At 43.1% G+C, this 120,668-nt stretch overlaps 7 protein-coding genes across 15 annotated transcripts in view; 5 read left to right on the plus strand and 2 right to left on the minus strand.

The window, feature by feature from the left end:
* Window positions 1–895: 895 nt before the first annotated feature.
* On the minus strand, window positions 896–36,785 carry LOC115591701 (capping protein, Arp2/3 and myosin-I linker protein 3-like). Of its 4 annotated transcripts, none has more exons than XM_030433915.1 (40): window positions 36,468–36,785; window positions 32,430–32,524; window positions 29,534–29,584; window positions 29,363–29,422; window positions 28,023–28,144; window positions 27,771–27,865; window positions 27,346–27,416; window positions 27,136–27,209; window positions 26,980–27,055; window positions 26,815–26,903; window positions 26,394–26,488; window positions 25,650–25,736; window positions 24,930–25,039; window positions 24,733–24,810; window positions 24,574–24,650; window positions 23,969–24,073; window positions 23,757–23,826; window positions 22,218–22,299; window positions 21,946–22,042; window positions 21,630–21,684; window positions 20,186–20,358; window positions 20,029–20,097; window positions 19,479–19,572; window positions 16,667–16,765; window positions 16,449–16,568; window positions 16,248–16,361; window positions 15,999–16,174; window positions 15,778–15,865; window positions 15,535–15,654; window positions 11,730–11,796; window positions 11,246–11,433; window positions 10,808–10,887; window positions 6,574–6,747; window positions 4,307–4,505; window positions 3,425–4,211; window positions 3,161–3,267; window positions 2,919–3,045; window positions 2,176–2,247; window positions 1,903–2,010; window positions 896–1,601 (listed from the first exon to the last, which is right to left on the minus strand). In XM_030433915.1, exons 1-40 carry the CDS (start codon window positions 36,523–36,525, stop codon window positions 1,561–1,563), a joined length of 4,650 nt encoding a protein of 1,549 aa, XP_030289775.1. In that variant the 5' UTR covers window positions 36,526–36,785; the 3' UTR covers window positions 896–1,560. The 4 variants fall into 4 exon arrangements, with proteins under 4 accessions (XP_030289775.1, XP_030289774.1, XP_030289776.1 ...); XM_030433914.1 differs by having other exon boundaries at window positions 6,568–6,747; XM_030433916.1 differs by lacking the exon at window positions 1,903–2,010 and having other exon boundaries at window positions 6,568–6,747.
* A 2,844-nt stretch (window positions 36,786–39,629) lies between these two features.
* On the plus strand, window positions 39,630–45,591 carry LOC115591226 (uncharacterized). 2 transcript variants are annotated; one of them, XM_030433025.1, is made up of 8 exons: window positions 39,630–39,933; window positions 40,947–40,985; window positions 41,071–41,373; window positions 42,386–42,688; window positions 42,896–43,168; window positions 43,268–43,309; window positions 43,983–44,061; window positions 44,165–45,591. In XM_030433025.1, exons 1-8 carry the CDS (start codon window positions 39,903–39,905, stop codon window positions 44,325–44,327), a joined length of 1,233 nt encoding a protein of 410 aa, XP_030288885.1. In that variant the 5' UTR covers window positions 39,630–39,902; the 3' UTR covers window positions 44,328–45,591. The 2 variants fall into 2 exon arrangements, with proteins under 2 accessions (XP_030288885.1, XP_030288884.1); XM_030433024.1 differs by having other exon boundaries at window positions 42,896–43,309.
* An 847-nt stretch (window positions 45,592–46,438) lies between these two features.
* On the plus strand, window positions 46,439–52,748 carry LOC115591223 (GTPase IMAP family member 8-like). 2 transcript variants are annotated; one of them, XM_030433017.1, is made up of 6 exons: window positions 46,439–46,612; window positions 48,907–49,638; window positions 49,823–50,521; window positions 51,012–51,791; window positions 51,897–52,070; window positions 52,161–52,748. In XM_030433017.1, exons 1-6 carry the CDS (start codon window positions 46,597–46,599, stop codon window positions 52,391–52,393), a joined length of 2,634 nt encoding a protein of 877 aa, XP_030288877.1. In that variant the 5' UTR covers window positions 46,439–46,596; the 3' UTR covers window positions 52,394–52,748. The 2 variants fall into 2 exon arrangements, with proteins under 2 accessions (XP_030288877.1, XP_030288878.1); XM_030433018.1 differs by having other exon boundaries at window positions 46,440–46,612; window positions 48,907–49,626.
* Window positions 52,749–56,995: 4,247 nt separating this feature from the next.
* Window positions 56,996–73,482, plus strand: LOC115591526 (uncharacterized). Its single transcript, XM_030433596.1, has 14 exons — window positions 56,996–57,136; window positions 58,197–58,916; window positions 59,511–60,209; window positions 62,080–62,859; window positions 62,965–63,138; window positions 63,228–63,452; window positions 64,572–64,592; window positions 64,948–65,058; window positions 67,174–67,212; window positions 68,598–69,317; window positions 70,044–70,742; window positions 71,766–72,572; window positions 72,716–72,865; window positions 72,955–73,482. The coding sequence occupies exons 1-14, from the start codon at window positions 57,121–57,123 to the stop codon at window positions 73,131–73,133; spliced, it is 5,340 nt and encodes a 1,779-aa protein (XP_030289456.1). The 5' UTR covers window positions 56,996–57,120; the 3' UTR covers window positions 73,134–73,482.
* A 690-nt stretch (window positions 73,483–74,172) lies between these two features.
* rabggta (Rab geranylgeranyltransferase subunit alpha) lies at window positions 74,173–81,773 on the plus strand. 3 transcript variants are annotated; one of them, XM_030433022.1, is made up of 17 exons: window positions 74,174–74,331; window positions 74,590–74,704; window positions 74,874–74,984; window positions 75,414–75,538; window positions 75,653–75,840; window positions 75,949–76,206; window positions 76,379–76,462; window positions 76,569–76,651; window positions 77,707–77,802; window positions 78,809–78,914; window positions 79,008–79,059; window positions 79,139–79,227; window positions 79,328–79,416; window positions 79,492–79,608; window positions 79,701–79,814; window positions 79,963–80,050; window positions 81,036–81,773. In XM_030433022.1, exons 2-17 carry the CDS (start codon window positions 74,702–74,704, stop codon window positions 81,182–81,184), a joined length of 1,752 nt encoding a protein of 583 aa, XP_030288882.1. In that variant the 5' UTR covers window positions 74,174–74,331; window positions 74,590–74,701; the 3' UTR covers window positions 81,185–81,773. The 3 variants fall into 3 exon arrangements, with proteins under 3 accessions (XP_030288883.1, XP_030288882.1, XP_030288881.1); XM_030433021.1 differs by having other exon boundaries at window positions 74,177–74,331; window positions 74,668–74,704; XM_030433023.1 differs by lacking the exons at window positions 79,963–80,050; window positions 81,036–81,773 and having other exon boundaries at window positions 74,173–74,331; window positions 74,668–74,704; window positions 79,701–79,945.
* Window positions 81,774–84,563: 2,790 nt separating this feature from the next.
* Window positions 84,564–102,216, plus strand: LOC115591224 (protein-glutamine gamma-glutamyltransferase K). 2 transcript variants are annotated; one of them, XM_030433020.1, is made up of 14 exons: window positions 84,564–84,627; window positions 89,881–90,170; window positions 90,281–90,472; window positions 93,718–93,969; window positions 96,122–96,240; window positions 96,351–96,458; window positions 97,090–97,267; window positions 97,362–97,500; window positions 97,584–97,776; window positions 98,054–98,207; window positions 98,300–98,584; window positions 101,197–101,357; window positions 101,456–101,592; window positions 101,693–102,216. In XM_030433020.1, the coding sequence occupies exons 2-14, from the start codon at window positions 89,882–89,884 to the stop codon at window positions 101,850–101,852; spliced, it is 2,367 nt and encodes a 788-aa protein (XP_030288880.1). In that variant the 5' UTR covers window positions 84,564–84,627; window position 89,881; the 3' UTR covers window positions 101,853–102,216. The 2 variants fall into 2 exon arrangements, with proteins under 2 accessions (XP_030288880.1, XP_030288879.1); XM_030433019.1 differs by having other exon boundaries at window positions 84,569–84,627; window positions 89,865–90,170.
* Window positions 102,217–117,377: 15,161 nt separating this feature from the next.
* Window positions 117,378–120,668, minus strand: part of LOC115590786 (histamine H3 receptor) — a 5,487-nt gene continuing 2,196 nt past the window's right edge. Inside the window, exon 3 of the mRNA XM_030432200.1 lies at window positions 117,378–119,455. Coding sequence (XP_030288060.1) covers window positions 118,598–119,455 — 858 coding nt within the window. The 3' untranslated portion in view covers window positions 117,378–118,597. The remainder of the gene's footprint in view (window positions 119,456–120,668) is intronic.

Consider the following 120,668-nt stretch of genomic DNA (forward strand, 5'->3'; position numbering starts at 1 on the left):
AGTTTGTGGCGACAACAAAATTGGTATTTTAAAAAGGGAAGCCGGGACATCTCCCGTGACAAAGATGAGATTGTTTTGATGGGAAGCAGCCAATCAGCAGCGTTGTTTTTGCCAACAAAACTGGGTCTTTTTAAAAAGACCTTGGGATACGTCCAGCTTTGTCTGTGGCAACACAAACAGGACATAATTGACAGGAAGTCAGGCCATCTGCAGAACGCCGGAGACCACAAAACCGTGATTTTAACAAAACCTCTGGACGTGTCCGACCATGTCTGTGGCATTTTTAGCCGAAACATGATCTTTTCCTAACCCTAACCAAGCGTGTTTTTTGCGAGTGTTGTGATAAAAGACAAATTGAACCTAAACAAACACAAAGTTTCAACATAATGACACTTAAAGCTTTAACTTCTCTGTGGCCAACATGTATTCTGGCGACTGAGTTTGTTTACACTCCCAGCAGACAGGGAGCAACATCAGCACTCACTCAGAGCCGCGCTTCTGCCCATTATCTCTTTTTTTTTTTACCTGTTTTCCACCAGCCCCAGAGGAAAATACCTTCTGTTTAGCTGCTAAATGCTTCAATAATGTTTTGTTCACTAGCTAGTTGCTAAGTATGTCTGCTGTCTGGTGCCTGACAGGAAGCATACAGCGTTTTTAGAGCTTTTACATTGTAAACAGCTGCCTGCTGCCACATAAACACAAAGGAAACAACTAAAAAAAACATGCCATGAGAGCAGTGAGGGGAGCTGTGCACTTTGGACCCCTTTCACATATAAATAGTCATGTAATAATATGTACAAAATTAATTATAGCTGCTTTAAGTAACTGAAATAACACATTTAATGTGATATGAAACACATCCAGCTGGCAATAACTTATAGAAAAGACTCACAGCGGTTTTTCATTAGTGTTTTATTCATACAGTGAGGGTGCTCATACATAATATTTATTTTTTTTCTATAAAATATATTACCTTTCAGTTCCTGAAAGCAAAACTAGATATAAATAATCAAGTTTCATCTGATAAGAAGCAACTCATTTTCAAGTGTCAACCAAGGCAATCAACTGTATCAGCAGTCAAAAATGCTTTGCAGATTTAAGAAATCACATTCTAATAAAGACTTTTTTATTATTATTTTTTTTTTTATCTCTGTCTAGCAAAAAGCCACAATGCTCGAACACTCGGCCCACTGTCCACCAACACGAAAGACAATGATCATTTGCGGTTTTCTTTTTTTTTTCTAAAGTAGCAAATACTGTTAAAATACTGTAGCCACAAAAAGACTTTTTCATGTGAGAGGAAACGCAAAGACAGAAACACAGTCAGGGCGAAGAACAGGGAGGAAAGTGACGCTGAGGAAAGTGAGTGTTTGAACAGAAGCGAGTGGATGATGCTTTTATGATGTCTGTCAAGGAGACATTTTCCCTCTGGCTCCACCTCCCCCCCCCCCCCTCCTCGTATCGCTTTTTTCTTTGTTTCCTCGTTGGATGAAATGCTCCACGGTCACCATGACAACGCGTCGGCCGGACAGCGGCGGGTGGATTTTTTTTTCTCGGGCATCACAACAGCTCGCTGTGGCCAGAGGCTGAGTTGAGGCTGTCTGTGAAGGAAACGAGGAAGGAGCCTGATCACTGGCGAGGAAATAATAAATAATTAATCACTGATTCTGATCAATAACACTTTTATCTACTCAGCTGTGAGCACAGCAACATCTGGAAAATATACAGGAAAGACTCCACCGTTTTCTATTTCTGTATTTTAGCTTTTTATAGACAACAATTTACAAATCTCACATTCCACAACAGTAACACATGCGCGCGCACACACACACACACACACACACACACACACACACACACAAGCACAAGCACATACAAATAAAAACAGAGAGAGACATGTACCAGACAGGTCCAGTGACTTATTTCTGTTTTGGGGTAGTCTAGGTTTTTTCACGGGGGGTTTGCGATTTGGGGGCTTCTCAACATTATTAGGGCTTTCCCTGTCAGTGCCTGAGTTCAGTGAGGACGAGAAAACAACAATTAACAGTTAGATACAGACGCTTTACACACGCAGCAACATGTATACACATATTAAACGATACTATAAATAGATAGTGTAACGACCTGCTGGGGGAATAGAAACAGTATCTGTGATACATAAGAGACTTGTTGTACCTGCGTCACAGGACATGGCCTTTCTGCTCCGCTGTGGTTTCACTGGAGCCTGAAGTCTCAATCCTTCTTCACCTGAACAACATTCATATATATGTATGTATGTTTTTAAAGGGAAATATGGTCTCTTAATATTACTGCTTTCTTGTTAAGAGTTAGATGTGAAGATCAATACCACTTTAATTCAAAAGGTAACCATATCTGCCTACCAGCACCTCTAAACCTCACTAATCCTGCTGTTAGTTATACGAATGAGATATCAGCTGACAAGTTGTGGTTTTGTGGGATGTTATCTTCTTCTTCTTCTATGTTCTCAGCTGGGAGCAGTGACTTTTTGAAGTCTCCGCTGGCCGACTGGCAACTTCCCACTGATGACTCCAAACTCCAGCAGGCCAAGAAATGATCCGGCACAGAACCAATGTGAAACCTCAACTTGATGTTTCCCCCTTACAGTCTTTTTATGCTAAGCTAGGCTAACTAGCATCAATCTTTTCTTGTGACTTTCTGCAAGAGAACTACAGGTATTCCTTTAAAGTTTTATAGTGAGTTTCATAGTGAGCAACATTAAGCTACTTCTGATAAACGGGGAGGAAATGATCAAAATCAGTAGCATGAAGGACCAAAAGGAAAGAGTTTACTGTGATGCTGAAGTCAGAAAAACGTTTGTGATGTGAACACAAAGGAGCTACGTAAGTTAAACGTGTGTCTGCACCGCTTTAAATCGTTTGTGCTCTCAGAGGAATTACCTTGACTCGCAGCTCTGTCTGGTAATCCGTACACAGGCTTGGTAACGGGAGGCGGCACAGGAGGGGGAGGTAAGTTCCTCTCATTGATTGACTCTTTTGGAAAAGTCACATACGAGGACGTCTTTGGCTGTGTGTCGGATCAGAAAGGAAAACGTGAACAAATCAGGAGGGCGAAGAAAATCATGGATTTACAGTCAGAATTGATCGACAAATCGAACCACGCGTGGCTATAAATGACACACCTTTTCTGGAATCGGAGGAGGTTGACCCTCCGAGTCTCTTCTTTTCTCTCTCTCTCTCTTTTCCATCTTCCCCGGATCCTTCTCCGTTTCTCCTTCCTCCTCTGTCCCTACGGACAAAGAAACAAAAAGAAATGTCTGTCCCCTCACTTTGCTGTTTGTTTACACACTGGTGAGGTGACGAGCGCACTTGAAACCTCTTTGCAAAAGCTAAAATCTCTTTGTCTCTCTTTCTTAACTGCGAAACATAAAGTGACAGTGAAGTACCTGGCAGAGTGTCTGCGCTCTCGAGTCGATGTCTTGGTCTCAGTTTGGACAGGTTTGGTTTGCTGCTCTGTGGCGGGGGATCGGGTTTGGATGAACAGGAAGCAGCTCGACCTCCTCCTCCTCCTCCTCCTCCTCCTCCTCCTCCTCCTCCTCCTCCTCCTCCTCCTCCTCCTCCTCCGCTGCTCCTCCATCCCTCTGTAAACCCTCCACCAGCGTCGGGACACATCTGTCTGTCTCCCTGCGTGTCCTGCTGATGCCAGTCTGCAGTCGCTGCATCCGTGCTTTTCAGAGGATCCGCTTCCTGTTTTGGCGAAGGCGTCCTGTCAGACGGGTACGGCGGCAGCGGCCTTTGAGCCAAATGAAGCGCCTGCACCTGTCTGTCCCCCTTCCTGCTGGCATGTCTGCTCTCAGTCCACTGATTGTCCACCTGTATGTCCGCCGGCCTGTGCTCCGACCACGACCTGTCTATCTGTCTGCCGCCCATCCACTGCCTCTCTATCTTTCTGTCTATCTGCCGCTGGGTGTGTCTGTCAACAGTCCACTGTCTCTCCGCATGTCTGTCCTGGTGTCTGCTCTCAGTCCAGTGCCTGTCCGTCGTCCTCGGCTCTGCAAAAGTCCTGTTCTCAAACCGCTGCCTCTCCACGTGTTTCTCTGTGTGTTGATCGCCTTGCCTCGCCTCTATCCACGCCTTGTCCACCTGCAGCACCTCTGTTGTCCTCTGTTTGTCGTCCATCCAGTACTTGTCCGTCTCTCCCGGCTGTTCAAACACAGCATCCATTTCGGGCTTCTGTCAAAACACAACAAGAGGAGGCGAAAGCAAAGATCAGACCGGAGGCAAACTTTCAGTAAATGAATGCTTGTCGTGGCTCGCGCTGAGTGTACCTCTCTGGGGGAATAAAAGGGGTGTTTGCTCCCTCCCACGCCCGGGTGAGGGATGCCCGGCACTGGCGGCGGACTCAAAACGAGAGTGTTTTTCCCCTGGTGATCGTTTATTTTCCCCTCGGCCCCTTCACCGGGTGACCCGGCTCTGCCAGCGGACCTCGGAGGCTGAAGGAGAGTGTACACGTTCTCTGTGGCAGTCCTGTTAGGTTCAAAGACAGACGATGTTAGCCCGCTGCAGATTCATGAACCAGCGTTGAGAATAAACCTGACAGACTTTGAGAACAGAAGAGGTGTGACGACTGATGACGCGATACCAAATATCCACAGGGACCACTGGAACCGTGACCCGCTGCCCCTGCCAACCTGCTGCTACCACTGAGTCAGAACTTCACCTCTGTGACCTTCACTGTTAAATCTGACTCTTTACATGGACCTGAGTGTTCCACTAACAATCAGAATAACGGCCCAAACAGAATTAAAATGTCTCTTGCGACCACTTCAATCGAGGAGAGGCTGATCCGGTCCGACCCGATCATACGGAATTTTCAATTGGATCAAGAGAGGTGGTGTAAAACCTTTGATAATCCGTTACGTAGGAAAATATTAATGCCTAATAACCGTGTAAACTCTTAATCCAGAATTAATCCCCCCGTGGAGCTAACATTACATGTTACTTTGTGAGGGGACAGAAATATGGCACGAACAACAAAATAACTTGATCTCTGGCCGATGTTGTTGGACATCTGAACGGATATTAGGATTGCTGAACGCCTCACTGGGTGAAATCCTCGAAACAACAAACTGGAGTCCAAGTTTACCATCCCAAAGGTCCTCCTGCACTCTGTTTAAAGACTGCAGGAGAACGGAGCTTGCTGCTCGATTAAAAAGAACAGCAGACAAGCAAACGTGTTCCCAGGACATGATCCATCTTGAAAATTGTTGGTGTAAAGGAATGAATGAATCGATTGCCTTCTTTCAATAAAGTTGCAAAAAAACCTTTCTCCTTTTCTTATTCTCCTGTAGATTAGACGCTTCACAGCGGGCGGAACCACTCCATAATGTAAAAAAAATAATTATATTCTGATTAAATGCAGTGCTGTACAGTAATATGTCAAAACCTGCTTCAGCTGGACTCTAAAACAGAGCGTGGGGTCGTGTCCTGTCAGCTGACTGCACACTACATGGTGCATTCAGGAAAGCACGTAAATTGCTAAATTTGTGTCCTGTTCTATTCACATTCAACTTTTCCAATATTTCTTTTTTTTTGTGTAGAATTTGAGAAAAGCGTTTTTATTTATTTATTCATTTTTAATTAAAGGTGCACTATGTAGTTTTGAGGAAGAGCTTTTTCAATCAGAAGCGAGATCATTAACTGTTATCTGACTTTTTCATGCCTAAACAATTAAAATGAACAAACTATCTTTGTTTTCATGACTTAATAAACAAACTGACCTTCAAGGACATTTCATACTGTTTTACTTTGTTTATATGTGGCGGACCCTTCCAGCTTCGCACTGTGTTCTGGTACCTGATTTAATCACTTGTTTAATCAGTTATGAAACATATTAATACGTCTGTACTTGTATCATTACCTCATCAATATTGTTTGAATTTCTTCTCCAAAACTACTTTGGTCATTTATTACAACACATTGTGTCTTATTAACAGAACCCCCCACCCAAAAAAACAAAACAAAAAATAAGATAACAAATGAACAAACAAATAAACAAATAAAAACCTGGTATGAACCAAAACATGACTGAAAACTCCAGGTCTGAACCGGATTGTGATTTCAGAATCACTCTCGTGGTACAGTGGAATAAGAATAAGTATCATTTTTGTGGCAGGAACCAGTTTTCCCGCCACCCAAATCTGTCCTAATCTGTATTTGACATGCAGCGTGAGAATCCAAGCCACCGGCTGCTCATCTACATCTGTGCACACACGCTGGTATCAGCCCGCCTGCACTTTGGCAGCTATCAGCCATTTCTTGTACCAACAAAGAATTGAGGGAGATTTAGAGTGATATTTGTCAGTGTATTTATGGAGCTCAGTGCGGCTGAATGTCCTTATGAGGACCAAGAAGAGATAATCAGCGGAAAACGTGACGCTGTGGAGCCGAATATGGGAGCGAAAATGAACGAGTCCTTTGTTTAGTGATGTTGTGTATTGTCGTCTGATGCATAAAGCGGGCATTGTGTCGTCTGTTCAAGGTTATATCTTTACAGGCGGAGTCCATGCGTGTTGTGTTTTCTGCGTACACAAACCCTGTGGGTGCCGTGGCAACGGTGTGACACCCATCTCCATAAACCTCCGCCTCAGCCTCCGGACCCTGATTGGACAAAGTTTGGTTGCGGTTCTTGCGGAAGCCGAAGATGGCCAGCATGTTTCTCCTCTTCTTCCTCCTCAGTGAGTGAGCTTTGTGCAGAGAGGAGAGCTGACTGAAAGAGGAGGGGGGGAGAGAGCGAGGGTGAATGTCGCACATGCACTCAAGTCCGAGCACAATCATCTCTGTTAGGATGTCACTGAAGTCATCACAGCCATCTGCTTTGCTCATGATTCACCCGCGGTTGGAGCGTTGCTAGGCTACACCTTTTGGTACACAATGATTCCTTATAAGTGGACTTTTTTATATAATAAATGTAATCATGTTGAAAGCCCTGACTTAACCTGATGATCTGCAGTGTGGAAGGAAGCAAGATTATTCTGATCGGCTGCAGCTGCTGCTCCTGTATTCAGCTCCGCCAAAAAAAAAGGCTTACCAAACTATAAATATCCAAACATCTGTATATCAAAGAGTCACTAGTGACCTGCAGTTTTTCTGTTTTTTGCATGATTGCTGTAAAATAGCTGGAATGATTAATGGAGACCTCTTGAACTTTTTCATGAATTTTTCCCTTTCCCTCAGTATTTTATAGGTTCTTGTGCATGTGAACGTTCGTAAAGTTAAAAAAGTGTAAGAAGCTCCTCTCTCCCACAGAAAACACTGCTCCTGAAACGCCTCGTCAGTAGTCCCGCCTTTAATTCTGTGACTCAGTGACATCACACTACATCATAGAGTCACACATTTGCATAATCTATGTCTAGCAGCTGGTTCGGCACCTACGAATTGATTTAGCGGCTGCCGTGTTGTTGTAAGTGGTGATGGCTCAGGCGTGTATGTAAGCTGACCAATCAGAGGAGGGGAGGCCTTAAAGAGACAGGTGCTAAAACAGAGTTTTCAAAGCATGTGAACCTGTTCTAGTACACACCCAAAAAATACGCGTATGAACTGGAACATTTGTATAATGTGTCTCCTTTAATTGATTAGTTTCAACTATTAAATTAATCGCCTGCTGTTTCAGTCAGTCATTAATTGATTTCAGTAGTTTTTGAAGAAAAAAAGGGGGAAAGGTTTCTCATTCCAGCTTCTTAACTGGGAATATTTTGTTTTTTTTCACTCGGGTATGAAAATAAATTGAATATCTTTCGCTTGTGGACAAAACAACACTTTTCATCGCTCCAAACTTTTTTTTTCACCATTTTCTGATATTTCATAAAACAACCAGCTGATCACTTAATTGAGAAAGCAATCAACAATGAAAATAATCATCAGTTGCAGCCCTATTTCCAAAGCGGACTGATCGCAAATTAAAAAAAAACATCACCAGCTGCTGATGACGTCCGACGCAGCCACAATCCAATCAACTAACATCCAGACTCCTTTGATCAACAGCTCGCAGTCACCGACTAACCCATCGTGTCTTGTTACCCAAAAATCCCCCAAACAGCCAGCTCCAGCTCCGCTAATCATCAAAGAGGGACAAAATTAATGTTTCACTCGAGCAGCGTTGATGGACAGCGGATTCAATTGCCTCTGAATGTAAAAGCAGCCAGCAGGATGCGCTAAACAAGCCGAAGCTCGCCGTGAGATTACTTCAAAGACAGACAGCTCACACTGGTCACAGAGACACAACCACACATCTTGAATTATTAAGAATAATAACCAAAACATCATCCAGCTGGAGTAAAGCCTGAGGGAACACGTTTGAACACACAGAGGGGGAAGAAGTATTGATTTATTTAGTCTGAAACACAATATTTTTCTGCGTTTTCCATTCACCTCGAGTCAGAGTAATGTGTTCGATTGTGATCAGGTGAACTGAAATGACACCGAGGATTAAAATAGGAAAATTCAGAAGCATAGAAATCTTATTGCTCGTGTCACATTTAATAACCTTTTGCTTCTTATGAAAACATCACATTGAAAGGAATGAGTAATTACTTCTAACCTAAATTGGTCGTTTGATATTTAAAGCGTCTGTATTTAACAACCTGGGAGAGAGAATAAACAATCAATTATCTTCCTCTAGAATCTCCTCCTCCGCCTCGAAGCTAGAGAACGAGACCGAGGTTACGTCTCACACACACATTCTTCCATTGCTGTAATAGTGTAGTTGTCTGTTCATAGTGTGTCTTTTGTCGTCCGCCTTTCCGGAGACAGTTTTCCCTCTTTTGTGACGCGCTCACACAAGACTTATTGTAGCGATGGATGAAAAAGCCTCTACTGAAGTATTTCCACTCAGCTACGTTTGGTAAAGACCCACCAAACGTTTTAGAATTACTCCCTCACACTGATTAAAGCTATTTCAATCAGTCATTTCAGTAACATTTCATCATCTCAGTCAGAAGTTACTGCGACAATTCAGAAAACTCTTCTCCTGCTGGTGCGTTTAAGGACGCTCTCACATCTGAGATTTAAGGCTGGGCTGCACCAACAAGGACTCACACTTCATCCTGAATAAATCACTGCTCAAATTACTACATTTAAATCTTTCTTTAAAACTTGGTTTTGCTCTAAACCTCGATTCAATCTAAATCTTTTGCAACGATCCTTTTAACACCATTTCAAACTGCGACCCAACATTAACTTTAGAGCTTAGCTTTAAAATTTAGCAAAATAATCAAGTTCCCTGAATGAAGTCAAGGAGCGGACTCGATCCAACTGAGTTTTACGATGCTGCTGAATTTCTGTCAAGATTTCAGCTCGGCGAGGAAACAGTTTTGAGTCAACTCCGAAACATGGCAGGAACAGAAATGCAGCTGGCTAACTATCACGGCTTTTACATAAACACGCACCAGCTCGGTTTAACTCTGTTTGATGGCCTTGTCTTGAGGCGATGACATTTAAAAGCAGCGGGTGGATTCGTGGCTGTTACTGGCGGTCAGACGAGCGGCTGTAAACACTCGTCCTCTTGCTGTATCATCAAAGAATCTGCGCTAACAAAGCTCCGCTAATCCGGTCAAACACATATTTCATTTCCTATAAATCCTTTACAATAAAGGTTATTTGTTATTTAAGCTTTGATCATGTAGCTGCAAAAACAGGAGATGTTTACATACTTACACAGACACTTAACATGAGTCCTGAAACTACTGAAAGCGAACGTGATGTGAATAGATACATTTTTCTGCTAGTTGGCAAACAATGTAACATTTTGTTCAGGATTACAGAGCAGCTGAATGTAAAGTTTCATCCCGACAGCAAATCAATTGTATTAATAGGTGCATTTACTCAAATACTTTACAATTTTCAGATACTGATACTTGAGTATTTCCATTTTCTGCAACTTTACACTTTGACTCCACTGTATTATATTTGATAACTTTAGTTAGTAGACAATCTGAAAAATGCTGTATAAAGGATACAATTATCATCCTAACTGGTCAACCTATACTTTATAAAGTGTATACATACATGTAAATATATGTATAATGTACTTTTGCTTGTACTCTTGATATTTAAGTACAATTTATATTGGCTACTTTAAGACTTTACCATCTCTATATTGATTAAACTCTGTTTAATTTTGGTTAACGTCAATAAACTTAGTTTTACGAAACAGAGATTAGTTTGTAATTGTGCTACATAACTCTGCTTAATGTGGAAACTGGATTCACTCATTTCAACCCTTGTTTTGCTGAACTCTGATTTAGAGCTAATCTAAGAATAAAAAAAATAAAAATAAAATAAATCCATTTGGTCCGACCTAGATGAAGTGCTCATTGCAAAAAAAGGGTTTTACTTTGGTTATTTTATTAGAAAATCAAACCCAGAAGACAAACAATAAGTAAACAGGTCTTCCTCTTGCAGTTCAGCAGCAAACTCTCCCGGGCGTCCTTCAAACGATTCGCAAAGCAGTTTCTGCTCACAGCAGAGCCGCTGTGTGACAATTATTTAAAGGTGACAAATGTTCACTCAGACTCACCAATCTCTACCTATCCCAAGCAGATTTAAAACGTATTTCATGGCGGGTGAAGGAAATAGAGAATAATGACTGCTCGAAAAGTCAGAAAACTCAATCTGAAAAACTTGCGGCAGGCTTTGGAAAATGGAAGTCGCTTAAAGTAAATGTGATTTGTAGATAAACATGTTAATTGAGGGGATGTTGTGTAAGAAGAGAAACTCGTGTGTGTATAGTTTCACGCGGGTTGACGGGGAACGGCAAAAGAAACTTTTACCTGTCGGGGAGAACTCTTTTAGTGTAGAAGTCTGGGAGTCCATCGTCGAGAGGGCTTATTCCTCCATTTTCACTGCAATGCTTCACACACACACACACACACACACACACACACACAAAGAGACACAAGAAAGGTCATGTTAGTTGCACTGGGTTTCATTTGTAAATGTCCTGCATGCAATAAAACAAATGGATTACGCTGGCTTCAGAGAAATGACATAATCCAATTGCAGCCATCCACTTTGTATAGATTACCTCTGACAAAGACAGGAGTCACTGCCAGCAGGCATGAATATTAGGAAATGGGGGAATTATGCAGAGATAGATAGAAGCTATGGGTGCAATCTGAGAACAGGCAACGTATACTGATGCACCGCGCAACGTTCATATTACATGGTACGATGTGTCAAAAGGTGCCAGAATCAAACCCCCGTCTTACCGTCTCGGAGGGGACGTGCCCTCCTTTGTGCCTCCGCGGGGGCCTGGGCCGAACCCGAGTCACATGATGGAGAGGCAGACCTTGTGTAGGCAGCTCTGACAGGCCCTCCCAGGATGCCGAGCGAGATAGCGGCGAGGAGTATGACGGCACGGAGGGGGGCGGCGAGGAGCTGGAGTCGTCACAGAGACCTGGTAGCATGAAAGGATTACAGAGGATGAGAAAAGTGAGAGGGCGAAGACACAGTCAAGGTGTCAAGACGTGGGAATCAAAGGGAGCCATCATTTCTGTCAACTTTAATACAATCGGCGACCGCTCTGACACACAATGACTTATATATATACTATATACCTCTCAGATGGAGAGACAGGGAAACAGAGCTGACAGAAAACACACTAATGGAGCCGGGAAAACGACAGGATGGGGTCAGAGCTTAATAGGAAACGAGGGGAGAGAGGAGGATGAGAGGATATACAGCGGTACTCACTCAGCCTGGTGGAGACGGGTCGTATTCGTCTTGTTCTCGAGCTGCGCTTCTTAATGGCTATTGTGTCCTGGGAGGAAAATAAAGAAACAATTCTATTGAGTTGATGAGAGAAAAGTATCAGAGCAAGGCAGAGTAAAACAGGACCGAGTCCACATGTCATGTGGCACTCCCTCAGGCCAATCAGGGCTTTTTCGTCAGTGGAGCTCCGTCAACTCAAATTCCTTCATGCTGTACAAAAACGTAGAAACTGAGCATGTATAAACGGGCGGTACAAAATGACCAACACACTCTGGCACACGGGAAGGTAGATGAATAACAGAACAATCAATTGATGGTGTAAGATCGGAGGCTGCGCTGCAGGAAGAGCTTGATTACAGAAAATCTTCTCAGCGGAAGGAAACTGGATTCATCCACTGAAGCGACTGTTCATGAAAGCCGAGGTCAGCCCGAAAGATACGTAGCATAAAAGAAAAAAAGGCTTTGGCGCAAGGATTAAGCGCGGCAGAGAGCTGGTTGGGATCTTTTTTTAGACACGTCAGTTTAACACTTTGGTGGTGGTTTCATATCTCAACAACGGCGGGATGGATCTCAAAATGTTGTGCAAACACTCGGGGTGCCCAGAGGATCAATCTGACTGACTTTGGTGAAAAAAGTTTATGGAAATTATTCACAACAGCTGCCTTAAGGGAAGGTTTTGCTGATTGTTTGCAGTACGGTGCTCCATAAAAAGATGCCACAGCAGTTTCCAACATCTGTTTCGAGGTAATACTCCAGGACATGACATCCTAACAACAAGTTGTTGGTTTTATGAGAAACAGTTTCTGATGAAAAGAGGAAAGAAAATTGGTATAAAATGAACCGCATTAGCAGTATAAGCTGGTTCATTGCAGGTACTCTGCAGTAGAATAAATGAGCGCGCTGATATTTTTCAGCTCCACAGACAGAAATTTCTGGCAGGTTTTTAGAGGAGACATCAAGGCTAGAGGCGTCTGAACGGGTAATGAGTGAACTGATTGTGATGAAAAAGGGCCCGGGGCTTACGGCAGATTCTCCAGATAAAAATCAGAGAAGCAGTCTGCGTTTTTTACCTGCTGTCTTATAAATATTGAGCTGCTCTTTTCGTGCGTCAAAAGAGATTTGCAATTTACTTTTATCAGGTCGTCTCCTACGTAACCAGCCGCGGTAATGTATTTCAGATTTAGTTCAGGGTTCAGTTTTTCTCATTTTTACAGGGGCGATTTTGGTGATAAACAAACAGAGAAAAACAAGCTTTTTTTTTTTTTTTGCAGAACTAACCGAGGTAACTGAGGAAGAGGACACTCTGTGAAGGGCAGGTGAGAAACGGTTCAGTGTGGGGGAGAAAGAAAACAGTGATGGGGACGGATTGGGAACTCAAATACTTGTCTGGTGGTCAAAAGAAAGTGACGTAGGAGGGCGCAGAGCACAGAACATACCAGGTCACAGATTACCAACTTCACTCTTAATGTAATTTTTTGGCCGAGATGTATCAGGATGACTTGATATGTGCGAGTTCGATGGCAGTCGGCCTCATGGAGTAGGATTTATAGGCCTTTTGGACTTTCAGTGGACATTCAATGCTCTGCTTCAATCAGGCCAATCAGTTGAAAAGCTTCGAAAAAGGCCAAAACACATCTGAATTGATGACGCACCATCAATCCAAGTATTGTTGAAACGTCTCCACCGGACGAATTAGGGCCTCTCAAATTTTGACCTTCCTGTCCAAGTCAGTGAAATCTCAAATGCCAGACCCCAGAGGAAGACTCATCCGTTCCTCCAGCAGTACTCAAGCTGATTGAGACGGCGAGGGGTGAGAATGAGGCCTGTGAAGTCGACGTACGCATTTGTGGATATAAGATTACGGGCAACATTGATGCCATCTCATGCAAAACTTATACAAAACGACTTGATTGTTCACGTTAGACAGAAATGGAGGAGGAGAACTGAGGGATACTGTAATAACAAATCGGAGAGTCACACAGATGCTGCCTCAGGGAGAGTCGACAGAACATAATATGATATTTTGTGACTCCAAAATTGAAATTCATATAAAAATGGTTCTCGCTCAGGGTTAAAGCAAACGCTGTAGGTGGAAGGAGTGTCTGACAGTTATTTTCATAGTTTTTTGGGGCTATACACTATTATTACTAGGTAAAATCTCTTTAACGTACTTTTGGCTGCCAGCAACAAAACCATCAAACAGAGCTATAACAAAAAGGTGCGTCAATAACATAGACTGTGTGAAAAAAATCGACTTAAATGTGCCTGTAAGACCAAGAACAAGTCATCCAACTCGATTTGACTTGAACATATTAATAGAAATGTAAAGGTTTGTTCATCACAAGCGATTCTTATGGTGTTTACAGACCGGCAGTTAATTGGCTTTGTTCTGATTCAGACATTCATTTGATGATGAATTTGCCCCTCGGTTCATTTTAATTTGCACGCAACATTCAAACAAAAGCCACGTGTGAGCAAGCTGTTATTATTCTTACATCACGGAGAGGATTCACTTGAAATGCTTTCCGGTCTATGTTTATTTCTCCCTCATTACGGAGCTGCAGCGGCATGTTTTGGTAATTCATTATGTGTGTGTGGCTGATATACAAATGTTCTTTGAATTAACAAAAATATCTCGTTCCGGGAAGCATCAAGACTCGAGATTACAAGACTCTGTCCTGATGCATCGACGTACTGTCTCAGGCAAACTTGATTAGCAGCCTGGTCAGTCATCCTATGACGCTGAGGTTGCCCCTCAAGAAGCGTCACTTCTTGAAATGCCCCTCTAGCAATAGTGTGAAGAGCAAGAGAGTAGAGCTTAGATCGGGCCCAAAATATCAAGCCTGACCCGACACGAGCCCGTGCACGTTGTGTCCGAGCCCGGCCCGACACATTAACTGTAATTATGAGCCTGAACCCGATTTAAACCCGACATTTTTTTAATACGTGGGCTGTTATAACTGACGTTCTCAAGCTCCGTGTTGCACTAAAACTACACAATCAGTGACGCCGGTAACGCGTTCCTCTTATCTGACCACTTTTTTCAGTAATGAGTAATATAACGCAGTAATATTTCCAAACCAGAAATCTGATTAAAGTTACTTATTCAAGTCACTGTGCGTTCCTATTATTTTCGACATTTTCCTAGTAAAAATATATTTTGCTTTCTTCTGCGTCTCGAGGAGTGACGTCACGTGAGCGAGAAGTCACGTTTTCAGCACGAGGACAACTCATGTGTAACACCACGCAGCGACACAAGCAACTTGGAGGGAGGGGAGAGATGCGCGTTTTCTAGCTGGAAATACAGTCTTTATTTTGAGTTATTAAAAAACACACACACACACAAATGCTTGATCAAGGGCCCGGCCCGACCCGGCCCGAGGAAAGTGACGGGAAATATCGACCCGGTCAGGGTCGGGCTCGGGCTCGGGCAGAGAATCTAAACTCTACAAGAGAGGTCAGAGTTGGGGTCGTTCACGGTGGTTTGATGTGTCATACGGAGGACTTTCCGCCCAAATAACAGGCTTTGTTCCCCGCGTGTGACTAAGAGTCATGATTTGTTTTCAAGTTAAGTTATTAAAGACAGTAATGTCTGTATTACATAACTTAAATTACATAAGTGACGGAAATTAATGTTGTTATTTTGACCCAAAACACAGTCATTTCCTCAACATGGCCAAGATGTTGTTGTGCCTAAACTGAAACACACTGCACCTGTTCTACTTGTGTTCCAGTAAACAAACCTCTCCAGAGCTCGAGTGTGGTCGGGGTGTGTATTCATACTCACTATGCTGGTGGTGAGCTCCTCGTCTGTGATGTCCAGCGAGTCTCTGTGTCTGTTAAACCTCCACTCTGTCCCGTCCTCACCTGCCCCCTCCCAGTGTTTCAGGTGAGACACCTGCCGGGTCTGAAAAAGACGGCGCTCTTTGAGTCCCCTTTCACGCCCAACACAATCGCTGTATCTCAGTCTCAGACACATCATTTCTTTTTCCTTTTCCCCCCCCCCCCCCGTTAAGTGTTTTGCATTTACCAGGGTCTTATGGGTGGCGTAGAGCTCCTGCAGTATTTGGTCCACGATGGAGTTGGTGAGATAGGAAACCACTGACAGCTTCACTTCTCTGCAGAAGATTGGGTTAGAGGAGAGGGAGAGACAGACGGGAAGAGGTTTGGTAAAAGTGAGAGGAAATCAATAACCGGCTTATCAGATTCAGACTTATTGCTGCAGCCTTTCGCTGCTTCTCTCGCTCTCACTCTAAGGCTCGGTGAATATCCTGCGCCGCTCTTTCCATCAGAGCCGTCCGGATGGCAGAGCGAGGGATGGACACGCGCTCGGAGACGGATGAGAGCGGAGGACTCAGCCTCTCCGCCGCAGAAGAAGATAAAGGGCAGAGCTCGCGACAGAGAGACACCATAGAGTCCACGATCACCTGCAACGGACGCCAGCGATCAGCAACTCAGTCATGATGGATCACAGTGTGAATAGATGCTCTTGAGATCTACCTGAAGCTCCTTGTCCGCAGCTTTCGCAAGTTCACCGGCCAGAGAGTCGAGTCTCTGCCGCACCGGCCCGTCCACAGACAGCACGTGAGCCAGCTCGCACAGCGACGGGTACAGCTTAGAGAGGGGAGAAAAAAACATTAATTCAAATTTATGTATGACAGCGAAGCAAATACTACGCTCATACATTTCACATCAACTCACAGCGCGGGAGTTCCTGGCCTCTTTTAGCACTTGTTTAGCAGCTTGAATCTCCTCCACCTCTCCGACGCCTCGCAACACACACACCTGCTGTTGGACGCGCACACACAGGCGCTCCATCACCTTGGAAACAGACAGGCGGGGGAGTGTTACGAGCGCACATTCAAAACACAGATTGACAAACACACAGGAAGCGTGAGCGCGGCGCAGACGAGCGCTACCTGCTCGGCAGTGCTGGTCACCAGGCCCTGGTGCAGCCGCAGGGCCTGCCTCTGAGAGAAGCGCTGGGTCTGGTTGTTCCTCACCAGAGCGCGCTGGATCTGTGCGCAGCAGAGAGGAACAAGGGAGTCGTGAATATAAGCCGGGCTTAAAAAACACGAGGAGGACAGGGAGAATAGACGAGGTGATGATGCAACAGGCGGGTTGTTGAAGAGGAAACAAAGTGCAGTGAAGCAGAGCGAAAGGATGCAGAGAGGAGCGGATTAACCGTTTTTTATTTTATGTTTCTGGGCGCAGTGTCATGAAATCATCTGAAGATTGAGATAATCATGAGACCCTCTTTTAGAAATGAGCATAGATTAACAAGTATGAGTGTTAAGAGCAGCCGCTGGAGTCTGGAAACTAAAAGTTTCACAATGTTTTTAGCTCAGCATCTAGGACACTGATGAATTAAAACGTAAAGGTGCAATCTGTAGTTTCTGGGAAGAAATGTTTAATCTGATTCTTTTTTTTATGCCTAAACAATTTAAATAAACAAACTCTTTTTGTTTTTATGACTAAATATACTGAGTAGACAAGTTGACCTTAAAGAACAACACAATTGCACACTGTTTTACTTTATTTATATTTATATATTTACGTTTATATGGCGGACCCTGCCACCTTTCTAGCTTTGAACAATATACATATTATACACATAGTGCCCCTTCAAGTAGAAGAAAACTGAACATGTGTTAAGTAATTTACATTTGCCACCATGTCCTCAACATGCAAGGCTGCTAACACCCAACCATCCAGAGGTTCAAACAACGATGACGGCAGCGTTTGATGGCGAGAGCTGTGGGCGACTGGAGTATTTGATTCATTTGCGGCAGCATCAAAGTACAGAATCTTTACCTAAGAGTCTAAAATAATCATCTCCCCTGGCAGAAATGCTTCTTGTCTGATGTTTTCAGTTTGGTTTTTTCTTTCATATGTGGCGCTTGTGTTGTTTCAGGATGAAATTGTACCTCAGAGTAACGTCTGCCTCCAGCAGCAGCAGCTAAATTGATCAAAGTTTATTTTCTGAAACCTACTTCCACTCAGACACATGATTCAGCAGCCAGATGAAAGCTCGGACTGTTTACTGCACACTGAACATTTCAGTTGTGTTGTGTTTAAGTTTGACAGTTCAAGACACCCGTTATTTTAAGGAGGCAATCATCTTTTATCTTTTTTCATTTTCAGCTTCTGTGGTTTTACCTGAACCCTGGGCCGCTGCAGCGAGGACAATGGCCCTACCAACTGAGCTGATGAGCGGATCCTTAAAGCGGCATTAATTAATAATATTTGTATCTTGAAAGCGCACCACAATGTGACAACAACATGTAATGTGCGAGGTGTATCTCGTATGGATGGACCACAAGTTCATAACAGAAACAGAACGGGACCCAAAGATGGCGTCAGTTCAGTCGAATGTGAGTTGATTGCCTTGGTGCCAGCTTTCCGGTTTACTTCCTGTGTTAGGGCTGTTTGTATTTCGGTTATCTATGGGCTCACTGACTAAGTACAGTAGAGTTTCTCCCGCTCAGCCTGTAGACTCTGCAATGTGATGACATCACAGATTTAAAAAATCGTTTTCCTAAGCTCTAAATGTTTTTTACGAATATATTACCTCCACGGGTCCAAAGTTCGATTGCATTTGAGATGTCCTGTCTTTTTAATTAGGAAAATGTTTGCCGCTGGGCAAAACCGCAAGCAAGGCTGAGCGACGTTGTTGCTGCAGCCACTTCTAAATAATACATTGAAGGGATTAATCTAATTAGCACCTGAGTCTGCAGCTCCCATAGGCTCTACAGTGAGCCTCACCTCATGTTTAGCTGTCCGGTTTTAGTTCACTTTCACTGTTTTCAGGAATAAATGCTCTAAAAACCCACGGTACACTAACCTGCTCAACAGCTAACAGCAAACAGATACAGTTAGCGACTAGTTGGTGATGCTAATGGAGTGTTCAGCAGCTAAAAAGCCAGATCTGATCCTCAGCAGTTAGTGGAGACCAAAAACAGACTTAAAATGAAAAAGAGTGAATATATGATAATATTATCTTACAATGGGACTCTGTCGTAAACTGCTCTTGGGGAACTGGCGTCCTGATTATTCTTCATTTGGTAAATCAAACAATTCTAGTGTTACATGTGAAATAGTACTAATTTCTGCACTGGCAGGATTTTAACAATAAAACTGAGCAGTATAACTTTAGACTCAGAGCTACATCACTCATAGAGCCTGAGATTTGTATCTGTTTTTACCCTTTTTTGATACCGTTTCGCTGTCTAATACGAGGACCAAGCGATATATGGCCTTTAAAGTAACGTTGCAATATTTTTAGGCTACATTTCAGTGAACAATATATATCGCCATATATTGAGATATCCTTAAGATCACCTCGTAAATGCCAGAACTGAGCAGCAAAACAAAATAGCATGATATTTTAGACCAAATACCTCGATATCCACATTGTGACAATATCGTAGGGGGGATGTTTACTGGTATTTTAATGATCAGTGTGCGGATATAATGACGAAGTGGGTAAAGGTAAATATTAGAACAAGTAGAACATTCAGTTCAGTCGAAGACGATCTATGGTCTCATATCATAATAACAATATCATATGGATATATTGCCCAGGACTACATCAGCTCATGTCTGATCCAAAGCGCTTGATGAATTAATGGTTTTAAATGTAAAATGGGAGACATAAAACTTCATTTTAAAGGTGAATCTGTTTAAGTTTTTCCAGCCGACAGTGACTCTGTCAACGGCTTTGATGCCAACCTTTGTCAGCGCCTGCTCCGTCCTCTCAGGGGCGCTGCGGTACGCCTGGCTGATGTCACTTAGGGGCAGAGGCATGTACTGCAAGGTGAAATTACTGAGAGAGGAAAGAGCAGAAGAGGAAGGGGACACCAGAGGAAGGGGTGAAGTTATTGAAGGAGACAGTGACGGACTGAAGAGATAACATAAAGTGGGTTAGAGATTCAAAGGTTAGTTAGGGTTGATATCCCCAATGGACGGAGCTCATCCCAAAATATCCCTCCTATGGCATGCAACGAGTGAGTAATACTTTGATCCGTATAACCATGTCATCCATGGCCTCGAGGTGAGTCTGGACCATTTAAGATAGCAAAGTGGAAAGCGGCAATTTGCTCTGCTCACGTTGCAAATTTCAGTACGTTTAAACGCTTTAAAATAGAAGGTAAATCTATCACGGTCCCTTAAAATCAATACCGTTCCTGCAGCAGATATGCGAGCTATCCTCTATTTTTTTTTGTCTAAATCGCAGCGTACATTTACAGACTACACGTTGAAGATGCTTTAATGCTCTTACTGTTCAAGCGCCCGGGCCAAGTCTAGAAATCCTGCTGCGGAGGTGTTGTTGCGATCCCATGTCACACTCCTGCGGGGCAAAGTCGTGAGTCGCACTGAATACAAACCTCCGTGCAGAGACAAAGACATTTCCTCTCTCTACATTCATTACCCCTCACCTGAGCGTGGTGTTGATCTGCAGGGCTTTGCTCAGCATCTTGGCTCCGATGTCGTCCATGTTGTTCCCGCTCAGGTCCACCTTTCTCAGGCAGGTGTTGCTGCCCAGGGCATTGACCAGCACGGTGCCCCTGGAGCGTAGGCGTGACTCATTCAGGGAGAGAGACTGCAGGCACTGGGGAGACAAAGGTAGAAGAGGGATGAGTGTTAGATTCAGGAATAAATAAAGCAGAGAATATTGAGCAGTGGAAAGAGAAGATGGGGGCTGTGGAGCCGGGAAGGTTCAGTGCAGTAGTGAGATTTACTGCAGGGTGATGTGACTGCGAGCGAATATGACTTAACATGCTGTATGTATGAATTATTTACAACATGTGTGTGTAGTGATATAGACACTGTGCCTGAAAGGGCAGAGACACAGCAATAATTCATGATACGCCGACGCCTCTCCTGTGAAACATCATGCAAAAATTATCCAGAAAAAAAGTGTCAGAATTGATAATTAGCTCGTTTTTGCATATTTGATGCTACATCCATGAAATTTTTCTTTAAAAGGGGAAATATTTAAGAATTGGCCGCGTGTCAAATCTACACCAAAACAAACAGGGGTCAGCATGTCACCAGGTAACCACAGTAGCGGCTGTAAGCTAGTTAGCTAAGTTAGCAGTGAAGTTAGCGGTTCGGACTGGGAGCTCAAAGGATCAGGAAGTGTTCGTGTTTACAGTAGCTAGCACAGGAGCTTTGGAGCTTTGAACTGACTAGCTGGTTAGCATGCTAACTTCAGTAAATATCTCTGTAGCACAATAACATCTTAATGTCAAAAGAGCATATAGTAGATAGTTTTAGTTAAATAGTTAATTTTAATTAATATGTAGATATGTATTTTTAGAAATGAATGGATGCTGGTGAATACATACTTAAATCATTATAACAATTAATTATGGTAATAGTACATCTTTATACAAGACAAAATAACTCACTACTATATACACTATAATACATAAGATAATGATTGTAAATTACATTTTACATAATTATATATATTTTTATGTTTGTATATATGTGTAATTATAAATATGTATAACCCTTTTATTTATTTATCTATTTATTCATAAGAAATGATTAAATAAGGAAGCCTGTGCTGAATTATTAACTAAATACGTTTACACTTCTCCCACAACTTACTAGAAATAAAATGATGAACCTGAAAGTGAACATAATGTGTCTCCTTTACATGTAACTATTTATCTTTCTTATCTCATTATTAAGTTTATTATCTTTCAATTGAGTGAAACTACAAATTAGGATTTTTTCATTGTGTCTTTGCAGCTGATCCGTTTCCCATTTCACTGATTTGTAATGAAGCGAACCCGGTGCAGGCGAAGTGTTAACTCTGCATCTTACAGTATCTTTTAATGAATGCGGACATCTCCCGTGTTTCTCACTCACACAATCCTCCTCCTGTATGAGCTGAACCAGCTTCTGCAGGACTTCATCCAGAACCCTGCGGACAGACAGCGTGGAGACAAACACAGAGACGAGGCTGTATGAGCTGGCGCGAGTCATTTCCTGCTGCCGGCGAGCTTTCGCCCGAGGAGCGGCAGCCGCTTATGAGGACGGAAGTAAAATCACAGACGCGTATATCCAAGCTGGCATATGTAGTGCATGCACCCTCGTGTCCATACACACACACACACGCGCCACACACACACATAAACACAGATACATAGCTGCAGTAAAGCGTGACAATGAGAACCGGCAGCACCTGTTCTTGATGTTGAAGTTCTTGCCCAGATAAAGGTGTTTGAGGGAGGGGTGTCTGGAGAGGGCCGGCAGTACTGTGAGCAAGTCTGCATCCAGACCTGTCAACACACACACAAGCACACACACACACACACACTTATATATATATATATATATAGAGAGAGAGAGCTCAACACAGCTCAGCTTGATTCATTAACAGCCCACTCAAACATCTCCTGCCTGAGGACAGAGAGTCAAGGTCACAGCGGGATGTGTTGAAGCGTGCCACCGTACCGTTGTCTGAGATATCCAGAGTGGCGATGGAGGAGACTCTGGGGAAGAGTTCCTGGATTACTGCAGCTCCTGCAGACCTGAGCTGGAGACAGAGAGAGAGAGATAGAGATGGAGAGGAGTGGAAAAACCAACATGTGCACAAGCATGAATCCGAGTCATTTTAGGTTTAGTCTGCAGGGATTTGCTCTATTTTTCCAGAGTGTGGCAGATTTATGGATGCTCCTTTTTTTTTTTTTTTTTAGGTTTCCGCAGGCGTTCTGAAGATTTGTTGAGCAGTGAGTTTGCTTTGCTTGTGATCCGCAGCTGCTCTGCTCCGTTGAAGGGGGGAAAACGTCTACTGTCTACCTGTTGGCTTCACCTTTCTTCGCTTAAAGGGATACAAGGCCGATTAAAAAAACAGTTGGTGAAGTGTTCCTGACTCACAAAGTGGCGCGCCTCAGTCATTGTTGCTTGTGAATGACTTCCTTTCAAGTATGCTCCTTTCATACCCAGTCATGATACTATCACCTCTTACCAGTGAACATGTTTACCTGTGAAATGTAACCCAACTCTGTGAAACATGTTGCTGGCACCAATTCCAGAAGAAGTATTAGACCTATGTCAATCATAAATAACGTTTCCACTTTCTTGCTAAATGAATAATGATTTTATTAGCCTGTATCTGTGAGAACAACATCCCCAAAACCAAATTCTGGATACTGAACGAGGAAATCGCACTCAGACATCCACCAAGTAGGCAATCCGCTTGATACGAAACATACAGATAAGCTTCCGAAGAATGCATCGTAAGGTTAATAAAAAAATCTCCCCCGTTTGAGGCTCGATACAAGTTAGCTAATGAAAACCAAACCACGTGACGCCTCTTGGTTCTAATACACGAGCACTGTGATTCTGATGGTGGGTCCACGGAGAACAGAGGATGGAGTTCAGGAGTAATCTAATTCTGCAGAACGGTGAACTCACAAACCACAATTTCTTTGGCTCGTTGCCAGGGGTTGGCGAGCTAATACGTGATCACTCTCGGGACACAGACTGGGTCTCTTCCACTGATGAGTAACATTAGAGGCGCGCATTTTCTGAATTCATAAATAATCTGCAAGCCGGATGGGAATCCAGAATGTGGCCTGCGGGCCACCAGTCGACGATCACCGTTGTAGACCGAATGAGAATGAGGAAAGATTGTACAAATTGTACGAACTGTGAGGTTCTTTTGGCTCCGACTTCAGCTGCAGAATCAGGGCCAAAATGTGTGCTTGTGACTTACAGTATATTTGTTGATGTGTGACTTTGGTCTCACTCACACTGTGGGGGGTTTGAGTCTTTCCTGCTCAGATGCTCGCAGTCTTTCACATTTCATTTAGACAATGCTGCGCAGCTTTAAAACCTTTTTCGATGCATTCTAAAAATGTAATTTCTTTTCTTCACAGGTTGACGACGGCTGACACACCACGACATCACCTCACAGAGTCCACAGGGTGAGCTCACGGTACCTTTAAACTGAACCAGCCCCTTGAACATGTGCAGATGTGGAACTCTTACCTCGCAGCCACTGATGTCTAGATGAAGGTCGTTGATATGAGGATTGGAGGTTAACCCTGTCAGGAGAGCCCTGTGGAGACAGAAAGCGTAGGAGCCGGTGAGAAAAGACAAGGGGAGGAAGCTGCGGCTATCCACGCGCTTCAAATGTGCCTTTCGCTGCAGAAGAGCTCAGATAAAAAGGGGGATGGGCGGAGAATAAGAAAGCGACACACCTCAGAACATCGGGGGGCAGCTTCATAGAGGCCAGGCTGACATAAGTGAGGCTGAAGGCCAGGCTGAAGAACTGACGGAACAGAGGCAGCGTGTCCTTCGCTTTTCTGTGGGAAAAAAAAAAAAAAAAAAAGAGGCGAGAGATTAAAGGAGAAGCGGGGAGATGGATGGAGAAGAGCGGCCACACAGGAGAGATGAAGCCACGTTGTTGACACGCTGGGTAAATATGAGTGCAGCGCCGAGTGAAGGATGAGAAACAGAGTGAGTATCGCTTTGGTGTTAGAGGAGGCAGTGAGCAGGGTCAAATGATAGATAGCTCTGCCTAAATATTCATGAGTCTTATCTATGCAGGCAGCGCCGCAAGTTCTGCTTTTCTAAACGGACACACCCACAGAGAGGAAGCACAATGTTCCAGTGACTCCCACAAAGCTCATTTCTGATTTCCCATTAAGTGAGAGACTTAGATAATGGCAAAAAAAAAGAAACGAGAGGAAGGGATGACGAGAGGCAGGATGAGGCCTTGCTGGTGAAATAAGGGCGATATATTCGCAGATTTGGCTTTTTTTGTTGTTGTTGTTGTTGAAGTAATCTTAAATATGTGACTAACCTGTGGGAGAAGGAATTTTTGGAAAGGTTCAGATGGGAAAGGTCAGCGCAGCACCCCCTCAGAAGAGCCCCGAATAGCTGCGTGAGACACAGGGTGGAGACGGTTAATCAGAGGAACGCATTTTCTTTAAAGCGCTGCACATAAATGTCAAACACCCACCGAGTCGACGGAGCAATCCGTGCCCGACAGATCCAAATGGACCAGGCAGTTGGGCTGAGACAAGAAGAGATACAAGTTCTGGAAACAGAAACGAGAGAGCGGGAGAGAGAGAGGAGTCATATGAAGCTGATGAAGTGGAGTAAAAATGGAGCAGTGTGTGTTTTTGTTTCCAGATGGGTTTTGCTGCGCTCTCTGACCGAGGCATCCTCCCCCGAGAGGACCCCAGGGTTCTTGCTCAGGTCCAGGTGCAGGAGAGAGTTGGAGTACTCATCGCTGGAGCAGAGAGCCTGAGAGAGAGACACCACTCCTGAGAGAGAGAGAGAGGGGGAGAGAGGGATAAAAGGAAAAAGGGAGCGTCGGGGCAGGAGGAGGGGGAGGAGGAGGAGGAGGAGGGAGTAGGGAGTTGTACAATATTAAAAGACAGAGAAGACTCTCAAAACATTTTCCGTCCTTACATAATTCATAGACATCTGCAGCGACAGGTATCCGTGGATGCAACGAGAGGCAGAGTGTTGTATCCGTCTGCTTCGATGTAATATTTAAATTCTCCGCCGGGTACGAGACAAAACGAGACGGTAACAGGAGGCGCGCTGCCTGCAGGGCTGCACGAGGCATCAGACTAAAAGTCAATATGGAGTCGTAGCATGAAACAAAGCTCTTCAGGAGGGAGAATTATCCCGGGCTTTGGAGGTTTTCTATTCCTTTAACTAAAATCTAACACAAACTCTGAGAGTCTGCTCAATCAGATGCAGCTTTATGAAAAAAAAATTACTGCTGTGGGGTGTCGTTTGACTGATTTCCACTGCACTGGAAGGAAATTCTCCAAGAAACCTCTCTGCTCGCACTTTATTGACAGCGCTGAACTGGAATAGACGAGAAAAGAGAAGGAAGGACGTCAGAGAGGGATAAGATCAAACCTTTGGAGGTGAGCGAGGTCTTGGAGAGGTTGAGGAGACGAAGTCCCTTGCTGAGGCGACACACCTGCTGGATCAAGTTGGACACACCTGCAGTGTGCATACGAAAGGTGTTAAAATGGGTTAACAGAATCATTTGGTACTTAGAAATCAGACATTAGACACCTCAGCTCCGTTCTTGGCCATCTTTGGCTTTTTTCATTCAATAGATTTCATTCACAGATGCGATGGGGATTTTTAAAAGGGACAGTTCACCTCAAAATAAAACAAAACTGTCCAGATTGTTTTGGTGTGAGTTGCCAAGTTTGGGGAGATCCTGGAGATGTCTGCGTTGTGCATCCCGTAACTCTAACTCCCTTATAGACAAGAGGCTAGCTTACTAAATAAGCTAAATAAACTAGCTGAGACCATGAGAAGTGTGCATGTTTCCTTCTGACCGGTGATACGTTTGGCGGGTGCAGTTTGGTAGAAAGAAAATAGCTCCTACATGAATTTGCCGACAACAAAGTCTGTGGATTATCTTGATGTTGAGTTATTCGAGTGCCATCCTAGTTCCGTCCCACTGAAGAGAAGGCGAGAAGGTTACCTCGCATCTCGTCCGTGAATAAATGCACAAGGCAGACATCTTGCGCAGACATCGGGAAGATAAATATTTGGTCCTGAAGTGAACTGCCCCTTGAAGTTCTTTCACCGGAGCTGAACATCAGGTTGAAAGCACCCACGCTGAGAAATGAAATCTCGGCGTACCTTGGTTGTCGAGTGAGTTGTGGGCCAGGTTGAGCGAGTGGATGACAGACGCAGGGTTCTCAGACAGAGCCGCCGACATCTTCTGCGGAAAGTCTCTGTGAAGCGAGGCCACAGTTTCATGCGCAACAAAAAACACGTGTTGTAAATACAGATAAACATTTAGAAAGGAGCACTGTGGAGATTTGGCAAAAAGCACTTCCATTAAGAATCGCAGTGGCGAGACTGAATTGTCAGACTGTGTGCAGCAGAGGCTGAAATAACCTGACTTTTTAATCCCTTGAATAGGACAAGCTCTGAAAAACGCTAGATCCTCCGCTGGATGATGATTCAGACTTTAAAAAGCTCCCTTCGGAGCCACAGACGAGATGATACAAGTGTTTTTCGCGACTGAACGGATGACAAGAAGGGACCAAAAACTCACGATTTTAACCCTGCGTTCTCCAAGGTGATCTCCTCCAGGCTGGAGGATTTGCTGACTGTGTGCAGGACCTGCTCGGTGACCTCTGACCCCTGAAGGAGGAAGCAAAACATGTAAACGTTTCACCTGCACTTGCAGCAAAGCGAAACCGGAGCGGTTTGTACTTACTATGCGCAGGTCTTTGCAGTACAGCTTGGTGAACCAGGTGTTGTACGCCATCGACGCCACAATCACCGCCAAATCCCTGGTAAAAAGGTAAAAACTGACGTAAACGAGGCGATGTAAATCGGAGGTAATAGTGTTTGACCGCTCTCTGTCCCTCACCTGCTCTCTAGGTGGCTGAAGTCCAGCAGGTTAAACTCGCGGTTGTCCTGGGAGTGATAGATGGTGTCCACGTCCTAGGAGCAACATTACCCATGAGCCTGTTTTTCCTGCAATATATGACCCCCCCCCGCCCCTTCATTCTGTGCACAGTGCTGTACATAACACTCAAAGGCACTCACAGCGACACAGGCACAGTCCCACAGCTCTTACCCACTGCACTTCCTCCTTGCAGCTGATGCCATTATAGTCGCACAGAGCCGAGTACGTCTCTGAGAAGCCTCCTGAGAGACGCAGGCGGGCGGCGGGAGGACAAAAAAAGGAAAAAATAAAAAAAAAAGCGAGAGAGAGAGGGAGAGAAAAAGAATGAATGAGTCGATGTCGAACAGCTGCTTCCTTCGGCGATAACAGGAGGGCGAGCGGAGGAGAGTGCACGCAGAAAACATTTGTCCAAATTATCAATCTTTTATTTGGGTGACAGAGCACTTTAGAAAGAACATCTGGGGGGAGCATTTGTGGAGCGCGCCAGCCAACTTCCTCTTGAGTCTGCCAATTTGTGTGCACGTGCCTCTGACTGTGTGTGTGTGTTTGTACTAATGCGTGCAAAGTCCCGTGTTTGATGATGATGTGTCTTTTACCACAGGCCCTCTGCGTTTCCACTGAAGTCTCCGAGCTGGGCGAATACTTCCTGCTGCCTTCAGAAAGGTCACTGTCTGAATGACAGATGGACGGGCTGCAAAGATTAAAGACACACAGACACCGTTAGGGACCATCTATCTTTAGATTTAGCGGATAAAAAAATAGAAAAAGGTCATTCTTCCTTCAGCTTTCTGATCATCTACCACTGCACAGATTATTCAGATTTCTGCAGGGAAAAAAGTGAGACTTACGCAAAGATGGAGTTGTTGAATATTCGAGACAGAGCGAAATTAATATGGCTGACCACATGATTGAGGTGCTCGCGGGACTCAAACCTCAGGGAGTAGCTGGACTTGTCGGTGTCGATAATAACCTGCGCAGAAAATGGAAATGTGGGTGAAAATTACAGGGGGGCTGAAGAGAACCACACCGCAACACCTCCCACTCTGATTTAAAATATGATCCTGACTCTGTTTCTTTTCACCAATAAAAAGAGAAAAAATAATGAAACGCAATTAAAACCTGTCTGAAGCGGCTGAACGGGCTCGACCGCCTGTCAAGGGTGTAAAAAATGTCTTTTAAAATCAAAGCGGGATCTCACAGTCTTCTGAAAACTTGGATTACCTCGGATGAGCTGTGAGGAGCTGTTTTATGTTTTGTTTCTTTTTTTGGGGGGGGGATGTTTCTTACATTTTATGACGAGTCTCCATCTACTTCAGCTGTTTAGGAGAATGCTGCTACGCTGTTTTGTTGTGAAGCTCCAGAAGTGTTTTGTGAATAACAAAACTACACCAAACTTTCTGTGAGTATTTTGAGGTGAACTTATCCTTTAAATTCCCTATGTGTAATTTACGAGCAGCATATAAATATTTAATAAATTGTTAATAAGACATTATAATGTCGTTTAGCAGACATAAGGCCATTTTACGTGTTTATTAATGTCTTTAACCATTATAACTAGTTCTATGAAGACCTATTTCATATTATTACAACTAGTTATATTGTTATTTATTATATGTTTATATAACAGCATCCAAATATAGGTGCTTCACTACATCCATAAAGCTTAATAAACCTACAGCTACATTATAGTGTGTTATGTTATGTAACACCTAACTAACATCAATTAAAATCCATGCGTTTCTCATGGCTGACAGGTTGTTTGCTGAAGTCCTGTAATTAATCTCACGAGCACAGAGTATTTTTCACAGTTATATATAAATAAGGTTGGGTAAATAATCAAAATGATTCCCCGTGCTCCCCCCGAAAAATCCTGACTAGCCTCTCTTCAGCAAAACAAAAACACAAACTCTTTGTTCTCTGATAAATCTAATAATTTCCACACGGTCCCTGAGCAGTTCTTTCTCGTTGCCAGAAGACAAAACATAATTAAGAGAGCAATGACTGTCACTGAAGCTCTGTCTATAAACGCTCCAAATGCGTTTTGTCATTCCTCGAAGGCCGAAGTGATGTAACCGCTCTATTACACAACTGTGAAGACAAACAATTAGCTGTAAAAAGAAAAAAAAGAGAAAAAAAAAGAGGAGTGGAGTGCGCACAGAGGTCAGCCTGAATGTTTTTCAAAATTCACCTGGTGATCCGGTTGGGAGTTCAAGGCTCGAATCTCCAGGAAGTTGAAGGTGGTTTCTACCTGTTGTCACAGATTTGAATCGACAAAGCAAAGAGTTCAGCGGGTGTTGGGAATTTTATAAAAGCTTCGTACTGTTCAGGAGAGAGAGAGAGAGAGAGCGGTGAAAAGTACCTTGGCGGGAATCTTTGGCGCCAGGAAATAAAGACGCCATGTTGTGAGGACCTGAAAAAGAAAAAACAGGGAGCAAATTGAGTCAGGTTTACGGGAAAGTTCCCTGCACAGTCACAACCCCGCAGGGAAGAGAGTAGACCCGGGAGTTTCCATGGTAATGATGAGAGGGAAATGAGTCGTCTGTATATTCATGTATCGATCCGGCTAAAAGCCCTCTGTGTCAGAGACACATTGTCTAACATTAATAGATTAACTTCCTGCGATACAGGCTGAGAAATGATGACACGCCAACGTTTTTAATCACATTCTAACAAATATAACTTCATTAGCGTTACATTACGTCTGCTGCGGGCAAAAAAAAAAATGAAAGAGGCTAATGTATTTAATTTGAGACACACAGTGTGGCTCTGGGCTTGGCAGTCAATCACTTTCTAATCATTCAGCATCTCCACAGAGAGCTTAGAGGAAAGAACTGGACATTTTTCAGCAGCAGTTTATGTTTTCTCCACATTTCGAGTCATGAGGCAGAGATTCCAGTCATGCTGGGTGAGGATGCCAGTTTAGCATTAATTTACTACCTCGGCTAATTTGCCGTCTGCACTCTGAAAGTGCGTGGGATCATTTCAGCGCGATGCAAAGTTGATGAAAAGTCCCGACGTGACCGGCAATCTGAGGGCAAACTGGGGAGCTTATTTGTGCATCATCTCCATCCGGGCGAGCGCACGCAGCACTTCTGCGTCTGCACCTACTTATTTTCTCGACAACATTTGTGTCGTGCAGCTGTTTGATGAGTCTCATCCCCCCCCCCCCCCCCCCCCGGATTCTGGTTCATTCCTCTTTTGTTTTTTTGTTTGTTGTTGCAAACACACCCCAAAAAAGTCAGAGTCTCTCATCGTCAAGGCAAACAAAGCGAGTGGTGATTCTCTGGCATTTGGCTGCTCTGCACCAGCCCCTGAGTACTGCCCTCTGCTCTTTTTCTTTCTCTTCTTCTGCTCCGTCGCTCCCAATCATTTACTCCGTTCTCTCTGATGGCCCCTGCTAAAACACTCCCTCAGGACAAACACCACCCCCCCCCACCCCCAACCCTCTTCCTCCTCTCCTCCCCCCCCCGATGAAAAAGACGTAATTAAATTACAACTCTCCCATCCGCTGCTGCGTTTTTGTTTTTTCTTCCGGAGAGAGGAGCTTGACACGGGCCCGTCAGAGCGGCGCACTGGCAGCCTCTCACGCCCACACGGCGAGTGAGGTGTCTGAAATGTGGTCACTCAAAATGTGCGTGAGAGATGGAGAGAGGAGAGAGGAGAGGAGAGGGGAGGAGAGGAGAGGAGAGGAGAGAGAGGAGACGAGAGGAGAGGAGAGGAAAGGAGAAGAGAGGAGAGGAGAGAGGAGATGACAGGAGAGGAGAGGAGGTGCGTGTCTGAAGGAGCTGATTAAAAAGGCCAGACTGTATCGCATTACCGTGATGAGTCGGGGTTACGGGTGGTAGTTAAGAGCGAGTAAACAGGAGTGAATCACGCTGATGCAGCAGAAGGAGAGAGATCTGGCATCAAGTTATTCCGCATCAGAGAGAGACGACACACACACACACACACACACACACATCAGGCTTATTGTGGAGTGTAATTATGCAACGAGCTGCTACAGGACAGATACTCTTCGTCTGTTCTTGTTCGACACTTTGGGTGAGGAGGATAAACTCGCCTGACCTGCAGCGACGGAGCAGAACGAGCGATTACGACCGCAAAGAAGCCTCAACCCCTTCACTCCCAGCCTCTCTGAGAAAACGTAACACTTTTCAAGCTCTGCAAAAAAAAAAAAATCCAATCACAGGCGCATTTGATCAAACTCCAATCTATTTTCCAGTCTTCTGTGCGCGCCCAGCAGGAGCGACGACTCTAGCTTTCCAGTTCAGCTTTTTTTTTTTTAAAAAGAAGGAAGCAGTAAAATGAGACACGGATTGGAAAGAGATTATTGGAAAGATGTTTCTGGCAGATAGACGTATCAAAGTGCCACGATATCAAAGGCTGTACATGCAGAAGCTCCTCTAACCGCCCGTCCTCGCCGCACGACGAATCATTAAAGCATCCATTGAGTGGAGGCACTGCTCTGCCAGGATGAGGCTCGCTCGGCTGGGGATGAAAGCTCATTGGATCACCAGGGGACTTCGGGAGGGGCAACGGGACTCACCCGTGTTTTAAACAGTATCAAAAACACACTGACTTCACTGCGGTTGGACTGGGAGCCGTATAAGAGCTTGCTTGTACACACATATGGTTTAGTTGCTGCACTTAAAGGAGAAATCAATCAATAAAACCTTCTCTGGAATGTGTGCTTCACAATCCGCAAACACAACAGGGTCCAGTCGGAGTTCTGGTCCATACTTCCAGAGCTGATTGCCCCAGATTTCAACCAGATAGCTGGCTGAGCTCCACTCACCCTAATAGAGATTTCATATCTCTGCCCCATATTCTCTGATGAAAGCACCCCAGAATCAAAGGCTGCGAGCTGCTCAGCCCCCCCACTGCCTCCACAGTCGGGGCTCGCGCACACAGAGGAGCCCACAGCCGCTCCCTTAGATACCGACTATCCACATCCATCCTGCCAACAGCAGCCACAGATGAAGGCCAGCAGTTATAAAGCAGTTAGCGAGTGACCTCGGAAGCAGGATGCTCCGCTGTTTAATCACCGGGAGCTTCTGACGTCACTGTCGTCACAGATCCATGAATGCTGCAGTGGGAGTTAACATGAAAGGTGCTGCACATACATGATGCATGCGTCAGAGTGCTTAGGCTGCAGGACTGAGGTGTTCTTGTACATCAGCAGCTCAGTGTTAGTGGAGCACGGAGGCCCATTAAAAAAAAAACCCTCAGCGAACAGACCGAGAGCAGCGACTTACCAGCACTCTGTCCTCTGTTTTGCCACTTTTGGTGTCAACCTTGATGCCATGGATGAACTTGATAGATGATTTGTCAACAATCTTCTTGATGCTCTCTGTGAAAAGAACATGAAGACATTGAAATGTTATAGATAAAAAAAATCTGAAGCACAAACACTCTTTCGGCCAACCAGCATTTTTGATTTGTTTTCGTCGAAAACATAACAAAAAAAAAAACAGCACATCACTGCGGAGCATCTTTCAAAGCGCACTGTGTGTGTTCCAGACAGACGCCGGCTTCAGTGATTTCAGCGCGATGTAAAAAAAAATCAACTGGTAGAGATCGGAAAAACTCGACACAGGTAAATTTATCACGGTGAAAATCACATATTCGTTTATCTTTTGCACGGGCAGCGTGTCTGGATCGATTTGAAAAGTCTACACGGTCGACATTAACCATTAATAGTGTGGATTACCTTTTTGTTTCCATCTTTGTAAATGAATTTTCATACTAAATCAAGGAGAGCGCAGACACGTTTAAAAATCACAGCCGAAACAAGAGCATAAGTACGAGAACGATTATATCTTTGCCTGTATCATTCCTCATCCCTCTATTGCCTCATTACACATCATCTTACTACAATCAATTATCAATAAAGGCATGAACATAATTCTAATTTTAAAAAGGCAGACTTCCATATCTTTATTTTATTGTAAACCGAGTCTAAGTGCTGAAACTCTGACAGCATTTTACAGTAAAATACAGTTATAGTGCTCACAGCCTGTGTTCACAATCAGTGCCGTCAAAACGAGCTGTCAGGACATCTGTGAGGTTGTGATGTCACAACTACACAGTCACCTCCCTCAGCACGGCCAAGGTTGCATGAAAAATACAGAAAACACAGTAGGTCTGCTCAGGCCTGTGACAGCGGACCAATCAGAGCAGACTGGGCCTATCAGAAAACATTTTGTAGCAGACACGTACAAATATGAACCTGAAAAAGAGCAAATTATTGGACCTTGAAGATAAAAACAGAACCACAATCAAATGAGTCCAAAAAAAAAAGATCAAACTAAACCACCCTGACCTTTCGGTGTTTAGGTCCTGTATTCAAGTCTTCATCTAATTACCGAGCGATATATCAGGCTTGTCATTTACCTTTGGTGGCATTTTCAGAGGATAAATTAATCACATGAAGTCCGAGTCTGTATCCTGATGATGATGAATAAGCTACTTTAAACCACAACGGCATTTATTTGGGAGGTTGCCTGGATTAATCACGTATCGACTCGGAAATATACCGATCATTTTCCTCTTTATTGCTCACTGAGTGCACACCTCATATCGGCGAGGCTCCCTCTAACGAGTGGCATCAGCAAAAAGTGCTTCACAATATGCTCCTGTGTCGTTTTCTCCACCTCGCAAGAGCAACATGACACACGCGAGCATCGGTGTCTGTGATTCACAGAGAAGCGTTCCTGTCAAACAGCATCACCGTCAGCGCTGCGACCCCTGACATGCATCCAGCACGTAAAACCTGCCTTCTGCGCCAGAGGAGGCGTCTTACTCACAGGGTTGGGAGCGCACGCCATCGACACTATCAAAGAAACATACAGTCGCCGGCGGGGACCACATGACTCATCCTCTCCATTCCATTACAGCGGCATCCGACTGACGACTTTACGAGCAAATCGATACTAAAGCTGGGACGGTGGGGATTTGGCAGGGGGAGTTGATACAGTCGTAGCAGATGGTGAAGCGAGGTTTTTCTCTTTATGGAGCAGCAAGTGTCCACGTACATCTCTGTGAACTTTAAGGTGGTGGAATGTGGTCTATCTACTCCACTGATACACTTACACTCAACTTGAATTTCTCTATTTCACGCCCTCTTCTACTTCTGCTCCAGAGAAATGGTGTCCTTTTTATTGCACTACAATTGTCCCTCTGCAGTAGTTAGTTACTTTACTTGACAGGAGGATCAGTTAAAGCAGCACGATGCAACTTTTAAAAGCCATTCTGGAGAAAGATGGTTGATTGTTGAGTCCCAGTCTGAGACTGTCATACATCAACACTTTGATCCAATTTGCTATTTGATCTTGATTAGTACTTAGCAAATTTAGCAAAGGATCAGTGGTCACAGAAGATGGAGGGATGGAAAGAGAGCCAACAATGAGTTGCAACCATGTTAAAAGTGTTGCTTTGAACAAATTCTGATGAATTATTATAATTATAGAATAAACAACATGACTGTGTAGAAAGTAGCTTCACATCAACATGAAGCAACATTTAAATGCTGCGTACACATTACTGCATCTTCTACAGTAATCATATCTAACATTATGAAACTGACACGCTCTACTGTGCTTCTAAATAATTACATTTTTGACTCTAACGAAGCATTTTGGTGAAAACGCTTTAAGTTTGAACTTTTTCTTGTGGATTTGAGTGTTTTCTACATGTGCCCAGGGGCGGTTCTAGGGGGGTCCAACAGGGGTCAGTGCCCCTGTAACTCTGAGTCTGGACCCCCCTGTGGCCCCCTGGCAGGGAGTCTGCATAAATAATACAATGACAGATTTCCTGCAATGATTTTGTACTGAAGGGAAAGGCGGAAATAAAGTGTCTCAGCAGTTTACTACCCAATCAAAATTGTTGAAATTGCAAACACTGTTTTGTCTGAATGAGGGATTTGTCTTTTTTTCTGGGTTGTATGTGCCCCCTAACAAAAAAGCCGGCCCCAACCTGGCCCCCCCTATCAGAACCGCCACTATATGTGCCTTTTAACTCTGAAAGGGATTTCTTCCACTTCTATTTAAAAGTACACAGCAGCAGCGTCTGAGCGTTGGAAATAAAAGACTGAGCTTCACTTTCCAAGCCTGAAAACACACACATATGCTCCTCTGAAAACAAATCAGCGCCAGTTCTCTGTATGAGGAGGAGATTTCTGAGAGCCAGAGATGGAACCACTGATCATAACAAGTCCATCCAGGGTGGAGGAGATGAGGACTGAAGTCTCATTCAGGTTGACCTTGTGCAGGGCCTGCAGGCCACCAGGACCACGGTGAAGCCGGGTGATCCACCTGTCAGCCAGTTGCAGGGTGGAGGCTGCGCAGCCCTCCCGGCAGGTGACTGAGTGTGGAGGCAGGGATTCCACTGGATTAATCATCACAGTGTGCCTAATAGAGCCATTAGGAGTAATTAACACAGCGGCAGAGTCCCGGATACCCTGAGCATTTGTGGAGCGTGGTGTTTGCGCGCGTGCAGCAACACAGAATCCAAGGCTGCACGCGCTGTGACTTTGACATGTGTGAGCAGAAACATGACGGATTTAAACATGAGTGCATTCTGTCGTGGGTCTGCGTGGCCTTCTGCGTTTATCTGTTGTTGTTGTTGTTGTTGGCACGAGCCGGCGAACATCTGCCGTTATCAGTCCCACTTTTTCTTTTTGCACACTTGCACGTGCACACGCGCGCGCGTCAACACTGTAGCGCTCGAGCATGCAGGGGAAAAAAACAAAGATAAAACAGTCAAAGGTTGAGGTTTAGAGAGGGTGGGGTGGGACGCACACACACACACACACACACACACATCCTCTGGAATAGTGTGTGTTGGCGAACAAAACGCTATCAGCCCCACGAGGACACACACCGTTTATTTCCACAACGCCCCTTTTCTTCTCTGGCCTAAGGCAGAGGGGGGGTTTTATCACCTGATCCGCCCCGAGGGGCAGATTTCCAAGCAAGGTAAATTTCCCCTGCACTGTGAATAATTCATCTGCACATCCACTCATTCACACGCGCTGAGAAGAGAGGAGGAAAAAAAGGGGGGGTTCGGGAGGAAAACGGAAAGGTGCAGCAGCTCCTGACTGTCCATCCAATGCGTCTGTTCGGTCGCAGCCTCCGCCAGACGCGCGGAGGGGAAAAGCATCCCGAGCATGAACAGCAGACACGCCGGGAGGTGACCGCGGCTACAACCCGCAACAACACACACTCACTCACTCACACACACGCGCGCACACACTCGCACAAACGGAGCAAGAATAATAACCAGCCTTTACCCACCTGTGATATCCTTGCTCACACTTACGAAACCAGAGGCAGTGATCTCTTTAGAAGCCATGTCTGTTCCTCTCTCCTATCGCCACCCCTCCTCCTCCTCCTCCTGCTCTCCTCCACCTCCTCCCCACTGGCTGTCCCCTCTCTCCTCTCTCTCCTCCTCTCTCTCTCTCAGAGATGGACAGTAAGGATGGTCTCTCTCCCAGGCATTCCAGCAGGGCATCCGACTGCCCGACGCGCTTCCTGGAAGAAATCCTGTGGATGCTGGGAGGCTGGATGATGTGGGAGCGACGGGAGGTGGAGGGAGGGGCAGAGAGGTGGAGGGAGGGATGATGAGGAGGAGGAGGCGGGGACCACTCAGGGATAATGAGGCAGCTGTGGTTACCTGTGAAGGCGCAGGAAAAGTTGACAGGGCAGTGAAAAGCAGCAGCAGATTGATGCTGTTTTACACTGCTGCACTATTTCCTTTTAATAAAGATTCTGCCTTGTAAGGTATTGATTATCAATTCCGGGGCTTGTAAACGCAGTACATAAAAAAAACAAGTAAAACAGGAGTGGACAGCCGAGCTACAGCCACACACTGTCGTCCATTTTGTAGTTCAAATGAATGCTCGTGTGCTTTTGTTTAAACGTATTGCTCACAGAAAAGCTCTTTAATTGCGTTAATGTCTGGCAGGCTGAGCACCAGCAGGGGAACAAAAGTCACAGTAAACCAACCCGCGCTACATGTCAGGGGCAGGTGGCCGGATGTTGTCGGTGGTGTTGAGGAGAAAGGATGCCACCGGTATATAACACAAACTTAAGGTGGAATTTGCAGACATGTTATAAGCCGTCTGAGCAACTAATTAGCGACCTGAACGGCAAAACCGAGCAAGCTAGGTACAGGACAAGACATGTGTTCGTGTTTGTAGCTGCTGTCTGGCTCGGTTTCACCATCTGCTCTGCCTAATGGTCACACAAATGAATGCTAATATAAGTGTGTTTTTGTCCGGTTATTTACAAAGCAGATATGTTTGATAAACAGATACAAATCAACTTAATTTTCAGGCGGGATGTTCGCCATGTTCACTGACTTGTACCGCGTCCACACAGGACAGAAAAAAACAGCTAAAATCTGGCTTTTGTCTATAATGTGAACGGGTACAATCGCTATTCACTCCTGCGTCAAATGACTCAGCAGTGGTGATGTTAGAAATGGGTGTTTATGGGCTCCAGATCAGCTGTTTTCTGAAAACAAAGCACCTGGATGGCTAATTTCTTAGGCCACTGGCTTTTTAGTACATCTCTGTTTAAGCAGCACTCGTTTGGCGTCGAGTTTGAAAGAGAGACCGAGGTGAAAGATATCAAAAAAGTAACCACCGTTACATCGTCAGTATGTAACGGTGGTCCATGTCAGCACACGAGAACATTCAGCTGTTGGATACGCACATGTGCAGCTCTCAACAGAAGTGAGTGAGAAGCAAGATGTCTCACTCCTTTGTGCAACTTCTACAAAAACAATGTGTCTCACTCGAACAGGGGCGGTTCTAGGGGGGGCCAACAGGGGCCAGTGCCCCCGTAACTCTGAGTCTGGACCCCCCTGTGCCCCCCACCCCAACAGGGAGTCTGAATCAATAATACAATGACAGATTTCTTGCACTGATTTTGTTTTGAAGGGAAAGGTGGAAATAAAGTGTCTCAGCAGTTTACTACCCAATCAAAATTGTTGAAATTGTAAACATTATTTGAAGTCCCATTTATCCCTTGTCTGAATGAGGGATTTGTATTTTTTTCCCGGGTTGTATGAGCCCCCTAACAAAAAAGCCGGCCCCAACCTGGCCCCCCTATTAAAACTGGTCTAGAACCGCCACTGCCCTCGGAACGTTGCAGATTCAAGACTTTTTAAAATAGGTTTTAACATCTTCTGAGCGTAGTCTGATCTGCTGCTTTCTACTGCTGCAAATCAGGAGGGTAAACTTGCCTGTCAATGAGAGAGGTGTTGACCGCCTACTTTAATTTACTCTATAGATACTGACAGTCAAGGCAGAGGTTCTCCAAGTGTTTGTCGTCACACAGGGAAACCTATGAAGTGGTCGTGCAGTTTGAGGTCGGTCTCATAATGGCGTTTAACATTACGAATTCCTCGATCACCGAATACACCTGTTCGCAGATAAGGCAGCTTACCCCGAGGTCAGACGGAGTAAGAGTTGGTTAATTTTCCTGACACCTCGCTCTCTCCCCGTCCATTTCCCCTGGTACCAGCACTAATGATGGATCATAATTCCCCTGTCGCTCTCGAGGTGGAGGAGCTGTCGACAAGTTGTCATTCCTGACCTGGCACACGTCTGTTTGACACAGGAGCAGAGTAGAGTGTTTTTTTAAATGAAGGTCATTGACAGTGAATGTATTGAAATGGACAGCGGATGACTCAGTTACAACGCATGCATTATCTATTTGCTAATGCTTGAGTGTTATTACAAATCATCCTGGACGTCTGACATTTGACAAGTCATCCTGATTTATACTCAAAACCATCAGTATGGACCTCATTGTGAAAGTAAGTAGGACACATCTTCTGGGAACCACAAACTTCTCTACTAATTTCTATGGTAATCTATTCAGTGGTTGTTGAGATATTTCAGTCACTTTGGTCGAGGTGGACGGACTGACCAAACACTGCCGTCCATAAAAGCCACGTCAGCATCATTCCTTCCAAAAAAAAGAAAAAAAACAACTGCCAGGGGGTTTACTGTATCATTCCCCTCATTTGATTTACATTAATTTTATCTGATTGTAACTGATTGGATTAAACTGAATACAATGAAAAGCTCCCCAAAGAGAAAACAAGTGATCAGCATCAGCATCAGCATCAGCAGAAAGTAACTGTGGGACACAAATAGAACAAACAACCGGCAACAAAACACAACAAACAACCTGAGCGGGCCGACTGTGATACGCAGAAACTGATGTCAGCATAATGATTCACTGACAAAATATAAAGAATCATGTGTAAAGTCTTCTTTCACATTTGTAGCACATCTGGTTTGTATATAGAGTATACATGTGACAAAAGATAAGACCCCGACGCTGTAAAGCTGCTTGTTGTATTGTGTTTCGGGATCTTTACCTCTCTGCCTTTCTGTCGCTGTCTGGGCTCTGCTGTCTGATGGCTCCGCCTGTTAACTTGTTGACAGAGGAAGGAAATGTCTCCACCAAGATGACCATCTCTGTCTGTGGTTTACTGTGACAGTCAGTTCAAACTCCTCCTAAGAGAAGGTACTATTCTCTGCTTCATAGCTTCTTAAATATATATTTTCAAAAAGGGCTGCGGAAAGCAGCAGTGGGTTTCTGCGAAGTACGTTATTTCTAAAACAGTAGAGCTCTTAGAATTATAATTATTGTCACCGTCTCCCTCTCAGTGGAGCCGCACATCTTGTCCAATTTTTTGGGACATTTGACAGAATGAACATCATCCTTATCTCCTCACTGCTGGGTGAGTATCACAGATGAAACCTCGACTGACTCACACACACCTGCCTCTTTTTTTTTCTTCTTCTGAATCTGCATCTGCTGGGAAGACTTCAGAAGAAATCTCTGTTTTTCATTAAGACAAAATCTGCTGCTGGTGGACAAAACAGTGTCCAAGTGTCTGCGTGGTAGACCTGTCAGAACAGTGCTGATGCAGACTCTCTCTTCTTCATATCAGTGTGTGTGGTGTGCGCTCGGTTATAAATTTCACCGAGCTGTTAGCATGCAGCTGGGAGTCTCAGAGAAAGCTAAATTAAAATGATGCGCAGCGGCCAGAATCTGAATAGAGCTAATGGAAGTGATTTAGACGCGGCTGCCAAATTGTTGTGCGGCCTGTTCCGTCCTTAACGACCGTGAATTATGTGGCAGACTGTATGACAATAGTAGGAGTACCAAGTTACTTTACTGTCTGTGTCCAACAGGAAAAATACTGGAAATGTGTGTTGCATTCCTCCTGTTCCCATGGGGATGATAACCGTCTAAACAGTCTCATTAAGGAACAGGAAGCTCTCCTCTCTGTCACACTGTGTGGCAGCGCGGCGACTGCGAGTGTATGTGTGTATGTGTGTGTGTGGCTCGGATGTGTCTTCATAGCAACGTCTCAGCAGAATTGGAGATTGTTTGTTACGTCTCAGAGACACAACTTTGCAGGTGTTGGAGGTATTAAATCTGCCTGCAGAGATGAACCTTTTCTGAATTTTTATTTCATATCGTCTTGGTCGGGTTACGTGATCCAAAATCAGCAGCGGACCATAACTGACTATCTGGCGTGAAGCCATGTAGGAACAAACCATCTGAGCTGCCCGTGGTGTTCGTGTTAATACATTGCCCGCTGACTGGCAGAGCAGACTGTACACTAAACACACTGTACCCAAAATGTCACCAAAGAGGCAGGAACAAGCTGTGGTCGTGTACGAGGACCTAAGGAGAAGTGTGTGTGTGTGTGTGTTTGAGTGAAGTCATTTCTCTGTTTTTCAGGTGTGGCTGCATCTGTTCTCCGAGTTGCTTCATCTAAAGGTACTCGCAAATACAACAAACACACACCTACAGTGTATAAGCGTGAAAATCAACAGTCCATAATGGAGTCTGTGTCTTCCTGCAGAGACTCTGAAGGTCAGCGTGTCCTTGTGGCCTCCTGGGTCAAACATCTACCTAGGCGAATGTGTGTTGCTGCAGTGCACAGTGGAATCAAACTCCAGTTCCGTGTGGAGCTACCGGTGGTTCAGGGACGAACCACACCTTTCTCCGACCCCGAACCCCAGGCACCTGGTCTCCGGTGACAGCTACTCCATCACGGAGGTAACAAGGGAGGACGCCGGCAGCTACTGGTGCCAAGCGGGGCGTAGGGAGAGCAACACCACCTCTGTGGTGTCCCGCAGCCAGCCGGCCACGCTCAGTGTGTCAGGTGAGCAGCAGCAGATACAACCTCCGTAGTAAGGCATCAGGTTTCTGCTGTACACACACACACGACCACATGGTTTAGTTGTGACTTCTGATGCAGTGACGCAAACAGCTCGTGCAGCTACGTCTGTATTACTTTGGATTCAGCCACTGAAGTTATGATGGTGTAATCTATTCCATATCAGGAATATTAAAATAAATCATGTTCTTTTCAAACATGTAACTATATAAATCTGTAGGATACAGTATGAGCATTATATTCATTATCAGCCGCAGCAGCGTCGGCTTATTATTTTTGTACCTTGTGAGTCTGCGTGTGTTTGTCATCATAGCAGATTGTAACCCTGGAGACCAGGGGACTCATTACAGAGGAATTTAAGCAGGTGTTTGTATGTCAGTCTGTGGATGGATTTTTGTAGGAACAATGGCATCACTACCATGCAAGTTGCTGTCACAAAACTTCACAGGTGTGTAGCTGAAGTAAGAAATGAAGGCAGATTTCAGGAGAAGGGTTTGGTCTGAGCAATGGGGCCCCTCACTTCACACCCCCGGGCGACATTCCTGGTCCTGGAGATTACCTTCTTTTAGCTGGAATTACCAGAGAAGCAATTTTGAGTATTTCGCCAGGTGCTGGACAGATTTTTACAATGAAATGGCTTCACAAATGTGTAGCTGTGAACTACATAGTTATGCTAGGGGGAAAAGGCAGATTAGGGATTCATCCTCTGGGGACCACGAATGCCCATTAGCTGTTGAGAAAGTGATGGACTGTTTGACAGACTGCTCTCCCCAGCGCCATAAAACAGACTTTACTACCAATTTAAAACAACATATGTAAGGTGTCATACAATTAAGTTGAGTTTTATAACTGTAAATGTATTTCACATGAATACACTATGTAGTTATATTGATAATGGTACCATGTAAGCCACAGGTCTGCAGTCAGACATACTAAAGTGTATCTTTGATCAACCTCTCTTTATCTCATGCTCCCTTTGTCCACCTCCCTCCTCCAGAGCGGCCTCCTCCCTCGCTGACTTTAACTCCCAGCAGCAGACAGTTCTTCAGAGGGGAGCAGTTCTCCGTCCAGTGCCCCGTGCCTCAGACTAACTCCTCAGGCTGGATGCTGAGGCAGTTCTTTCCAGGCCGTCGAGTGAGGAAGAGAGTCCTCAACAGTGACCGTTGTTCACCACTTGGGGGCGCTGTTAGTAAAGACAAGTCTGACACATGTTCGTTTACCGCTGGAAGTGGGAACAGTGGGCTGTACTGGTGTGAGGACGCTGAGGGCCGCAGCAATGCAGTCTACATCACAGTAAGCTGTGAGTCTTGTGTAACAGTGGGATAAAAAGACACTGGAAAAAAGAGAAATATGATCTAAACAGCCTGTGTGTTGCTCCACGATACATCAACAATCACACAGACAGGGTTTAATTATGTGTTTGAGTACCTCCATTGAAAGCAGATGTGATTATAATGATTGAGGAGGATTTCGTCTGTTAACCATATCTTTTGTTTTTGTCCCACAGATGGTTCCATCATCCTAAAGACTCCTGCCGTCTCTGTACGTGAAGGCGATGAAGTGGTCTTGTATTGTCAGTACTGGGCAGGCAACCCTAATCAAACAACCTTCTATAAAAATGGAGCGGAACTCATCACTTACAACTCTTCATCTTCAGACAGAGTAATAAAGATGACTATAGAGAATGTGTCACAGAAAGATGAAGGCTTGTACCGGTGTGTGTCCCGGGACAGGAAGATGGAGAGTCCGGCGAGCTGGTTGTCAGTGAGACCGGACCGAGGTCGGCTGTGTGGCTTTATTATTTTTCATGATAATGTACAACATTCTGCTCAGTTTAATAATAAAACAACAATAAATGATGTCAATTATTGTCTTTTAGGCAACGTCACATCCACAGACGGGACCGCAGCCTCGACTAGCGGTAAAAATATTTTGTAAAAAAACAGTTTGATTTGTTTCAGACGAACTAGCCGATGGTAACAATAATTACTGGGTAGCGCAAAGACTACCAGTTAAGTCATTATTTAACAAGGGTTTAATAGTTTATAAGCCATTCAAATAACTTGTCTTTTACTTTTCTTCGTTCTCGGAGGCAGCGTACGGCCTGTCAAGAGCTGTTCATTAAGAATCTGCTGGTTATCAGTACGTTGGCAGTTTCTTTCTTAGCAGTAAGTGAAGCTTCCTGGCAGAGCAGCCCGAGGACAGCAGAGGGAAAACTAGCAAATACCGTCTTCGATTTTGACTTAATGGGAATTTTAATTGTCTAATTAGGTGTATAGTTAAAGTTGAAGGGACAGTTTCCTTACAGAACGTCATGACTCACTTAATCAACATCAACAAAACTTGTTGTGAGCAGTTTCATGTAGGCGTTAACTTCTTTCTTAGTAACACTATCACGAGGATGAGAGGCTCGTGCTTGTGACGTGGCGGGGTGTGAACATTAATGACATCCTCATTGGTTGAATTGTCAGGCTAGCTTTCTTTGTTAGCTAGCCTCTTGTTTATGAGTAGAAACATGCTTCCTTCCACGCAGTGATCCGGAAAGATCTGTCTAATACTGACACATTAAAAAAAGACTGTGTTTTCTTTATCAGGTTCCTGGAAATGGGTCATTCTTTCATGTGGGCTTCTCTTCCTCGTTCCTCTAACTGTCTGGCTGATTTTCCACTACAGGTGAGTCACAGAATCCTCTGTACACCTGTCATTAGACTCGTTATTTGGCATGTCAAACAATTTGATTAGCAAGTGCTTCCCTGATTATTGTGTTCCTGTGAAGGCACCAGACGTTTTGCACCCGTAGCTGTTGTCCAGCTTCCAAAGAGGATCTACCAGCAGTGGAGCTTCCTGCGACCAAGCAGGACATGACAGAAGTGCAGTGGGACCTGTCCTGGATGGAGATGTCCAACCTGTTGGATAAGCAGTTATATCCTGGCACCTAAAGGATCAGTCTCACCTGAAGTATAAAGAAAATACTGAATGGAGTGAACCTGTGAGATAGTTCAGTCAGTGCTGTTTCTGACAGGCCATGAGAACAATTTGTAGTGATTGATGTCACATGACAAAAATGGTCCGAGCTTCTTCAAGGGGTCCCGCAAGGCTCAATTCTTGGCCCTTTGCCTTTTTAAGCAGTTATGTCTCACACATCCCACTGTTTAGAAAATAAATGATATTTATAACGTTGAAGATGCAATATGTAAGAGTACAAGAGTTAAGCACAGTTAACCACACTGCTAGCAGTCATATTAGTTAACTCTGTCTGGACTGAGAGCTCGGAGGTTCAGGGGAGGGTTGGTGGTGTTTTCTATCAGACTTTCACTCCACAAAGTGGCTAAGGGCTAGCTGGTTAGCACGCCAAATTCAATAGCTATCTCTGCAACACAATGCAGTGCCGTCTTTGACATAATGTCATGACTGTCGTTTCCTCCGGTCTGCTGATAATTGTAGTTATTTGTTTATGTTTTAAACACAAATTCTTACATGTTGCACCTTTAATATAAGAAAACATCTTTTTATATATTTCATTGTACCTATATAGCGATCTTGATGTTTTCCAAAATGTTTCAAATTAATTCTCAGAGCTTCTTTCAGTTCCTCAAAGGATTTAAATTGACCTCATACTTCTTGATATCAGTATTCCATTAAATATACACGTCCCTCTCTCAGGAATAATTTGAAATCAGTATCATTTACTTTACAACAGTACATGTGTTTTAGACTCCATTGGAAAGAAGCCCATCTCATTTACAGAGCGAAATTTGTGATTATACTTGACTGAATTGTTTTATTTAGATGTTTTAGAGGTGTAGAACGAATATAAAGAAAACAAGGCATTTACAATGTGTCTCTTTCACTCATGATGTCTTTCTTCCATGTAGATGAGGTAGGGAGATCTGTGTCCACGGGTCATTATGTCAGAATCACTATCACTCCCCAAACAACGCTTATGTTGAGTGACGAAGCCTGAGCCTGGATATCAAATCTCAACCCTGTAAATATTCTGCATGCCTGTTACAACTGACTGAAAGGAGGATTTGTGATATTCACAATCCACTGAATGATAGTTCAGGCTCTGCTCACAAAGACCCCTAAGCATTACGTATCTGTCAAGATAATTATGACGGTTTGATGCAGTGCATGACTCATCTTTGAATATGCTATATTTAATGAAGAACTTTACCGTAAAATAAATACACATGCCTGTCACGTTCAGTGTATGTCTGTTTTTTATTCAATTCATTTCAAAGTGCTATTGAACATTTTATTTACTGCTTATTTACTTTCTTGTTTGTTGTTGTCTGGACAGCGGAAAAATAACTTCATTAGGGTTCATTTGTCTTAGCTCTCTTTTCAGCATGAGATGAAACCAAATGTACTCATTTCTGATAATGTTTCATTACTTGGCTGCGTCAGTGAGCACATTTCATTATCTATGAGGACTTCACTGGAGGGACTCTTATAATGAGCAGTATAAGTCAGCGTGCACAGACAAGTATGGGCAACAAAGAACTCACACAAGATCATCCCGTGCCATCTAAATTATGCATGCTGGCACAGTCTCTCTGTCAAAGTCATGTAGGAAAATTTGGTTTAAGGATAATCTTTTGGTTTCTCAGAGACATCCTCTACCCTACTGAGAGGTGACAGGGAGCTGGTTAGGACAGAGATTAAAATGTATACAGCAGTGCTCCAGCATAAAAAGTAAAGCTGCAGGAAAATCTGCTGCCCTCTGCAAAAACATGACTAAAGGGAGTCAGTCAGAGTTCAGTCTTATAAAAAAAATGAACTCACTTAAGGAACAGTGTGTAGAGTTGACATATGAGCTTGAACTCGTTCTCAGCTCAAGACCTTGGTCAGAATCAGACATGACTGTTTCCATAAATAGTCCGCCTTTTATGAGTTGTGCAGGTTTGAAAACATGTTTTCTTTCCTTCAGTGCGTGTCAGCAGGGAGATCATGTTGAGTAACCACAGCCAAAAACCAGTTAGACAGGATCTATTAGGAGTTACGTGTCGCAGGTACTGTTGCTTTGTTGTCTGACAGCAAACAGTCACTGCTGAGCAGACTAGCTGCACAATCTGCTTGAACACATGTTATCTTAAAATATCTTTACCTGAGGATAGACCTCAGCCGCTGACCTCTACAGAGCCATCTGTGGGGGGGTTCAATTGGTCGTTAATCTGCTAAGAAAAGAAAAAGGACCAGAAAAAAATGGAACGTGATCTCGGTGAGTAAATCCAGCAAGTTATGTGGAGGATAAATAGATAAGGTGGGAATGTTCTCCTTGCTTTAAAAAATGGTTTCTTGTTTCTACCTTGAAGAAATCTGGTGTACTCACCCTGATGCCAACTTTAAGTTTCTTAAGACTAGGGGACCCTTTACTGAACATATTCAGAAGGAGAGCTGTCACCATGGACACTAAATGTATCAGACTGAATTATAATATGTTGTGTTTTATTCTTCTGTACCTCGGCCTGTCCGGTCTCTGGCCACTGTTTTCCACCTGACTTGATTTTAGTTACATTTTGATCTGTTCTGTCACAATTTGTAATATCCACTGATCTCTTTTCTTGGTTGTTGTTTTCAGTTTTCTTTTCACTGTGCATCTCTATAGCTTGTGAAAAAATTTAATTTCATAAGTAAAATATAAATAAATATAAATAAATAAGTAGATAAGAGGATAATGTAATCTGCTTCGAGGTGCAAAGTTTAAGTATTGTATTGGTAACAAGTACTTGATGTGTTTAAAAAGAATATGCAGATCTGTTTTGAGGTGAAATCAGCCTGATCCAGTGACAGTGAGCGATGTGCACATAAGCTTTTACTACACATTGGCCATTGCTAACATTTTAATAGAAGGTCAGTTCTGGTTAAATGTTTTTGGTAATTATTAACAGGAAAACCAACACATAACCTACCGACAGGCAAACCAGTTAGACCGGATTCTTGCTTTGCCGGTAATGAGACACACCACACACAATTCCCATCAGCATTATATAAACATTCAACTTCCTTTATGTGTACAGCTCCACCCTGAAGGTTTTATGTTCTAAGGTTTTATTTTTCGTGTAGATGATTTCTCTAATGTAGATAAACATACTGCCACCACAAAATGTTAAGATATTGTTGACTGTGACTTTTTTTTAAGCCTATGATATTCTCACATTTGTCCGATGGTTTAACTGCCTGGTTTCAGCCCAATCAGTCAGTAAATAAATGAGATTGAGTGTCTTTACAACCGGGCTTTGAAAATCTTGGACAGAAAGCAAAGAAAGGAATCATCACTGGCACATTTTTTAGTAAATACAATATGTTGAGTTTTGGGAACTTCATTGATTTTCAACATGTAAAAACTTGGACTTGTTTCTAAGCCCCTCTGCAAATCCATCAAGAGATTACAGAGCTGCAGTAGATCCATCAGAGCAGATTCAAGTGGCAATTGTGAAGTTCCACTGTGCAACACATCCTCAACTCAGACTAATTTTCTGTAAAGGGAGCAAAACTCTGGAGCTCGCTGCCTGATCACTTAAAATTTGCAGCACCTTTAAATTGGTGACTACATCCTGGCTAAATGAGCAACAAACCTATACTTGTGTTTAATTCTTTATTGCAATACTTAAATGTGTATTTAATTGTATTCAGCTTTAAGCCGTACTCCATTTAATACCTTTTTTCATCTCAAAGTTTTAATTTCATATTTTCATAAAAGCCCTTTGAGGGACGGGTAAAGCAAATTAGCATCTGCTATAAACACTGTGATACATGGTCAGACATGTTTGAGTTTGTATATTGTATCTGTCCCTATCAATTAAAAAATAAATGTCGCACAGTCTCCAAACATAGAAGTGAATCGCCTACAAACAAGTAAGGCAGCATCCACCAAAAAGAACATTTCAGGACATGAAGCATCACAGAAGTATTTCAATCTTCTCCAGTCATGCAATTTATTTTTTGACTTGTTTGCATATTTTTACCAGGAGTACACAGCACGAGTGACAACAGGAGGTGATGAGTCATTCTCAGATGATTCTGTTGATCTCTTTTTTTTCCCCGTGTACAGTAGCTTCTTTTAACACCACCTCGAAATGAATTGTTTTAGTTCAGGGTCACTCTAAAAATGGTTCACTTGTTCGGTTTTTGTCTCACAGTACTGTTATTGCTCAGACACTGTCTCTCAAATGAAAGGGATTTTAAAAAGTCAGAAATAACTCTGCCATCAAACCCCCAGAGGAACAACACAAGCACAAGTTTACCAGAGCATTACTCTTCTGTCAGTCATCTGAAGCAGCACACAGCCAGCGAGATAACCTTGATAACCTCGTTCTCCTCCTCCGTATATGGAAATGTGCTGGCTTCCTTTTTAGAAGAGTTTCTCTGCAAATTTGATGGCAAGACACATCATCATCATCAAGCCGATTCATAAAGTTAATGAAAAGATGACATTTTGGTAAAACTATCACTCTCTATTCCTTCATAACTGATCCAGAAAGTGAAACATTCATGTTTTCTTTTGTCTTCCAGGAGAGAAAGACAGCATCAGCCCATCGGAGATCAGACTCGTTCTTATTGGTGGAAGATGGGCTGGCAAGAGCTCCTGTGGCAACACCATTCTGGGAGAGGGCAGGTTTGAGTGTGGCCGAACCCGAACGGCTCAGTCTGAAGCGAGACATACAGAGGTGGAGGGCAGGAGGCTCATTGTGGTCGATGCTCCAGGATGGAAATGCTCCCTCTCCCTCACTGAGATCCCAGAGAGGGACAAGCAAAGCTTTAAACTCAATGCCTCAAAGTGTCCACCCGGACCAAATGTTTTCCTCCTTGTCATTCCCATAGACTGTGCTTTCTCCGGGGAGCAGAGGAGGATTGTGGAGCAGCACATGAGGTTGCTAAGGGAGCAGGCCTGGAGATACACCATGGTGTTGTTCACCTGTGGGGACATCCTCGGGAAGAAGACGATAGAGCAGCACATTGAGAGTGAGGGAGACGCACTCAAGTGGTTGATAGATAAATGCAGGCACAGGTACCACGTGTTTAACAATAAGGAGAAGAGTGACTCATCTCAGGTGACGCAGCTGCTGGAGAAGATCAATGAGATGGTGCGGCACAACGAAGGCAGCTACTACGAGGTAGACGAACAGACGCTCAACATCATTGAAACGAAACAGCGAGAAGTGGCCGAAAAGGCTGAAAAGAGACGACGGAGGGCCGAAGAACAAAGACAACAAATGAAAACAGTCCTTGAAGGTGAATGTCCCAGTAGGTCCAACATGATGCACTTAAAAAAAGCTAATTGGAAGCTCACAAGAACACAATGATTTTAGTCTAAGGAGATTTAACACTACTGAAAGCATGAAAAAATGATATATATTCTACTCCATATTGTGTTATATAGATAGTTTGGTAACTTCAATCTGACTAATGAAGCTTCGTTTGTCAACAGAGTCGACGGAAACTCTCCAAAAACTCAAAATAGTTGTCTTGGGAAGCCGGGGCGTTGGGAAAACCTCAGTGGGGAACACCATCTTGGGAATCAAAGAGACAGAAGACGGGAGGAGAACGGCACATTCCGTGGCCCGGCAGGGTTTTGTGGGTAAAACTGAAGTGACTGTTGTTGACACACCAGGTTGGTGGAAAAGCTTCCTTGTGTACGACACAACTGAAGCGATCATAGAGGAAGTGAAGCTCAGCATGTTTCTGTGCCCCCCTGGGCCGCACGTCTTCCTGCTGGTTATAGATGCAGATGGATCTTTTAATGCCAATCACTTGGATGCAGTGACGACACACATGGAGCTTCTCGGAGAAGAAGTGTGGAGACGCACCATCGTAGTCTTCACCAGGGGAGACTGGCTGGGCTCAAACACCATAGAGCAGTACATCGAAGGAGAGGGACAGGCCATGCAGTCCCTGGTCGAACAATGTGGAAACAGATACCATGTCATCGACAACAAGAATGCAGATGATGGTACTCAAGTCACAGAGCTGCTGGAGAAAATCACTGAGACTGTGGCTGGAAATGGTTGGGACCATTTTGCCCCGGATGAGGAGATATTTCTGACCATTCAAGAGAAAAGACGACAAGTGGAAGAAAGAGCAAGACTGAGGGAAAGTCAAGTCAAGGCCAGAAGAAGAGTCCTCAGCGGTATGGTTCAGTCATCTAGCATTATTGTCACAACAGTCTTGCATTGTCAGAGCTAGTTCCACAGTCTGGGAGACAATAGATACCAGGGGTGAAGAAAATTACAGTTACAACAGCAGTGAAGTTACTGCGAAGCTCATAATGTTCACTGACTGTCAGCCATGTTTGATGGGTGTTACCTAGTGCAAAAGGGCCCGGGTCCACATTGCATTTTTCTTGAGCGCTTGCGACTTACTTAAATTGTTTCTAATGAGGAGTGAGTACCTGGGGCAACGCTCACAGTTTTCATTACAACACACTATTTTTGCTAGCCAGCATATTTTTTCAGCAAAATACTTCTATGTAGTTGTAATCTGTGTTTTCCTCTCTGTAAAGGAGTCCGCCTTTCCTGCCCAAGATTCAAACAAGGGATTAAGTTCAGTATTATCATGTCTGTTGACTTGTTCTCTACCTTATTTAGGCTTTATTCTTTATTCTGTTGTTTTCTTGTCAGGTTCCAGCAATAGATTACAGGAGCTGAGGATAGCAATGCTCGGTCAGAGGACATCTGGAAAGACTGCAACAGGAAATAACATCCTCCGTAAAGGAGTGTTCCCCACCTGTGAGAATATGCACTGTCAGGAAGAGAAGGGGGAAGTTGCTGGCAGATCGATCACAGTGATCGACACCCCGGGCTGGTGGAAGAAATCCTGTCACTGGACTCAAGAGACAGACAAAGAAATGGTCCGAGGTCTGTCGGGGAGCCCATCAGGGGTTCATGCTGTGCTGCTGGTTGTGCCCTTGGACCTGAGGTTCAGAGAAGCTCAACAGGTCGCTCTGGAGGAACACATGAACCTCTTTGATACCAGCATCTGGAAACACACCATGGTTTTGTTCACATACGGAGACAAACTAGCAGATGAAACCATTGAGGAGCACATTGAGAGGGAGCATAGCGCGCTGCGCTGGTTGGTGGACAAGTGTGAGAACAAATACCATGTTATAAACAATATGAAGAAAAGTGATCTGAGTCAGGTCACCAAGCTGTTTGAGAAGATAGAGGAAATGGTGGCAGGGAACAATGGACGGCTCTTCAGCCCCGACGTGAACAAGATCCACGAGAGAATCGAAGAGAAGTTCAGGAGGTGTCAGCTCAAAAATGTGCTGAAGCAGCGAGTGGAGGAGGAGTACAGGAGGAGAGAGCTGGAGCTGATGACGGGCTTCAGGGAAACACTCTACAAGCTGCAAACTGATATCAAGGAAAACGTGGCGAGCACTAAACTCAAGTCACTGAGTGAGTATTACGCTGTGATGTGGCCGATTTAATGGTTTTATTCCATTATGATGTACAGTACATACTCAGTTGTTTGAATGTTTGGTTCTCATGACCAATTGTTAGTTGCTGACATGACCAAAATCAAAGCCAAGGGAATCGGTCAGAAGAAGAAAGGCGGAAAGGAGAAGGAGGACAACACAGACGCAATATTCAGCCATTATATTGAGAAGCTGAACAAGGACATCATGAGATCCACAGATCATCTGGGGAACAGCATGGACTTCTTAGTCCCAGACTGTAAGTAATAAATGGCAAACATAATTTTGAGCATTCGCAATAGCACTGTGTTCGACACCACATTCAAACTGTGTTTTGTTTCATTTACAGTGAAGGGAAGCAATCCAGCGCCATCTACCACCAACTCTCAGTCAGAGAGGAAGCGGTCATTGAACCAGTCCTCAGCCCCCTTTGATAATGTTCTAAGATGGCTGTCCTCTCTTCAGCTCGCAAGAAATCCGGAGAGCGAGCTGACCCTCAACTTCTCTCAGACGTCGGGATACAGATCAGTGCTGCCACAAGACGACTTAGATTTAGACACAGAGGCTGATTTTCTTGAATGACTCGATGTAAAAAAGGCTAAAAATGAATGGAATATAATAATAATAATGACATATAACAATATGTGGAGGATAATCCTGTTTAAGGTTATTCACTATGTAAAGTGTTGCTATAGCTCTGTGGTCATTTTAGGGTCTGTAGTTAGAGGGGACAATGCATTACACCCTATATTACTGGTATTCCCTTTGTACTCACGTGAATTATTTATCCCTGTCCTCACAACAATACATACACTACACAATATATTTTTCGATCTGATTGCAATAGCAAAGGTGTCTCACTCTCGACCAATTCATACACAATTTTGCTGTTACACTGATAATTTTAAGCAATTAAAGGTGAAGGGAAGACAATCAAGAAATTGTCTCACTGTGTTTTTATTCTGCAGAGTGGAGAGGCTTTACTCCTTTAAAGAGTCTGTGCTGACTTTTAAGAATTCCTAGATGATATATGGATAGGTTAGTTTATTAACTTACAGCAAGACAGGTGGTTAATCCCATCACCTCTGCATGTTCATTGGAAAAATTGTCCTCGGTCCTATGTGGCATGCGCAGTAATATGATTCAGCATTAATTTGGAGTCACTGGGTCACATGACATGAAAACTACTGAAAATAAGACTATATATAAAATAGAAGAAGCAGTTAAGTGTAATAAAAACAGATGTGTCTTATTTGTCTCATTTAGTTACATAAGTTGGCATTGGTTTGGAGTCACTGGGTCACATGACATGGAGGCTATTGAAAAGAAATGCTGAATTTTCCTAATAAAAAGTCATATAAAATAGAGGAAGCAGTAAAATGTAATACAAACAGGTGTGTCTTATTTGTCTTATTTAGTTACACAATTCAGCATTGATTTGGAGTCACTGGGTCACATGACATGGAGGCTATTGAAAAGAAATGCTGAATTTTCCTAATAAAAAATCATATAAAATAGAAGAAGCAGTGACATTAAATTAAACGAGGTGTGTCTCATGTAGCCTGTGCAGTGACACAATTCGGCATTGATTTGGAGTCACTGGGTCACATGACATGGAAGCTATTGAAAAAAAAATCCATGTCTTAATAAATACATAAACACTTAAGCAGTCAAAATAAGTGTGCATGAGGAAACGTAGTTTTTCTGTAAATTAAAAAAACAAACAATATTGTAATTTATTGATCGTCCCTAAATCTGCCTCCAGCGCAGCGCGAGGGTCTTGGAGGTGAGCTAACCGTCGTCCTGCTGCCAACACCGGGTGCACCTGAGTACGTGGCGCCGCTGGGTGTCTCCGGAGTGAAAGTCTGTCTAATATCCAACCTTAAAACTAACTTTACTAATCTAACTTTTTACGTTTTTAAGCGCAGTGTAAAGTGACAAGATATGACGAACATATAAGTAAAAGCTGTATAACAAATTTGAAAATGAATAACGAACATTGCTTCTGTTTTGTGTTTAACGGACAATAAAATAGCATTTCTTACCGTCTACATTTCAAATCACGTTTTCACGTTGTTTTGCCGCTGCAGCAGACTTTGTGTCACTTTGTGTCCGTGTAGTGTACTTTAAATCTCTGCCTTGTCTCTCAGTTCAGCTTCTCTGAGCTGCTGTTCGCGGTTTCCTCCATCAGAGGGCTGCAGAACACCGCGGCCATGAAGGCAGCCTGACCGTGACGTCATTTTCAAGAGACCGAAGGCAAGGCAAGCGTATTTGTATATCACAGTTCAGACACAAGGCAAAGTGCCTCACAGGGGCATAAAAATTACATTAAAAGAAATAAAAATTGTATTTAAAAAAAAAAGTAATTCCACCAAGAAAATAACATTCAAACAAACTAACTGAACTGAGACATAGTTAAGACATAGGAAAGTAGGCTAAAATAGAATAGGTTTAAAAGAGACAAAAATAGAAAATAAAAGTCACAGTGCAGTCCAGAGCCTTAAAACTGCTTCAGTGAAAAGCAGTGGCAAACAGAAAGGTCTTTAGTCTTGATTTAAAAGAGGTGAGAGTGTGAGCGAACCTGCAGTTTTCAGGGAGTTTGTTCCAGATATGTGGCACATAATAAATGAATGCTGCTTCTCCATGTTTAGTTTGGACTCAAAGGACTGAAAGCAAACCTATACCTGATGACCTCAGAGGTCTGGATGGTTCATAATATAGAGGCAGGTCAGAAATGTGTTTTGGCCCGAAACCATTCAGTGCTTTATAAACCAACAGCAGGTTTTTGAAATCTATTCTCTGACTGACAGGAAGCCAGTGTAAAGATCTAAGAACTGGAGTGATGTGATCTACTATTTTGATTTATATAAGGACTCAAGCAGCAGCGTTCTGAATCAGCTGCAGCTGTCTGATGGATGTTTTAGAGCAGTGGTGTCAAAGTGATCCAGTAAAGGGCCGTGTGGCTGCAGGTTTTCATTCCAACCGAGCAAGAACACACCTGATCCAAATCAGGTGTGTTTCATTCCAACCATGGTTGGAATGAACACCTGCAGCCACACGGCCCTTTACTGGATCACTTTGACACCACTGTTTTAGAGAGTCCTGAAGAGACACCGTTACAGGAGTCGAGTCTGCTGAGGTTTTTCCAAATCCTGCCGAGACATAAGTCCTCTTACCCTGGATATATTCTTTTTTTTTCATGGCTTTATTGATAGAACAGACAGGAAAGAGGGAGAGAGGGGGAGTGACACGCAGCAAAGGGACCCAGGCTGGGAGTCGAACCCGGGTCCACTGCAGAGCCTGGGCACATGGGACACGTGCTCTACCAACTGAGCTAAACGGCGCCCTATACCCTGGATATATTCTTAAGGTGATACTAGGCTGACTTTGTAATTGTCTTAGTGTGGCTGCTGAAATTTAAAACCTAAATTTAGGTTTAGTCCATGATTACACCAAGGTTTCTGTCGTGGTTTGTAGTTTTCAATGTTACAGGTTGAAGCTGAGTAGAGACAGTTAGTTGTTCTTCCTTGGCTCCAAAAACAATTATTCCAGCCTTATCTTTCTTTAACTGAAGAAAACTCTGACACATCCAATCATTGATTTGTTCAACACATCTACTCAGCGTACTCGGCAATTATAGTCCCCTGGTGATATGGTTATGTAAATTTGTGTGTCATCTGTGTAGATATGGTAACATACTTTGTTGTTTTCCATTATCTGAGCTAAAGGAAGCATGTAAATGTTGAATAGTAGAGGTCCCAGAATGGAGCCCTGGGGTACTCCGTTTGTTATTTTTATCCTCTCAGATGTTTAATCACCAATAGACACAAAGTAGTCTCTATCATTTAGATAGGATTTAAACCAATTTAGCGCTGTTGGTCCAGTAGTATTATATTGGGATCAATCGTGTCAAACGCAGCACTGAGTTACAGCAATACTAAGACTGAAAATTTGCCACTGTCTGTGTTTACACGAATGTCATTGAGGACCTTGACTAGAGTGGTCTCAGTGCTTTGATGTGGTCGAAATCCTTATTGGAAGACATCAAAGCAGCCATTTATTATTAAGATGTTGAAAAAACAGCTTCTTCAATGATTCACTTAAAATTGGGAGGTTTGATATGGGCCTGTAATTATTCATTACTGATGTGTCTAGATTGTTCTTCTTCAGGAGCGGTTTAATAACTGCAGTTTTCATGGCTTAGGGGAAGACACCTGAGAGAAGGGATCCCGTATTTTCTTGTGCAGGTTCTTGTTATTGATTGGATCAAATTGTGTCATATTATTACAGCTGGTTTTAGGTGGACACATGGAGAATACACCTCTTGTACCTCCACGGTGGCACTGACTGCTTGTCTAATTTTCAGAATTTTTTCGGTGAAGATGGATGAAATTAATAACAGGCCCCGGTAGACCGATGTTCAGAGGTTGCTGGCACAGGAGGGTTTGTTAGCCTGTCGACAGTAGCAAACAGGGCACGTGCATTGTTATTGTTTTTGGTGATTACGTCTGAGAAGGACTGCCTTGATTTCTTCAGTATCTTCATTTAATGCAAAATTAACCTGAAGATTTGTTTGTTGCCACCTGCGCTTTGCTTTTTGACATTGCTTTTTTTCCATTTTGACCAGCGTGGCATTCCTCCAGTGAGATTCTTTCTTACCAGAGACCACCTTCACTTTAGTGGGTGCCATGGCATCAATAACATGTGTGGGCTGCGTCACATGCTGAATGAGTCCAAAGCTATCAAGGACACAACACAGTTCTTTAGTCCCCCTGTCCTGAAGTTTGTTGACATGGATGTTAAAGTCACCAACAATTAACACACAGTCAATTTCAGTGCAGATAAGAGAGCAACTCAACAAGGTCATCAAAAAAACAGAAGGGAAACACTGTAGTAAAAAGATGACTAAAGACAGTCGTTCAGAGTTCGGTCTTATAGAAAATGAACTCACTTAAGGAACAGTGTGTAGAGTTGAAATATGAGCTTGAACTCGTTTTCAGATCAGCACCTTGCTCAGTATCAGAATCTTGTCTTTTCCTCAGTGCGTGTTTGCAGGGAGATCATGTTGAACCAAGCCAGCCAAAAACCAGTTAAGCCGGATCTATTAGTAGTCATGGGAATGTTTCACAGGTACTGTGTTTTGTTGCCCAGTAGCAAACAAGTCACTGCTGTGCAGACTGCCTTTACAATCTGCTTAAACTTTCACTTTTTTTGCCAGAGGATAGACCTCAGTCGCTGACCTCTGCAGAGCCACTTGGGGGGTTCAATTGGTCGTTAATCTGCTAAGAAAAGGAAAAGGACCAGAAAAAATGGAACATGATCTCGGTGAGTAAATCCAGCATGTTATTTTGAAGATAAATAGATAAAGTGGAAATTTCCTCCTTGCTTTAAATGGTTTCTTGTTTCTACCTTGAAGAAATCTGGTGTACTCACCCTGATGCCAACTTTAAGATTCTTAAGACTGGGGGACCCCTTATTGAACATATTCAGAAGGAGAGCTGTCACCATGGACACTAAATGTATCAGACTGAATTATACTATGTTGTGTTTTATTCTTCTGTACCTTGGCCTGTCTGGTCTCTGGCCACTGTTTTCCACCTGACTTGATTTTGGTCACATTTTGTTCTGTCACACTTTGTAATATCCACTGATCTCTTTCCCTGGTTGTTGTTTTTAGTTTTCTCTTCCCTGTGCATCTCTATATCTTGCGAAAAAATTTAATTTCACAAGTAAAATATAAAAAAGAGATGTGCGCAATTTAATGTGCTTCGAGATGCAATACTTAAGAACCATATAAGTGACAAGAACTTGATGTGTTTTAAAAAAAAATTGTGTTACATGCAGATCTATTTTGAGGTGAAATCAGCTTGATTGAGTTACAGTGAGCTCTGTCACAAATCCCAAAGTCAAATCCCAGACAGCTGTTTGAGTTTGCATGTATATTTACTCTGTCCCTATCAAATAAATAATAGATAAAGCACAGTCTCCAAACATAGAAGTGAATCACTGAAGTGAATCATTGCTTTGACACTGTCTCTCAAATGAAAGGTATTAAAAAAGTCAAAACTAACTTTGTCATAAAATCCCAGAGGAACAACACAAGCACAAGTTTACCAGAGCATTACTCTTCTGTCAGTCATCTGAAGCAGCACACACCCAGTGGGAAAATCTTGATAACCTCGTTCTCCTCCTCCATATCTGGAAATGTGCCGACTTCCTTTTTTATAAGAGTTTCTCTGCCAATTTGATGACAAAACACATCATCATCAAGCCAATGAAGCTGATTGAGGTTAATGAAAGGGGACATTTTGGGAAAACTGTCACTCTCTATTCCTTCATAACGGATCCAGAAAGTGAGACAGTCATGTTTTCTTTTGTCTTCCAGGAGAGAAAGACAGCATCAGCCCATTGGAGATCAGACTCGTCCTTATTGGTGGGAAATGGGCTGGCAAGAGCTCCTGTGGCAACACCATCCTGGGAGAGGGCAGGTTTGAGTGTGGCCGAACCCGAACGGCTCAGTCTGAAGCGAGACATACAGAGGTGGAGGGCCGGAGGCTCATTGTGGTCGATGCTCCAGGATGGAAATGCTCCCTCTCCCTTACTGAGATCCCAGAGAGGGACAAGCAAAGCTTTAAACTCAATGCGTCAAAGTGTCCACCCGGACCAAATGTTTTCCTCCTTGTCATTCCCATAGACTGTGCTTTCTCTGACGAGCAGAGGTGGACTGTGAAGCAGCACATGAGGCTCCTGGGGAAGCAGGCCTGGAGATACACCATGGTGCTGTTCACCTGTGGGGACGTCCTCGGGAAGAAGACGATAGAGCAGCACATTGAGAATGAGGGAGACGCACTCAAGTGGTTGATAGATAAATGCAGGCACAGGTACCATGTGTTTAACAACATGGAGAAGAGTGACTCATCTCAGGTGACGCAGCTGCTGGAGAAGATCAATGAGATGGTGCGGCATAACAAAGGCAGCTACTACGAGGTAGACGAACAGACGCTCAACATCATTGAAACAAAGCAGCAAGAAGTGGCCGAAAAGGCTGAAAAGAGACGACGGAGGGCCGAGGAACAAAGACAACAAATGAAAACAGTCGTTAAAGGTGAATGTCCCAGTAGGTCCAACATGATGCACTTAAAAAAAGGCAAATTGGAAGCTCACAAAAACACAATGATTTTAGTTTCAGGTGATTAAACACTACTGAAAGCATATATTCTATTCTATGTTGCGTGTATATATCGTATATATATGACACAATATAGATATTGTGTTATATATAGATAAAATATATTATATTTCTATTGAGTGAAATTTAATTGGAAAAAGAAAAGATCTAATAAGTAAAAATAAAAACGTAAGATTAAACCAATAGAAATAAAAGGCAAATAATTATTTATGAAGGAATTAAAGAACTTTCCCAGTTACCAATAATATAAAAATCAACAGATTGGTTGCCTGTTCAAATGGCACTTTTATGACCAGTTTACTTTTCTATTTTGTAATTTGATGATGATCTATTTGCACTCATGAGTTAACTAATATCTAACTCTGAAAGAAGAACTTTTAAAATCTTATGTACATTTTAAAAAACATTTAATTTCTCTTTTGTAACACTGATATCAATACAATAAATAGGTCAGGCTCACAGGTAGTTTGGTAACTTCAATCTGACTAACGAAGTTATGTTTGTCAACAGAGTCGACGGAAACCATCCAAAAACTACAAATTATTGTCTTGGGAAGCCGGGGCGTTGGGAAAACCTCAGTGGGGAACACCATCTTGGGAATCAAAGAGACAGAAGACGGGAGGAGAACGGCACATTCCGTGGCCCGGCAGGGTTTTGTGGGTAAAACTGAAGTGACTGTTGTTGACACACCAGGTTGGTGGAAAAGCTTCCTTGTGTACGACACTACTGAAGCGATCATAGAGGAGGTGAAGCTCAGCATGTTTCTGTGCCCCCCTGGGCCTCACGTCTTCCTGCTGGTTATAGATGCAGATGCATCTTTTAATGCCAATCACTGGAATGCAGTGACAACACACATGGAGCTTCTCGGAGAAGAAGTGTGGAGACGCACCATCGTAGTCTTCACCAGGGGAGACTGGCTGGGCTCAAACACCATAGAGCAGTACATCGAAGGAGAGGGACAGGCCATGCAGTCCCTGGTCGAACAATGTGGAAACAGATACCATGTCATCGACAACAAGAATGCAGATGATGGTACTCAAGTCACAGAGCTGCTGGAAAAAATCACTGAGACTGTGGCTGGAAATGGTTGGGACCATTTTGCCCCGGATGAGGAGATATTTCTGACCATTCAAGAGAAAAGACGACAAGTGGAAGAAAGAGCAACACTGAGGGAAAGTCAAGTCAAGGCCAGAAGAAGAGTCCTCAGCGGTATGGTTAAGTCATCTAGCATTATTGTCACAAAAGTCTTGCATTGTCAGAGCTAGTTCCACAGTCTGGGAGACAATAGATACCATGGGGGAAGAAAATTACAGTTACAACAGCAGTGAAGTTACTGCGAAGCTCATAATGTTCACTTACTGTCAGCCATGTTTGATGGGCATTACCTAGTGCTAAAGGGCGCGTGTCCACATTGCATTTTTTTCCTGAGCGCTTGCGACTTTTCTAAATTGTTTCTATTGAGGAGTGAGTATCTGCCAGCTACAGAGAAAAGGAGTGCTCCACCATTTTTGTGTGGCCGCTCTAAACAGTTCTAGTTGAAAATCTCTCAACACACAGCATATTTCTCAGCAATATGCAGTAATATAATCTGTTTTTGTCGCACTGTTAAGGAGTCCACCTTTCCTACCCGATATTCAAACAAGGGATTAAGTTCAGTATTACAGGGTTTCCCCCAGAAAACTTGCTAAACCTGGTGGTAGGTTGGAAGGGTGGCCCAGCAGCAGTGAAGCATGTTTTTTTTTTGTGACACCGGCCTGACACAGGCCAGCAACTCACTGACAGCAGTGCCCTACAGGTAACAGACTGATGACGTAGTAGAACTTAGAGTGGCTCCTTACTGCCTTGCATTAAATCAATGTTAAATGTTGATTTGTATGGTGGGCAATTTTGTGTTTTAGGAGCAAGTAAAGGCATTTAAATCCACCAATTATGGCTTCATGCTCCATATTAATCACTGGCTCGAATACTGCAGCAATTGACAAGTCTACAACATGAAAACAGGGCAAGCAAACTATTAGATATTTCATAATAAATATTACATTATAATCAGTGACATATATTTACATTTGAAACAATGTGGCATTCTGCTTGCTGCCATATTGATCCTGGTGTGATGGTGGAGAGACCCAACATGAGTGTTTAGCCCATCTTGCCTATTAGTAGCGCAAGGAGCTTCAATAAAAGCCCCGCGGGCAGTGGCTGCTATAGGCAGAACATTGTCCAATTTAAAACAGCGCGCTTAATTTTATTAATATTTTCATGTAGGACAAAACCAATAAAACTTATTATAATTGGTCAGGTACAGCCACCCACTGAATTTCTGATCCACCAACTAATTTTCACTAAAGCCGCTGGTTCTGTTTCCATTGCAGCACGGAGAAGCCTGCTCTGCCACTGCAGCAGACGACGAGCTGCCTCATCGACCCGTGGCTCAGCCAATGTCGTGCTGCTGTCACTTCGTCTTTTTTGCCTTTTCTTTGGGACATCTCGTTATGTTCGCAAGCAGCGTAGTTTGCTTGTAGTGACAGTAGCAATGGTTTGTGGGGTGTTCGGTGATGAAAAAAAGACACCTGACCTCAGTCCCGCTATGTGTTCACGTGTTGACTAGAGGATGTCGCCATTGCGCTTTCAACTTTGTTACCGATGAACACAAACCAATTTAAAACAATGCTTAGCCTGGCGGTGGGAAATTAATGCCTAGCATCCCGACAAGCTTATAATACACTGGGGGAAACCCTGGTATTATCATGTCTGGTGATTTGTTGCCTGTCTTCTTTAGGCTTTATTCAAACAGTTTGATTGGATGAATTTGCACATGAACAAACAGCATTGACCCAATCTTGAAGCAATCATCACCCTGACTTAAATATACATACACATTGTTGTATATGTTACCTTGAAAACCAACTAAAAGTTGACATGCACAGCTACTGCATCAGTTTATGTATCTGCTTTTGATATTCTATAAACACAACTATAATACTATAGAGGTATGAAATCACCCCACTGGTCATTAGTATTGTGTCCACAGGTTGTCACCTCGCCTCTCACTGGACAATGACTGTTTTATTCTTGTCAGGTTCCAGCAATAGATTACAGGAGCTGAGGATAGCCATGCTCGGTCAGAGGACATCTGGAAAGAGTGCATCAGGAAATAATATCCTCCGCGAAGAAGTGTTCCCCACCTGTGAGAGTATGCACTGTCGGGAGGAGAAGGGGGAAGTTGCAGGCAGATCGATCACAGTGATCGACACCCCGGGCTGGTGGAAGAATTCCTCTCATTGGTCTCAAGAGACAGACAAAGAAATAGCCCGAGGTCTGTTGGGGAGCCCATCAGGGGTTCATGCTGTGCTGCTGGTAGTGCCCTTGGACCTGAGGTTCAGAGAAGCTCAACAGGTCGCCCTGGAGGAACACATGAACCTCTTTGATGCCAGTGTCTGGAAACACACCATGGTTTTGTTCACATACGTAAACAGAATAGCAGATGAATCCATTGAGGAGCACATTGAGAGGGAGCACAGCGCGCTACGTTGGTTGGTGGACAAGTGTGAGAACAGATACCATGTTATAAACCTTATGGATAAAAATGATCTTACTCAGGTCACCGAGTTGTTTGAGAAGATAGAGGAAATGGTGGCAGGGAACAATGGACGGCTCTTCAGCCCTGAGGCAAACAAGATCCACGAGAGAATCCAAGAGAAGTTCAGGAATTGGCAGCTCAAACATGTGCTGAAGCAGCGAGTGGAGGAGGAGTACAGGAGGAGAGAGCTGGAGCTGATGACGGGCTTCAGGGAAACACTCTACAAGCTGCAAACTGTTGTCCATGAAAATGCAACAAGCACTAAACCCAAGTCACCGAGTGAGTATTACGCAGTGTTGTGGGCAATTTAATTGTATTATTCCATTATGATGTACAGTAAATACTCAGTTGTTTTAATGTGTTGATCTCATGACCAATTGTTAGTTGCTGACATGACCAAAATCATAGCCAAGGGTATCGGTCAGAGGAAGAAAGGTGGAAGGGAGAAGGAGGACGACATAGAAGCAGTACTCAGCCACCATATTGAGAAGCTGGACAAGGACATCATGAGTTCCACAGATCATCTTAGGAGCAGCATGGAGCTCTTAGTCCCAGACTGTAAGTAATAAATGGCAACATAATTTTGAGCATTCGCAATAGCAATGTGTTCAACGCCACATTCAAACTGTGTTTTGTTTCATTTACAGTGAAGGGAAACAATCCTGCGCCATCTATCACCAACTCTCAGTCAGATAGGGGGCCGCCATTGAAGTCCTCAGCCCCCTTTGATAATGTTCTAAGATGGCTGTCCTCTCTTCAGATCGCAAGAAATGCAGAGAGCGAGCTGACCCTCAACTTCTCTGAGACGTCGGGATACAGATCTATGCCACCAGAAGACGACTTAGACTTGGACACAGAAGCTGATATTCTTGAATGACTCGATGTAAAAAAGGCTAAAAATGAATAGAGCATAATAATAATGACATATAACAATATGTGGAGGATAATCCTGTTATTTAAGATGTTTCACTATGTAAAGTGTTGCTATAGTTCTGGGGTTATTTAAGGGTCTGTAGTTAGAGGGGACAATTCATTATACCCTATATTATTAGTATTCCCTTTCTATTCATTTGAATTATTTATCCCTATCCTCACAACAATACATACACTACACAATATATTTCTCTATCTGATAGCAATAGCAAAGATGTCTTAATCTCAACCAATTTGTACACAATTTTGCTGTTATAATGATAATTTTAAGCAATTAAAGGTGAAGGGAAGGCAATCAGGAAATTGTCTCACTGTGTTTTTATTCTGTGGAGTGGAGAGGCTTTACTCCTTTCAGGAATCTGTGCTGAGAATTCCTAGATGATACATGGATATGTTAGTTTATTAACTTACAGCAAGACAGGTGTTTAAACCCATCACCTCTGCATGTTCATTAGATAAATTGTCTTTGGTCCTATGTGGCCTGCGCAGTAATACTATTCAGCATTGATTTGGAGTCACTGGGTCACATGACATGAAAACAATTGAAAATAAAAGCTGAACTTTTTCATAAGAAATAGTCACATTAAAAGAGAAGCAGTAAAATGTAATAAAAACAGATGTGTCTTATTTGTCCCATTTAGTTATATCATTTGGCATTGGTTTGGAGTCACTGGGTCACATGACATGGAAGCTATCGAAAAGAAATGCTGAATTTTCCTAATAAAAATGTATATAAAAAACAAGAAGCAGTGAAATCAAATTAAACGAGGTGTGTCTCATGTAGCTTGTGCAGTTATACAATTCGGCATTGATTTGGAGTCACAGCGTCACATAACATGGAGGCTATTGAAAAAAAAAATACATGTCATAATAAATACATAAACACATTCGCAGTCAAAATAAGTGTGCTACATGAAATCAGTTTAGTATTATTTCTCATTTATCATTCATAATGTTTCACTTACATCAAGTCAGTATGACGAAACATAGTTTTTCTGTAATAAAAAAAAAAAAACAATATTGTAATTCATTGATTCATTCTCTAAATCTGCCTCCAGCGCAGCGCGAGGGTCTGGAAGGTGAGCTAACCGTCCTCCTGCTGCCAACACCGGGTGAACCTGAGTACGAGGCGCCGCTGGGTGTCTCCGGAGTGAAAGTCTGTCTTATATCCAACCTTAAAACTAACTTCACTAATCTACCATTTCACTTTTCAGCGCAGTGTAAAGTGACAAGATATGACGAACACAGAAGTAAAAGCTGTATAAACTAATTTGAAAATGAATAACGAACATGGCTTTTGTTTTGTTTCACGGACAATAAAATAGCATTTCTTACCGTCTACATCTCACATTTTCGTTGATTTTGCCGCTGCAGCAGACTTTGTGTCACTTTGTGTCCGTGTAGTGTACTTTAAATCTCTGCCTTGTCTCTCAGTTCAGCTTCTCTGCGCTGCTGTTGGCGGTTTCCTCCATCAGAGGGCTGCAGAACACCGCGGCCATGAAGGCAGCCTGACCGTGACGTCATTTTCAAGAGGCGGAGGGCAAGGCAAGCGTATTTGTATATCACAGTTCAGACACAAGGCAAAGTGCCTCACAGGGGCATAAAAATTACATTAAAAGAAACAAAACTTGTATTTAAAAAAAAAAAAAAATTAATTCCTCCAAGAAACAAAACATTAAAACAAGTTAAATTAAGACATAGTTAAGACATAAGAAAGTATGCTGAAATAGAACAGGTTTAAAAGAGACAAAAACAGTCCAGAGCCTTAAAACTGCTTCAATGAAAAGCAATTATTTATTACTGAATAGTCTAGATCAGTGGTTCCCAACATATTTTCCTTGAAGCCTTCCCTTTGCCTGTGTCCAAGACCCCAACCTGCATGCACTAAAAGAATAAAGTGATTAATTACAAACTTTTGTAGGTTTTTGCTCTTATTTGCCATGTTTTACAATGTATATATATACATTTCTTCCTTTTTGTGCCATCAAGTGTATCACTCACTCACACACACACACACACACACACACACACACACACACAGTTTAATTTTTGACCAGAATAGGCCTACCTCATAGGAGTGTTGGTGATAAATAGCTTAATGAATTTAAATGTGGTCCAAAAATATGTTTCAATTTGGATTATACAGAGTTTTGATTGTCCAGTTGGGTGTGTTATTGGGATTTAAGAAATTTAATGTGCACAAATGTAATTTTGGTAACCTCACAACCTCAGAGCAGACAAAGCTGTGCGTACCTCCTGCGATCTCTGGCACCCCCCTAGCGGGGCCTGGACCCCAGGTTGGGAACCACTGGTCTAGATTGTTCTTCTTCAGGAGTGGTTTAATAACTGCAGTTTTCATGGGGGAAGACACCTGAGAGAAGAGACGTCATATTATCTCTTGCAGGTTCTTGTTATTGATTGGACCAAATTGTGTCATGGTATTAGAGTTGGTTTTAGGTGGACACATGGAGAACACATCTCTTGTACCTGATACGTTGGCACTGACCGCTCCTCTAATTTTCAAAATTTTGTCATTTAAGAAGGATGCAAATTCATTACAGGCCCGGTAGACGGATGTTCAGAGGCTGCTGGCACAGGAGGGTTCGTTAGCCTGTCGACAGTTGCAAACAGGGCACGTGCATTGTTATTGTATTTGGTGATAATGTCCGAGAAGGCCTGCCTTTACTTTTTGGTTCTAAACTGAAAAGGTCAAATCAGTTATCAATTTCAGAATCAACCTGGAGATTTGTTAGTTGCCACCTGCGCTTTGCTTTTCGACATCGCTTTTTTTTCCATTTTGACCAGCGTGGTATTCCTCCAAGGAGATTCTTTCTTACCAGAGACCACCTTCACTTTAGTGGGTGCCATGGCATCAATAACATTTTCAATTTTAGAACTGAAATGATGTACAAGGTCATTGACAGAGAACCTGGTGAGGGGAGGCGCGGAAGAGAAAGCCTCAATGAATATGTCAGTGGTGCTTTCAGTGACGTAGCGCTTTGTGACCATCTCAGTTTGGACATTTGCGTATGTTCAGTCCCTTGGAGACAACCAAGTCTTGGATGCGGTCCCCTGTTATGTGTGGGCTGCGTCACATGCTGGATGAGCCCAAAGCTATCAAGGACACAACACAGTTCTTTGGTCCCTCTATCCTGTTTGTCGAACATGGATGTTAAAGTCACCAACAATTAACACACAGTCAATGTCAGCGCGGATAAGAGACAGTAACTCAACAAGGTCATCAAAAAAACAGACGGGAAACATTGTAGTAAAAAGATGACTAAAGACAGTCGTTCAGAGTTCGGTCTTATAGAAAATGAACTCACTTAAGGAACAGTGTGTAGAGTTGACATATGAGCTTGAACTCGTTTTCAGATCAGCACCTTGCTCAATCACAGAATCTTATCTTTATCTTTTCCTCAGTGCGTGTTTGCAGGGAGATCATGTTGAACCAAGCCAGCCAAAAACCAGTTATGCCGGATCTATTAGTAGTCATGGGAACGGAACGTCTCACATGTACTGTGCTTTTTTGACCAGTAGCAAACAAGTCACTGCTGTGCAGACTGCCTTTACAATCTGCTTAAACTTTCACTTTTTTTACCTGAGGATAGACCTCAGTTGCTGACCTCTTAAGAGCCAATTGGTCGTTTATCTGCTGAGAAAAGAAAGAGGACCAGAAAAAAATGGAACGTGATCTCGGTGAGTAAATCCAGCAAGTTATGAAGATAAATAGATAAGGTGGAAATTTCCTCATTGCTTTAAAAAATAGTTTCTTGTTTCTACCTTGAAGAAATCTGGTTTATTCTCTCTGATGCCAACTTTAAGTTTCTTAAGACTGGGGGACCCCTTATTTAATATATTCAGAGAGAGAGCTGTCACCATGGATGCTAAGTGTATCAGCCTGAATTATACTATGTTGTGTTTTATTCTTCTGTACCTTGACCTCTCTGGTCTCTGGCCACTGTTTTCCACCTGACTTGAATTTGGTCACATTTTGTTCTGTTCTGTCACATTTTGTAATATCCATTGATCTCTTTTCTTGGTTGTTGTTTTTAGTTTTCTCTTACCTGTGCATCTCTATATCTTGTGAAAAAATTTAATTTCATAGTAAAAATATAAAAAAGACGTACATAATTTAATCTGCTTCAAGATGCAATGCTTAAGAACCGTATAAGTAACAAGAACTTGATGTGTTTTTTTTTTTTAAAAATGGTGTTACATGCAGATCTATTTTGAGGTGAAATCAGCTTGATCGAGTTACAGTGAGCTCCGTCACAAATCCCCAAAATGTTCTATTTTCATAAAAGCCCCTTTAAGGACGGGGGAAGCAAATTAGCATTCTGCTATAAACAATGTGATACTTGGTCAGACAGCTGTTTGAGTTTGCATGTATATTGACTCTGTCCCTATCAACTAAATAATAGATAAAGCACAGTCTCCAAACATAGAAGTTAAATCAACTACAAAGTAAAAAAAGCATGAACCAAAAACAACATTTTAGGACATGAAGCATTTGTTTATTAAGTATTTAAATTTTCATTAGCCCCACAATTCATTTTTTGTCAAACGTACTGTTCAAGTTAAGACGGGAGGTGATGAGTCATTCTTAAATGATTCTGTTAATCTTTTCTTCCGTGTACAGTAGCTTTTTTTAACCCCACCTCCAAATGATTTGTTTTATTTCAGGGTCATTCGGTTTTTGTCTCACAGGTGTGTTATTGCTCAGACACTGTCTCTCAAATGAAAGGTATTAAAAAAGTCAAAACTAACTTTGCCATAAAAACCTGGAGGAACAACACAAGCACAAGTTTACCAGAGCATTACTCTACTGTCAGTCATCTGAAGCAGCACACACCCAGCGGGAAAATCTTGATAACCTCATTCTCCTCCTCCGTATCTGGAAATGTGCTGACTTCCCTTCTATAAGAGTTTCTCTGCCAATTCGATGATAAAACACATCATCATCAAGCAAATGAAGCTGACTGATGTTAATGAAAAGATGACATTTTGGTAAAACTGTCACTCTCTATTCCTTCATATCGGATCCAGAAAGTGAAACATTCATGTTTTCTTTTGTCTTCCAGGAGAGAAAGACAGCATCAGCCCATCAGAGATCAGACTCGTCCTTATTGGTGGGAGATGGGCTGGCAAGAGCTCCTGTGGCAACACCATCCTGGGAGAGGGCAGGTTTGAGTGTGGCCGAACCCGAACGGCTCAGTCTGAAGCGAGACATAAGGAGGTGGAGGGCAGGAGGCTCACTGTGGTCGATGCTCCAGGATGGAAAAGCTCCCTCTCCCTCACTGAGATCCCAGAGAGGGACAAGCAAAGCTTTAAACTCAATGCGTCAAAGTGTCCACCCGGACCAAACGTTTTCCTCCTTGTCATTCCCATAGACTGTGCTTTCTCTAGGGAGCAGAGGAGGATTGTGGAGCAGCACATGAGGTTGCTAAGGGAGCAGGCCTGGAGATACACCATGGTGCTGTTCACCTGTGGGGAAGTCCTCGGGAAGAAGACGATAGAGCAGCACATTGAGAGTGAGGGAGACGCACTCAAGTGGTTGATAGATAAATGCAGGCACAGGTACCATGTGTTTAACAATAAGGAGAAGAGTGACTCATCTCAGGTGACGCAGCTGCTGGAGAAGATCGATGAGATGATGTGGCATAACAAAGGCAGCTACTACGAGGTAGACGAACAGACGCTCAACATCATTGAAACGAAGCAGCGAGAAGTGGCCGAAAAGGCTGAAAAGAGACGACGGAGGGCCGAAGAACAAAGACAACAAATGAAAACAGTCGTTAAAGGTGAATGTCCCAGTAGGTCCAACATGATGCACTTAAAAAAAGCTAATTGGAAGCTCACAAAAACACAATGATTTTAGTCTAAGGAGATTAAACACTACTGAAAGCACATATTCTATTCTATGTTGTGTGTATATATTGTATATATGACACAATATAGATATTGTGTTATATGTAGATAAAATATATTCTATTTCTATTGAATGACATTTAATTGGAAAAAGAAACGTTTTATCTAAGATTTAATAAGTGAAAACAAAACCATAAGATTCAACCAATAAAATGCTAAGGCAAATATTTATTTATAAAGGAATTAAATTACTTTCCCAGTTACCAATGAGATAAAATCAACAGATGGGTTACCTGTTCAACTGGCATTTTCATGACCAATTTACTTTTCGATTTTCTAAATTTGATAATGATCTGTTTGCATTCATGTGTTAACTAATATCTAACTCTGAACTAAGCATTTTTAAAATCGTATTTACATTTTAAAAACATTTATTTTCTCTTTTGTAACACTGATATCAAATCTTATGAGACCTTCTTTTGTGTTAAGATATGTTTTCATTTTTTCCAAATTGTATTTGCTCTTTCTAATATGATCACTGTATTGATAGAATATACTTATACATCTTTCAGTTGTCAAACCAAATATCAATAATTAGGCCAGGCTCACAGGTAGTTTGGTAACTTCAATCTGACTAATGAAAATTTGTTTGTCAACAGAGTCGACGGAAACTCTCCAAAAACTCAAAATAGTTGTCCTGGGAAGCCGGGGCGTTGGGAAAACCTCAGTGGGGAACACCATCTTGGGAATCAAAGAGACAGAAGACGGGAGGAGAACGGCACATTCCGTGGCCCGGCAGGGTTTTGTGGGTAAAACTGAAGTGACTGTTGTTGACACACCAGGTTGGTGGAAAAGCTTCCTTGTGTACGACACTACTGAAGCGATCATAGAGGAAGTGAAGCTCAGCATGTTTCTGTGCCCCCCTGGAACTCACGTCTTCCTGCTGGTTATAGATGCAGATGCATCTTTCAATGCCGATCACTTGGATGCAGTGACGACACACATGGAGCTTCTCGGAGAAGAAGTGTGGAGACGCACCATCGTAGTCTTCACCAGGGGAGACTGGCTGGGCTCAAACACCATAGAGCAGTACATCGAAGGAGAGGGAGAGGCCATGCAGTCCCTGGTCGAACGATGTGGAAACAGATACCATGTCATCGACAACAAGAATGCTGATGATGGTACTCAAGTCAAAGAGCTGCTGGAGAAGATCACTGAGACTGTGGCTGGAAATGGTTGGGAGCATTTTGCCCCGGATGAGGAGATATTTCTGACCATTCAAGAGAAAAGACGACAAGTGGAAGAAAGAGCAACACTGAGGGAAAGTCAAGTCAAGGCCAGAAGAAGAGTCCTCAGCGGTATGGTTCAGTCATCTAGCATTATTGTCACAACAGTCTTGCATTGTCAGAGCTAGATCCACAGTCTGGGAGACAATAGATACCAGGGGGGAAGAAAATTACATTTACAACAGCAGTGCAGTTACTGTAAAGCTCATAATGTTCACTTACTGTCAGCCATGTTTGATGGGCGTTACCTAGTGCAAAAGGGCCCGGGTCCACATTGCGTTTTTCCTGAGCGCTTGCAACTTTCTTGAATTGTTTCTAATGACGAGCGAGTAACTGGGGCAGCAGTCTGCCGCCCAGAGAAAAGGAGTGCTCCACCATTTTTGTGCGGCCGCTCCAGGCAGTTCTAGTTGAAAATCTCTCAACAACTCTCAACTCTATTTTTGCTTGCCAGCATATTTTTCAGCAATATATAGTATACTGATGTGTTTTCCTCTCTGTAAAGTAGTCCGCCTTTCCTGCCTAAGATTCAAACAAGGGATTAAGTTCATTATTATCATGTCTGTATCATGTCTAGTGATTTGTTGTCCTTCTTCTTTAGTCATTATTCAGACAAATTGATTGGATGAATTTGCGCATGTACAAACAGTGTTAACACAGTCCTGACTGAATTTACATACACATATAAATTTTAAACCAACTAAAATTTGACATACAGTTTATGTAGCTCATCTGATCTCATTATCTACGAGTCGCAGGCTCCTTACTGATGGCAGAGGCTGCCACGCAAGTTGCCATTTGCACATCAGGAGCAGTTTTGGGGTTCAGTATCTTGCTCAATGATACTTAGACATGTAGCTCAGTTCCGCCCCAGGGGAGCCGGGATTCAAACCAGCAACCTTGCGATCACTAGTCGGCCGGCTCTACCCGCTGAGCTACAGCCGCCCCCAGTTTATGTAGCTGCTTTTGATATTATGTAAACACAACTATAAACTATAATAGTATAGAGGTATTAAATCACCCCACTGGTCATTAGTATTGTGTCCACAGGTTGTCACCTGGTCTCTCACTCTAAGATGTATGTTGTTTTCTTGTCAGGTTCCAGCAATAGATTACAGGAGCTGAGAATAGCGATGCTCGGTCAGAGGACATCTGGAAAGAGTGCAACAGGAAATAACATCCTCCGTAAAGGAGTGTTCCCCACCTGTGAGAATATGCACTGTCGGGAGGAGAAGGGGGAAGTTGCTGGCAGATCGATCACAGTGATCGACACCCCGGGCTGGTGGAAGAATTCCTCTCACTGGTCTCAAGACACAGACAAAGAAATGGTCCGAGGTCTGTCGGGGAGCCCATCAGGGGTTCATGCTGTGCTGCTGGTTGTGCCCTTGGACCTGAGGTTCAGAGAAGCTCAACAGGTCGCTCTGGAGGAACACATGAACCTCTTTGATGCCAGCATCTGGAAACACACCATGGTTTTGTTCACATACGGAGACAAACTAGCAGATGAAACCATTGAGGAGCACATTGAGAGGGAGCATAGTGCGCTACGCTGGTTGGTAGACAAGTGTGAGAACAGATACCATGTTATAAACCTTATGGATAAAAATGATCTTACTCAGGTCACCGAGCTGTTTGAGAAGATAGAGGAAATGGTGGCAGGGAACAACGGACGGCTCTTCAGCCCCGACATGAACAAGATCCACGAGAGAATCCAAGAGAAGTTCAGGAATTGGCAGCTCAAACATGTGCAGCGAGTTGAGGAGGAGTACAGGAGGAGAGAGCTGGAGCTGATGACGGGCTTCAGGGAAACACTCTACAAGCAGATAACGGGCTTCAGGGAAACACTCTACGAGCTGCAAGCTGATATCAAGGAAAACATGGCGAGCACTAAACCCAAGTCACTGGGTGAGTATTACGCTGTGATGTGGTCGATTTAATTGTTTTATTACATTATGATGTACAGTACATTATGATGTACAGTACATACCCAGTTTTAATTTGTTGTTCTCATGACAAATTGTTTGTTGCTGACACGACCAAAATCAAAGCCAAGGGAATCGGTCAGGAGAAGAAAGGTGGAAAGGAGAAGGAGGACAACATAGACGCAATATTCAGCCCTTATATTGAGAAGCTGAACAAGGACATCATGAGATCCACAGATCATCTGGGGAACAGCATGGAGCTCTTAGTCCCAAACTGTAAGTAAAAAGTGGTATCATAATTTTGAGCATTTGCAATACCACTGTGTTCAACGCCACATTCAAACTGTGTTTTATTTTATTTACAGTTAAAGGAGACAATCCATTGAACCAGTCCTCAACCCTCCTTGATAATGTTCTGAAATGGCTGTCCTCACTCCGGCTCGCAGGAAATGCGGAGAGCCAGCTGACCCTCAATTCTCAGACGTCGGGATACATATCTGTGCTGTCACAAGACTTGGACACAGAAGCTGATATTCGTGAATGACTCGACTTAAAAAAGAGTCTAAATTAATAGAGCATAACAATAATAATGACATATAACAATAAGTTGTTGTTTCAGGTTATTTACAATGTAAAGTGTTGATATAGTCTTGTTTTTTTTTTTAGGCGCCTTAGTTAGAGGGGACACCCTTTATTACTAGTATTCCTTTCTATTCCTGTGAATTATTTATCACTGTCCTCACAACAATACACATACTACACAATATGTCTTTATGATATTTTTCAATCTGATTGCAATAGCAAAGGTTTCTCAGTCTTGACCAATTTGTACACAATTTTGCTGTTATGCTGATAATTTAAGCAATTAAAGGTGAAGGGAAGACAATCAGAAATCTGTCTTACTGTGTTTTTAGTCTGTGGAGTGGAGAGGCTTTACTTCTTCCAGGAGTCTGTGCTGACTTTTAAGAATTCCTAAATGATATGTGGATATGTTTCTGCAAGACAGGTGTTTAATCCCATCACCTCTGCATGTCCATTGCTTAAAGTGTCCACGGTCCTATGTGACCTGTGTAGTGATACGATTCAGCATTGATTTGAAGTCACTGGGTCAAATGACATGGAATCTACGGTAAATAAAGCTGAATTTTCCTAATAATATTCATATAAAATAGAAGAAGCACTGAAATAAAATTAAACTAGGTGTGTCTCATGCAGCCTGGGCAGTTACTCAATTCTGCTTTGATTTGGAGTCACTGGGTCACATGACATGGAAGCTATTGAAAATGTTAACTTATTGATGATCCCTAAATCTGCCTCCAGCGCATCGCGAGCGACTGGGAGATGAGCTAACCGTCGTCCTGCTACCAACACCGGGTGAACCTGAGCACGAGGCGCCACTCGGTGTCTCCGGAGTGAAACTCTGGCTAATATCAACCTTAAAACTAACTTCACTAATCTAACTTTTTACTTTTCAAAGCGCAGTGTAAAGTGACATGTCTTCGTGTACCTTAAATCTCTGCCTCGTCGCTCAGTTCGGCTTCTCTGCGCTGCTGTTCGCGGTTCTGTCCACCGGAGGGCTGCAGAACACCGCAACCAGGGACGCAGCCTGGCCGTGACGTCATTTTCACGAGACGGAAGTGAAACATTGTAGTCGTTAGAAATCCTGATAGTGACATGACAAATCAAACTGCCTTCTGAAAAACAACAACAAGCCGACTACAAAGACAGGGGGGTGTGTTACGGTACGTGCAACGTGTCGTCCAGTGTCAATCTGTTACGAAGATGTTTTTTGTGTGTCGCAGCTTGCTGTTATTCTGTGCTGGTTTGAATGAGTGTTGTTTAGTGACATCGGAGCTAATTAGCAAGCTAACTTCAGAGTTAAGGCTGTTTGTGTTGAGTGTGTGAACCTACTGATGGCTGAGTTTACACACACCGAGGACAAGTTTAAAGGCTGAGCTGATAATGTTGACTTGTCATAACTTTTGTGCCTGTCTTGTCAGCTCTGTATGCGACTGTGGAAACGTTTTCCGGGCCTAGCTTAAACCTCAGTATCGCTCCTCATTTTCCACTATAAACAGGTTTTTTGAGAAGTCTCCAACACAAACAGCAAGCATGGTAAGAGTTTTGACATGTACTCAAATCTTCTTGAAATTTAAGCATATTGACGGCTTTATAAAGCCTTCATAGTGTAGAAGGAATCAATTATTTAAACTTCCATTTTAGCAGCACTGTTAACTGCACTTACTGTACCCCACCCCCCTTTTTATTTTTTTGCTTCTGACAGCATGGAAGAGTGAAGCTGAAATCCACAGCCCAGCAGGAAGAGGAGAAGAAGAAGGAGCGAGAGAAGAAACTGAAGATATACGTGGCTACACGAGATGCCTGTTTTTCAAAGGTTATTGAGAAAGACACATTTCTCCCTAGATTTGACATGAATAAGGCTGATGATGGTCAGTGTTGAAAATAGCCCCAATCAAATGTGCTCACTTGTCCTGTTTGAGTAACTTTTGATTACCCTGCCCAACTGTTTTTAGGAAATTAGCATTACATAAGTATAATCCATTGGCCTTTTTTTTAAAGAGTATCTTCAGTGGAGACAAATGGGCTCATGGCTGAGCACCACAGACAGGACAGGGAGTCTGAAAGTATGGACCAATTTAATTTAAAGCAAGACTAACCTTATTGTTTATGTCGTCAAGCTCCCTTTGCGGTCTGAAAATGTCATGTTTCAGTGGCTAAGCCGTGCCTATTTATCACTTGACTTGATCCTCTGTCTGCCGGTTTTCTGCTTTGGGTAATTGCCTCATACCTCTCTCTTTGCCAGAGGAAGGAGAGTATTTGCGATGATGAGGCTCTCCAGCTCACCCAGCAGCTACTTTCATCCAATCCTGACTTTGCAACCCTCTGGAACTACAGAAGAGAGATCCTGATGCACCTGGAGACTGTGAAGTGAGACCATTACCAGTTCTTTTGTCAACTGTAGATCTTCAGTATTACAGTTTTTGATTGTAAGCTGAAATGGAGGAGGACAAATATGTTCTTGTTTCTTGATATCTGCTCCAGGGACGAGGACGAAATTCAAAAGGTTTACATTTCCGAGCTGTCATTTCTGGAGTCTTGCCTGAAGGTGAACCCAAAGTCCTACGGCAGCTGGCACCACCGAGGCTGGGTCTCAGCCCGCTTGCCTCGGCCAGACTGGGCCAGGGAACTGAGCCTGTGTGATCGCTGCCTCAGCCTGGATGACCGCAACTGTGAGTAATGAAAAAGGGGAACTACCATAATTGTAAAGATTCTGATTTTTTTTTTTCTGTGTGTGTCACCACGCTGTTTCCCTCTTTGTCTCACACCATCTCCACCAGTCCACTGCTGGGATTACCGCCGGATGGTTGTGAAGATGTCTGGTGTGCCCGTAGATCAGGAGCTGGCCTTCACTGATCGTCTCATTGGCTCCAACTTCTCCAACTACTCCAGCTGGCACTATCGCAGCACCTTGTTGCCGCTGCTGCACCCAGAGTCTCCTGAGCCTCCGTCGCCGTGCCGTGAGCCGCCCCACTCCTCCCTTCCACCCTCTCCGCAAACCCACTCTCATCGCGTCTGTGAGGAGCAGCTTCTCAAAGGTGAACCTGACGAAAACTCAGTAAATGAATTGCGACTGCGTGGTCGGTCAGCAGTATTTAGCAGCGACAGACAGGGGGCAGTCTCAGGCTTTACAATGACTGCATCATAGCAGTAGTCCCATGTGCAATTTAACACGTTTAATGTTCTAAATAAACCCATTTGTGTTTTCAGAATATGAGCTTGTACAGAATGCTTTCTTCACTGACCCCAACGACCAGAGTGCCTGGTTCTACTACCGCTGGTTGCTAGGCAGAGGTATGTCCACACACATGAACGTACATGCTGGCTTTTCTGTGCATGTAGCTGTTTGCTCTGCTCAAACATGAGGTGCACCAACATGAATTACGTTTCTCTTTAACAGCGGAACGTGAGGAGATGATAAGCTGTGTGTATGTCAGTCGGGAAGAGGAGAGGGTGGCCGTCGCCTTCTCTCGGCCTGTTAATGTGAGCATTTTGACTATTTCTCTGAGGAACTGAGCTTTTTTTTTATTCATGAAGTCTTGTGGTTGCACATATTTCTCTATTCTGAGTTCACTTTTGGAAAACTAAACACATGACTCTCTTTACCAACTTGCAACTCAGCACAGCAACCTTTTCTTTCTTTTTTTTATTTTATCACAATGAAAAGAATGACACAATTTTTTGCAAGGCGAGACTATTTATATAGTGCAATTCACAACACTTTACAGAGGCATAGATATACATTTTAAATAAGACATGAAGAATATTTTTAAAATCCATTTTAAAAGGACAAAAAGCATAAATAAGCAAATAAATAGTTACAGATAAAATAATGGTTTGAAAATAAGCAAATAGACAGTTATGAATCTATTTGAAAGCCACAGGAAACCGTAATGTCTAAAGCCATTTACCAGATTAATTTTCGTACCTTACAATATATGCAGATTTATCAAAAGTACAGAGTATTTACTAAGGTAGAAGAACAGATAGCTGTGTTTAAGAGACTGGCAAACATAGAAGTACTGATTCAAGTACAGGCTCTGAAATGAACTCAAAGTATAAATGTAAAATGTTTTCTACCAACCACGTCTGTGCAAAGCTAACCAAGCTCATGTCATATTAATGTAATTTAAAGTACACGAAAGGTCAAATCAGTAGGATGAGCTGTTTGTAAATGCATTATTAAGAAAGTTTGGTCAGCTGCATTTACCAGTCGCTTTAGTTATGTGTGTAAAATGGCAGAAAACTCTGACCCTGATCTGATCCTTGATAAGCTCGTGAGAAAGATGACTGACGAAACACCTCCTGTGTAGACGAGCTGTCATGAATATAATGTTGCAATATTCTTCAGTAGGTTTATTTTCACAAAAAGTCCTTTGAGTGATACAGTGCAAAACAAACATGACATGGTGACCGCTACAGTGCCTATCAAACATGTCCTCTGCATTCATCCACAACTTCTCGTCTACATCACACCTGAAGTCTTCTTCATATCCTCTCTTGGCCTCGTGTCTCTCTTCCTGTCTCTGTTCTGTTAGGCGCAGTCCGTCGGCCTGCTGCTGGTGCTCGACGGTCAGCCCCAGAGAGTGGAGTGGACGAGTGTCCACCCGCGCTTTAAACACAGTCCTGTTTGGGTATCCTTTACATCATTTTGGCCACTGACATTATTATTCGACTTGACTGTGTGCTGCTGATTGAACGAGATCCTAGTTTAACATTCTGTTGTCGTCGTTCTTCGCGTGCCGCATGCTGATAAAATGCTGCGGTTTGTGCGGGTAGAGCGTTCCAGCACACCTGAATGGAATGTTATTGTAAAGTTGGTGTGAAGTGGAAATCCTGTCATGGCATTTTTTTTTATAGCTTGTCTAACTTGTCGGGGCACAGTGACACAGAGGACACCAAGTGTCGTCAGAAAAACAACTGGTGTTCATGTACCGTGGCAGGACTCTGCTGTCGTTAATGAATTTTCCAACAGCTTCAGGAGCGCTGGGCGTCACGTAGCAAGAAACATGGCAGCTTCATTCCTGAAAGATGTGAAATAAAGATCATTTCCATAATTAACATGGAGAAGTAGATGGTACGGTTGTAGTGAGTGAAATTTTATTCACATTCAAAGGTTCTATTTTGGTTTTTGAATTAAGTTTCAAATGTCAGTGGTCATATTTTATGTGATCAATTTGAGTAAATGTGGATTAAATCAGACTCAACACTTTTTTTCCCTATAATAACAAGATCATTACAATAACAAGTTGTTTATGTCATTATCACGAAATAACAACTGTTGTTTTCCCGAGATGACGAGATCAGGAATCATGAGTAAATAAGTCGAGAACACAAATAAAGTTTAACAAGTTATAATGGGAAAACAGAGGAAGTAATATATTCGACCCATAACCGTAATGACTATTTTGCCATTCTGTCAAGGAAGTTATATTTATTCATAAAGCCCAGCTCGGTCACTCTGCTGTACTGGCATGGAAATGAGCTGTGGACTTACTATGCACACTCACACGTTGACCCGATGGGTTTCATTCAGACGTGCCAAATTTATGTTGGAATCGAGCTCTTCCTTTTTCACTTGCAGACACGTTTTCTTTGTGTTTTGTTTTTGTTGTTTTTTTAACCTTAACACGTTCTCAGATCTGTGCTCTTCCTCCTGGAACAATAAGCGACATCACAAATGAACATAATCTGACTGTGCACTGGACTGAGAAGCACACGCACAGAGACTGCGCTCTGTACACAGGTGATACACACCATCCATCTTTTACACATGATCTGTCTCTAATGAATGCTTCCTCCGGCTTCTTTACACTGTGAACTTTTGACTCGCAAAAAGGTCGGTCTGAGAGCTGGTGTCGGGACTCTGCTACGGATCAGGAACTTTTCAGGTATTGTGTGTGTTACAGTGGCAGCGCACTGTGGGGTTTTTGTAAGGAGTGCAAACTCAGTGTGCTCTGTCTTCTTCAGGAGTGAACTGTCTGTAGAGAAGACTTCAGTGTTACAGTCGGAGCTACAATCATGCAACCAGCTACAAGAACTGGAGCCGCTCAATAAGTGTAAGTGCCTTTAAACGCATTACTTCTCGCTTCGCATTAATACATAATACTGAAGTTTGCTGGTGCTGGTTGATCATGATGTTTTGATGTTCAAACACAGGGTGCTTACTGACTATCATCCTCCTGATGAGGGCGCTGGACCCTCTGGGATATGAAAAAGAGACACTTGCTCATTTCCAGACACTGAAGGTGAGTACCGACCACGCAGAGAGTCGGACACGGACGAGACGGGTCACCGATTGAACGCTGTCTTTTCTCCCTCAGGAGGTGGACTCCATGCGCTGTGCATATTACAGCGACCTGTGCAGCAAGTTTATGATTGAAAACACCATCTTGAAAATGGAGTACGCTGAAGTGCGCGTCTTCAGCATTTCTGACAAGGTTGATTCAAAATCCGACCATAGATTTTATTTCCATTGTTATGGAAAAGTTCTGAAAAGTAATTTCTCCTTTTTTTTTTTTCCTTCTAACAGAACCTGACCACCTTATGCCACCTGGATCAGCTGTTATTGGTAACCCATATCAATCTGTCCTCTAATCAGCTGCAGCGGCTGCCTCCTCAGTTCGCCATGTTGCAGTGCCTGGAGGTGATAAAGCTGCAATTCAAATCCAGTTATCTGTCCTACATGGACATCTTTTCTTCCTCTTTTGTGCCCCACAGTTGGTAGATTAGTATGAAATGTATCGTATGTATCATCTGCAACATGATTAAACTGACCTCTTTCACGCTTTCAGGTCCTGGAGGCTGATAACAACTCTATAGAAAGCCTGGAAGGAGTGTATCACCTTCCCAAACTGGAGGAAGTCCTCTTGAAGAATAACAGTATCCTTGAATCAATAGTTTATGATCCAGAGTTTGTTTTCTCTGTAAAGTCCTTTAAAGGTGCACTATGTAGTTTTTTTTGTACAGGGTGGGGGATAGATTTTTTTGTCTATGCCTAAACAAACTAAATAAACAAACGCTCTTCATTTTTAATGACTGAATTAACTGAACAAACAAACTGACCTTTAAGGCCTCATACAGTTTTATGTGGCGGACCCTGCCACCTTTATAGCTTCAAAGTGTGTTCTAGGACTTTATTCTCCTCTGAGAACAGCTTGTTTATTCAGTCATGCGAATAAATAAACACTTCTGAGTTTGTATTTATACCTCATTAATATTATAAATATTAAAATTCTGGGTTTGAATTCCTTCTTCAAAGCTACATAATGCCACCTATTTAATCCTGTAGCTTCGGTGTACATTATATCCATACACTCCTCTCTCGCAGTGTACAAGTGACTCAAGGAATGTGTGAATGGGCTCTGAGCGCGCGGGGCTCCAACCTGCAAAACAAACCCCGCTAAAGAGCGCGAGGCAGCTGACGGTGTGTGAGGAGCGTGATGTAAAAGAGGCACTGCACACGAGGGTGTTTGGAAAATTGCGGCGGTTAACAAGACTCTTCAGCGCTATGCATGAATAATTTGTTTGCACCTGAAACTTTGAGTAAATAAAATCAGCGTAGCAATTTCACAGAGCAAACAGCATCATTAAGAAGGGAAGAGACACTTAACAACACATCAGCACCGCACACTCCTTCCCCTTCACGCCTCAGCTCCCCCTCGAGAGGAAATTAATGTAGTTTGCCTGTCATGACTCTGAGGCTCTGATTTGTTTTTTTATTTAGACTTGATTTGCAGTTTCAGTTCCAAGTTTTATATTTGGGGAAATGAATTAATATCCCGGTGTCATATTTGACATGTTGATCCTACTTTTGCACCAGTGTTGTAATCACCAGGAAGACTTTTTCATTAACCCAAATACGCAGAAATCTCTACATTGGCAGATCTCCAGCCGCTGGCCTCCTGCCCCAGGCTGAAGCGCCTCGATCTCCGTGGCAACCCCGTCACTCAGACGGCCAACATCGAGTCGGAGCTGGCCGAGCTGCTGCCCTCAGTCACAGACCTCCTGCTCTGATGGGGAATCACTGCCCACCATCCCCACCCCCCAAAGTCGTCCCCGTCGTTCAATCGTCCTTCACATTCTCGGGCGTGTTTGTTTGTCTGTCAAAGAAAAAGGGGGTGTTTTCAGCCGTCTTATGACTCCATCTGTTCCACTTCACATCATCCTCCTCGAGGGTCTGAGAGCATCACGCTTCACAGCGTGCGTCAGGAGCGTCTCTAACACCGTCACTGAAATGTCTAGATGTATGTGCGTGTATGTCTGAGTGAGTGTGTAATAACCATTGGTGCATTTCTTTAATTGTGTGTGCGTACGGATGTCCTTTAATCAACAAACCCAGATGCATGCAGAAACAATGATAACAGAGTAAACTGACTGTGTACGGATTGGCGTGCAGCAATGCTGGCTTATTGCTTCTATGAGCTTTAAAACGGTTGAATATATAGAAAAGCTTATAACTAATGTTCATAGCATCACATAACTCACTCACATTTTTTTAAAAAGGTTGTGTAAAGCATTTAATATATGACACTATACTGTTGCACAGTAAGTCACAGATCCAGTAATAAAACAGCACACATTGTGTCACTGCCTTCCAAAAAAAGCCTCTCGTGTCTTATTTTCTGTTGGCATAAGAAGAATGAGCGTCAGATGTTCGGACTTTCCTGAATGCACCTTGAACTAACCCATACGTGACGTGCATTGAAAGCTGCGCAAGGGTCACAGGAATCAGGTTCCGATTATGTTGCTGTGTGAAATTATCCAAGTTTGCGACATATCAAGTTGATGTTTGTTTTACTCTGATGTCATGGCACTTTACCAGGAAACCTTTAGGCAAGAACTGTCACTTGGGAGTGTCCAACCAAAACAAATCGGCTGAATTTTATGATTTGAAAATGCCACACCTCGGAGCTCACAGCACAAAAAGACAAACATTGGAGAAAAAAAAAGTCTACAGCCTGTGAGATTGTACATTAAACACAGCAACACTTTGAAATGCTAACATTTACCTTGTTTACCAGATTCTGAGAGTATAAGATGGTCACATGTGCAACATCAGCCATATTACATTGCCTTCAGGGGTGAAATTGGCAACGTTCAGGAAAGTTGTAACTCTAATTTTGCTGAACCCTAACGGCTGGATCACACATACTGCGTGTTGTGTCTGTGACACAAGTTATGCAGTATAAATATGATGTTTATGCCTATTGTTTACAGTCGTAGTGCTGCGACACACTTCTTTAAGCATCCCAAGCTTCACAGCTGACCTGTTTTAAGTGCAAACCCCCCTATATCTCAGCCTCACTACTGCCCCGTTGGTGACATAACAATTCAAGTTATTCAGTGAAAAACAAAGGCTGTAAAGGGACATCTTATAAACACATTCATCCGTGACGAAACACTGGTGTGATGTTGATGTGACTGTCTACAGGCTGTTTTCAGGTCTTCAGTTCCATATCTGTGTCGTGGCAAAAATAGGCAGCACTCTGAATTCGTAGCGTCGCTTTGACAGGTGTGTGAGAGGCGCGACTCGGTTTGGCTGCTCTAACCTGGTAACATGGACGCTGAAATAAAGAGCAAGGTTTATTGTCTGTTTGTAGGTTTGTAGTCCACTTGAGGACACAACACACAACACACACACGTTTTCTCTACTGGTTGTGGCTCCAACTTCACAGTTCAAAGTTGACCAAAGATGAATTCCACGCAAAGCCAAGATGCAGATTTGATTCGCTGTTAGCTACAAGTATTATTTTGCCCCTTCGTGTGTATAGAATGCAGGTGAGCGGGTGGCGAATGTTGATTTTGCATCCATGACGACTTGTTAATTAGCACTAAACACAAACTGCAGCTGGTTTTCAGGTCAGTAGCAGAGTCCCACCACTATGTATTGCAAAAAAACCCAAATTGTCACGTATTAAACAAGACCTACAATAACACGCAGGACTGTGGTGCCACGTACAAACATGTCAACAGCGGCTGTAGCCTGGCTAAGGTGGTGGTGGTATGTCAGAGTCTGCTGCTCAGTAATTCACAATAGAATCACCTGTGACTCACAAGGACGTCTGTACATTAGAGATTATATGTGACATATAATTGGCCAATAGGTTTCAGTTACACGTGGTTAGCTGACATGATTGCACGAGGACTGAATGTTGAATGTTGGCTTTATCTTAATGGGGAGTTTCAGACAGATTTAACTAACAGTATGATAACTTTCAGAATATTATAGAACAATAATTTAGTGACCCTGAGGAGCCCCTGAGGGTCCAGACCCCCCGATGAGGACCCATTCAACGCTTTCAAAGCTGCTCTAGGATCAGCTCTCCAGCGTCAGGTTGCATCACTGCCTTTAGGGATAAATCCAACTTTGCGACATATCAAGCTGACTTTTTGTTTTACTCTGATGTCGTGGCCCTTCCTCGGGCAAACCTTGAGGCAAGAACTGTCACGTGGGAGTGTCTAACGTGGATTTTGAAATTATTTTTAAAAAGCTGCCAGCAGGTCTTAATCATCATTCCACCAACGACGTCTTCTAGAGTTTTCATGGACCAACCACGGGAGGAATGCCGCTCTCGTTCCCCAGAGCCTCACCCACAGCATGGCTAGAATCTGAACAATGCTTTTCCTGTCAAATGATTAGCCAACAATCATATTTCACAGGTTTACGCAGTGAACTCACTGGTATCCCTCTAAATGATGCAATATATGAGTCGCTGCTTTTGTTCCGAGTTGAACCGTCACACAGCTGAGAAACTCACTCAAAACCAACTAAACCAGTCAGTGTGAATTACCCAGATTATAAAGACATCCATCTTGCTTGGTACGTCTTTACTCATGTGATAAATATCATGCAAAGCCGACAGACCTACTCCCAAACAGTGTGTCAGACCTTTTCAGAGAAAAAGGTGTGTACCCTCCCACCCAGTGGGTGAGACACCTGTCGCTGTGATGGACGTAGAGAAGACGCCTCGACACGTGACAGTGCATCTTAATTATTTCTGGTATTGTGGTACTTATATATTCTTTAAACTATGAGTGGTTTATATCAACCTTCACTCTCTCTCTGTACAGATATACTGTAATTTAAAGAATGATGGAATCAATGAAATAATTTAGGGTGGAGCACAAGCCTGAAAAACTACAACTGCTGCTCCCACCTGTACAAGCTGGAGGTAAATGTTCTGCAGGTGTGAAGACATATCTTGTAATAAAGAAGCTCAAGTTATCACGACTATTGCTCAATCTGATGTTTGTCTCTTCACAAAAATGCCTTCAGCTGTTGTTTTTGGAGGAGTGTCTGGCCTCTGTGCGGCAGTGAGGCGTGTTCTCACAGTCTCAGCCCAAGTATTTAAACGAGGTCTTAACTTGCAGCTCGTCACCGAGAGACAACGGCACAGCGAAGACGAAGATTTCCTCCTCCAGCCTGTGTTGTCACATTTCTGCTTCCATTCAACTGCGTGAGTTTCAATCAGCTTCTACACGTGTAGTTCAGTCTGTATACATCCTTTGGGTTAAACTGTTGATTAGCTGCTTTATGTTGTGAACAATACTGAATTATCTCACATTCACTTACCTTAAAACTTTTCTCTGTGAGTATTACGGTGTTTCTGTCTCACTGCCACGCCGGGATTATACAAATAATGGAGATGTTTCTGTATGATTTACTTTGTTTTTGATGGGGATTTATTTTCCGAAGATACAGTCGTCATGCACAGCTGCACGGCACCTGGAAAACATTTACATTTGACTGGAATACATTCCAGGAGATCATTTCCTCAAGAAAAAGTGACATACAGTCCAACAGCACCCACATCTCTGTAGTCAAAGAGGCACTGTGTGGTCCTAGAGAAGAAAATCCAAACTCATAATTTTAACATTTACAATATCAATGAGGTAAACATATTTATTTTTTCCATAAATGAATTAACAAGCTGCTCTCAGAAGAAAATGAGCTGGAAAGGTGGCAGGGTCCGCCACACATAAACAAAGTAAAACAGTATGATATTGTGTTTTCTTTAAGGTCGGTTTGTTTATTCAGTTTATTCAGTCAAGAATAAAAAAACAGTCCATCGATGAAGACTTCATAGAGCACCTTTAACGTGATGTCACTGAGTGGATCTAAACAACATAATGATGAAAATGGCCAAAACACTTACGTTACTTGGGAATCGGAATACAAAGTCAACGTCTGCGAGTGAGAATAAACTCTGTGGATGCTTTAATTCTGAAATGAGCTGACATCGGTGTGTTTCTCGCGCTGTGGTTTTGCCTGAGTGGTCCCAACATGACAAGTCACCAGTGTAGAGGAGAAAACTCTGCTGTGAGTAGTTAAGATCGTCCACAGTAGATGACGAGGTGATGAGAATGACAGATAATAGCAGGTTCAGCTGTCGGTCATTTTGTGTCACACGGGGTAGTTGCTGTGCAGGTTGGGGGGAGGGTGTACGACCTCATCTTCCCCTGCAGAGTAAACTATGTCTTATATTTAACGGTTTATCCGATGCAGCAGAGAAGTGTTTCCGCTTATCTGTGTGCGTCCCTGCAAGCATACTGAGATCTCAACCATGCAGTGTTTCTCCTCCACCCTTTCTTTTGTTTTTTGGCACCGAGGCATGTGCAGTGGTGGGAGCAGAGGTTTGGTGAGGGCCCACCCTGCTGTACACTTTCACAACCCTCTGAGGTTTGTTGATTTGTTGTGATGACCTACATTTGTGGGAAGTCAAGAAACAGCAACGGTTTGACTTCATGCTTGTGGCACGTGGTGGAAGTGTTGGCTGTGCGGTCAGCCACTTTGGTCCAGATTGAAATATCTCAACAACCACTTGATGAGCTGCCATGAAATTGCTGACAGTCCCAAGCAGAATAATCCTATTGAGTTTGGTGATCCATTGATTGTTCTCTATAGGCTGGAATTTTTGTTTTTTAATGTCTCAACAACTATAGTCACGTCCCCCTCATAAATGAGTTGTAAACACTTTGGTGCCCCTTAATTTTTCGTCTTGCACCATCATCTGATCAAAATGTGAATCATTCTTTCTTCAGCACGACTCACATTCAGACTCAGCTGTGCTCTGAGTTTAGAGCTAGTGAGGCTAATGACACCTTTCATTTCAAGCTTAATCAACCAGCCGTACTGAATTAATCCATTTTTTTATTGGTCCTTCAAATGTCACTCAAAGAACATATTTGCACAACTAACTAACTCAACACACTTCAGACCACTGTTGTAAGAATTGTTTGAACAAACTGAGGAAGGTGAAGGAAGGGAGTGAAATATCAGTATTAGGAATAAACTGTGAAGCTGAGAAAGAGCAGTGTGCAGGATCCTCTTTTCTGAAGTCCTTAAAATGTCAGAAAATTGCTGAAAATCACAGTATAATTTCACAATAACTACCTTTTTTGTCAGTATGAAACCCAAATATTCAGATTTAATATCACATTTTTACAAAAAAGCTATAAATCCTCACATTTTTAGAAGCTACAGCGAGGGAATTTGGAATTTGGACAATCGACCAGAATTTTGGTTTTGGTTTTGATTTTTTGTTTTGCTATGGAGTAAATGCTGATGGCACAACTAAAGGTTGTAGTCTGCCACTGGGCACAAACTCTCCCTGGCAAATGAAGCCTGGCTGGTGATCCAGTCAGGCTTCATTTGCCAGCTCTCATCTCCTGACATAGTCCTGTGCTCAGCCTGGAACACGGTCCGCCCGTCGAGAGCAAAAACTTGGTACAAGACATTGTGGTGGAGACGAGCACAACAGGCTCTGATTTCATGTTCAGCCAGCCTGAGTCCCAGTTTCTCAGTTTCCTTTTCCTACGACTGGACATTAGCTAGCCTTAAAACAGGCTGGGTTAGCGTAGACTTTCTTCCCGCTGCATCTTCACTTGTGTTGTTGCCATGCCAAAACGATTGTTTGATTATCAGAATGGTTACTGATTCTGTTGGTTGCCTGTTATAATTAATCATCAAGATCTATACATTTTATTCCCTGAGAAATTAATGAAAATGTTTAAAAAACACTCTTCTAGGGAAGTTTCCTGGATCTGCAACAAAAGTTAATGGGGTCTATTTGGGGCCAGCTAAGTTTTGTGGAAATCCGTTCAGAAGTTTTTATGTAAAGATGCTGACAAACCAACCAAATTGCTAATTAGCTAATATTAGCATGTCAAAATATAAATTGTACTCAATACTTGTGAATACTCGAATCGTGAATACCTGCAAAGTGACATTCACATCAGCTCTACTTCTGTGATTAGCACTAATTAACAAATGTGAGCATGCTAACATAAAACTAAGATGGTAAACATGGTGGATATTATACTAATGATCAGAATGTTAGCATGCTGATGCTAGTATTTAGCTCAGCGCTCCCCTTTGCTGTAAAACAACCTCACAGCGCTGACAGCATGAAAGTGCCCCCCACTTTATTTTAATAACTCGGTAAAGAACATTTTTAGTTGCTAAGCTATTAAAACATGTTTTTCTACTTCACACTGCTCATTTTCTCTGATGAACAAAAGAAGAAACTATGTAAGGTTACATAATGCAGTCATTAAAGCATGTTTATCTGGTTGTTATGGGATTTATTTATTTTTTTAAATGCACATTGTTTTGTTAAGCTGCTTTAAATCTGCCAGCAGTAAATGTGACTCACAATCCTAAGCTGGGAGGAGGCTTTCCTCTTTCACTGTCTGCAATTTATTGTAGCCTACTCACAGTTTCAACTTCATTGGCATATGAATAAGGAGTGAACTCATTGTCAGTCTTGCTGTCGCCTCACCTGAGCCTGTTTGGCCACCATATAACAGTCACAGTTGCAGAGGAGGAACGTTCAGTGTGTGTGTGTGTGTGGGGGGGCTGTGGCGGCTTTCAGTGGGTTCATAGCATTTTTCTTGAAAGGTGTGATAGGAAGATGCAAGTCTGATCCGATCAGAGCGACGTGAGCAAAAGAGAGGGGAAAGGAGTAGACGGACAAAATGTGTGAGATATAAGAAGGATTTGAAGCAGCTTGCAATGATTAAAACGTGCGTGTGGATTTGACTTTGATTAAAAAAATCAGACTCTTTGTTGTCGGAAAAAACAACGCATGGTTTTTGATCTCAATGCAAACACATTTAAATCTTCTTCATAGCGCAGTTGTTAATCAGAGCATGTGCTCACCTCCCTGGAAAAAAACAAACTCCTGGATGCTTCCTGATTTATAAATCGGCCTGTAATTCAGCAATTGTGAATCAGCTCCAGATGTGTGCTGATGGAGAGAGACAGGCACCGAGCCAAAGTCGGCTTTCTTGCTCGATGACAGGAGCTTAAATTCTCAGTGTGCACAGACCTAAACTGAGCAGTATGATTGATTCTCTGTTTAGCGGCATTATTCATAACAATGTATAGGTTAATTGCAGTATCAACTCCTTATGAGCGCTAAATGAACAGACAGGAGGAGGGAAATCAATGTGACATTTAAGAGTGCACACTAATAAAAACACAGGAGCTGTTATGCCTCTTTATAGGAATGAGTGTTTCCAAACACTGGTTACTCCTGCAGGGTGTATCAACTTAAAAAAATAAGATTATGATTTTATTTAGAATTTAGCTTTACATTTTTTAAACTTAAATTATCAACAGAATGTGAGGAAATAACAGTGTTGACCTTGTGTTTTTAGTATGCTAACCAGCTAGCCCCTAGCCACTTTAGGTGGTGCTATGATAGTGAACATTTCTCCCAGTCCGGGCAGAGTGAGCTAATACGACTGCTAGCTGTAGAGGTAACTGAGCTTACTATCTAACAGCAGCTACAGTCAGCAGCAGTCATAAGTTACCCTGGAGTATAAAACCTTATACAAGTCACCTGTAATACTTACACGAATACAAATACAAAACATGTGGTGATACAGAATGTGTGAAAACTAGCCAGTGAGAGCTAAGTTATCTACACAGTTAGCTTTAAATGCTTGAAAGTAATAATGGTTTAAAATAAATAAGCAAATAGTAAGCATTAAGTAGCATAAATGGTTGAAATAGATAAGTAAACATTTGAACAGTTAGCTAAGTGACTTGGAAGTGTTAGCTCAAAGTAGGCTAATGGGTTAACGGTTCAGAGAGCTAGCTAAAGTGATGGTGAAATAGCTAAACAGTTGATAAACTTGGCTGAAAGGTAGTTGTAATAGCTGAACATAAATGATAAAGAGTTCAAATTGATAACCAAGAAAATTGATGTAAATCTAAAATGTTGAGCTAAAAGTAGGCTAGTGAATAAATGGTTGAAATAGCCACAAGCAGGAGCACCTTGGTAGCTGAATGGTTACGGCACATATATGTCACCCCTGTAATCTTTAAGAAATGTAGCTACAAGTAAATTGTTAAAATAGCTAATGGATAAATGGTGAAACAGTTTAGCTAACAAGCTCAAACTAATAGCTAGCTAAATGTTATTGGTTATCGGTTGAATACCTCTAAGATTTTGAGCATTTTTACACAAGTTAGTGTCTGCATGTTTCTTAATATTGATTTGAGGATAATGCTCAAGATTACAGTTGCTTGAATCAGTAATGTGGCTGTCCGCCCCTGACGTAATTGGACAATGGATTAATGTCAGGAGCAGTCTCAAGTGTGAAGACTGGGGTATCAAAAAATTGCGTTATCCTTTAGGACACCCATGCAAAATCACTAACCAAGCCCCACATTTTTCTCATTAAGTCTGCCTTTATCTCAGGATGCCTGTGGAGACTCGGTCCATCAGAGACAGATCTGCAGTGGGTCGGTTTCCAGCTGTGACTCTCGGATTTGGGGACGATACAGAGGAAGAAAAGGAAGAGCCGGAAGAGAACGATGGCAAGAAAGAAAATGGGTGCCGGCGATGGCTGCGTAAAGTCTGCCCTTGCTGCTGTCGCCAACCAAACGACGATGAAGTCACAGACACTTTGGTCACAGGGATTGATGACCTGGAGAAGGGCGAAGAGGCAGACGGCGAGAAGCCTGCGACCGGCGGCAGCGAGCTTGATGGTAACTGGCATCTTGGAGAGCTCACAATTGTCTTATCAAGCAGAGTAAATACCAGCCACATAGTAGACCCACCTCGTTTATATATATATATTTGTTTTTGTTTTTCGCAGAACTCCTCCTGAAAGTGAGATCGATAGACCTGATGAAAAGCAAATCAGGGCAGAACCGCACGGAGCACCACACAGATCTGTACCAAAGCGAAGGCCTGATTATTCGCAGAGGGCAGACCTTCCAGATGTGGATTACGCTGTCTCGACCTTATAACGCCGACACTGACAAGCTTCACCTTGAACTGAAAACAGGTTGGTCCTCGACAGAAACGGCGTAGAGCTTCCTGATGAGGAAATTTAACTCCTCAGTTCAGCCGTGACCTTTAATTTAGAACCGGGTCCCCGCGGTTTAAACACGCCGAGATCCTCCAAAGGTTCCTAGTTCCTGTGGCGGAAATGTGGCTGCGCAGATTTTGTAGCAACAAAAACTGAGTAAAATTTGAACAGGCAACACCAAATGCTGATGAATACTAATTTCACTTTTATGAGTTGCCCACATGACTGGCCTCTACTCTTCAGAGGCCAAGTGTGAAGCTGGATGGATGCAATCCAGCCTGAACCGCGCTCACATGCTTTCCTGACCCCCCCTCCCTCCTCCTCTGAAGCCCTGTGCAGAGCTGCACATGATAATTAATAGTTCCCTTGTTCTTGACAGTCCTGGAAGCGGAGGAAAGGTGATGGGTTGAGGGCCGTGGGAGGAAACGAAACGTGGCAGCGGCAAAAAAAAAAAAAAAAAAGTTTATACTGTTGTGCTCGAGTCTGAAACTGTTGATGTGGTCACTCGCGTGTGGAGTATATCGATTTTGTTGCATTTGAGCGTGTGATGGATCTATGGATAGATAGGAGATGGGAGAGTGGGGGGTTGATTTTTGGTTGCTATTGCTATGGTAACAGCTCCGGTTGCTACGCTCCAGGAAGAGTGTTTTTTTTTTTTTTACAGATGCTGCTCTAACAGAAAATCCAGTCTACTCACAATTTGCCATCAGTGCTGCCACAACCAACTGTTTGAGCCTCATCCCTCCCTCCCCAACCTGTTAACCCACGGTTCGTTTCTGCGTTGAGTGCTGTACGGCAGAGAGGACGCAGACCAATATAGATCCTACAATTATAGCCGGGTGTGATAACAAGTGTAGCTTGAAGTGAATAATTACAATGTCTCTTTGGCAGAAAGGCTGCACATCCACGTATGAAAAAGCAAAAATCCCCCCCCCCATATGTTAATCGCTTCATACTGAAGAAAAACAAAGTGGTCGCAATTTGTTTTCATTAAGAGACCAAATTAATGCCACTTTCATTTTCAAACTCTTTATTGTTTCCTTGCAAGAACATAACATATCTCCGGCCTATTAAGTAAAAAAAAATCAAGTGTGACAACAAAAGATCATCATGAACCAGTGTCATGAAGCCAGATTTTGGTCTTTTAAAGCATCCTCCCAACGGAGGCTATTACGTGTGAAAACACACCGGCAAAAGTGCCATTTTTCTGCTCATATCTCAGCTCAAAACTGCGGCAGAGGGTACACTGTTCTCACTCACAGCGCTCAGATGTAAGCTCCTCGGCATGAAGCTAATCACAGCCCAATCTACAAAAACACAGAGGGTTTGTTTTGTTTTTTTTGTTTTTTTTCAAATTCAAGTGGAGTTCAATGACAGCCGAATGCTTTGACATTGTGGTTTGAGAGAGGCTGCAATTTTCATAACACCTGACGGAATGAGTGTGGGCTGCAGACTAAAGCGCACGCTGACAGTTTTGCTTTCCGTGGAGCGTTACCTGTTGCACGCCTGAAAGGAAATAAAGTTTCCCCGGTGCAATAAAAGCCCCAATGTCAGTGGGAACAAAATCATTCACTCCCCCCCTCCATCCCAGGAGAGTGTTTTTAGAAAGTAACACCAAATAAATTATTGGATATGTTGTGTGCAAAGTTCACATTTTGGCTCTGAGCTTGTATAAGAGAAAAGCTCTTAAAGAAATATGTTTGACATATTGGTAAATTCACTTATTTCCTTTCTCGCCAAGAGATCAGAACCACTCTCACATCTCAAAGCCGCTTCGCTTTGCTCAGGCTGAAGTCTGGAATCAGGGGTAAAAGTTAGCCTGGTTAAAGGAAAGAAGAATCTGCCCGTGAGCGCCTCTAAAGCTGATTAACACATTATAACTAATTTGTTTTATTCGTAGAAAACAATGTGGAACTGTGTTCGAGGTTGCTGGTCCAATAAATCTTACAAGTTATTTCATCTTTATCAGACAGTGAAAGCTCGGAGGGACAGCGGGCCTCATTTCGAGCTAAAATGAGGTACTTGATAATACCAAGATTGTTGTTTTAGTTTGAAATATGAGTCGCTGTCACTCCAGATTTCCAGAATCCATTATCTACTCAGTTGCTGTTCAATTAGGAAGCAGTGAAGTAATAATTTATCAGTGCGTGCTGTCACAGGAAAATGACCGCTGTGTGATTATGGTCTATTTCTTAAGCCAGAAGCATTAACTTCCCGACTGTGGCTGTAAATTTACTGGTCAGAAAAGATAATTGGACGTGTCACTTAACTCTGGAAGAAAGCAAAAAAAGCTCATTGTATATAGTCCTAAGGGTTGGTCCTCTGGGGAGTGTTAATGTGCCTTTAATTTGAACTTTGCACGTTCACATGTCCAACGTTCACCCGATTCTAATGCAAAAGGAAAAAGGCAGGCAGCCACCAAACACGTTGGCTTCAGAGTCTTGGTTGGAGTGATGTCGTGGCTTGCCCTGCTTGTTTATTTCACCTCAATTATTTCTTTGCAGGGAGGTTCAGATTGTCACACAGCAGTCTGTCTGTCTGTCTGTCCAAATAAACATCTCATTGCGACACTGCAGCAAGGTTGCTCGGTTCTGCAAAAGCATATGTAAACACGGCGAAACAAAGAGGAGTTCACACCCATCGACGAGCGAGGACAAAAATCAGGAAGGGCTGTAGTTTTCCACAACAGGGAGAGAGAATAGAGAGCTCAGTTTCCCAACATGTTACGCTCAGAACTGTGATTTTTTTATTTTTTTATTTTGCGAGTCCCCATTAAAGATTTTCTCTTTCTTCCCAGGATGCAGAAGCCCTTTAACTACCTTAGACAGCTCAATCCTTTCAGATGAACGGCGAGCTGCTGCCTAAGATCTTATGCTGTCATGACTTGCTGTGTGTGCATGTGTGTGCATGTTGTGTGTGTGTGTGTGTATGTGTGTGCATGTTGTGTGTGTGTGTGTGTGTGTGTGTGTGTGTGTGTGTGTGTGTGTGTGTGTGTGTGTGTGTGTGTGCAAAAACCTTTCCAGGACAGTTACAGTATGAAAACTTTACCACACAGGTGGGAATGCAGGTGTGGTTTAAATAGAAGGGGAAGCAGATTGTGATTAAAATAATTGAACTGTGCTCCGCTTCTTTTCTGGCCTGGTATGTGGAATGAGCAATAGTTTCCACTTTGCTGTATTCATTCACATGTGGGTGATGTGTGTCTCATCTCGCCTCGTCAGGGCCGCTGCCAACAGTGTCGAAGGGAACCCATGTCATCATCCCGTTTGTGGAGGACTTGGAGGACGACCGCTGGGAGGCTGCCGTTGTGAAACAGGACGACAGACGAATAAAGCTGTCGGTTAACTCTCCACCCACGGCGGTCATCGGCCGATATCAGCTCATAGTGGAGACGAACAGCACAAACGGCCAGTTCATCTCCACACATGATCCCGCTAACGACATCTACATGCTGTTCAACCCCTGGTGTGAAGGTACAGAAACACCTCGCCATGCAGCCTCAATTAGGCTCACAGGAAATACTAATCTGGTGAAAGTGCATAATGTTGACATTGTTTTTGTTGTGAGATGAGTTCATTCAACTCAAGTTATCTGCCAGAGAGTGAAAAAGAGAAGATTAAGGGATGTAAAGTGCTACAGCTCGCAGTAGCTTGACATTTTCGAAGTGACAATTTAAAGCATTCTGACTCTAACTGGGCGGTTCGTAAACTGGGAGCACTGTTAAAGTGAAACTCTCGCCTAAATACAACCTAGGCTTTTTTTGTGAATGTATATGAGTCAAACCTTCGTGTAAAAGCATAATTACGACGAAAGAGTCACTTTTAAGATTTACCGTATTTTCGTTTCGGGTCAAACTCATTTTAAATGGGAGTTCTTGGGGCAAATTAGCGATAGCATCAAAATCGCTATTTTTAAAAGAAGAAGGCTCGACACAACATGAAACTTTGCTTGTAGTATCACCAGGGTCTGGTCACATGAACACGAGCATTGAGAACATTGTTATTGTACACAGAGTTGTCCAAAAACCTTCTTTTTAGTAAACTTTGTGTACACAAACAATGTTCTCAATGCTCGTGTTCATGTGCAGAGACCCTGGTGATACTACGAGCAAAGTTTCATGTTGTGTCGAGCCTTCTTACTGTTTTAAAAATAGCGATTTTGATGCTATCGCTAAAGTGCCCGTAGCACTCCCATTGAAAATGAGTTTGACCCAAAAACAAAAATACGGTAAATCTTAAAAGTGCCTCTTTCATCGTAATTATGCTTTTGCACTAAGGTTTGACACAGATACATTCACAAAATAAGCCTAAGTTGTATTTAGGCGAGAGTTTCACTTTAATATAAGTCAAAATGTGGTTATGCAGATCACCACATTCTCAGAGCGGCAGAGCACTGAAATGGTTATCTTGCTAAATGTAGCGACCGCGGACCAAAAAACAGAAATCATTCAGTGTATGTAAGCAGAGAATAGAGAGCTGTTTGTGTGTTACGTTATGATAATGATGATAATTTTAATATTAATTCTTCCCGTTATTTCTTGTTTAATCTGTAAAAAAGAGGAACTGCTCAGAGCGAAGAAATTATTTGACAAACAGCCTTGCACTCCGGTAAAATGGAAAATTGAAATTTTTTTCACTTCGGTGTATTAAAATGTTAATAAGTACATTTGAGAGATGCTGAAAGGACGATTTTGTTACAGCGCCATACTGTTTTATCTTGTTTCCAGTCTTTATGCTAAGCTTAGCTAATCGGCTGCTACATTTAGCAGACAGACACAAAACTGAATCGCCCTCTTTAATCCCGCCTTTACCTTATTTAAGGATGCCCAAACTTCTAATCACAACTCTGCTCTCGTCATCGCCACGACATAATATACCTGTTTACCCTCCTGTTAGAATTGTGATTGCTGCAACGCTACGTATTGACCTTAACCTCTGCTGTTGGGTGCAGGTTAAGGTTAATAGTCGGCTCACATATCAACAGGAAGCAGACTTCACTAACAGACTTCATCACATCAGATAAAATCAGGTCAGATAAAGACGAATAACCTGTGATTTAACTACCTTGTTTTACCAGTTCACTATTTTCTTAATGTAATATCTAATCATCATCAATCGTTTGGTGCTGCGAACATGTCTAACCGCTCCTTCAGGAAAACACCCCGCAAACGAGACAAAAAGCGATCTTCCGATTTTTTATAGCACGTCGTCTGAAATGACTAAATGAATAACAGCTTCGGCGTTACTCATACGTCCCTTGTCAATCTTATGAGCCACAGTATTCTTCTCGACGAGACCGCGACAGTGTTCACCATCATTTCAAAAAAAAGAAAATGTGTATGAGTCAGAGTCACGATCAGACAATGAACATAAAAATGCCTAAAAAAACTATTCAAACCAGTTCTTCACAGACAGACTTTGAATTCAGACACATTCATAACGCCTAAAAAAGAAAACCCCAAACAGACGGATGCTTATTTAAGGGTTTCATAATGAAGAATCTTGTTTTCCCTACGCTGTTTTTTTTAGCTACAGAAACACTGCAGGATTAAGAAACTTCACAAGAAACTGTAAAATTGTGGTAAAATGTTTTTAAAGATGTCTTGTTCTTCTTGTTCTCCGTCAGATGACGCAGTGTTCATGGACTCTGAAGAGGAGAGACGGGAGTATGTCCTGAACGACGTTGGACGAATCTACTACGGCACACAGAATCAAATTGGAGTTCGGACGTGGAACTACGGGCAGGTGAGGGGGGGTCGCATGAGCTGTCAGCGCCGGGCGATCATCGAACACACTGATCATTATAACTGACTCCATCCTTCCTGTGTGTTTTTCTTTCTCCGTGCCGCTCTCAGTTCGATGATGGGATTCTTGCCGCCTGCCTCTTTGTCCTGGAGAAGAGCGGAACTCCTCCGTCTGGTTGGGGAGACCCGGTTAATGTGGTGCGAGTCATCTCCGCCATGGTGAGACCGCGATGACTCATCTTCTACACACTGACATACCGACAATAGAAACCTTCGCTCAGTGCCATATAAAGCACTCTTCTCCCATGATGACAGTCTCCACACATCACAGCAGCGGCTCGACCGTGCAAAAACTTGTAATTTGGCAAAAAAAAAAAAATCGAGCCAGCAAGGTTCATCCATTCATTACGGAGATGTGTTGGCAAGTAAAAAACATGCCGAATGCCCAATTTCTACTATTTTCCTCACAATCATTTGATGGAGTTGTCGCTGTTAAAACTATAACTAACCCTGACACAGAATTGTCATATCCTGTCTGTGATATTACAAACGTCTAATCACTGTTTTGGCATCTAAAAAGCCTTTAAACACAATAATCTGTCACTCATGTGGACTTTGTGGACAGTATTTCACCGTCTCTTACCCCGCTCTGATCAACGCAGGGCTGGTTATTTGTTTGTTATGGTTTCATCTGGTTTTTTGAATACTACTTATATTACTTTGTACCGTCCATGTTACTGTCCAAGAAGAATGTGTTTGTCAGACACTGTGAGCCCCGTTACAAATGGAAACAAACAGTCAGGGTTTCTGTTTTTTCTGCAACACTGAAACGCCTCCTGTTTTTATCCAGATCAACTCTGTAGATGATCGCGGCGTCGTGGCGGGAAACTGGTCGGGAGTCTACTCGGATGGAACCAGTCCAACAGTTTGGAGCGGGAGTGTGGAAATCCTGAAGGAGTACCATAAAAACAAGGGCACCCCTGTCAAGTACGGCCAGTGCTGGATCTTTGCTGGTGTTTTCACGACAGGTTCGACTTTTTATTCTTCTCACGTGTCTTTGCGACAGGTTAACGTCACGCAGATACTGACCACTCGCTCCGTATCAATCTATCTTCTTGTCAGTTTTACGGTGTTTCGGCATTCCCGGTCGAACTGTGACCAACTTCAGCTCAGCCCATGACACAGACGTCTCCTTGACGACTGACGTGTACCTGGACGAGAACCTGGAGCCTATAGAGCACCTCAACGCCGACTCCATCTGGTACGTCCTGTCCTCATCATTGCGATGCTGCCTCGACCCGACATGCACTCTCTGCCTTATTAAAACCTGACCTTTCCCTGAAGGAACTTCCACGTGTGGAACGACTGCTGGATGGCTCGTTCAGACTTGCCTCCAGGCTACGGAGGCTGGCAAGCTGTCGACGCGACGCCTCAGGAGACCAGCCAGGGCACCTTCCGCTGTGGGCCTGCTTCTCTTGCCGCCGTCCGCCACGGTCAGGTCTTTCTGAAACACGACGCTCCATTTGTGTTCGCTGAGGTTTGTGGAATAAATCATTTGGTCCAATGTTCAGTCTGTACTGCAAGTATTCAAAATCAACTGAGCAGATAAACTCCCTAAAATAATAGTTTTCCTCACATTCTCGACCTACAGGAGTGAACAACTGATCTTTTAGTCGCTTTCTGCGTTGACACGTTATGTTTGTACTGTGAACTAATATCCAGCCGTATGGTTTCCCATCTGTCGGGCAGAGAAGAGTGCTTTAGAGGGCTTTATTTTTAACTCAGCTCTCTCTCTCTCTCTCTCTCTCTTCCAGGTCAACAGTGACAAAATCTACTGGCAGAGGAACTTAGATGGGACTTTTAGTCAAATCTACAGTGAGAAGAAGACCGTGGGCCACCTCATCAGCACAAAGGCTGTTGGTTCTGATGAACGCCATGACATCACAGACCTTTACAAACACCCTGAAGGTGAAACTAAATGCACACACCGAGCGTGCGCTGATCCGAGATCGACTGGATTCGTTTATTGAACTAACTCGAACATTTCCGGTCGTTCTCAGGCACAGAGGCGGAACGCATCGCCGTGGAAACAGCATGCAGCTACGGCTCCAAGGCAGAAGCCTACTCCTCTCCCACCGCCGCCGACGTGACTGTGGAGGTGACCATGGATGGCGAAGGTCCGAAAATGGGAGGAGACGCGGAGCTGACCATCATGCTGCGAAACAGCAGCTCAGAGGAGCGCAAGATCATCCTGCACAGCCAGGCAGCAGTCATGTACTACACCGGTGTCCACAAGGCCACGGTCAGGAAGGACGAGACGGACGTGGACCTGCTGCCAAATGAGGGTGAGTGGAGCTCAGTGGGGAGAAGGAAATGTATGTCACAGACTGTAAGAATCTACAGAGGAGTTTTATTCCATTAGCTGAATGAAAAAGGCTTTTGTCACAGTCACAAAGAGCAGCAACAAAGTGCGTCTGTGCTCGTATTTGCTCGGTTCCATGTGTGAGACGGAGCGACGCTATTACCTTTTTTACAGGAGAAAAAAAAGTTTTCTTTTTCCTCCCGAGATCATTTTTTATTACTCTTTCACACGATCGAAAACAATACAATTACAGAACGCTATTTTCTATAATTTCTCGAGGCTTTAAAAACGGATCACCAGAAATCACTTCCATAAAAAGCAATAACGAGGAATAAATGCTTTTTACTCCACTCAAGAATTCAACATTTTGGGGAATGTGATTATTTGAACAAATGAATCAAACTGATAAACATTTAACTGCACCGAGATGAAAAAGATGAAATCTCATATAATACTTGTACACTTTATTTTTCATACAGATAAAAGAAGCCTGCCTTGGAGGCGCAGCTAGGCTGATATTGTTTGCTCTGGATGAATCCAGGCTGACTGCTTCACACTTTTCACGGCCTTTGTGCTAAGCTAAGCTAACAGGCTGCTGCTGATAGCTTCACATTTTTATATAATGGGACAGATGTTGGAGAGGTATCTAATGTCTCACCTACACTCTTAGACATAAAAGTGACACCCAGAACAATACGGTTCTTTGTCTTGTCCCCATCGGAGAACCATTTTGGACAGATCCCTTTTATATTTCAAGGTTTTCATCTTGTCTTTTGAGTGTTCTATTAAGAATTATACTGGTTTGTTGTCTTGAGCTGAAAGAATATTGAGTCCTATACATTATATATTGCAGTTTCCATCATCATCAACATGTGAAAATAACCAATGCTCACACATTCGCTATTTTTAATAAGTAAAAAGAAATATTAGAGAATATAAGTAGAATAATTGATAGTAAAGTGTGAAGGGGATTCATGGGAGCTCCATCGATGGTGACATAACAGAGAGAGAAAGAAGAAAAAGGTCAACTTATTACACCTGCTGATTCATAAGCCATCGACAAACAACAAAGCAAAGCAGTGGACCTTGCATGTGAGCAGGAGGAATACGGGAACATAATAACGGTGACAAAGGAAATGATTGAATGAGCCCGTCCTTCAATTCCTGTAGTCTCCAACCTGCGTAGTTCATTCATAGTTCAGACAGAAAGAAAAACTGGAAACCAAAGCTGTCCACTAATAAAAGCCATTAGCTAGACTCCAGCCTCCTGAAAAACGATGTTCGAGTGACCTAAACTTGAACGTGTGTTTAACCCGGAATGAAGATATTCAGCATTTAACTCTGGACGGATAGATCGCCTCCTAATTGAGTCTTTTCGGTGTAGGTAGCACCCTTAGCAAATGTGAAATGGGATTATGAAGAAGAAGAAGAAGAAATCCTTGTTTACCACGTAAAATGTTCGATGCAGTGAAACTATTTGAGTTTGTGAGCATTTATAGACTGCATGTTGTCAATATTTAGAGAGACAGACACAGACATTGATAATCATTGATGGAGAGGAGAGACAACACGGCTGCTGACAGCGTTTTAATGAAAACATCATTATCCAGGAGGATTCTGTGAAGAGAAACTTCCTGCTTGGTTCCGGGACGTGGTGTATGGGTGAAGGAGGACGGAGGTACTGAGGGGCGAGGGCGTGAATGGACTTGTAGGTGAGCAGGAGGGTTTTGTAGTTGATACGGAACTTAACTGGGAACCGGCGAAGGTGGAGGAGGTGCCAACAGAGCTCGGTTGCGGTCAAGTTTTGGACATACTGGAGCCTGACCCGGGCTTTGCTGGGTTTCCCCAGACAGGACTCAATTGCAGTAGTCCATTCGGGAGGTTGTGAAAGCATGGATGAGGGTTTCTGTCACAGATTCTTTGTTGTTGTTTTTTTTAAATCTAAATATGAGTTTTTGATAGTGTTTCAGTTTGTGTCCTACGTTTCTCTTCAGAACATGGTGGCTCATGTTGGTAATTCTGCATAATGATGACAAACGCTAGTACAGAACACGGTTTAAGGATCAGAGAACCTGAACCTGACCCAATTCTAACATCTTCACTTAAAAAGTCTGCATGAGAAATTGGTAAACATTAAGAAATTTGAGGGTGAGTATCTTTAAATACCCATTTTCCAACTTTTTCCTCCTTTTTAGACTTTTTTTTTTATTAAAAGGGCCTCAAGGGAAATAAGTGGTTCTGGGTAGAACCTCAGCCCTTTAAGGAAAAATGCATTTCGAACCCTTATTTCTCAGACCATTAATATCAGCAAGATAACAAAAAAGTCAAAACATCAAATCACTGCTTCAGCAATTATGGTGGATACGGTCCTAAAGCTAAACGTGTTAGACAGCCTGAACTGAAAACTGACACTGAAGACGACAATTTATTTTTAAAAAATACATTTTGCCACTTTGCAACACTTCAAGACTCGCTATCAAACATGATCTAACACGGGGAGCGAAAATGAAAGAAGTCGGAGAACCTCTCTGATCGTAGGAGGCTGTGAGTGAGGTAGGGGACACTTTTAACTTTGCCCATATCCTCCGTCCACAGAAAAGGCTTTGGAGTGGACCCTGGAGTACAAAGACTACAAGGACCAGCTGATAGACCAGGCCGCCTTGATGCTGACTCTGTCTGGCAGAGTGAAAGAGACACAGCAGGTCCTGGCCACTCAGTTCAGTTTCCGGCTCAGGACCCCAGACCTCATCATGAAAGTAAGTCAGACAATTCAGCCGGAAAATAGTACTGCTAAAGAGATTAAAATCTATATTTACATCTTATTCCTCTGCTTTGTTTTTCTTCTCTCACGCAGCCAATCGGGAAGGCCGTGGTCGGGGAGAAGATGGCAGTGGAGATCTCGTTCACTAACCCACTCCCACAGGTGCTGAAGGCGGTGATATTCCACGTGGAAGGACTGGGCCTGCAAACTGCTCGCACAATTCATTACGGGTAAGGAAGCAGATCAGACTTCATGTCGTGCCCATTTTTTTCTTTTTAAACTACCCTGTATATCTTGCATGCTCACTGTCATTTCCTGTCTCACCCTCAGAGATATTGGCAGCCGCGCCTCCGTGTCTCTGACCGAGCACTTCGTTCCCACCCTGCCCGGGCCGAGGAAATTACTGGCTTCGTTGAACTGCAGGCAGCTTGCTCAGGTTCACGGAGTGGTAGACATCCCCGTGGAGGACAAAAGCAACGCCGCTCGATAGCAGATTCAAAACCAGAGGCGCCCCGACACTGAAAAATTGACATCATCTCTCTTCCATGTTATTTATATGGAAAGCCTGTGTTTAAATTCACAAAGGTACGACAACACAGTGCTGCTGTATCTTGCACAAGAACGGAAACACCTAATCATGAAACATCTGAGGAAAACGTGGCGAGATGAACAGAATGTTTTATAGTTTATTAAACACTGATTTAATAACCTCAGAGTATTTGCAGCTTAAACGAAAGATTTGTACTTTTATATAGATGTTGTGCATGTATATATTATATATGTATACTGTAAAAATACAATATATTTATTAAGTGTACTTTGCCCTGTATTGGCAGTATGTTTTTTTATTTACATTCATATATATATTCTGCTGCAAATGTTCATATTTCATAAAAAAAAAAACAAAAAAAAACACAGTGTCTGGTGCTGCTGTCCTGTGTCTCTGTATGTTTGGATGCCATGTTGGAGGACTGTCCTCAGATAACAATGGAGCACTTCTTCTTTCCAAAAAGGTCACCCGTTAGCTTGTTAACTCCTTCTGTAACACCAACTCGACAACTCCTCCTCCCAAAGTCCTTAAAAAGGGATATGTGGTCTTTACAGTTCGACCTACTAACCATTAAATGAGATAACTTGTTGTAAATCTTGTTCTAGCGTCGGTGGATATCAGTGCTTCCACGTGCCAAGCTACAATTTAAATACGTGACAGCCATTTGCTGCCTTCAGATGGGGTTGTGTTTACCCTGTTAACGAGAAGAGTCTGTATCAATCATCTCATCACTTCACTGTTTAGCCAAGGACAACGTTATTGTGCATCATCTAAAAGCTGATTTATGCTGCCTACAGATACATCCGATTTAAACGATTTCACCCATTTACTTTTATGCATCCTTCAAATTGGTATGGGTGTTAAATAATACAACCACTTGGCTACATTCAGACCAGATGTGGCGGAACAGCAATTACGCAGGTCCTCCCATTAATTTTAACAAGGGTAGTACATATTGACTGCGACAGTGTCGACCGCAAAAAAAGACTTAATGCTCCGTTGGTCGAGCACAGACAGAAGGCTCTGTTCGAAACTGCATGGGTATCTAACGTAGAGCCCTTAGAAGACATTTACAGAGGCTTCAGCTTCACCGGCGGCACAATCAAAGCAATCCTGATGCAATAATACAATACATCACTGACAAGTTACAAAGACCTGGCCGTCTCCATGGATACCAGGTGATGACAGACATGCAGATCAGCAGGAGTGAGAGTGACTAAAAACCTGCTGCTGTATATTATAATTATTGCTGTTGGCTCATGAAACTCAAGAAACCTTAAGAAAACAAATATAAATGGAGGAAATAGTTGGTTTGACCCGTGGAGGTTGAGAGCTTCTGTTAAGCTTTAGCATGTAGGAAAAATGATTATACTTACCTCATGCCTGAAGCCAGGCTGTGGCTGTGGTGGGTATTGTTTTTTTTTTTTTTAGAAAACTATCCTAAACTTCACGGCCGAGTTCTCCCCCCATGTTTGCGATCGCAGTCGTGGGCGTACAGTGCGACAGGAGGGGGCTGAGCACGCAGCCCTGGGGGGCTCCAGAGTGGAGGAGGTGTGACCGCCACTCCAAACTGTCGGATCTGTTTGTGAGCAGAGTGCGGTACTCGAGCCCAGAGTTTAAATCAACAAACACAATTCTGATGTCGGTGTTGTTATTTTCAAGGTGTGTGAAGTGGAGGGCAGTGGATACGGCTCTCTGCGGAGGATGAAAATATTGCTGTCGTCAAACTGACAGGTTTGGTTTAGGCTATTTGCCTTCTTTGAAATCCCTGACATTTAAATTTAAGGCGCATGATGGCTCGATAGAACGAGGGGTTTTGCACGAGGAATCTTACGCTGCATTCACAAAGGGGAATCTGGGAGAGCTCATTTCAGATTTTTCCATTACTCACCTCAAAATTGGTTAGGATGGGAACAAAGTCGGCGCCTATAAAGAAATGCATTTGTTCGACTGCGCTCAGAGCTCACGTGATGGTGCCCGGTGTTAAACAGATGCAGGGCAGCTTCATCACACTATCATATGGATGCATGCAGCGCCTAAAAGAAACAGTCCAGCATTATGGAAAATGTAATCTCTCACTAACGAGGGAGACAACACATTTTTGTGGCATGCTTTTTGTTCTCCATAATTGGATGATTTTTGGCCACAAGCACCTGCCGTGTTTTCTGTCCTGCCATCGACAGGTGACGATCAAACTGGTGATGCTTTCTCTGCCGCTTTACATCTTATTTAGCTGCTTTCCTTTTCTCGTGCACGGTGCCGAAGTACTGCTGGAGTTTCTGAGTTCCCAACACATTGCAGTGTCAAACAGAGATGGTAAAAGCCACTCCAGATCTGTTTATATGCTGCCGTGTGTAGTATTTGCAGTTGGGTGTCAGCATATTGTAAAGAGATTTTTTTAAAAACTGTGCCAACTTTCCAAACCAGCCTCCAATTCACAAAGTATTCTCACACAGAAGGTTACATTCATCCTTCTTTCTAAGTAGTTTGCTGTTAGATTTTTTAAAAAAAGGGCATTCATGTGGCAACCAGAGTTGATTGTGGAAATACAAACCAAGGCTGTTTTGGGGAGCTTTTCTTTGTTGAAGAAGTGTGTTTGACGACGAATTAAAGAGGCAATTATACTCTTTCTTTGTTAGGTAAAAGAGAATTTGAATTCGGAAGGTGTGCGGTTGTATTTTTCCCTTTTATTTAGAAAAATATGTGTAAAAATATCTCATGTTTACTTATAAGACCACGTTGTAAACGCCCCTGCTCTTACACAGATATTGAGGTGTCTGCTTTTGTGGTACAAAGTGGTATTACTAGACAGGACTGGTGGTTAGCATGCTAACTCCAGAAGACATCTCTGCAAAACAGTCCAAAAACATCTTTGTTTCTTCACACTCATGTTCAGTTTTTAAATGCAGTTCTCTCAAACTCTGGTCTTATCTTACACGTTGCACCTTTAAGGAATTATGGCGTCGTACGGCGAAGATGCCATGCACACGTGAGTTCAGTAGTTATGGGAGAAACTGTATGGAGTACCAAAAACATATGTGATGATCCAAATATAGTATACTACCGTTTTTATGAAGTATTTCAAAGGGATGGAATGCAAACAGAAAAAGGTTTTAACAGATATGCAAAAGTGATTTATAAGATGCATGAACACATGGTGGCGCTGTCCACACCCAAAACTATACGTTCTATAGCAGCCCACGTTTGAACCTCTCAGGAAGAGTCACTGAAATCTGCTGAGTGGTTTTTGAGGCAGGCGCCTCTCCTGAGCAGAGGTGATTAGGCTCTTGTGTCTGACACTCATAGTGATGCTGCTGATTAATGTGATCCCCTGTGGAGACATACGGTTGAGTTTGGTGTTACACATAATGATTTTCACTTTAGGGCGGCTGTGGCTCAGTGGGTAGAGCTGAGGACTAGTGACCGGAAGGCCACTGGTTCAAATTCCTGGCTCCCCTGGGCGGGACTGAGCTACAAGCCGAAGCATCCTTGAGCAAGATGCTGAACCCCAACACTGCTCCTGATGTGCAGTTGGCACCTTCATGGCAGCCACTGCCATCAGTAAGGGCCCTGCGATGAGCTGGCGTCTCATCCAGGGAGTACCCTGGCCTTCGCCCATAGAGCCACTGGATTTGGCCCCAGTATCCCCGCTCCACCTTGAAAAAGGTGGTATAAAAAAGCGGTAACATCACCCGCGACCCGCATGGATAAAGCGGAAGAAAACGAACGAACTAACTTTAGGATAGCTGTTTATTAAACTTGAAACAGGCTTGTTTTTCATATGATACAGAGAGCTGACAATAATTGGCTTCTTTATCATTGATCCAGGTGAAGAGTCTCGAGGAATCTGACGGCCTCGGTTTTTGTTCAGATGTTAGAGACGCTTTCTGCATTGGCTTTGTGTTTTAATGAATTCTGCTGTGGTACCTTATGGGTTTAAGAGCTCAGGCTCATGCTGAGGTGACTTAATTAAAGGCATTTGTACGAGGTCTGTTTCATTATTGTTCCCTTTATTGAACGGTTGTGCCCCTTCTCTGTTATAGTGAGTAAGATAAACGATTCACTCCCTACAGGCTAACACCACCAAGACGTGAAGTCTGCGGGCTGATGTAAACACTGCTGCAATGTTGAGCAACTTGCGTATCATATATCATGTATCAGCTCCGCAGCAGCAGTTTGCTGAGGGCGGGGGAGGGGGTGAACATGTACCGTAAAATACACTGCGTGCATCGTGGATTACATTTCTGTGGTGAACCTTCGTGCAGGTCGATCATGTGCAGATCTTGATGCGATAAGATGCTGCAGACCACAGGAGGATATGAAGAGGCAGATTGCTTCCACTTTGATCGGGCCTGATTTTTATCACAGACACCGAGCTCCTGCTCCATATCCGATGTTCCCTCTGAGTAACAAACCAATTTAGTCGGTACCTCGTTATTTGTTTTGTGTGTAATAATAACAATTTACCCAGTGAATTCACCTGAAGACGTCGTCTTAATGTTTTGGGGCAATTTGACTGGATGTTAGCACAGACAGCCACGACCTCATAAACCTCAGTGCTGTCGAGGAGTAGCACTGATTGCACGGTGGAATCGGTGTGGAGGTGGAGATTTGTGATAAAAGACAGATTAAATATTTGCAGAAATAGTCGGTTACTATTAAAGAGGGGCGCTTGATACTTCCTCTCTGTGACAGGTCTGCTCTGATGAAAGGATGATACAATTTTTAATGTGGTTTTTTTTTTTTTTTATACGACAGTTCACCTCCAAAGGCATCACCTCTACTAAATCAGACAAATGGATAGATGCTCTTCTGCAGCAACAGGTGAGGAGATGTAAAGATTTGTCGTGAAGCGAGGTGGAGAGCGGTTTGTGTTGGTAAAACATATTTGTCCTTTATCCCAAATGTCACCAACATCAACAACATGGTCAAACCCAGATTTGTGATTTTATTGACTTATTGAGCGTGAGGAGGGAAGTCAGCAACCCTGAATAAACATAATGTACACATAACTTTAAAGGGGCCATTTGTGAGATTTGGCCTCGGTCAGGTTGTGTTCAAGTCCAGTCAGGTGTCCAGCTGTGTTCACTGAGAGGCTCGTGGACGCTGCCCTGCTGTCCACGGTCGCTCCTCCTCCAGTCAGCTAATAGGGCCACTTAGCTCCACTGCTAACTGAGCTACCTGCTAACAGCAGCTTGTTGCTACAGCCAAAGATAGCATCAGAGTAAAGTAAGCAGCAGTGATCGTCTATGCTGCCCCTTACAGTTTTGATTGCTGGCCTTTTTTTTTTACAAATAAAACCCTTAAAGGATAAGTTCACCCCGAAATGAAGATTTAGTCAGTATCTGCTCACCACCATGCCGACAGAGAGTCAGGTGAAGTGTTGTGGTCCACCAAAAAAAAGAATAGTTCTGGAGCTTTGCGGCAAAAAAGAGCAACCTAAATAAAAGACAAAATGTATAAATTGGCTCCACACAGCTTGTCTGTTGTTGGTTGAAGCCCAGAGAACCCAAAAGTGATTTTAAAAAGACGTCACAGCCTCGATACACAGTCGAGGTCGAGCTCAAGATTTCAGCTTTAAAGAAAACAGCAGAAATGAGACATTTTCAAATCAGTTTGGGATCCTGGAGCTTCCATACTAGAGTCTTTCCTGGACAAGCTTTTCCAATGTTCCCGTCTTTTGGAATTCTTTTCACGCGCTTTAAGTTTTTCCAGCCCATGTTTTCGCCGGTATTGCCGCGCTGTCCTGATAACACTACAGACTGCAGATGAAGGACTGAGATTCAGACCTTCAAAAACCAGAATGTGGAGAGAAAAAAATAAAAACGTCTCCTCTGCGAGCGGGAAGATGGACGACATTGTCTCAACAGAATATTCTAAAATTGGAAAAGGTCAGACAGATTTTCAAATGGACTCCCCCGTCTAGACACGAAGGCTGATTTAATACACACTCACGCCAATATAAATCTTTGGAAACAAGAGACGCACAGCCGTTTCAAACCACTGGCCTGATGTTTGTGCCGGTGTGACCGATAAACACACGTCGATACTGCAATAAACTCTTTACTGATGAATTGTTTGCGCGCACGTCCAACATCAACATCTGCGCTTCGACTGGCTGGCTCAGGAATCAAAGCAGCCCCCTGAAGAACAGTGATTTTCTTCTTCAGGTTATTCTAAATGGTTGTTTTATGGCATGTTTTTTTTCTTTCCCCCCCTTTAAAGACTACCTGCGCTGCGACTTCCACATTTCCGAGCTTGTGGGGGCGGCAGATGTTTTATCAGCGAGGAGCATCCGTTCACTCAGCTGGCTGCCTCATTTCAATTACAACACAGCTCCAGAGCAGAAATTCACTTTATCTCTACCGGCCTCGCCTCGTGCTCGATGCGCCGTGCTTGCGGTGTGTCACCTCGCAGGAGGAGACGAGTCACGGAAAAGAAAAGCTGAAGTCACAGTGGGTCGTGCGTGGGAGGGCAGCAGAGCTCGAGGTGTGTGTCTAATAAGATGTTTTGTGTTGCCCTCTCTCAGGTGTGTGAGGCTGGATGCTCTTTCTGTTGTGCTGAGAGGGAGACGGATGTGTCTCTCAGGGTCGAGGCTGTCAGTGAGAACCCAGCCACAAAAGCCACCGTCGGCTTTTGTGATAAGTAATTAACTACGAGGCTGATATGAAGTCCCTGCAGATGGCGTGTGAAATGTCTGGATTCAGCGGGCACGTGTGTGAAGGTGTCTCCGGAAGACGCCCGTGGGCAGGGGACAGGACGTGGGGATGCAAACGCCGACCGTGTCCATCGCGTTATCCCTAGAGGCTTCAGTACGACTGCGTTCGTTTATAGTAAATAAAGACCGCAGCCAAGCGGCGTGTCACTGAAAAAGGTTTTATTTGTTTGCAGCGGACACTCATTAAGCCGCCAAATAAAGACTAATCCCAGTTCTCGTTTTCTTTTTAATGATTCAAAACAAGCCGTACAGCAGCGTCTCAGGCTGACAATTAGCCTTCACACCTCAGCAGCAGGCAGCGAAAAAGCTCCACAAAGCCACTGTACTCCACCTGCTGAGAACTAAACAACTGACACACTGTAGTCGGAGTGTTTCGCAGATAAACACATTTCCCTCAGGAGTTGGCAGAAACCAAAAATAACCGAACTAAAAAGAAAAGAGGGGTGTTGGAATAACTATTGCCGGTTGAAAAGAAACAGACTGACAGAGGGGGGCGGCCTCTTTGCTCGTCATCGCGTCGTAGTGCGGCCGCAACACAATGGAGAGCGTGACTTTACCGACTTTTATGTGGGTTATTCGGTGTTGTTTTTGTCATAGACGGCCTTCTCACATTCCTGGACTTCTTGATTACGCAAGGCAATACGCATGTTTAGGGCTTACTGTGCTTGAGCTCACACTAGTCAAACAAACCGGACTGGACGGTATGGATTGCCTAGAGTGAGTGCGCCCTGAGAGTGCAGTGAAAGTGAAACAAAGAGTTGTGGGCCTGAAGATCAAACCAATAAGATGATGAATACGCAAGAGCGCTACGTAGAACTGAAAGAACGAGCAGGGTCGGTTTATCGTTCTCTGTGGGTTCATCGGGAAGACACAAGTAGTCAAATAATGACTTAAAAGATATAAAGTGGACAGAAAAGTTCAGCCGATGTCCTCAACCCCCACGTTGGACATCTCGGGACAGATGCCGAGCTGGGAGGAGGAAAAAAAAAAGGCACATCGCCACCCAAGATTGCATCTGCGTATTCATGCCAGGCAAATTACTTTTCTGTATACTCATCTGGATGAGCTGTTTGTCTGGCTGATCGCTTGCCTGTGTGCTGAATTAACATACAAAACGAGGTCAAAAGTAATCACAAATGGAGACGGGGGGAAAAAACGGTCTCACGACAGCATGAGTGAGCGACGGCTGACAGGTGAGTGACACGATGTGACACGTCGATGTAGGGCACAAAAACATCAGGTTGGTTTCAAGTGATCCCGAACGTTTCTTTTTCATTCATGTAGAGGGAGGATTGGCGGAGGCGCTTCAGCTGGCACGAATAGTTCCGTCATCTTTTTGTTTTTTTTGTTTTTTTTTATCTCACAATTTCATTAGTTCCAGACGTTCGTGATTAATGATTCCAAGCTCTTGACATTATTGTCTCAAAATGTTTCTTCTTGACTGAAATTCATCACACTCACAGTTTTTATGAGCTACAGCTGCTGTCATGTTTGGTTATTGCTCAGGCTGTGATGCTGTTTATATATGGTATATATATATATATATATATATATATGTATGTTGCTTTTGATAACAGTTCATAACACGCAGCTCATTTGTGATAACACTGATCCTGAAATGTAATTACAAGACTTGCCAAAGCTTCAGGTTGATTTTTAGCTCCACTTTTCAGGTGAACCTTGACAGTGTAATTATGATAATACATGCGTGTTGCACTTTTCAAATTACACCACAGAGTGACTAACAGTGAGGACAAAGGTTGGCAGAAACATCACGATGGAAGGCGAGCACACAAAGTTAAAGTCATTAGGAGACGCTTTGTAAGATGATCTGTTTTTAAATTAAAAATGTCAAGCCAAGAACAAAACGGGTGATTTTTTAAGCCTGCGCCAAATTATTTTCTTTCTTTCTTTCTTTCTTTCTTTCATCTACCAGCTATCTTAGAGAACATATCAACACTGTCAGTTATGTTTTTTAAATTAGCCTTCTTTATGAAGCTATCGCTACATAGGTTTGGGTCAACCCAATGTTCCCACATTTCTAGGACATTTTCAAAATTAGGTCTTGTGTTCCTACATTTCCCTTAAATTTAATGGTTAGGGTTAGGGATTAAGGAAATGTGGGAACATAGGCACGCTACCCATCAACATCTGTTCACTTACCAGTCTCGAATAAGTGTTGTGAGTTTAGCATTAAACATCATCCAAGTTCCAAGAGCTCAGGCCAGTTAGAAACGCTAATGTTAACACTTGTTTTCCTTCCACTTCTAAAGTTAGACTGAGGGCGGACCGACAGTGAGTGTGACGTATACGAACTTCATGTCCCTCGCTTCCGGTGCTAATTCTACAGTATACGTCTGAAGTTATCTCAGTGCTTTGTTCATCCATGATTTAGATGGATAGATGTTAAGTTAGCCACATGCTATGGCTCTTTTCTGTACTCAGTGCTTGGAAGAGCCGCCAAAAAATGAAAGTGACTTGATTTAAATCACAAATCAGAAGCTGAAGCACATGTATTCATTAAGTGAATGTACGTCTCTCTACAATTATCTCTTGAGACGATACAAAGTTGTATTCTGAGACAGGACGGGCCAAAGCTAATGATGATTAGCATGCTAACTTCTGTAGCTACCTCTGTGACACAGTCCATAAGGGGTTCAAACCTGTCCTTCATATTATGCTGATAATTAAAAATTAATTCTGGCCTTTTTTCAACTGAATTTCTTTCACACAGCGCCTTTAACTTGTGGCGTGTCGGTGTGATTGCAGACTCCTTTCCGCCGGTGGCACATACGGCTGAGACAGTAATCGAGAGGAACAGAAGGACGTTCGCTCATACGCTCAATCTGCTCCACAACAGGTTGTCAGATCAGGATGTCAAAACAATGTTTTTGGGTTAAATTAAAAGCAACAACATAAAGCCAATCAGCAGCACGGAAGAACAGCTTGTTCTCTCCTCTTGGCTGCGTTATCGTTTGTCTTGAATGGGCAGACTGAAAGAAAAATACAATATTAATGACTCAGACATCAGCAGCGATATTAAATCGTCAGGCTTTGTTTGTCACATCCACTGCTTGGCAACCGGATCATACTCATTATTTTATTATCCATGTATCTGTGGCCCTGGACGTTTAGCGATAAGGATCTCTGTGAGACTGAGAACAGAGAAAGCGTTAAGAGCGTAAAATTTCCCCTCACTTGAAAACTGACTTTCAATTAAGTGCAAATCCTCAGGTGTTGCAAACTCTGATGGAGATAACGCGGGGGTGGAAAAACTTATTTTTTTAAGGGACCTGTAATAATGTTGGAGGTGGCGTCGTCTTAGTGAACCGAGGTACAGCTTAAAGAGAAACTTAGTTGTTTTGACCTTTAGAAAAAAATAAAAAATTTGACGAGTTGTCGTCTAAATGGTTTGAACTGTTTGTCTGACAAGAAACTTTTGCTTTTGTGTTTCTTTTGAGCACTCAGCCACCAAACTGCACGTATGAAACTGTATAATTTGAATGCTGCTGAAAGGAAACATGACATTTTGAGGATAAATAAAAGGATGTAAAAACAAAAAAAAGAAATAAAACAGTCCAGGTATTTGTGGTTATTTCAGTTCTACCTTTGATTCTTTTGTGCTGCATATTTCAGTGCCTTCCATCATCCTTTATTTGGAACAGTATTTGGCACAGACAACAAGTAACACTGATTCATTATGACAATTTAGTGCCAGGAACATTTAGTACCCCGCTAGTCTCTTTAAAGGTTGTACGATAGAAGTGTGTGCAAAAGGCCAAAATGCAGGTTTTTTTCCAACTCAGATAGAATTTATTCTGCCGCACACAATGCTTCTCCAGTGTAATAAATTCAATTAAATCACCAGGAAAGGTCATCTTAGTGGAAATATTTAAGTTATATACAAGGAACGATCAATCTGCATCTAAACTGAAGGTCAGAAAAGGTCTGTCCTCTCTCTGACAGATACTACTACTGCTCTGAAGTTTATATTATGTTGGCCACAATAGCAGCATGGCTCTAGAGACGGCGATGCTGTTATGTTGCTTCACGGCTTTGGTCAAGGCTGAAACAACACAGTGAATACTGGATGGTGTTTGTATTGGGAGAGTCAAAGGGCTCAGAGGATGAATCCTGCCGACGTTTCCTTCTGGTGCTACCTTCTGGTTCACAACATTGACTGTTCACAATCTGAAAAATCGAGTCTGACAAATGAAGCCAATCCAGAAGAGCCTTAAACCTGCATTCTTTCTAACGGCCAGCAGGGGGCGACTCCACTGGTTGCAAGAGTAAAGTGTTTTTAAGCTCATGAGAAAATGACCCTACTTCTCGCTTGATCTTATGGTCAATTGCTAGTTTCAAGTCTTCTTCAATACAGCATGATGTTCATTTTGTAAATTATGCAAATAACAAACGGACGGAGAACAAAAATCTTTTTTTGTTGACAGTCATCATAAAATGCCAACTGAGTTCCGCGACCTCTTAAAAAACCATTTGGGGCGTCGTTTAGCTCAGTAGGTAGAGTGGGCATCCCATGTACAGAGGCTTTGTCCTCGCTGCAGCAGCCGCGGGTTTAAAACAAAAAAACGTTTTCCCTGAAACCGCCTGCCCATGTCAGAGGAGAGACGAGTGGCCTGTTTCCTGTTTCGGTGTCCCCTCGGCGGCTGTCCGTCAGCCTGACACCGCCACACTAATAAGAGCCGATGAGCACAAACCCTGCGGCTGGAAAACAAAAATCTGCAAGTTCACTCAAAGTCGTAAAAGATAAGCACCTCGCGGAAAAGTTGAATATGGGAAATGACATCCTCCATGTTTATCACAAGTCCTGACCTACAAAGTTTAGTTCAAGACGCTGAAACATTGGCAGCAGCCGAGTGGTTTAAAACGGAAACATGCAACACGGAAATTAATGATGCACAAACTCATGTTTGATTGACCTCTTGTGGTAAGAGTATCCTGTGGAGTATTTCTCTTCAGGCAATTAGCACATTTAGGGCACAAGGGTTAATTAAGAACTCTGGAGGAGAAGTCTGTGATTGCTTTTTTAAAAAAAGTAAAGAAGTTTTACATTGACCTAAATGTGGGTGAGCGGCAGGAAGCGATTTCCTACATTCACTGTGTGTGAAGATGTAGAAACTACGCCCACTCGAGAAGCATTTTCCACGCAGTGTCGACGCTCAAGAGTCGATAGCGCCGTCAGGATGCGTCTTTGTTCCCAACTCCTGCAGGCTCTGGTGTGATGCGGCGTACGGTGGGAATAAATGCTCTGGCGTTGCTCATATCCTGATCCCTTTTTATCATTCTCTCTGGCAAACCTTTTCAGTCGCGGCATTAAACATCCTCTAATACACTGCTGTTTCTTTCCAAATCAGCTCATTGATAGTGACTGGCTCTATTTTACAGGATGCCACAATAGTTACCAATAAAAGAAAGCGACACAATGCTTTCAAATGCATTCCCACTGAAATATCCACAAGGGTCATATTTCTTTTGTTTCCTCCAAATCACTTGTGTCTGTCTGCAGCTTATCTCCTTCCAGACACATGTTGTCTTGTTGTCCTGCATGTGAATCTCTGCCCAACACTCGTCCGAGGACTGAGCGTCCACTCTCCCCTCCTCGAGTATCTCATTTGAATTTTTTTTTTTTTGCGTTAGCCAGATATTTTGCCTCAGTAACAATTATATTGCTGTCACCATATTTGCGTCCCAGAGCAATCTGAACGTGAACCCCCGGAGGATGTGAACCGCCTCCAAATTTCTTTTTGAAAGCATGTGAATATTGGTTCTTAGGTCTCCCACAGCGCGCAGAAACAATGCCAATGCCGCACTGAGCAATTTGTTTTCTATTTGCAAGTCCACCTGAGCCTCTGCACAGGTCACCTTAACCACAGACTATTCATCTCATCCTCAGCTGACCTTTTAAGAAATGCCTCCAAATTGACTTTGTCACCCGTTTGGAGAGGGAGGAGGGGGGACAGCGACTTGTACTCCTCGACTCAGAGGTCTATTTCCGTCCTTAACAGATGGATTTTGAGGAGCGCATATGACCGTTGTGTCTCACATTTTCGCGGTCTGTTTAGGGAAAGCGTTTCCACTTTTCGGCTGTGGTTTTGCAGACACAAGTTGCGCACACACGCCTACAGAAACAGCTGCTTTTAAACCAATGTTACTGAATGGGGTCGGTGGAAGAATAATGCCACCACACAAATCTATTCATCCTCGAGGGGTCTTGCCAGCTTAAATTTTTTTTGACACATCTCTGCTAAAGATGTTTACTGTTTTCTAAGTGATGGCCAGGGGTCACACGAGCCCACGGAGCTCAGTCTTCCTTTGTTTTTGTCGCTCTTTGAAGCAACTGTATTTAACATGGTTTTTGCATAATTACCATTTTTCCATTACTTCCAGGTTCCATTAGCATTTCCATTACTCTCAGGTGCATAATGTTATGCACCTGAGAGCAATGGTTTTTCATGCTTTAATGCTTAAAAAACTAATTTCTCATACTGTCCAGTGCTGCAGCTCTCTCTCTCTCTCTCTCTCTCTCTCTTTATTTTAGCTCCTGTCTCTTTAAGGCCCGCCCTCCCAACTACCCAGCCTGCTCTGATTGGTCAGCTCACACACGCCTGAGCCAGCAACGGCAACAACAACAAAGCAGCTTCCACTAGGCATAAATTATGCAAATGTGCGACATAGTGACGTAGTGTGATGTCACAGTGTCACAGAATTAAAGGAGGGACTACTGACGAGGCGTTTCAGGACCAGTGTTTTCTGTGGGAGAGAGGAGCTTCTGTTGGTGCGGACTTTGACCTCTATAACTTTCAAAGTCTTTTACATGCACAAGAACATATAGAACAAGTCTCCTTTAAGAGAAAGAAATCATTTAGAGCCACTTAATGTGTCGTATTCACTGTCAGAACTGAAGATGGAAAATCTGACAATGGAAGCTGTTTCAAAGTTTAATTACGATGTTTCTGACTATTAATAGACAGAAAGCTTTGACGATACTGATCTTCTGGACCTGTTCCTGAACTGATGAACTTGCCATCCAAACAATTTACACACTGCATGCCTTATATTGCTGTTCCTGTCGGAAGACGAATAACTTTGCTCCACTTCGAGGACATAATGTTTAAGCATGTAGGGAAAATAAAAGCCGTCATCATCCGGTCGGTATGACTTTTCTCTCAACACCACGTCTCCCGTGGTTCAACAATCTCCTCAACAAGTGTCTGTTTTTGCTCTCAAGTACAACTTCCCACATAAATTCCCACAGGGCAGAGTTACACTGTTGTTTCCCCGCGGTCTTAAATCCCTCAGGATGCTCTTCCGGACATATTTGGTCTCTGTTCATCTCAGCTGGAAATATGTAACAAAGGTCAAAGCCCTGCAGTTCTGTCACGCCTTACACTTATCTTGTACTTGTTATTAGATAATAAAAGCTTGACAGCATTCTTCAACAGAAGAACTCCTCATATTCACTGCAGTTTCAAGGCTTTTGTTAAGGGCCACGGCTTACGAAGAACAATATTCCTTTATAATTGATGTGTTTTCAATTATAATTTGCCAAAATTACTTGAAGCGTTTATCCTACACAAGCAACATTCATTCAGAAGCAGCATTTCTCTCCACCCACTCACTCTTGAACCTGCTCATCTCAGTCTCGTCTTATCAGAGGATCGAGAGAATACTATAAACCTTTCACCTCTCACAAACCACTTAACCACGATCGGGAAACATTCAAATTTAACCTCTGGACTTTTAACAGCCAACATACCGACTGAAACGTGAATCACCATATGTGTGGGAATGTGTTTTTATGTTCCAGCCCAGTTGCCAGGATAAAATGATGGCAGCTAACATTTCTGCAAACCACTGACACAATCATATTCATATATGTCATAAGCTACAGACAATATCAACATTTTCACATGTCATATCACATTCACATTACATGTTTATGACCTGACTTTCATATCCAGAGGTGGAGAAGGGGGTAGGGACTGCTGTTCAAAACTGAGTTTTAACATTTGTAAGTGAGAAACCTCTAGATATTTTTAAGGAGACCTTAAAATCATTTGTGTTTGTGGTGCCAAAATAAAGATGTTAACCTGTTTAGTCGCCCCATGTTTAGGGCTACAAAAACAAGTATTTTAAGCCTTTTTCTAACCTTAACCAAGTGGTTTCTGTGCCTAAACCTAACTAGCGCGTAAGCACAGTGTTGTTTTAAACAAACCAAAGGTGCTACATATACATGGTTTGCAAATACGTATATTGCCGACATTCATTTTGGCAATTTTGTAGTGTATTCAACTCAGCTCATGCTCAAATTTATAACTCACCCAAAAACTGTGGTTCTTTCTGTTATTTTCACTCCAGTCTCCTCAATAAGTTTTGAAACATCTGTATACGCACTAATCATTTGTTCACGTTTAAACATTTACAACTCAGTCGGTTCTTCTCAGTGTTTGCCATCTACTTTCCCCGCCTCCACTTGTGTGAAAACAGCTTCAGAGGTCGCGTTTGGCAGATTTTGACACTGCCAAGCTAGCTGTTGCCCTCTTTTACCAGCCTGTATGCTAAGCTAGGCTAATTGTTAGCTGTAGCGTCATCCCCACGAGTGAGGTATCAATCTTCTCATTGAACTCTCGTCAAGAAAGTAAACAGGAGCACTTCCCAAAATGTGAAACTATTCGTTCAACACTACATTTGTTCTAAATCTTACCAATAACACGTACAGTTACGGAGCCTGTAGGCAGTTTTTCCTTTTATTCTTTCTTTGGCCACTGACAGCGACACACATTCATAGCCAACATACAAAGGAGTCCAGTAGTTTGGGTGGTATAAACCAGTCAAGTCTTTGAATAAATACTGCACTTAAAGAACACAACCATCTAGCTTGGCATAGATATATTTGTACAAAAGTTTTAATGCTTCTCTCATTTTATAGTTCTGTACAACTGTAACATCAACAAAGACACCTTTTTAAAATTAAGTGCAGATTCAGTGTTGGCAGGTAAGAGCTTATCCCCCCTGCCTGTAGCCCACTATTAGATAAAATGAAACAAAACATCAGGGTGACATAAGTTCACTCATTAGTCCGTAAACAAACACAGGTTATAATCTTCTTTCCAGGTAAACTTTCTTTGAACTTCGAGGCTTTCACATTTGTCCTCCTGTATTGCTGCATGATGAAAAGCTTGAATCTTTTTCCTTTTTTTTTTTTTGAAGACATAGTGAAATGGCCTTCCGTCAAATTAACAGCATTGAAACTCGAAAGTAAAAAAAGGTCCCCAGTGCAGAGAGATTATAAAACCATAAAAGAGCCTTAAAATCCTCTCTTCACAATCAATTTGATCTAAATCGGAGCTGAAAGGTTTTTTCTCGCCACACCGGCACGGTGATGAAATGGATGTCGCCTTCATCATTAACAACTTTATGGGCTGTACTGTAGTTCTTGTATCACATCTCAGTCTAAATTGCGGTAATCTAATTCTTTCTGGCTGCGTAAGTCATCATTTCGCAGCCCTCAGCACATAAAGAAGTGAAGGGTGAGAGAGCATAAACCACGCCACTCCCTCACGTCCTACTTAACAGAGATTGTCTGCAGAGGTTAGCATACATTTTTAAAAACGAAGCTGTACACCAGTCAGAAATAAATCTGACATTGGCTCTTTAATCCAAGGGCAATTATATCGGCCTTTACTGGTGCCGCGAGAGTCCATTGCTTTACCCGGTCATTAAGTGTAACTGCAGGGTTTTTTTCTTGCACATTCTTCATGACTACTGTACGAGTTACCATATTGCTGTCACATATTCTTTGACAATCCACGCATGAAACAACTCTTATTTTTGAAAATGAGTTTTGTTTTCTTTTTTGGATGGAAGAACTATGTATGGATTTTTTTTACAGTGTTTGACCAGCAACAGTTACTGCATTCATAAAGCACAGAAGTGCAACTAAGTTCATCTAACAGGACTGAGCCTCAATCTGAGGCTGGACTGATTGTCTTTTAGGACACAGGATCTTTGAGAAAGCCCTTCGGAAGCTGCTGTGGCACAGAGGGTACAAGAACGGATTGATGGCGGAGTTCAGCCACAGGAGCCAGAATGTGATCTCGTACCAGTAGTTCGGCACACACGTACCACTACAGGCGGCACGGATAATCATCAGGAGGGTGTAAGGAGCCCAGCAAATCCCAAAAATGCAGACGATGATAGCTAAAGATTTGGCGATCTTTTTGTCCCGTGAAAGACGAGATCCTTGTGTCCTACGGCCGGGCGCCATGCAGGAGGCCGTGTGCTGAAACAGCCTGGAGTTTTTTCTGTTAGGAGAGAACTTCTCCCTCTGCGTGAATACCTGACTGGTGTTAGGGTCGTCGCTGAAGGACGGGGACAGGACGTCGTCGTCCTCGATAACTGCAGAGATAGCCGTCGGCTCGCTGGACGACACCTTCCGAGTCTTGACAAAAAACACGGACCAGCCTCCTCCATCTTTGTGCTTCTTACTGATCCTCTGCACCTTCGGCTCGTCGTCAGCGCAGGTGCCTCCGCTCTTGTTCCTGCGATGGATGTTCAGGTAAATGCTGAGGTTGAAGAAGGCCACGGACACAAACGGGGTGAAGAACTCGAAGGTAGAAGCGCAGAGCAGGAAGTACCAGGTGAAGTAAAACTCGGCGTAGCACTCGTGAGCCGGGACGATGCTCTCGCCGACGATGGTCTCCCAGAAGAGGATGGCGGGGCCGTAGAGGAGGAAGGCCAGCACCCACACCGCCACCATCTTGAGCACAGCCTGGCGGGTCATGTTCCGCTGCGCTCTGTATTTAACCTGTGTCAAAAGAAAAAAGCCGAGTGTGAGTCACCGCGATGCATAATGACACTGTTTGTTACATTTCAAACCATCACAGCTGCGCACAGACAAACAGGCTGACGACCGCACTTGCTTTTGCCGAGTGCCATGTTCCAATGAAGCCCTGTTTGTATTGTGCTGCCTCAGAGATGCTGTGAATAAAACCCACTCATGAGGCCCTGAGTCCTCGGTGTGTCACTGAAGCCAAAAAGAGAGAGTGAAGGGGAATGTCGGGCTGAGAGCCACATTCACTGATTCAACACAAGAGTGTGAAAGAGACATCTGGTTTCCCCACATCCACTCCTCCCTCGCCATCGCCCATCGCTCACTCTCTTTGTGCTCATTCCGTTTTCACGTCTCTCATTTAGCGGGGCTCCACTTTTTTTTTTCTTTTTTTATCATTCTCCCTTTTATTGTTGTTGTGCTTGATCTTTGGCGTAAAAAAACACTAAATGTCTCTCAGGGGCTGCAGCAGCTGTATGTCACTGTGAGAAAATGATGTTGGTAATGTGATTGTGGTTAAAGAGCAACTCAAACCAATCCACTTCTCCTCCGAGCCAGTAAATGAGGAAATAGAGCCACTTCTGGCCCCAGTCCCGAGAGGTCGTTACAAGAGCAGAAGACTCCCTGTTTTCCATCGTAAATTAGGGAAATCTCCCTCTCTAAGGGTTGAAAGATGAATGCCACGTTCCAAAAAACCCTGGATCAGGGTTGCCCTGAGCGTGGCCCACGGCTAACGTTGGGCCACCCCAGGGTTCAATTTGGACTAACAGATGATTATAGCAAAAAACTGTTAATTATTTGTTTTAATTAACTTTTTTTTTTAATCACACTTTGCACAGTAAGTCAGTCAGCTGGAGATTCTGCTAACATGCATCCAAATAAATCAATCCAATCCAATCCAACAGGTGTTTGCTTTTGCCAAGTTTTTCCACCATCAGTTTCAGTTTTGGCCCTCCAAGTGAAAAAGTTCTGTCCGAGATCCTACATTTCCCACAATACAGCACAGTAGCATGTTTCATGTGACCCTCCATGCCTCCTACAAACCACATGCTTGAAAAATGATTTTAAAAAATGTAAGCCAATCACAGGCTGAGATGACCCTGATGATATCACTACTATCAGGTGTGTCTCATTTGCATCACAAACATGCCGGAAAATATTAAAGAACAACACAGTTTCATCATTCAGT

Source organism: Sparus aurata, chromosome 11, assembly GCF_900880675.1.
Source record: "Sparus aurata chromosome 11, fSpaAur1.1, whole genome shotgun sequence".
Taxonomy (NCBI): Eukaryota; Metazoa; Chordata; class Actinopteri; order Spariformes; family Sparidae; genus Sparus; species Sparus aurata.

What these genes read in the sequence shown, in the direction of transcription:
- LOC115591701 (XM_030433914.1), bottom strand. Translation starts at nt 36,525, where the DNA reads ATGGCTTCTAAAGAGATCACTGCCTCTGGTTTCGTAAGTGTGAGCAAG. An exon ending in ACTCCCAACCGGATCACCAG is followed by an intron (nt 28,145 to 29,362) that starts GTGAATTTTGAA and finishes TTTTCTGCGCAG; the next exon opens with GTTATTATCGACACCGACAA. An exon ending in AGGCCAGGAACTCCCGCGCT is followed by an intron (nt 16,362 to 16,448) that starts GTGAGTTGATGT and finishes CCCCTCTCTAAG; the next exon opens with CTGTACCCGTCGCTGTGCGA.
- LOC115591226 (XM_030433024.1), top strand. Translation starts at nt 39,903, where the DNA reads ATGAACATCATCCTTATCTCCTCACTGCTGG. An exon ending in GGCCACGCTCAGTGTGTCAG is followed by an intron (nt 41,374 to 42,385) that starts GTGAGCAGCAGC and finishes TCCCTCCTCCAG; the next exon opens with AGCGGCCTCCTCCCTCGCTG. An exon ending in AGTCTACATCACAGTAAGCT is followed by an intron (nt 42,689 to 42,895) that starts GTGAGTCTTGTG and finishes TTTGTCCCACAG; the next exon opens with ATGGTTCCATCATCCTAAAG.
- LOC115591223 (XM_030433017.1), top strand. An exon ending in CCTTGAAGGTGAATGTCCCA is followed by an intron (nt 49,639 to 49,822) that starts GTAGGTCCAACA and finishes GTTTGTCAACAG; the next exon opens with AGTCGACGGAAACTCTCCAA. An exon ending in CAGAAGAAGAGTCCTCAGCG is followed by an intron (nt 50,522 to 51,011) that starts GTATGGTTCAGT and finishes TTTTCTTGTCAG; the next exon opens with GTTCCAGCAATAGATTACAG.
- LOC115591526 (XM_030433596.1), top strand. An exon ending in TTCAAGAGGCGGAGGGCAAG is followed by an intron (nt 65,059 to 67,173) that starts GCAAGCGTATTT and finishes TTATCTGCTGAG; the next exon opens with AAAAGAAAGAGGACCAGAAA. An exon ending in CACTAAACCCAAGTCACTGG is followed by an intron (nt 72,573 to 72,715) that starts GTGAGTATTACG and finishes CCAAAATCAAAG; the next exon opens with CCAAGGGAATCGGTCAGGAG.
- rabggta (XM_030433022.1), top strand. An exon ending in ATGCACCTGGAGACTGTGAA is followed by an intron (nt 75,539 to 75,652) that starts GTGAGACCATTA and finishes TATCTGCTCCAG; the next exon opens with GGACGAGGACGAAATTCAAA. An exon ending in AGTCCTCTTGAAGAATAACA is followed by an intron (nt 80,051 to 81,035) that starts GTATCCTTGAAT and finishes CCAAATACGCAG; the next exon opens with AAATCTCTACATTGGCAGAT.
- LOC115591224 (XM_030433020.1), top strand. Translation starts at nt 89,882, where the DNA reads ATGCCTGTGGAGACTCGGTCCATCAGAGACAGATCTGCAGTGGGTCGG. An exon ending in CGGCGGCAGCGAGCTTGATG is followed by an intron (nt 90,171 to 90,280) that starts GTAACTGGCATC and finishes TGTTTTTCGCAG; the next exon opens with AACTCCTCCTGAAAGTGAGA. An exon ending in GGACCTGCTGCCAAATGAGG is followed by an intron (nt 98,585 to 101,196) that starts GTGAGTGGAGCT and finishes CTCCGTCCACAG; the next exon opens with AAAAGGCTTTGGAGTGGACC.